Below are 144,179 nucleotides of genomic sequence, written 5' to 3' on the forward strand. Positions count from 1 at the left end.
TTTGAATTCTGTAGTGTTTATGAATCTGCTGAGAGCACTGGGACATGAAGTCATATTTTAACCCAAAGCAAAGAATTAAAAAAAAAAAAAAAAAGGATTATTTGAGAGTCTGTGGGGATCAGAGCTGGGTATTGTGTTACAGAAATTTTCCATTTCAGACACAAACAGCACACAGCGGTATGTGGCCAAAAAGGGGCTGAGGAGAGACTCCAGGAGGGCCTGGAGAAATAATACCTCCTTCCATCCTGAGGCATGCGGCCAGGTTCTTGGGAGGGTTGTCTAGATCTGGTTCTGATCACACTGGAATGCCAGGGACGAGAATGACGGCCACAGCGTCCCCACAGAGTGATCTTCAGAGAACTCCCTAAGATCTCCTTAGTTAAGGTACTCAGCCCCTCAGTGCCCCCGTTTCCAAAATCTGAAATGGGATAAAAACTTACCATTTGTTGAGTATTAAAAACATTCTATGTTGGCTATACAACACTGTTACGGTAATGTCAATTTAATTATGACATAATCCATATTGTTGGCGTGTGTTGAGGCTTTACTATGCTTGAGCCATTGTGCTAAAGCTTGTAAACAATTTCATTTGATGTTTGTGACACCTTGGTAAGATCGACGTATCACATTTCCAATTTCATATTGATAAAGCTGCCCTGTAGAAAAGTTAAGTGGCTGGCTAGAGGAGACTTCATCTTAGACAGTAGACTGAGATTTCAAGTCCAAATCTAACCTGACCCTATAACCCACACACTGAACTGATGTCCCCAGGACAGAATCTGATGGGTGAGGTGGGGGAGCCTTTTGTTGGATTAAGTTTGTCCTTGTGACATCTTACTCCATCTGTCAGTAGTGCCCCTTTCTGCTTGCCGTGGAAAAACTTATTTTTTAAAAAATGTTTTGCTGGTTTCTTAAGTAAATAAATTGGCCTTGAGTTTTCAGCAGTATTGCCCAACGTGTAGTATCCCTGAGCAATGTCACCTAGGAACTTGTTAGAAAGATCCTCTAGTTCCCCTCAGATCTACTGTGTCAGAAACTCTGGGTCCAGGGCTCGGCAGTCTATGTTTGAACAAGTCCTTAAATAATCCCGATGCAGCAGAAGTCTGACAGCCAATTGGCCTTGGAGGTAAATAAAGGAGCGTTAAATCAAAAATAGAGGCTAACTATGATTCTCAACAGCTGCCAGTGACTCATTCTCCCCACTCTGCCCTTCTGAGTTCTGTCCTTTTTATGACGAAGGATTTGCCCATGTCCTGTCTTGTATGATACATTTCATCAACAGTCTGGTCCTTTCTGAACGGAAGCTGTACCGAGGTGGCTGAGCCCCGCTGCCACCATGTGTATCCAGAGCCCATTTCTGTTTTGGGACCCCTTGCTCAGTTTGCAGTGTGAGTTAACTCCCTTCAAATTGTCCTTTGTGCCACAGAAAGAATGCAGTGAGGCATTTAGCTCTGCATCAAAGGGAACAATTGCTGAGTGGAATTAGTGTGCTCCTAGGCTTAGTTTTAAAGGTCCCAGGAAGCATCCTGACTCACCTTCAGGTCCTCACCTGGCAGTCCTCTCAGCGGCTAAAACAGCTGAACCTGAAGGTTCAGGGAAAAGTCATGGCCACTGCTTTTTCACGGAGCTCTGACTCAAGCTTTGCCTCCCTCTTGGCCTCATCATAGCTGAGTGCTTTCAATGAGGGAAACAAAAGCTATGCACACACCCCAGAAATAAAAACAGCTAAAACTTTCTGCCTTCTGGCTTGTGTTCCTGAGGCCAGGGTAAGATGGTCCTTGCAGGCCCCTCACAAACCTGCTTCTTAATAACTGAGGAGGCCTTTCAATAAAACCCCTCCACTTTCTAGTTTGTTACCAAAGAGTAACTGTTACTTGTTATTGGAGATGGTGTTTTTCTTCATTGAAAAACAGTGAGAAATTTTACTTGGCTTTGCCAGAAAGATGGAAACTGCATTTATTAATGTGACCTGTTCTTAGTATCTTCGAAATAAGAGTCTGTTTTTCTTTTATCCCAACAATGATTTGTGCATATCAAGTTCTTATTTTAGGGGAAAGTGTCTCTGGATTCCATTTTGTATATCTCCAAATAAGGTAAAATAAAAATGTTAGAAATGAAAGTCTGGTTTCTGCTGACAGAGACTGTTTTTGAATAGCCAAGCAGTTTTGCTCAGCATCCCCAGTTGTTATCTGGGCTTACTAATTTACTGCAGACATACAACAAGGACTAAAGTCTTAAGTCTGAGTTAGTAACAAATGAGGGCCCGATAAGCTATGTGTGGGGAATGGAGAGGACCCTGCAGTTTGAGAGGTGTTTGCAGAAAGGTCAACAGCTTAAGTTCAACAAAGAACCCAAGACTTGAAGCTGGAGAGATGTTTCAGCAGTTAAAAGGACTTTCTACTGTTTGAGGAGATGTGTGTTTAGCTTCTAGTACCCATGTCAGGGGGTTCACAGCTGTTGTTTTTTTACTCTCTGGGATCTTTTGGCTCTTTTGGGGGGTCCACCACCCAGCTCCCAAATAAATCATACACGGAGGCTTATTCTTTTTTTTTTTGTTTTTCCCCTGAGACAGGGTTTTTCTGTGTAGATTTGGTGCCTGTCCTAGATCTCACTATGTAGATCAGGCTGGCCTTGAACTCAGAGATCCACCCTGCTCTGCCTCCTGAGTTCTGAGATTAAATGCTTGTACCTCCACCACCCGGCCAGAGGTTTATTCTTAATTATAAATGTTCAGCCTTTGCTTGGCTTGCGGCTAGCCAGCTTTTCTTGACTTAAATAATTCCTGTCTACCTTTTGCCTCTGGGCTTTTCCCAGTCTCTTACTTCTGTAAATCTTACTCTAACTCCGTTGCTGGTTGTGTAGCTGGGTGGCTGCCCCTGGAGTCATCCTCCTTCTCTGGCTACTTCTTTTTCCTTCCAGATTTTTCCTTCTATTTATATTCTCTGCTGGCCAGCCTCACCTATCCTTTCTTCTGCCTCACTATTGGCCTTTCTCTTCTTTATTAGACCATCATGTGTTTTAGACAGGCAAAGTAACACAGCTTCACAGAGTTAAACAAATGCAACATAAACAAAAGTAACACACCTTGTAATAATATTCTACAATACACAGCCACCTATAATTAGATATGACATCCTATTCTGGCCTCCAAAGATATTATACATGTGACATATACAAATATACATACACAAACACACATTTAAAAATATAACCTTAAAAACATAGAAAGAATCCAAGACTGAGTATAGACAGAGACAAGAGGACTCTAATGCTTGTTGGTCAAGCAATATAGATGAATCAGTGAGCTCTGGGCTCAGTGAGAGGCCATGTTGAAAAAAAATATACTGTGGAGAGGGCTTGAGGAAGACGCTGGGCATTGACTTTTGTACTCCAAGTTCACACACATATGCAAGCACACTGTATACATACTATAGACACACACAAAAAGAAAAGAAAGGAAAAATTAAACACATGAGACTCCCCATTGTCTTGCCTATTTGACTGAAACACCAAGCTCTCTGTCTGGCAAATTGTATACTGTTGCCATTATACATTGTAAACCAACAATGACCACAGAAACTCTTGGTAGACATTTAGCTATAGTCTATTGATTATTGCTATACAGAATGTTTATTTTTAAAGCCAAGTCCAATTTGGTTTCATCTGTTTCTAACCACTGAAAGTTATTTAGCTTCTTTGATACATGTTTCTTTACCTATCAATTTGGGTTAAAAATACCTCACAGACCTGCATGAAAACTTGTTTGGATAAAGTCCAATGCTGGATTTAGCAGATGACATTTCTTTGCTATCTTAAACCACAATTGGTGAAAACAGTAAGTAAACATGCTGAATAAATATTCCCTGCTGTTCATGTATGTGAACACATGCACTATATAGATGATATAACACACACACATACACACAATTACAATGTTGTATTTGTCCCTAAAATCCAAATATTGAAACTGAATCCACAACATGAGTGTTAGGATGTAGGGCCTTTGGGAGTTAGGTTGGTCATGAGAGTGGGGCCCTCATGAATAGGAATCTTATAAAAGAGATTCCAGAGAGCAAGTTAGCCTTTCTACCATGTGAGAAGATAACATGTCCAGATCCTGGACATACACCATCTCCAACTGTGGACTTACCAACCTCCAGACCTATGAGCAATGCACTTCGGTGGTCTAGACACTACCAAGTTCATGACATGTTATTATTGCATTTTTATTCTGATTAGCACTGAAAAGCAGTTCATTTTCTTCCTTCTTTTACTTCTTAAAATATCACAGAGGGCTCTGGATCAGCAGTTAAGAGTAATGGTTACTCTTCCAGAGGACCCAGGTTCAATTTTTAGCACCCACATGGCAGCTCACAACAACCTGTAACTCCAGTTCCAGGGGATCCAATGCCTGTTTCTGGCATCACTTGGCATCAGGTGTGTAAGTGATATGTACAGATTATACATACAGGCAAAATGTCCATGCATATAAAAAAGAAAATGAGAAATCATGATGGCCATATAGATCTATTCCTGAGAATCTGATGCTTATAGGCTAAGAATGGCCCAGGCCTCACATTGGTGAAATTGTGTTAGCAGGCAAAGTTTCCTGACTACATATATCATCTAACAGATTACCAAAATACCTTCAATATTTTATCCTGGCAAATGATCCACCTCCTCATCAATTTTATCCTATGGAAAGTGTCTAACATAGGCTCTTTAAGTTATACCAGAACAAAACCCAAGCAAGTCAAATAAAGCATAAAGCATTTAGAAAATCCTATTGGAAATAATTTAATGGAGACATTGATTTCTGATAAACTCTGATGCAGCTATTTAAAATATACGCACTCTGTAACTCAAGAAATAAACCATTAACAAAAAACGTATTTTTTACTTAAACTTTATAAATTATTCTTATGAAGTTGCATCATACATTCTATATTTTTTACATTTGTTTATTTATTATTTATTTATTTGTGTGTATGTGTGTGTGCTTACATGTGTGGAGGTCAGAGAACAATTTATAATAGTTGACTTTCTCCTTCCACCACATGGGTTCTGGGGCTCAAACTCAGGTCTTATGGGTAAGTGCCTTTATCTTTGGAGCCATATTACTGGCCCCAATATTTTAAAAGTGGGTTATTTGTGAGAAGAAAAGTCAGAATTTAAAATTTAATATGATGACAGAAATTTCTTTCTTCAAAAAAACATACAAGTGCATACGTACTCATATATACACATGAGGGGGAAGAGAGAGAGAGAGAAGAGAGAGAGAGAGAAGAGAGAGAGAAAGGAAGGAAGAAAGAAAGAAAGAAAGAAAGAAAAAGAAAAAAGAAGAGAGAGAGAAAGAAAGGAAGGAAGGAAGAAAGAAAAAGAAGAGAGAGAGAAAGGAAGGAAGGAAGAAAAGAAGGAAGGAAGGGAGGGAGGGAGGAAAGAAGGAAGGAAAGGAAAAAGAAGCCCCCAGAGACCACTGGAATGCACAGAGGCCTTAAGAACAGGCACTTTGGTGTGGGGGATGGCCGTCCACTCTACTGCACAGGGAGATTATCCCCCATATGGTAGTTTTTGTTTCTGTGGTTTGCTCAGGGCTCAATCAGTTTTCAGTTATTCTCTTCAAGGCCCTCCAAGGCAGTTCACAATTACTTTGTGAAGTATTCATTCTGTCATGTGCCTACAGAGGTCCACCACAATCTAATAAGCATTGGCTTATGTGCTCTGAGGTGCAGCTGAGAGTCCCTTCTTCTGTTTCAGCCTCCCACCTCCTTGCAGCAGAGTCTCTTCATCTCTGTGGTTTACATTTCCCCAGGCACTGAGTATTGTGACTCATTCTTGCCACACAACCCACAGGGGACTCCTTCAGATTCATGGTTCATGTCTCCAGTTAGAGGCTTTACAAAATGAATTGAACATACGGTGGTAATCAGTAATGCTCAGGCCATGAAAGGCTTAAGAGTTACAGTTTAGTTTGCTATTTGCTTGAATACTTTTAGTACAGTCCAAATAAGGCATCTCTCTAAGGTTCATTGTGTAAGAAACACTGGGGCATCGCTCTTCAGCTCTGGCCCCTGCCTGGTCTGTTCTGTCGATTACTGTTTGTACACACACTCAAACATACACACACTCAGACATGCTTACACATACACACATATGCATACATGCTCACATACACACACACACATACAAACACATATACAAACATGGGGAAGATGAAAATATTGGAGAATATCATTGCCTGGAAGGTTCATCAAATAAGTCTCTTTAACATGTAAGTTTTAGAACTTTAAAGTAGAAAATTAACTCCCAGGTCTCTTCAAACTTTTGCACACACTTTGAACTGTCTTTAAGGTCTTCACTGATTATTTATCTATCTATCTATTGATTTATTTTTGAGAGAGACAGAGATGAGAGATGAGAGATGAGAGAGACTCGAGAGAGAGTCAGTCAATGGTCAATGTATCAATGTATAGCCCTGACTGTCCTGGAACTTGCTATGAAGACCAAGCTGATTTATTTTGAACACACCGAGGTCTACCTGCCTCTGCCTCTGCCTCTCAAATGCCTTGCTAGGATTAAAGGCGTGCACCATTATACCTAGAGGCATTTATAGTTATTGATGTGTAACTTTCTTCTTTAACCTCTGGCCCTGAGGTTTCTTTCCTTGCCCTTACACTCCCACAGCATCCAATTGTTATGGAACAACTCACGAATCGACAGTCGCTTGTGTTTTCTCTTTTCTCTGGTTCAACCTCCCTATCCCGGTCCACTGCTCCTCTTTCTCTCTTTTCAGGGCCCACACATGCTAGTCAAGCTCTCGACGACGACGACAACGATGGAGTTACATCCCTATGGTATTCCTTCAGTCCTTCAGTGTTTTTAAGTCTTCAATTTTCCTTTATGTTTTAACCATGCCTCTGAGACTACGGGAACCATCTTGAGAAAAACAGATATTATTTTCTTTTTCTTTCCGTTCTCCATTTGGAGTTACACAATGCTTTGTACTCAGTTAAACGAGCTTTTGTTTCTCATTTGATTTTCCCTTAAAAGATCAATATCTTGCTATGTGGGTAAAGAACATGCCATTTCCTTCTGTACACCAAGAAGCATCTGACCTGGGAACCATTGCTTTATCCGAGCTGGCGCAGCTGTCAGGTACTCATATGACCCCCTAATCCTTTGTAAAAACTTAATTGGACAGCTGCCTTGATAATATGCAGACTCAATGGCAGCCTCTGTTGAGGAAAAATAATATGCTATTGTAGTAAGTCTAACAGATTAATGATGCTTCTCTGCAAGAAAGTGGCTGATGGACAATACTTCCCAAAGTGGGAATGAAGCTACACACTGGGGGGGAGATCACCTTTACTATCTGCCATGAGATGGAGTTGCATTCTTTGAATTTAGAACTGTTGGCATTTTTGTTCTATTAAGGGTTTAATTAGGTAGTGTCAGTATAGCTGTGCAGTGTTTTAAAGTACTTTTTAACAAGGACACCATTGTTACAGGAAAAACAGTCCTTTCATTTGCACCATTAAATTACAAGGGAGAAAAATGGGGGGAGGGTGGTGGAAATACTCCTGGCAGCATATTTTTTAGTTCAGCTGTGACTTCTTAAACTGAATCACCAAAGCCCATGCCAGGCAATTCTTGCTTATTCAGCAGAGTGATTCAGATTCTTGTAAAATTAAATGTAGGTTGACAAATTAAATTTAACACCACCACCCTGTAGGACATCGTAAATGTGAAGGAGGTGAAAACAAACAGGAGAGGTGTTTTTGTAATAGGCTAATATAAAGTTAGATTCAGTAAGGCACGGGAATCACATTTCTAAGTATACTTTAGTGCAAAGCGTATCAAGCCATAGTTGCAATTAATTTTTATTGCACTGCGTGCATGCATGCATGAATGTGTGTGTGTGTGTGTGTGTGTGTGTGTGTGTGTGTGTGTGTGTATGTGTAGCAAGGGTTGAGCATACCACAATACCATATGGAGATTGTGGCATCCATAGGGTACCTGGGCAGAGTCCAGTTCCCTCCTTCCCACTGGGTCCTGGGATGGAACTTAAGTCATCTGGCTTGGCAGCAACATCTTTATCTACTATGCCATCCTGCCAGTCCTGTGATTAATCATTTTTAAAAATATGTACCAGTATCCTCTTTCATACATTAATAACAGGAGTGTCTTTGTTTCTGCACAGATTGCTTTTGCAGGGGCTAAGAATTACCCAGAAATGTCTCTTTGGCCCTTGACTTAAGCACGTTCCTGGTTTTACATCACCACTGTGTAAGCAATATTTTAAAAACACTTGAAATAAACATCTTATGTTGTTAGTGATTAAAATAGTGCATCTGTTAATTATCCTCAAAATGGAGTTTTGTGATTTCTTTTTTTTTTTTTTTTTTTTTTTTTTTTTGGTTTTTCGAGACAGGGTTTCTCTGTGTAGCTTTGTGCCTTTTCCTGGAACTCACTTGGTAGCCCAGGCTGGCCTCGAACTCACAGAGATCCGCCTGGCTCTGCCTCCCGAGTGCTGGGATTAAAGGCGTGCGCCACCACCGCCCGGTGATTTCTTTTTTTTTAAGAAAAGGGGCTTATAGGTAATTTGTAACTTACATCTCAACAGACATTAAGAGAGAAGACATTAACAGAGAAGACATTTCCACCTCAATCATGCTTTTTTAAAATACAAATAAAAAGACTAACAATTTTAGCTAGAAACCCATGTTTAAAGTCTGACTTTGAAGCTGAGTGTGGTGGCATATGCCTTTAATCCCAGCACTTGAGAGGCAGAGGCAGATAGATCTCTTGAGTAGGAGGGCAGCCTGGTCTATGTAGTGAGTTCCAGAATAGCCAGGGGATACACAGAGAGACCTTGTCTTGGAAAACAAAATAAAACAAAAATCTGACTTTGAAAGAAACAGGAAACAAGCAGTATGAGTATTTTCAAAATGTCACTCATCTCACACAAATATCTTAATTTGCAAACTGTTGAACATAACAAAAGCAGGGTGGCAATAGAGGTGGACATGAGTTAGCGACTCTGGTCAGACTTCTTTGTAGGGTCACCACTTGACGTGGACCTTTACATTTTTGCTTGCCTTATCTCTTACTAGATTCCTCTTTCTTCTACTTTACATTGTTATTTCATTTATTAATAGTGTGTATTGTTGGTTGTTTTTACTCCTTTGGGGGGCTTGCCACCCAGCTCCCAAATAAATCACACATGGAGGTTTATTCTTAATTATAAATGCCCGACCTTAGCTTGGCTTGTTTCTTGCCAGCTTTTCTTAAATTATCCCATCTATATTTTGCCTCTGGGCTTTTTCCTTTTCTTACTTCTGTGTATCTTACTTTCACTCTTATGCTGTGGTTGGCTGTGTGGCTTGGTGGCTGGCCCCTGATGTCCTCCTCTCCTTGTTCTCTTGCTCTTCCTTCATCCTTCTAGATTTCTCCTTCTATTTATTCTCTTTGCCTGCCAGTCCTGACTATTTCTTTCTTGCCCTGCTATTGGCCATTCAGCCCTTTATTAAACATTCAGGTGTTTTAGACAGGCACAGTAACACAGCTTCACAGAGTTAAACAAATGCAACATAAACAAAAGTAACACACCTTTAAATAATATTCTACAACAAGTGGGTGTGTACATGCATACGTGTGTATACACATGTGCCTCTGTGTGTGTGTGCGTGTGTGTGTGTGTGTGTGTGTGTGTGAGAGAGAGAGAGAGAGAGAGAGAGAGAGAGAGAGAGAGAGAGAGAGAGACCTATATGTGTGGAGGTCAGGGGACAACTTTATGGTGTCAGTTATCTCCTACCTTTATGTAGGTTTTGGGGATAAAACTCAGGTTGTTGGATTTGTGCAGCAAGCATTTTTACCCACTGAGGTAGCCTGCTGGCCCCAAGTCCCCTCTTTCTTTCTCTAGTTCCCTGACAGAGACTACCAGGTACAAAAACTGAGTCTCCATGGAGAATGTGACCTTGGGTACTCTCAGGTGCTGCTGGTGTTACTGTTGCTGGTGTTTGTGGCAGCAATCAAAGGTTGCACCCTGAACAGGACCCTTGCTGGTCTGCTGCTTGTCTCCATTTTGCTTCCTGTGTTCCTTCCTGCACACTGTCTTTCATTCTGCCATCTCCCCAGCAATTTTGTGAATTATTGGGTCTCTTCTCAAACACAACTCATTTCTCCTTGCAGCTCCAGATTTAGTCTGCTTCAGAAACCAAGAACTCTAACCACAGCACCAGGGTTCAACACAATTGCCTCAGGATCAAACCCTTAGGAGAGAAACCACACTGTGCCTGTGTACCCACAGGTGATTCAACCATGGGAGCTACCGCACCTCACAAGACAATCAACTCCTCTGCTCCAAATATCTGAACAAGATTTGAGATCACTTACGCAGAAAGACATACCCAGTAAAATTAAAACAAACAAACAACAAAATTAAACAGGAAATGATAAATGAGAGTAAAAAGAAAAATACTGATGTAGGAATTAGGGTATGAAATCCAAATGAAAAATGGAATTTCTAGGAAAGTGAGAACATCAGCTAGACTGATCTGTATAATAGTCTTTTCCTTAAGCAAAGGAAGAGGTTTCCTGGGTAGAGCCAAATAATAGCCAGAGGCAGAGCTGGATTTGCTTTCAGCAGAGCAAACTGGAACACTTACAGAGGAAGAAGCCATCAACAGCTGTCCCTGGGCTCCTCTGCCCTGTTTTTGGCTCTTATTTTGAGATATAAGCATATTTAGGAGCGATCATGCATTAAGTAATTTTCTCAAATTTTAGTCATTTGTGTACTAGCTTTATGATTTTTGCCATATTTACTTTCTACTAATGATTTTTTTGTACCTAGCACCTTTAATACAATTGTGTTGTGGGGTGTTCTATATGCTGTGAATGTGTTGCTCTGATTGATTGATAAATAAAATGCTGATTGACCAATAGCCAGGCAGGAAGTATAGTATAGACAGGATAAGCAGAGAGGAGAATTCTGGGAAGTGGAAGGCTGAGTCGGGAGATGCTGCCAGCTGCCACCATGAGAAGTAAGATGTAAAGTACCAGTAAGCCACAAGCCATGGGGCAACTTATAGATTAACAGAAATGGGTTAATTTAAGATATAAGAACTAGATAGCAAGATGCCTGCCACGGCCATACAGTTTATAAGTCTCTGTGTATTTACTTGGGTCAGAGCAGCTGCAGGAGCCAGGTAGACACAGAAAAACTCCAGCTACACAATTGTTCTTTAAAAAAATGTCTAAATGAAGAAGCTGACATTAATAACCCTTTAAAATGATTTATATGTTATGTGTATATGTCTATGTGTATACCTCCTATGTGCATGCAGTTGCATGAGAAGGCCAGAAGAGGTCACCAAACTTCCTGGATCTGGAGCTGGGAGGAGTTGTGAGCACTAAGTGTTCTTAACTAGTGAGTCATTTCTCCAGACCTGCTCCATACTTTTTAATACACTTGGGCATAAATTCATAGTATTAAAAATCATTATCAATTTATATTATACAGAAGGCTTACATGAACTGGTATTTCACTCTTGTTCAAAGTACTGTGCATAAAGTGCTATTTGGTATGCCTTTACTGGCACAAAATGCCTACCTTCTACTTTAGTCCTTGGCTGAAGCTTGCTTGTTAGTCAGAAACTGAAGTTATTATGGATTGAATAAGAAATGCCTTTACATGTTTTGGATGCTTGGTTAAAAGCTGAGAGTGAGATTCTGGAAAGTTGTGGAAATTCTAGGAGGTGGAGCTTAATTGGTAAAAGTAGATTACTCAGGGTGAGTCTTGGAAGTGTGTTATCCCTTGCTAAATCAAAACTTATCCACATTAAGTCATCTTTATAGGTTTTGATGTGTCCTCTAATTATTTTAATTTAATTTAATGTGTGTGTGTGTGTGTGTGTGTGTGTGTGTGTGTGTGTTCACATGAGTGCAAACACACATTTGTGTAACATGAATCTTAAAAGGTCTTATTAACAAAAAAAAAAAAAAAAAACAAAAACCCAGAGCCAGATATTGGAGTGAAAGCTCAAAGAAACAGAACAGGCCAGCCACCTTCTTATCTCTACAAAATCCTTAGTCTCAAGACAAAGAGTTCCTGTTCCCTCACAACTTATATATCTTTTTTGCCCTGCCGTCTTACTTCCTGGGATTAAAGGTGTGTGTGCTTCCCAACCAAAGGCATGAGGTCTCAAATATTGGGGTTAAAGGTGTGTGTCACCATGCCTGGCTCTGTTCCCAATGTGTCCTTGAACTCACAGAGATGCAGATGAATCTCTTGTCTCCCAAGTGATGGGATTAAGGGTATGTGCCATCACTATCTGGCCTCTGTGTCCAATCTAATGGCTGACTCTGTCCTCTGATCCCCAGATAAGTTTTATTGGAGTGCAGGATATATCACCACACATTTGTCATATCACTGGTGTATAAATCAGAAAATAATTTGCTTTTGCATTTGTATTGTATATTACAGGCCGACATGGCCCAGGAGCTTCTAGGTGATTCTGCTGTTTCCACTTTTGGAGGAGAGCTGGGATTACATATGCTTGTGACAGGATCCGGCTTTTTGTGTGGCCCAGGTCATCAGGCTTGCTCAGCAAGTACTTTTACCCAATGAACTGTCTCTTTTGCCAGTGTCCTTAATGACTAAGCTGCAGCAATTGACATTTCCTCCAGCAATGCCACATGTTCATCAATACCTCTTAGTATTCATTTTTTTTCCAATTTAATAAAGGGGAAAACACTACCTTATTATTTCAGTTTGCTTGCATTTCACTGCCAATGTGGCTTGGCATTTATGTATTCACAATTATGGGTCATGCACCTTTCTTCTTTGTGAATTTCCAACTCACTCAAGGCCCAACTTTCCATCTAGCTTCTGACTTTAGTGGCATGGGTTAGTTACCACTTCGTTAGAAGCAGTCTAACTTTTTAACTGTTATTTGTGTGGCAAATATTCTTTCCCAGTTCACTGTTTATAGTATCTGTAAAAGGGGGTTTAAACATTTATATAGCCAAATGTACCCTAATTCACCTTTGCATATATTCTTTGTTTCAAACTGGATGAAAGATTAAAACTCACATGCAAGTTGCTCCATTAAAAGTTTGATGTATGATCTGTTTCTAAAATGGGGGAGACAATTCAACAATCTGTTGGTCCCGCTTAGGAAACATCAACACCATTGAAGGGGATAAAAGTTTTTAATCAGACCATAAATGTTTGTGTAAGTCGTTGTAAGAAAGCCTCATGTAGTTTAGGTAGAAAGCTATGAAATTTACCCTTCTGACTGACACTGTTTAAAATGTGTTTTAAGTAAAGGTTAGATTTGCCAGTTACTGTGAACCCTTGGGCTTTGTTCTGGGTGGGCGGAGCTATGATCTAATCTCACCTTTCCTGTGTACCAGGTGCTGACTTCGGGACCTCTCACTGTCCTTTCTCTAGTTCTGTTTGTTCACCATTTTTGTTTAAAGCTGCTCCAGGATAAATTAAACCCAAGCACAACAGATTTATAACAGGACTGTCTACCAGGCGAACGTCTCTGTGGCCAGGGGAATGTGAGAAGCTTGGGTTGGAGAGAATGCCTCTAAATGAATGCTCCCATTGAAGAGACCAGCATCAGGCGCAGATTCCGATTCAGGGAACAGTTCCACTTTGTTTCTCTGACTTTGTATTTAAAACTATCTCTCTGGACTTCCCTCTTTCCTTCCCACTTTAGGGAGCGAAGTCTCCTTACCCACAGCTACCACAGCCGTCTACTCTGGTAACTTGAAGAGAGTTAGGCAAATTCTTCTAGTTCTGAGCTCTTAAAATGGAAGGATGCGAGTCCTAATCTTACTTTATTTGAAATACTTGTTTTATTTGAAACACCAAGTAGACCTTAGTTCTTCCAACTGTCTTCCTGGATATCCATCCCCTGAGAACGTGCCTGTGCTGTATCATTCCCTGATGCCTTCACAGTCCTGCATGATGCTGTGATGACTGCTTCTTTGATTTATCTATTCTATGAGACATTGGTCTACTTTCTGAGACCAACTGTCAATGTGAATACTCATGTTGAGTCTGCACTCAGCAGAGTCCAAAATGCATTAGGCGCTCTACAGATGCCTTCTTACTGGGTCTGTGCTAGAGCAAAAGAAAACATTTGATTCCATCATGCTGTTATGACCTTGGCCTAGGGGAAAGTGAGGGAGTTGATAGCTTTTGATACAAATGCATCTGAGGAATCAGAGTACCATTATTGGAGATTCACCAAATAGGGCTTGAAAGAGGAAGTGTGTTGACCTCAGCTAATCTACTTAGGGGAAACAGCCAAAGATTAAGCAAAACCAGACATGGTTGGAATACCTCTGAAAAAGAGAGTTAAAAATATGTGCAGGCTATGCACATAATCCAACAAGTGATGCTTAGGTCACTGTATCCATGGATCAATTTCCTCAAATTTTATGAGTTAATCTTGTTGATAATATCACTTAAAATCAGATAGATGGTGATGGGATATGTAGCTGAGCATACTGAAGACATCTGAAGTTCATATAGTTAACCAACCTTGAGATTTATTTAGATTATCACTGAAGAATTGTTTACATGCCAAAGGGGCTTGTAGTGTGCCTTTTCTAAAAATGACCAAAATATGTTGTAGCAATTTTAAAGCATGGGGTATGCTGTCAATAGAAGTCTTCAAGGCCAGTCTTTTAAATAGATACTAATTAATTCCAGAAATTAAACAAGTATTTGCGTTTTGTATAACCCACATCCAGGAATAGTCCTGGTGGCATTTTCCTTGTTGTAGAATTTTCTGCTGTCTTTGTCATATTAGGATTCTTTCCATACAAAACACACACACACACACACACACACACACACACACACACACACACACACACAGTGTAAATTATTTTAGTTCCACGTTAACTATAGCAAGACACTCAGAGTTCCCAAGTACTTGAAAATGTATGGTATGAAAACCCCTCTGGGTCTGTCTCCCTCCCTTTGCCCCAGAAGGCAGTGAAAATGGGAATATAAAGAAGAGTCATGCTTCTTCTGGGAAACTTCTATTAGATAAGCTCTTCTTGCCTGAATCATTGAGACAGGAAACAGACAGACTCTGGCTTCCTTGGCTATCAGTGGCTGAGTGAAAGTTATGGGCAGCTATATGAATTGGTAATCAAGGGGCTTTTTTTTTTTTTTTTTTTTTTTTTTTTTTTTTAAAGATTTCTTTATTTATTATGTATACAGAAGAGGGCGCCAGATCTCATTACAGATGGTTGTGAGCCACCATATGGTTGCTGGGAATTGAACTCAGGACCTCTAGAAGAGCAGTCGGTGCTCTTAACCTCTAAGCCATCTCTCCAGCCCATCAAGGGGCTTTTTAAAGTAGGAAAAATAGAATACATTTTTTTGAGACAACATCTTAGTGCATAGCTCTTTCTGTCCTCGAACTCACAAGGTTGATCGCAAATTCACAGATTTTTGTCTGCCTCTGCCTCCCAAATGCTGGGATCAAAGTCTTGTGCTACCACACCTGGCTTTAGAATACAATTTTACTTCATACTATTAAACCCTTCCTCCACTGCTAAAAAACAAGCAAAGCTAGATAACCCAGCCAATGATAGAAACTAAGTTGAATTAAGAAGCAATGGGACACTCGTTGACTCTAGAAGAACACTCCGGCTGGTATTTTGTCATTCACCAAGAAAATAGATGAGAAATTATACTGTATTTAACATCACGTCTTTTTCTCTTTAAACTTGGTGGAACTGCATGAAGGCATGGAGGTCTATATTTTGAGAAAAGTTTGATCTCAATATTCTTGGATCAGGAGTCATTCTGATTCTCTTAGTGAGTGAAGAGCTAGTACAAGGTAGCATTATAAGCTTACACTCTTCCCTGGGGCTTCAGTTGGATTTTTATGGTCAGTAACTTGGGAGTGCTGTATTAATTTCCTTTCTGTTAGGTAATAAACTACCCTGACAAAGGCAAATTAAGGGAGAAAGTGTTTATTTAGCTCACGTTCCAGGTCCTGTTGATTATGGCAGGGAAAGTGTAGTGGCAGGAGATTGAAGCAGCAGTCATATCATGGCCATGGCCAGAGGAAGAGAGCAATGCATGCCTGAATGCTAGTGCTCAGCTTATTCTTTCCATCTTTCTACAACCCAGGATTCCACACCCAGGGAATGGTGCCACCCACAGTGGGTGAACCTTTCTACTTCCATCTTATTATGAAAATTCCCCCCAAGACTTGCTTAGAGGCCTGTATCCCTGGTGATGGATGGTAAATTCTGCCAAGTGGATGGTGAACTCAAACCATTAAAGGTGCCTTTTGGTGATCACTTGCTTGTTTTATGGATTCTTAAACGTGACTATAGACAATATGGTTATAGATAATATCAACTAAACATTACTTATTGAGTTACCAATACCTCTTCCTCAGAAAGTACCCAGGAAGTCATTTAGATATTAGGAATAGAGTAAAAGCTTAGAGGTAGGAAGACTTAGTATGACTTTTGTTGGTACTATAGAAAGCCACTTGATGATCCTGCTAGGAGACCCCGACTCTTCTTATGAATCTATAGCATTGACTCCTCCCCCAGAAAATTTTGTATAATATATAAATTATGGTATATAATATATAATAATATTAAGACTCCTTTTCAAAATGGGACAAAAATGGGCAGTGACATAGACTCTAAATCCCATCTATGTGTAATATCTTTCTTACTTTCTTGTTCAGTCTTTTTGGAATGTGACTCTTCAGTGGAAGCATACATTTGAAGAGATAATATAAACCAATGTGGGTCCATGGTAATGCTATTTTCTTTATTGGGATTTCTAAGCAGACCTTGGTGTTTAGGGCAATTAGTGGCTTTCTTTGAACATGGCTTCCCTGGTCTGCTAGAATCCATACAATGTGTGATGGTTAATATTGATTAATAATTAACATCAACTTAACAGGTCAAGCCTTTTGACATACCTCTCAGGGATTGTCTACATTAGGCTAAGTGAGGTGAAACCCAACTTACCTGTGAGTGACACCATTTTCTGGAATGGGGTCTCAGACTGAATACAAAGGAGACAGAGAGCTGGGCTGGATAGTTTTAGTCAACCTGAAACTAGCTATAGTCATCTGAGAGGAGGGGACCTTGAGTGAGAAAATGTCTCCCTCCGATGGGACTATAGGCGAACCATTGGAGCATTTTCTTAGTGATTGATGGGGGAGGGCCCAGCCCATTGTGGGTGGTGCCATGCCCGGGCTGGTGGTCATGGATTCTATAAGAAAGCCGGTTGAACAAGTCATGAGGAGCAAGTCAGTAAGCAGCACTCTTCGATGGCTTCTGCATCAGCTCCTGCCTCCAGATTCCTACCCTGTTTAAGTTCCTGTCCTGACTTCCTTCAGTGATGAACAATGATGTGGAAGCATAAGCCAAATAGAATATTTCTTCCCCAAGTTTATTTTGATCATAATGTTTTGTCATAGCTGTAGTAACCCCTATGTAAGACAAGAACTGAGTACTAGCATTCACCTTTTGCTGCTTCCTGACTGTGGATACAATGTGGCCAGCTGCCTCTAATTCCTGCCATCCTGACTCCTCTACTATGATGTGCTATAACTCAAACTGTTTACCCCAAACAGCCTTTTCGTCCCTTTAGGTTACCCTTGTCAAGATGTTTTATCACAGCAACAGGAAAAGAAATGAATTCACAGGGTCTTAATGAGCAAACATTAATCCTTCCTTTTTAAGAGAAGAAATGGAGCACAGGATGAAACCGCCCCCGCTGCCCTGGGGGCAGGGAGTCGCAGTGCTTGGAATCGATGTCACAGCCCTGCCAGTCATCCTGATGCCCTTCATTTCTGCAGATTATGAGAGAGACCTCAGAACCTCTCCAAAGCAAACTACCCTTCCAGCTTAGGCCCTCAGGGAAGATCTCTGATGCATTCTCACTTCCTTGTTATGCTGTGCTTCATTACAAATACCCTTTCGTGGAGCTTACAAGAAGAAACAGGAGCTCAGGCATAAGTCAGCAATAAGCTGGCTGAGTAACCCTGGGTGAGGCAGCTGCCTGGGCTGGGGTGGGGAGGTGGGGGGAGGGTGGGGATGGAGTGGGGTGGGGGAGGAGGGGTGTAGGGTTGCGGGGATGGGCAGGTGGACAAGGGTGGTCTTGGCATCCAGAGCAGGCTCTTCCTCAGCCCTTGACTATTGTTCTGTTCCTCAATAGAGGCAAGGATCAGTCCCATTCTTGTCCATCTTTAGCTCAAGTCTTCCACTCCCTCCTCCAAAATACACAACGTTCCATCTGACTCACTGTCGTGTTTCTTTAACCTCAGGCAGGTGGTGTCACCTGTAAGAGCTGCTGTTTATTTATTAACGGAAAATGACAGTCATGGGTGCTCTCTGAAGTGCTCATTAGGGACACATGAGAGACAAAGCTCCGCATCAGGGCCAGGGGTGCAGCTGGATGTGAACTTAAGTGTGGCTCACTGCAATCTCACAGCTGAGCGGGCACCTTCTTTGCAAAGATGGGTGATGCCAGCCTCCCCAGTGCCTGGCATGCTCAGAATTACATGTCTAAGACACCGGAATTTATTTGCTGACTTTGTTTATGTGAATTTGTGTTCACGTGCATGCAGTTATGTGTACCTTGTGTGGGCAGAGCCTACAGAGGCCAGATGAGGGTCTCGGATCCTCTGGAACTGGAGTTATGGGTAGTTGTGAGTCACCATGTGAGTCCTCAACAAGAGCAGTAATGCTCTTAATCTCTAAGACGGCTCTTCAGACCCTCCATATTTTCTTTATGTAAAGATTTGATTAGCATCCACTAGCATATACTGAGGGGGCAACCAACACTCTCTAGTTAGATTTCATGCTTTCTCCATAGAAGGGAATCCATGCCTGATGCTTAGGCCCTAGGAGAGAACTTACCACAATTGTGTAGCTAAATGAATATGGTGACAAATTGCTCACTAATCACTAACATTTATAACCACAGAGGAATCCTACCCTTAGCCTTAACCAGAGACGTTTCTTTGCAATAAATGCCAGGGAATGGAGAGACTCATGGCTGCTCAAAGTACTGAGAAGAAGAGGCAATTGAGTGCTTAGCCCTAAACAAGGTATTTACGCTCCTCTCCCCCCAAATTTAGGGAACACTGTTGAAGAGGGGGCGGAAAGAATGTAAGGGTCAAAAGGTGGAAGGGAGAACTGGAAAATGTGTCCTGGGCATGACACAGCCATTGCAAACATGAACTCAAAGCAGCAAGGGTTATCTGCACTGGGCCTACACATGCCTGGGCTTGTCAGTAGACAGTCATGGGTCTTACGTAGGCTTAGAGGATCCTACCTCTCCTTCATGAAATATTGGATACTTATGGATTCTGGGGTAATGAGTCATTGATTATAGTTGTGTAGCCACTGGGAGCCCGTCAAGTTCTATTGGATAATTCTAGATCCATGCTCACCCAAACAGGCCTGGTTAAACTCAATGAGTCACAAAACAGCAAACAAGACAGGAACACAGGAGGAGGGGGCATTGGTCGGGTTGGGAGGGGGATCTGAGAGGTAGGAATTAAGAGCACAGAATGCATCATACAGATGTCTGGAATTGTCAAGGAACAAATTTAGTTAGTAACAAAATACAATCCTGGCCTTGGATAAAGCCCATGGTTGTATAACTTAGAGGAGATTAACTGTCCAGTTCATATACTATAAAAGATAACATGGTAGTTTTTGTTCACTTTGCTTACATGCTTCCTTTTTTTTCTCCCTGTCTATTCAGAATAACTAGGGAAAAGGTAAGATTGCCTTTTATCACATGATTGAGAGAGATATATGATATATGATTAGATGATAAACAATAACAACATAGGTAGGTAGAGTTAACTAGATTGATTAATAGTTTTAGCTCTTGACTCCTAGCTGTGATCAGTAGATAAATGTTCATTTGATTACAAAGTGAGTATGAAAGAAGAGAATTATCATAGCGAATGTTTTAAAGTCTAAAAGAAAAGTGTGAATAAAAAAGAATTTCCATATTTACTGAAGTTTTTATTTAGCATATATTAGTTATACATAATGGGTCTCATTATGACATTTATATATATATATATATATATATATATACACTGTATTTTGGTCATATTCACCCCCAGCACCCCCTTGTTCCCCTCCTGCTGATCCTTTTCATCTTCCTACTTCCTAATCAGTGCCCCCTCTATCTCCACATCCTTTTCTCTTTCAGCAGGATTTTGTACATGAGCGTACATGAGCGCTATTTGCATGGTACTTTACAGTGATGACCTGTACTCTGGAGCAGTTTCCTCCAAGTTTAAAGCCTTCTATTTTGGAGGGACACTTCTTAAGACAGACTGTTTATAGTGAGGTGAAATAAAATGAGCTGTCTTACTGGCCTTCCAGTGTTGCTAACTCTTCTTGGGCTTCACTGTGTACCTCTGGCTGGCTTGAAACTCTCTTTGTTCACCAAGCAGTCCTCAAACTCAAAGAGATCCACCTGCCTCTGCCTCCAAAGTGGCATGTACCACCACATCTGGCTCTGATGTCTTTTTTAAAATCACTTTCTCTACTAAAGGCATGGTTGTTTGCTACTTAATACTACTTACAAATATTTTCTGAGATTCCAAAATATTCAGGATACTGTATTAGTGATTAAAATTAGACATTCACAACACACACACACACACACACACACACACACACAAACCTCTGAGACTGGGGTTTTGCACAAGGGTTAAGTTTAAGCTTATGTGACAGATACCAAATTTTGTTTTGTTTTCACTTTGTTTTTAAAACAGGATCTCACTGTGTATCCCTTGCAACTCACAGAGATCCTCCTACCTGTCTCCTGAGTACTAGAATTATATGTCACCATAACCTGCAAAATTGTTCTTAAAAATAATACCTAACCGATTTCTGTTGCCAAACTTAAGATAACCCATCAACAGATGTTTATGAGTATTCAAGTAAAGACACACATGAGTAAATAATGAAATCTAGACACCACAAAGAAGTCTTATCACAAGCCGAGAGAGAGAGAGAGAGAGAGAGAGAGAGAGAGAGAGAGAGAGAGAGAGAGAGAGAGAATGGCAGAGTTGAGATAAGAATGACTTTGGCTGCTGCACGTGCTTCTGTTAACTCAGAAGTTACCAACACAATTATATATTATGACAGTATGCCTACAGAGAACGAGGAATCTCCATATTGTAGATAGATGCAAGACAAGATGAGTTTCAGTAGAGGCCAGTCAGGTTCTGGAAATTGGTTTTGCTTATATTCATGACTGCTAGCTAGGAAAAAGTTAGATTTTGTGGAACCCAGGAGTTTGAAGTTGAGGCGTCATTGCCTTGGAGTTGACAGAACCATACTGGTGTTTTCCTAGGCTGTCAAGAAGCTTGCCACACATGCCTTCCCTGAGAACTCTTCTGCTTGGTTTCTGCATTTCCTCTCCTCTTGCATCCAAACCACAGGCTCTCAGTTGCTCACCCTGAGAAACCAAAGGAGATCACCACAAAGTGGCCCCATGGATGAAAGCCCTCTTTCCACAGAAACTCACTGGAGCACCAGCCAAAGACACTGTCCAAGGTTTTTCCTAAGAAATGTACCCACGACAACAGCAATCCAGTGATGACAAAAGATCATCTGGCTTAGTTAGAATTCTCTGCAACAAGTATTTTTCATAATGTTTTGACTTTATATAAAAAATAAAAGACTTTGTGAGAGTTACCACATTGTATAGTGAAACTTAAAACTGTTTGAATCCTGCCCTTCAGATACAGATGGAGGTCTTCTGTGAAAATCTCATCTTCATGTTACATTCTAGGAAGCTCTCCAAGCTATGATAACTTGCCATCATTTATTATTATTATTATTATTATACATTAATCTCATTTATTGTTCCTTTAAAGAAAATTTACCTTACAATTAGAGACAGGAGTGCAACCATTTTGAAGTTGCTGTGGGCCAGAATAGGAGTTTCATTCTCTCTACCGCTTACCTCCAACTTACTGATTCTCCTGCACCGAGGTCCATAGCAACTCTGAGAAAATGTTTGGTTGATACGCCAACCAGGACATGACTATATGGAGATAGTAGTGGGTCTTCCACCCTTACCAATACAAACTACCTCAAGGGACACAGATTAGAGAAGAATGTTTTCATTTATTCTTTTTTTTTTCTGGCATGAACTTCACTGGTGTCTTACTTTGCTCAAGGGCAAACACTTTGGTCCTTCAATTTTATTAAGCAACAATTACTGCCTTCATTTTCATTACTCTGCAAAATCTAATTAGAGTAACAGCATTACAGCTCTGACCTGACAGAATTCTAGCCCCAAACCAGGGAACTGCTGTTTGAATGGATCTCTATAGCCTGAGAACAGGTTGTACAACCATTTGACATTTTTCAGGGCTGCGAATAGCTGTAGGCTTCACTGCTCCCATTTGGAGACATGAAGCATCTGGAAGAATCTTTGTGTAGCACGCATGTGCACACACACACACACACACACACACACACACACACACACACACACACAAAGAATCAATAATTTGAGATTCAAGCCGAATGGGGCTTGTTAACTGAGAGAGACTAAGAAAAATCTCTCAGTGGAATTGGGTCTCAAGTTTCTTATCTAAAAGGATAGAACCAGAATACAGTGCTCATCTCAAATGGCTGCTACGACACTATATAAAACAACTGACACACCGTAAAGACAGTTTTGAAAAAGTTGAGTTTTCTCTAAGATCAATGTGACTGCAGAAATCAACTTGTGAAAAAGCTTGTAGCCAAGGATGATAAGTCACATGCACAGCAGGCCAAAACCCTATCACCACACTCACAATGTGATGATAAACAAAAACTTGTTTCCTCTATATTATATTAAAATTAACCAAATAAGCTAACAGAAGAGTGTGACAGAGGTCAGAATGAATTTCTGTCACAGCTTCTCAAAGGGATCACAAGACAACCTGTAGACGTTGTTGGCTGTTCTACGGCATTTTCCTAGAAAGGAGGGCTCTTTCCCGGCACAGGGTCACATCTGATGGAGGACAGGGAAGGGGAATAAATATCGTCTCTGAGGAGCCGAGCAAAAGCTTTGAAAGGACTCTTCACCCTTTTATGCTGGCAATGGACACAGCATTGCTCCTACCGTGTATCCTTCTTTCTGAGAACAGTGGCACAGAACATGGCTTTTCAGGCCAGATACAAGCTAACTTAAAGGTCACCTCATGTTCATGAATCTGTGACGTGGGCACGTTGTATAGGTTTGTTTTATTAGAACTAATAAAAAGGTTAGTAAACGGCATCTTATCATTTCTTCATCTAATGTTTAGTACAGGTGGATGACTCTTCTGAGACATGGTCCTCCTTATTTCAACTTCCTCTGTTTCTTCTGGTGTTTAGGTAAGATTGATAGCACAGGACTAAATTTAACATGGGGACAACTGACTAAGGAGGTGGGCATGGTGATTCATATACAAATTCCTACTTGTAAGGCCTTTGTTGCCATATTCTTGAGCTGTGCATGGGCAGGCCAGCGAAAAGAAGAAACCCTTTGTTTAACAATGTTTAACTGACCACGTTTCATAATGGCTGTCTTTATATTAATTGTGTAAATACTGGGAATTGTGGCTGCCTTGCAATTGGTGCCAGACCGGGCTAATGACATTTTAAAGATAAATGTGAAGTTAACAGAACCTGGGATTGGAGGGCAAAGGGAGACTTGTTGCTGTAGATTGCTCAATTATTTCTTAAACAAGCCACTCAAACTCCAAGCCAACATGGGTCTGTGTAGTTGTAGATAGTGGAACTCTGATAGAATGGATTGCTAATGGTTCCTGCTTAAAGCCTCATTCTACTAAATCCCTTGGATTTAGGTGAGTGGACATTAGCTGGGATGCATGAGATGGTAAACTTTTGAGTTCCTAGAGATGTGGTGGTGTCAGTTACATTTTCATTCATGAAGGACCATGGGTTTGAAGGGCACGAAATGAAAGGCACTGAGTCCTAACCTCAGAATGAACTGAGTTCACTAGGCCATACTTCCTTTTATCCCTGCCTGCTTCTTCCTTTACTTCCCATTGAAGATGTGTGTAGCCCACTGCTTATGTCTTTGGGTTGTAGCAGCACCCAGCTGGCCCCAGGAAGGGCACAATCAGGGACCAGTGCAGAATCTGTGTTGGTGAGCAATGTTTGCCTTGCTGGCTTGGCTCTCAAGATTATGCTGTTCTGTGTACTCAACTCTATGACTCACCAGAAAGACAACAGATTGGGAACAAGGCAGACGTGAGTCCAGTTCTGGCTCTGCCTCTGACCACAGCATCACCATGGAAAAAATTCAGTGAACTTCCATGGTTCTAACTTCCTAATATGTCAAAGGAATGACAGTGCCTACCTGCCCTCCGTCACCCACTCTCAACAATAATCTCTCCCTTGCTAATATCCAATGGACAGAAAATGCAGATCTACCACACCGACCTTCCAGTATGAGCTAGATGCTGCAAAGAAAGGACACGAAAGTCCTGCAAGGCAGCCTACAGCACTGTGAGTGAATCTAGCCAGTATATTTGAATGCCCTGAAGCCTTTGCCTTGTACAAACCTGCCTCTGTAACTTGTGTTATTTACAGACACATTCAAGGTTGCAGCAAGAGACACATTTAACAGCTTGCAGGGCATCATCATGGAACTCAGTTCTTCATCATTCCCCAAGATGTTCCTGGGTGGTAGCCCAGAATTTCTCCAAATCACAAGTGGGGTTTAATCTTTGCAATGGTCTCAATTCCTGCATCTAGTTAACCATGAAGGCTACTAAAAATTTGAGCCACAAACTTCACCTGAGGGGATCCACATCGTAGCTGTAAATGATTGACCAAATAAGTATCACACACCACTCTGTTTAGTGCATGGCCCAATCTGTTCCCTAAATGGAGTTCAGAAGAATGAGGCTTCCTTACCACCAACCACCTGACTAATAATTGTCAGAGATGGAAATCATTACAGGTCTGTGTAGTGGCAATATGCCATTTCTGCAGCTAGTGGGGTTACTTACAGTCAGACTAAAGAAGAGAGGTTATATTTGTTAAAAATAAAGTTTCTGGAATGCGTAGAATTGAGGGAATTTCTAGCCCTTCCCCATTATTTCTATATAATCTTGTTCACTTCCGAGACTCAGTTAATATCTTGTTGGACCATTAGACTGTCTTTCCTGGGTAGTGACAGATGAGGCTCTCTACAGAGCCACAGTCTCTTGTGCTTGTGGTGAAACTAGGCATCAGGTCTGTGGGTAAGTCTCAATTGAGTTAATAAATCACTGAGCTGATATGGGCCTTGGGGTTCTTACCACTCAGGAAAGAATAGTCTTTTAGGGGTTAAAAAGGCATATGGGCTCTGACTTCAGGCCGTTTATATAACCATATGTGTATTCTACGGGTCACTCAGGCAAGGACTTTGGTGGTCTCCTTTAAAGGTAAGAGACAGCACCGAGTCAGTAAATGATTGACCTGGCTGCCCTGGTGATAAGCTTAGGTAAATAGACTTGATTCTGCTCCAGGAATTTCAGGGCTTTTTAACCCCCTAGGCTTCAAAGCAGGAAAGTGCATGCGGTTTTCTGAGAAATCCTGTCACTTGGCCTCTGAATGGACAATATATCCCTCAGAATTATATGCATTGTCCTCTCTGGTTTGTCTTGTAAGCAGAAAGAAGCATGTAATTAGCGTTCTGGAGCAAAGAGCTATGTTGGTGGAACCAGCGTCAATGAAGACTTGCCAATAAATCACAAATACAATATCCTATGATGAAAGATGAAAATAAATCTCAGCGAAACTTGAAACATGTAGAGGAACAATCACCAACTTACAGAGGAGAGGAGATAGAGCGAAAATAGAGCTGCCTTTCCAGAATATATTGATGGACAAATAACTGAATTACCCTGTCACACACTGATATCTTCAGCAGGCCATTGTCAAAGACATCCTAGTGATGAGATGAGGCAAGGGGTTTGTTCTGGGATCTTGAGAGAAGGAGAAATGACTGGCTAGGTTACCTACCTCCGCTGCTGCTTTCCTATCCACGGTCTTTCCCAGCTTCTCCACTCAGCTGGAGAGTCTGGGGCTGGAGCAAGAAGCAACACAGGTTTCCATTCTTCCCCAGGCAAGAAAGCGATATGTCCCTGCTGTCTCCTTCCTTGTTGGTCACAACTTGCTTATGGTCAGGAGTATGGACAGATGTGAAGGAGGGACTCTGTGTTGGTCTCGGCTGCAGATCTAACCAATCAATACACACCGGGCCTACTCAAATCCAACCAGATAGCTGGGTGACAGAACCCGAGAGCAGGACTGGGAGGTGGTGGCAGAAAGCAGACACTAATAGCTGTTGACTACCCACAAAGTGATGACCTTGTCACGGGGTCTATGGTCAAGAGGGCTTGAGAAAGGAAAGCTTTATTCTGTTAGAGCTTAGCAGATTCAGGAAAGAATTTGGAAGATTCTTTACTAAACCTTCAATTTAGTAATATAATTTCTTCTATTGACTTTTTTTTTTTTTTGAGAATCATCTTACAGTTCTTTGAAGAAATAGGGCTGTATGTATTGAAAATGTGGAAGAGCCGGGCAGTGGTGGCACACTCCTTTAATCCCAGCACTGGGGAGGCAGAGCCAGGAGGATCTCTGTGAGTTCAAGGCCGGCCTGGTCTACAGATTGAGACCCAGGACAGGCACCAAAACTACATGGAGAAACCCTGTCTCAAAAAAAAAATGCGGTATATGCTAGATACATTACACATATTTTACCCCCATTTTATGGTGAGGGAGCAGAGGCTTGATGGAGTGATGGGCACACAACCAGAAGGTACTGCTAAAACTGGGATCAGAACTAGATCTGCTCTGAGAGCAATGCCAGCAGTAATATTCCCATGACACAGTCTGAAATAGGCTGGCTGATATCTCCTAAGGGAGTCCAGGCCAGGTTCCCAGAACCTGTGAATATGTTACCACACATGGTAAAAATGGTCTTTGCAAATTTGATTATGTTTTTTTTTTAATGTGTGTGTGTGTGTGTGTGTGTGTGTGTTTTGTGTGCCAATTAATTTAATTAGAGTTACTGATAGGACCATGAACAAATGACCAGTGGCTGCACCGTTGAAGAAAATGCCTCTCCATCTCCTGGCAGTCACCAACTGCCTATGTCTTTAGGAAAAGGTGGAGGTTCACAGATTAAGGATCTTGAGATGGGAGGTTATTGTTGTTTATTTAAGTGGAATCTTACTTAATCATAAGAGGTCAAAATCAGAGGCTAGGTAATGCCAAAGGCAGAGTTGAAATATTAAAAATGCAATGTTACCGGCTTGGAAGATGGACAAAGAGACCCTGAGTCAAGGAATGTAGACATCTTCTAGCTGCTAAAAAGACAAAGAAATGGGTCTTCCTTATGGACCCTGAGAGAGAACATGGTCTCAATGGCTCATTTTAAACCTTTGACTTGAGATGTGTAAGATAATGAATTTGAGTTATCAAATTAGGTGCAATTTGTGTGGCCAGAGGCATTTGATAATCCATTCTATGCTTAATGATACTGAGTCCAGGGAATGCTCTTATTCAGCCAGTCTTTATTTTTTGAAATGGTAACCCCTTGCCCTGGTTATTCCTTACGCCATGGTGCCAGGGGAGGCAGCTGGAAGGGGTGGGAAAATGCACCAGGAAGAGATGCAGAGCTGGACTTCAGCTAATCAGGGTTTGTTTGCTTTGTTTTCTTGTGAGAGTATTGCCTGGCATGGGTGTTCTTTAACCCTTTCTACATTTAAAGTCTTAAAACTTTTCAATTTGAAACTTAAATCTGCGCTGGAGAGATGGCTCAGCAGTTAAGAGAACTGGACTGCTCTTTCAGAGGACCCAGGTTTGATTCCCAGCACACCCAGCTGCTAACCACCATCTGGAACTCCTGTTCCAGGGGATTTACTGCCCTCTCCTGGCCTCTACAAGCATTGTGCATACATATTGTGTGTAGACATACACAAGCAAAACCACCCATACACATAAAATAATAATAAAAAAACCTTAAATCTAAATCATGTAACAACTTGAAAATATTAGAGATATCTACACTAAGTTGTATATTATAATCAATATAACTTCTGGATCTTCCCTTCTAGTTACACTTCATGGAGAGCTCTGATTTCCTCACCTCCTTCTGAGAGGTGGTGTCCAGACTGTACAAGGCATACAAACCTCACTGTGTCTACCTGTGAACCTGCTTACTCTCTTGCTACAGTCCATCTAACTATTCCATATGATCCTTCAGACTTAGTGTGTTTTTTTGTGTGTGTGGGGGGGTTCAAGACAGGGTTTCTCTGTGCAGCTTTGTGCCTTTTCTGGAACTCACTCTGTAGCCCAGGCTAGACTCAAACTCACAGAGATCTGCCTGCCTCTGCCTCCCAAGAGCTAGGATTAAAGGTGTGTACCACCACCGCTCGGCTTTAGTGTGTTTTTTCAATCGATTTTTTTTTTCTGACTTTACCTCTCAAAAGAGAACATCTATAATAAAAGACTTAACACAAGTGTTAATTCTTTTTAATAGGGAGGAGCAAGCTTTTCTAGCAGTAGTCTAAACTAGCCATACTTATTTGCTTAGCAGAATTTAAGTAATAATTCATTTCACAGCTACTGAAGGTCAGTGGTTTGTAACTTCTTAGGATCATAGATCTGCTTTTTTAAAGATTCATTTTATTGTTTAAGTGGTATATGTATGTATGCGTCTATGTGTGGGTATGTGCATGTGAGTGGTGGTGTCCATAGCGGTCAAAAGAAGTCAAATTCCCAGGAGATGGAGTTAGAGATGCCTCTGAGCCACCCAACACAGATGCTGGAAAGCAAACTCAGACCCGTTTGAAGAGCAGTTACAGGCCCTTCACCACTGAGCCATCTCTCTAGCCCCAGGGATACAGATGAAAGCTCTAGATTTTCGACCATAAAGAAACACACATTGAACTAAGATTCTTGTACATTGTTTTATCATTTTTGCAGCATTTCAGCTCTCCTGAACTAATCTCTGATGTGTGATAAGTTCACAAGGCTTCACAGAAGGGTAAACTGAGGTCTCTGGGCCTAGACTGAGTGAACACCCAATGAAGATCAAGCAAGAAAGTCTTCAGGTCTCACAGCAGCTTGAGTTCTCAGGTTGAACAAAGAATGGCTTTCAGTGGCCTCCTTATGCAATAAGAACTTCGCTTCTCTGTGGTGATATTTTCTTTGTGCACACTAATAAAGTTTATTCGAGGATCAGAGGGAAAAAAACAGCCACTATATTAAACATAGAAGTCAGGCACTGGTAGCACACACCTTTAATCCTAGCCTTCGGAGGCAGTGATTCATCTGGATCTCTGTGAGTTCAAGGCCACACTAGGAACAGAGCCAGGAATGGTGACACACATCTTTAATCTCAGCACTAACCATAGAGGACTGGAGGTCTGTACAGACAGACAGGAAGTGATGTAGCTGGGCAGAGAGAGGAAATGAGATGCAGAACAGAAAGGCATATAGGCGTGGGTATACAGGAAGCAGGTCCCTTTGGCTGAGGATTGCCAAGTGGTAAGAATGTGGCTGGCTTCTTTCTGCTTTTCTGATCTCTCAGTTTTTACCCCAGTATCTAGCTCTGGGTTTTTCATTAATAAGATCATTTAGCAATTCATCTTACACTTCTCAGCACCTTTCTTTCCAGGAAAAAAAATCCCTCTTTTCAAATGCTTGGTCCCTTAGGTAAAACTGCCTGACTGTACGTACACATGATGCTCATGGACAGAAGCCCACACTTCTATGTTCCTCCAAGCTCCATGCTACCCCCAAACATTGGCCAGCTGTGAAAACACATTGGCCTAACACTTATCCAGGCCATCCTGGGTGAGGTCTGAGGCGCACAGCCACTGTCCCTACATTGCAACATCTCACCCGCTGTGAGATTGAATAGTTTCAAGTCTTCAAAATAATAACATACCTTTGGTCACAGGGAACAGATTTGCTGAGGGGAAAACAAAAACATGCTGCTGGTTGGAAGAGTTTCTTTTGAAAAAAAAAAAGTTACACTAAAATATCAAGGACTTTCAGGCATCTTACTGAGCCTTGGGAATTCACATTCTCGGGAATCATTTTCAAAGGTGAAGGAGTGGGATTTGCTCTCTGCATTCAATATTTACCCAGTGCTGCCATGGGTGTGGCTGACACAAAGACCTTCTCCTCCCCCCAGTACGAATTGTTCCAAATGTGGAAGACGGACTTCCACGGAAAACATCAAGTTCCCTTTCGACAAAAAGAAGAGCTAGTTTTTCTATCTCACACAGTAGCCGACATATGTACACAGAATTCAGTTCTAGGGTAGAATGTGTAGTACCATCAGCTGCATCTCCCCCTCCCAAAGAAATCTAGAAAGAGTCAGAAATGTGGGTTATTCCTATAGTTTCTCCACAATGCACTCTTTAAAAAGCTTACATCTATTTGAAAAGGAAATTTCTACCTTTATTGAAAAACCTACTTTTACAAAGAAAGGGCAAAATAAATAAAAACAACGCAATGTTCACAATGATATTGAACATTAGCTGGGTACGGATGCTTCTTTCTGTTTAGATGATAAAAGGTTTCCTCACTCAACTGAGACTCCACTCTTAACTGATTGGAGTTACTAAATGGTTAGTGGCAATCATTTTATTTAAGGACACGGCCCCCTTTAGCCCACAATGTATGTCACCCGTGGTATGAGTCCCACTATCTGAACCACGCTTATTTGGTGCAGGAATTTCACAACTTTCTATACACCAAAAAACCTATTTTCACTTACTCCCTCTTAAGATATCCTCCAAAAAATAATCACCATTTCTGGTGGTTGAATCTAGAAATCTAAGATGATTACTTCCTAGACATTGTCTCCAGTGTCTTCCTTATACTCTATTGATTTCTTTGCCACTGACCTCCCCATAATCAGGGTGGAGGAGAATGAGAATGAACTAGGTCTAGGTACCCAGCACCATCCAGACCTTTCCCTGCAAAGCTCCCATAAGTGGACCACACTGTCTGAAGTTACTGCTTCGGTGTCTCGGTGACGAGTTCTTGACAAATCATTCAATCAACATGTGTGTTGTCAGGCAACTATGTTAAAGGCATAAAGGTGCTGGGTGCTATTTAGAGAGTAGAGATGCAAAGTCACAGCCCCTCACTGTAATAGCTGCTAGTGCATGTTTACTCAGTACCAAGTTCTCTACATAGAGATCCAGATGGACTTTGCCTAAGGTCACACAGCTGGGAGGTGATGGAGTTCGTATAGAAACTTGGGTCTCATGTGCTACACTTACAGCCTGGCGGTAACATGAGAAATTAATCTGTGGTTAGGCATTACAGAGTCCATCCATAATGCAAGAGCTTCTTTGTCACAGAAGCAATGTCTCCACCAAAGTACTTGCTCAGAAGTTGAAGGAGAAAAATATCTCTGCACCTATGCCACCCAGATCATACCCACCTTGACTGACTTTGGGCCTGGTCATAGAATACCACATACATGAGGTTACAATGATGAAACTTGGTATTTTATGCAACTCAAACATTATATATGAATACAAGCTTAAAAAAAAAAAAAAACCAAGCGGAATCCCTGACCACAGTGCATGAAAGTTGGTCAGAGTTGGTGTGGCAGATTTCCTAAAGCAACACCTCAGCAGGGAAGAAAAACCCCACTTTGGGACAGTTCTTAAATTGCAGAGGTAGCTTTAACAGACACATCGTCAATCCTAATTACGTGCTCCAACACTTGGCTCTGTTGAGATGCATTATTACTTAAACTAAATTTGATCTCTGCTAAATTCATACAAAGGATTTTAATAACAACTCACTATTTTGGGAATGTATAAGGCAAAAAAAAAATGGGGAGTGGGTTTGGGGAAATGAAGTAGACCTAGATATCCCATTAAAAATAACCTACATGAGACAAATACTGCAATCTCCATTGCAACAGGAACATCAGATTACTCTTGTTTAGTCGCTGTATGCACGGCTAGGTCATTGCTGGGTATTATCGCATCCAGCAATTCCTCAAATTAGGTGAGTTAGAGATGGTCATCAAGTGGAACTCTGGATGTCACTAAGGTCTGGGCAAACTTTAACAGAAATAATTGAAGTGCTAGGGATGGAGCTTGGAGAAGCCTGGCAGACATGGCTGTGTACGCATTCCACACACTGCCCATCTTAGGGAGTGCAGACAGGCTCACATGAGTCTCCAGATATTTAAAACAAAGTTAGACGCAGGCAGGTCAGTAAGAAAATGTTCATTCCAACCAAAGAAACACAGCTATTAAAGATTCATGTTTATTACTAAGATTAAACCTTGATAAGTGGCTCAAATCAAACACAGGGAAGCATATCACATGATCGGACCTATTCACACTTTTTGTTTTCACAATTAAAATGAGGTATTGTGGCTTCACAATATTTTAGGATGAATCGTGTGATTTAATCCAGGTTACAAGGAAGAAGAAAAGGGATGTAATTGAACAATCACTTCCTAAAGGGAAAGAAGTCAAGTGAAATATCTATGAAGGTGACAAGCCACAGAACACATTTCAGAGGAGCAAGTAGCATATATGCACAATTTTATCCCTAACCTTAAAATTGGTAAAATTGATGATTATCTCTTAAGTTTAGCAAACCACATGCATTGCAGTATAAATCAAGTAATAGAAGATAAAACGGAATCTCCATTACAGCATTTATCACATACATGAATTATTTGAACTGACCAAGAATTTTTTTAACTATGACAATTTCTGTAATTTTAAATTACTGATCACAGAGGCTAAGTATTACAGTTGGTATACACATAATACAAATAATCCATACACAACCTGAATTTAATACTTATGAATATTGGGGTAATAATTAGTAGCAGCAAGGTAATATTGTTTCTAGAATATGATCTAAGACTTACCATCTTGACACTATAGATCTATAACTGATGTGTTATTAGTGCTATAAACTGATAACAGGTGTGACATTGCAACTGTACAGAGCTGCCAAAGGCCTATATGACTTTTCAAAGTGCTATGCTTCTTAGTGGGCTTGACACTGTGAGCAAGCCTGTGCTATCTGAATTAAGTGTTGGTCCCCATTTCAGGGCTCCAGTTAAGCATAGTGCTAATGCCTGGGTGAGAGAGTAGGAGGCAGAACAATGCGTTGGAGAAGAGTAAAGAGTAACTATCACGACAGTCGGACCGCACCTTCTATCAGCATCTTGTGATGCGGTCACTGGCAGATGACGGGGGACGCTAGTAGACAGGAGAAAGTAGCATTCTGTGAAGGGCATGGGACAGAAGGACAGGAGGACAGAAAATGCCTCTGGACTGTCGATGCAGTCGCCTCAACAGCCTACGCTTCTGAATTCCCCCCAAGGGTGGGAGGGCTTAGTCAAACCATTTTGTTTTAAAATGGGCTTGATATATCCTAAGAACAAGTTTGCTGGAGTTGATGCTAAAACACACTTGATGCGAGAGCAGAATATCCTTATCTCAGGAGATTTTCAACAGTGTCCAAAACTTTACTATTGTTTTTTTTTTTAAATCATTAGCATCATCACAGGGTTGCCTCCGAGTTCGGCTAGCTCAGACATGTGGCCGTTAGTGCCAGTTTTTGGAGCAGAATGCTGGGGGAATCCAAAGGTTGTGGAAATAGGCGGTCTCCTGGGGCAGTAAAGAGCTGATTAGAACCATCTGGAAATAAGGGGAAGTTTACATCGACACCACTTGTTATTCGGTCAGTTCACTCTCCTGTGTCCCAAGGTGATGCTATGGAGTATGAAACCAGGGTACCAATTACAAGGAAGCAGCCTAAGAAGAGGGTTAAGATGTACCAGACAGATCATGGACCAGTCAACTGAGATTTGCATCATTACTAAAGATGAAAGAACCAAGGACAGGTTAGCCCAGGATCAGTTGCTCAGCTAAGGGAGGAGATCTCGAGGCTGTGGCCCATTCATTATCTGGTTCTGTATCCCAGAACTTAATAGACCATTAAGCACATCATAAAACTTCTGTTATGATGTTGTTGTGTAGCCCTTTTGCTTCTTAGAGAAGACAGCAATGTCCTTTCAGCCTGAATTTCTTCTGGGTCTTCACCTTTCACTCTGTGCTAATGGCCGGGCTGTATCATGCCTCTTTGGGATTGCTTCCTACTGGTAAGACTGAAGAAAAAAAAACCCACATGGATATCCCAATACACCAGAAAGCTCCATTTAATCTCAGACTGCTCCACTTCGTTGCCTTCTTGAATAGAAGCATACATTTCGAATGTGAATATGAAGTTATGAAAGACCTGAGATTCTTAAGGTTTGTCATTACCTCTGCTCAGATCTTGTGCTTTTCTTTGCATGTATATAAAATCCTGGATTTGAACTCTTAGTAACTATTCTAAAAAATTCAAGGGATTAGACCCAGCACTAAAGAAAATAATGAGTATCAAATCTCAAGCAGCAAATATGAGCATTTTTTTTGCATGATTTCTAAGACTGCCATGATGTCAGACCAAATCCTGAAACACTCATCAGTCCCTTCCATCACGTCTACCCTGAGATCTCTCTTCAGTCCTAAGAACTCTCTCTCTATCCCTAACAGACATGGAACTTGAGCAGTTCAGTGTTCAAGCTTTGAGTTTTAACCATCAGAAACCTAGCATGTCTGGCCCATCAAGGAAACTGGGCCGTGCTGGAATGATGCAGAAAGCGCATGAAGAACTCGGTTCAATTTCTAAAGGGAAATGGCCCCCAATTCTGTGAAACTAACAAGCTAACAAAGCAGCATTTTAGTTGCTCTTGACATTGATTCTGAACAATTGTGAGAGCCCGATTTTGATCTGAATGATTGCCAGGAATTTTGAGAACACGTGACATGTGGGGGTCAGAATTCTTACTGGTAACTATTGCAGAATGAGCCATGGGAACTAAATTCTGTTTATTCTGTCCATCTCACCCGAGATTCTACCTGGTCTCCAAGGAACAGGATACATGCAGCCTTTACATCATTGGAAGCCTTTGTCTTGGGGCAGAGATTTGAATAATTACCAGGGAAAACTGTGAATAACCCTCCCCCTTACCCCTCAGACTTTCAAAATGTCAACAAGGCCAAGACCCTAAAGCAGCATGGAGGAGCTAGCGCATGTGCTCACTACAGGAGCAGGGGCCATACACGTGGCCGTGGGAGTGTCCTGTGCTTCTGTGTTTTGTTTGACGGTGCAGCATGCAAATACTGGGGTGCACGTGCATGTCCTAAGTGAAGTACAACTGTGCATTGAAGAACAAAAGGAAAAGACGAAGTAAACGATTCACTGAACAGTCGACAGCCTTAAAGTGAACTGGATATCTGGTGCAGATACCCACTGACACGTCGGAGCCCCGTAGCACCAAGCACCTGGACAAAGCTGCGGCTCCGCTAAAACAGAGCAGAGTGGCTCTCCTCTGTCTCCTTATCTCCTTGCCAAGTAACAAAGGGTTAATGGATGGAGAACGACCTAGACCCCGGTAACTGATTGAAAATTAAGACCAAACGAACAAACAAAATGCAACAAGAAAAAGAGAAAGAAAAACCTGAGGGTAGGTCAAGGTTCTCAGAGCTTCTTTGAGAGGCTCAGTATCATAATTGGAGGGCCATTAAGACGACGAGGGTACATACTCCTATGCAATGAAGAAGCCCGGTGCAGAGAAGAAGGCTCCACCAAATTTGACAAGATCATTCTGGAAGCCTCCTCTGGGATGGATTAAAATTCAAGAACAAGGGGAAATTAAACCAGGTTTTCCCAGAGGCCTTTGTGCTGTGGCCTCCATGGACTATGGAGATTACAAAGTCAAGGCCTAAATTACTTTAGGAAGAAAAAAAGGCCAGATGAAAAAGAGTGATGGGCGTGCATGTGTTTTCAATAGCTTGCTCAAGATCTCCTCACTGCAGTCAGCATGCACAACCTAACTAGGAAGCCAAAGGATAGATATGAGAGCTCCTAGGAGAGGGTCCAGCAGTCTCTGTAAATGCCCACTCCCCCCACACCTCAGAATTGCCTGTTTATATTCCTCCTTAGGAACCTGGAATCTGACATCTCCTCAGGGATTCTCAGGTAGGGCTGAGGGGTATCAAAGCATGTCTGTGCTCAGCTGTTCTTCCTAGCGCCTCTCTTTCCAGTGCTCTATAGAAGTGCCCATGTAGTTTTTCATGACCCTTTCCCTTCTGTCCCAGTGTATGCCTTCGGCAGTGGCTTCCTGGATCGGGATCTCATCCATACCTATACACCATCCTCAGCAGGATTTGGGGTAGGGTAGGACCTCTACAGCAAAGTCCAAGATCACTCACAGCCCTGAGATGCACCATCCAGTGCGTGGGTGGAAGACCACAGCAGCATCCATCTTGGGTAGGAAAAGTCCAGTAAACATCTGTGTGAGTGCTCTTGAGGCAAGAAACATTGCAGATGCTTGCTCTCTGAATAAATAATGAATAAATACAGAAAACAAAGGAAACAAAAGAGGGCTCTTATCAATTAAAAAAAAACCACTTCTTATCAATTAAAAAAAAGAAATCCCCTCTTGAGTTTCCAAGCCCTCGCGCAGAGGTGGCTAGTTGGCGGGATGATCCACAGAAAAAAGACCAAAGGGAAAAACAAGCGGAAATGTTCCAGCATTGCTTTTTTTTTTTTTTTTCCTCACTTGACGATATACAAGTCACCCTACATATCCCCGAGGTAGTCTCGTTTGCGGGGTTACAGACTGGCTCCGAACCCGCTTGGAACTGTCTCCTTTAACGCCATTGCACATTCCCACACATCCTGTGTCAGCCTCCAGTGTGTCACGGACAAGCAGCCTTCGGGTTAGCGTTGTGTCCGCTTAGCATTGTGTCCCGCAGCAGACCAGGTCCCAGGCAGACAACCATCAAAGACTGATTCCAGTGCCGGCTTGAAGACCTCGCTCCCAAGAAGTCTGTGCCAAAGGGACGCAGGGACTTTCCCGATAGTCACTTGGGGAGAAAGCTACAGGATTAAATCAAAGAATTCTGGCATGCAGCAAACATGCACATTTAGCTCCTGTTGGGCCCTCACACAAATGATTCCCCACCACCATTCCTTTCATTTTAAAGAGGGGGCCCAAAAGGAAATGAAAAGAATCAATACTTTAAGTCAGGGAAATACAGTTCTGATGCCAAGGGTAGTGTGCACTGTTTACATGAAAACTTGAGGGGACCACTTCCGGAGCCAGCCTGTGGCTGAACAGTGTGGTAATAAACAGGTCTTGCTCTCGTACAGAAGTGGTGATATTGTACAGTTCAAGAGAGAACCTGGAGCTTGGCTTCCTAGGAGCCCCTCAGAGTTCTTGGTTAATGGCAAAGACCTCCCAGAGGGTGGTCTATGACTGCATGCGCCATTGCTGTTCTTCTGACCAGGAATGCCTTTCCGATTTAGTCTTCACACAGGCTCAAATGCCCCCAGAAGACGATAGGAAGCTGGGTCATTTAAGATGTTGCATAGCCCATGGAATCAGGAAACCATACTTCCGCCTTCTATTTGCCACCATAAGCCACTGGGGAGATCCTGACCTTGACCATATAAAATACGCATTCTTCCCTTAGACTTAAATTTTTAAAAGTCTCATTTAGGGAAATGCAATGAAAATCCCCAGAGTTTTATCCAAATAGCTACGTGAGGAAAGGGGGAGGGCCCTCTTTCTCTTCCTCACTTCTCCAGGACTGACCAGCAGTGAGCCTTCCTAACTGGAACCTTCGAGAATCCTACCTTAGCTCAACAATCTCAACATCAAATTAAACAAAGCATCAATTCAACACTTAGTCAGAGCTCGGTCCTCTAGAAGGTCATTCAACTCAATCACGGTCGTGGCAAAGTCCACCAGGTCCACGAAGTCAGATGTGATGATGTTGACACCCATGGCTCCAGGCTTTTGAGTCTTCACCCAGTCGAGGATGGCAGGGAGATTCCTACATGGAGAAAGTATTGGGTGAAAAGAAAACAGATGGACAGCAGTGGTTAGAACGACAATTCCAGAAATGGAAATAAAAACCTTTTCCTTACCACAAAAAAAAAATATATCAGAAACACACAAGCCCCTGGGGCTCCTCTCACTTACGTTCCCGGGCATGTGGAACCAGCATTCCACTGGAGAACTCACATCTCCAAGGTTTCTCTCATGCAAGAGACAATATACTCACAGTATCAGAAAGACAGCCATGTTAACAAGATCTCACAACACCGAGTTGAACAGTTCTCTTATTGTTAGGTTCTCAGGGCTCTTCATGAAAAAATTCAAACATACAGCAAACTGATAGAATTTTTGTAGTGAGTGGATCCACCACTTATCCCTTACCATTAACACTTTACTATTTTGTTTGCCACATACCTATTAATGCATCTCTGTCTTCCTATCAATGCTGCTTCTAGTTTTGACATACTCCACTTGGAAACATACATAAAATCCCTTACATACGTCAGCATGCATGTGATTAATTGCATTTTTTCTTTTTATAGTACCATATAGTATTCCATTGTATGGCTACAACATAGCTTATCCATTTTCCTACTATTAGATATAGCAGTTGTTTTTAATTTGGGGTCATTATGAAAAAACTAATATGGGCATTCTTCTATGAGTCTTTTTATGGGCATCACATTATTTTTCTTGGATAAAAATCAAAAAACAAAACTGGTCTACGATAGGAATTTGTTTATATTTAGTTTTATAGGAAACTGCCAGACTTTTCTTCAAGAGGACCGTTCCACTTTGAAGTCCCACAGGCCAAGGAGAGAAGCTCTGGACAGTTACTACTATCCCTAAAAATTGGTGCCACAAGTGTTTTGTAGGCTTGTCATCCCAAAGGAAGTGTGGTGACTCATGTCTGTGACCCAAGCACATAGAAGGCTGAAGCAGGAGGATTGATGGGAATGTAGATTCGCCACTTGTGCTCCTTCTTTTTACAAATATCTATCCAACACTTTGACAACTTTTTCCCACTTAGTTTTCAAACTTTTTTTTGTATTTTCATTCAATCTCTGAGGGTTTCATGCAATGTATTTTGATAGCATTTGCCTTTTCTTTTTTTTTCTTTTTTTCTTTTTTTTTTGATTTTTCAAGACAGGGTTTCTCTGTGTAGCTTTGCGCCTTTCCTGGAACTCACTTGGTAGCCCAGGCTGGCCTCAAACTCACAGAGATCCACCTGCCTCTGCCTCCCGAGTGCTGGGATTAAAGGCGCGCGCCACCACCGCCCGGCCCTTTTCTTCTTTTAAATGTTGAGCTTAAGAAATTAATTTTACATCCTGGATTAACTTTCCTTTTGTCATAAATATTTTACAAATATTTCTTCTGTCCTGTAGATTGCCTTTAATTTTCTCAATGAAATATTTTGATGGGCCTGAATTCCTTAATTTTGAGGGAGTGTAATTTGTCGATTATTTTTTCTTTTTCTTTAAAAAAATTGATATGTCCTTATGAGGGGATGTGCATGTGTGTGTGTAGAGGTGTTCACAGAATCTAGAAGGAGTTGGATCCCCCAAAGCTGAACCTGGTACTCTGCTGAGTCACCTTTCCAGTAAGTACTCTTAACCACCAAGCAATCTCTCTAATCCCCCATCATTATTTTTTAATTTCTGTTATTTTTTTTTAAGAAACTCATTTACTTTCAATTCCCAAAGATTTCTTCCCATGTTTTCTGGAAGCTTCGGGTCTTCTTCACCCTTATTTTACTCTCTAAAGCTATTGGAAGTTGTGGTAGTTCGAATGAAATTGGTCCCCATAATCTCAGAGGGGGTAGCACTATTATGAGGTGAAGCTTTGTTGGAGTGGGTATGGTCTTGTTTTTTTTTTTTTTTTGGTTTTTCGAGACAGGGTTTCTCTGTGTAGCTTTGCACCTTTCCTGGAACTCACTTGGTAGCCCAGGCTGGCCTCGAACTCACAGAGATCCGCCTGGCTCTGCCTCCCGAGTGCTGGGATTAAAGGCGTGTGCCACCACCGCCCGGCAGGGTATGGTCTTGTTATAGGAAGTGTGTCACTGTGGGGGTGGGCTTTGAGGTTTCCTATGCCCAGGATACTGCTCAGTGTCTCAGTTGACTTCCTGTTGCCTGCAAGATATAGGACTCTCAGCTACTACTCCAGCACCACGTCTGCCTCCATGCCTCCATGTTCCTTGTAATGATGATAATAGACTGGACCTGAAACTGTAAGCCAGCTACCCCTATTAAATGTTTTCTTTATAAGAATTGCCATGGTCATGGTGTCTCTTCACAGCAATAGAAACCCCAAGACAGCAGTCAATTTTTGCAGAAGACATAACATAAGGGTCAGGGTTTACTTTCCACACAGATAGTTAACCCAGTACTGTGCACGGCCCCTCAACAGACTAATATTTAATCATCTGTCTCTTGACTATAGTTGCTGGGGCTTTTTTATAAACAGAAGGCTTCCGATGCTACAGAGGCTCAGAGCAGATGACGTCAACATCACTTTTAATCCAATGTGACCTAAGTGTGAGGAACACGGAAGAGCAGAAGAGAGCAACCAAGGCCACTCGCTGTCTGGCATCACGGTAAACACAGCTCAGCTCACTAACGATGCCTCAGCAAAGGAAGGTGGAAACTGGCTTACATTTGATGGTGGGACTAGGAATTCTTCGTGTTGGGTTTGCTCTGGCTAACATCGATGGCCCCTTGTCTTCTATTACTCATGCCCTCTCTGGTTGTCACTTACCCCAGTTCTACTCTCCTTTGAAGCTGTCCTCTCTTCTGCCTCGTGTACCCCCCACCCCCTGCTTTGTCTTCTAGAGTGATGTTTACACTTAGGCTGCATTTTTCTACCTCCTCTTTCTTCTTGTCTTACGGTCATCAACTAAGTTCTTCTCTCACTCAGTGGGATCCACAGTCTACCACAGGCTAAAAAGAAAAAGTCTTATAGATCAATTTACATCTTTATTTTAACAGCTGCTTGTGACTCACGATTGCTCTCCCTTTTTTTGCTGGGACTCTTGAAGATCTTAATGTACTAAAATTCCTCGTCCCTCTGCTCCACTTCCCTGTGAAACAGGATGCATGGGAAAGATAGTACCATAGATAGTAAGCGTTCCGTGCCATGCCGGCTTGGCGCATGCGTCATGTATTTGGCCAAGGAAAGGGGATCAAAAACGAATGAGTAAAAAAAGTAGAGAGAGAAAGATTTGGGGAGCAGGAGTGAGAAAATTCCTTCATACGTCCACACAACGAAATGTTGGGAAGAGGCGTTGAAGACACAGAACCCTGTTAGAGACAAAGACCAATGGTTCACAGCACTAAATGAAGGACACTGGTGGGGGTGATGAGCCTGTTACGTTCATGGTTTCAGAACAGCCTCCGTCAGTGTCTATGTTTGGAGATCCTGCGCCATCTGCTGGTCATTCTGGGGAAATACTTGACAGCCTGGAGGCACCCCACCACCACTCTCATTGAGCAGCACCTTGGAGGATTCCAGGAGTCTGCATGGAGCTTTGGGGAAAAGCTAAGTAAGTACCTGTGGTCTCCAGGGACAAAGAGGTCTGTGTCAGCTTTGGGTTGCATGTGTCAAGCTTCCCCAAGGCCAGTATCAGATGAACCGGATGACGTAAGGGGAAATGTAGAACCCACTGGCATTGACCCGGAAGGGAGATCGCTGCAGAAGGCTGGGCCAGGTATTGCCGACAACAATCCCACAGGCTGGAGCACTCGACTTAAAGCTTCCCTTTGACCTTGAGGCCACCTCAAGACAGGGTTTCTCTGTAGCTTTGGAGCCTGTCCTGGACTAGCTCTGTAGACCAGGCTGGCCTCGAACTCACAGAGATCCACCTGCCTCTGCCTCCCGAGTGCTGGGATTGCAGGCGTTCGCCACCACTGCCCCGGCCACCTCATTTCTTTACCAGTCATTGTGACAGGCATTTTCAGACTATGGTCCCATGAGCTGTTATTTCCCAGTGGTGCAGAAAAGCACAACCCAGTGACCTCAAGAACTTGTGCAGGGTCACCCTGTCACCCAGAGCACTGTGTCAGCTCGATTGGGCTGCTGTAACAACACATACAGTAGTGACTTCAAATAACTGAAGTTATTTTCTCCTGTTCAAGAGATTGCTAGCCCAAGATTAATGCTGCTGGGCTGGGCTTTATCTAAGGTTTTTATTCTTGGCTTGGAGGTGATTTCCTCCTCCCCTTATTTTACCCCCTCCCTTCCCCTTCTCCTTCCCCCCACCTCCCCACCCACTGCACCCCTGTGATATTTTCTCTGTGTGCATACACAGATCTCTGTGGCCTCTTTGCTTTTGGTTTGTTTGTTTTTGGAGAGAGTACCATATATTCCAAGAGGACCTTGAATGCCTGCTCATTGCCTCCCAGAGTCATAGGATTACAGGCCTGTGCCATGCTCAGCTTCTATTATTGTCTCTTCTTGGTTTAAATTTCCTTCGGACTTCAGTGAGAACGCATTAGGACCCACCCTAAAGGCCTTTCAACATAATTACCTCTTTAAAAGCCAATTCCTCCAAATACACTCAAATTCAGAGGCAGCAGGATTAGGGTTCTATTCTATTTGATGTTGCAGGATATTTGTTTATACTGTGTGAAGATGTGTCACTGTGATTACCTAATAAAGAGCCGAATGGCCAATAGCTAGGCAGGAGAGAACAGGGGGGATTTCTGAGGAGAGAGAGGAACCCAGGATGAATCTAAGAGCCTGAGAGACGTCAGCGAGACATGAAGGAAGTCAGACATACAGAATGGAAGACAGGTGAAAATCTACGTGACAGACATGGATTACTAGAAGTAGGTTTACATTATACGAGCTACTTGAGAATAAGCCTAAGCTAAAGGCCAAACTTTCATCATAAGTCTCCATGTCACTATTGGGGGGTTGGCAGTCCCAAAGAAAGTTCGATAAGAAAGCTTGCTACAATTTGAGACAAATTGGGGCTCACTATATAGGGCTGGGTGGCCTCAAACTCACAAAGATCTGTCTGCCTCTACCTCTGGAGTGCTGGGTCTAAAGGTATGCACAACCACACTGATTGGGTTAGGATTTTAATTCAGGGATTTGGGAAGAGGAAGCATAGTTCATGACCTTAATAGGGACCCTTACAGGCTTCAATCCTGGGCCTCCTGACTCAGTCCTTGTCCCCTTCCAGAGTTCCAGTGGCCATCTGGTACTCAGTCTTAGACAAAACTCACCTGCATTTGATTTCACTGTGAGTACTACGGATTTGAATTCCAGGTTTCTCCCAGTCTAAACCAGATCAGAAATTCAGTTTAAATGGGTGGTGTATGTTTGTGGCTTCTTTCCAGGATGATGAACCAATGTGAACAGAATCTCATACGCAAAGTTCAACTGAGAATTGGGGATTAGCTTCCCACTGAGAAAATTACCTCCAGCAGTAGGAAGACACTCTCAGCCTTCTCTGGGTTTGAGCTGCTGATCAGTGCTGGGATCAGCTAGACAGCTCCCCTGTGTGGTTAGCTAGATAGGACAGTGTCTTGGGGTGCTGGTGCTGGGGGCGGGGTGGGGCTATGATTACTCAGTGGTAAAATGACAGTCATGTGATTGGCTGACACTTGGGAACAGATTCCTGACCAGAGCCCTGTTTCTCTTTCCAGTTGATGTGCAGGCACAGAAATGTAGGGCCACACCCCTAATACTCCCATGACCAGAAAGGTAGCTTCTATTTAAGGGACACATTCGCACTACCAGCAAGGAGATCTTGCCTTTGGGCTCATGCTCTCTTCATTATAACTAAATAAGGGAGGCTGGGATTCATGGGCAGCCAGATGGAAGAAGCATCAAAGTATAATGATATGTGGGTTAACCAGTGTGAACTGACGAGATCCTGGCACTGCTAACTCAGTCGTGGGCTTGGGACCACCAAGGAACAGGACACAGGCACCATCTCTGCTCACACTACACAGGCTGAAGTCCAGCAGTCCCGACAGACTCTTGGCTCTTGGAAGCTCTGTGGGGCTGGATCACTTAGTTTCCCTGAGTACTGTCCTACCTGAGCACAGAAAGTCTCTTAGATGGTGGCCCCTTCTCCCCTTCAAGAGGCTGGCCTGGGTTTAAGAATCATATTAAATCATTTGCAAAAGAGGCATCCTTTTATTTGGAATAAAGGACTTATCCTTAGTCTGAAATGGTCTCTTAGGACAGCTGCGCCCACAGATTTGCAGTGGAGTGGTCTTCACACAGCTCTATAGAAATGTTCGTGTCAATTTCTGCTGAAAGACTGTCCACCGGGCAGGGGCTACAGACTCATCTCTGTCTCTACACCTGCCTCTTCCTAGCTACTCTTTCTGTTTTTCTTGAAATTTCAAATTTTATTGAATGAAAAAATAAATAATGTTAAGCTGCAAATTTACCAAAAGCATGAGGAAAATGGAATGGGAACATGAACCTATAATATGTGAAAAAAGTTGATAATTCTAGGTCCTTTAAAGATACCACACTTGTTTAAGTTTTGTTTTTTTTAAGTCAAACATGGTAGCTCACATTTATAATCTCAACACTCTTGGAGATTGAGGCAGGAGGATTAGTCAGTCAGTTTGAGGCCAGCTTGGGCTCCAGAGTGAGATCCTATCTCACTTTACCATACCCTCGACTCCTCCTGCCCCACCCAAGCACACAAAGAGGATGACCATATAGCCTACTCATAGCCTCTCCTGGCTTTGAACTCCCAATCCTCTTGCCTCAGCTTTCCAAGTGCTGGGAACTGCAGGTGTGCAGCACCATGGCCAGCCTATGGGATTTTTTGTTTGCAGTAGAAGACAGTTTATTTGGTTGAGACTTGGAAGAGCTGCATAGAAAGGAACCTCTTGTTCTGTCCATGGTTGACATTGTCAGGAGTTTTCAACAGGAAGGAAGATCATGGTTGTTGCTTGCCTTTTAAACTCCTGACTAAGCATATGGCTATTATCTGAAACCGCAGTCAGCTGCATGAGTAGTAACAGGATCACCATGGCGTGTGTCATCAAGAAAACACACAGTGACATTGTCTCTGAGTGCTTGTCATAGTATCAAAATACAGTGAGTATCTATGGAATAAGGCGAACATTTTAGTAAAGTGTCCCAGGATTCTTTGGGCACTATTCATGTATGTAATCCTAAAATCCACAACTTTTCAAAACAGTATATGCTATAAGTGGTTTTTTGTTTGTTGTAATTATCCGAGTCTAGAGTGTTGCTGTTGTGTGCTCAAAATAAAATCAAGATAAATGTTGTGTGTGTGTGTGTGTGTGTGTGTGTGTGTGTGTGTGTGTGTGTGTTTTCATGTTCACTTGTGTTTGAGTGCATGTGTTGTCTGTGATTGTCTGGGAGGCCAGAAGACAACCGTGGCTATCTGAAGCATGACCCTAATCAGTCTTAACCATAAAGACCTAGAGTCGGATATCAGGGTGAAAGCTGAAAGATCAGAGAAGGAGAGCAGCAGCCACTTAGAGACTTCTTACCTCTACAAAATCTCAGATCAAATAGGCGAGATCCTGTCTCTTCCTGTCATATATTCCTGTCTCCACCTCCCTAGTGCTGGAATTAAAGGTGTAATCCTCCCATGTGCTGGGATCAAAGGTTTGAGCCTCCCATGTGCTGGGATCAAAGGTTTGAGCCTCCCATGTGCTGGGATTAAAGGTATGCACCACGACCACCACCACTGGCTCTGTTTCTCTTTAGGACTGATTCATTCTCTTGTAGCCCATGGTGGCCTTGAACTCCTTATCTTCATGCTTCCTTCTCCCAAGTGCTGCGATTAAAAGTTTGCTACCACTGCCTGGCCTCTATGGTTAACTTGATCTCCAGACAAGTTTTATTTGTCAGAACACAAACAAAATATCATATAACAGCTGTCATTCTTCAGATTTCATCCATTTTGTTTCAGACAATCTCTTACTGGTTTGGAACTTGCCAAGTAAGGAAGGTTTGCTGGCCAGTAAGCCTCAGGCATCCAGCTGTTTCTGCTTCTCCAGTGTTGAGAGTCTGGGATCATGTGGGTTCACTGTGCTCAGAGTTGTTTTTGCATGGGTTCTGGAAATTTAACTCAGATCCTCAAGCTTGCAAAATAAGAACTAAGATATCTTCATAGCCATGTGTGTGTGTGTGTGTGTGTGTGTGTGTGTGTGTGTGTGTGTGTGTGTGTTCAAACGTCTTCTGGAGGTGGGGCTAGGTATGTGAACCTATAATTCCAGTATCAGGGAAGCAAGTCAGGAAGATTATGAGTTCAAGTCCAGCCTGAACTGTCTTAAGAAACCAACCAAACCAACCAACCAACCAACCAGTCAACTAACCAAACCAATCAATCAACCACCACTACCACCACCAACAAAACAATAACATAAACCCTACCTGTAGGGTGAAGCCATCTCTTACCTGTGAACTAGTGTGTTCTTGAGACCCCCCACCAGACCTCGGGCAATGGTCTTCACTCTTGGGGTGAGGATGGCCTGGGAGACATGGAAGGCCCCACGTGGGGCTCGCTCACTCAGGGTGGTCTCCAAGAAGAGGATCAGTTTTTGCACGCTTGTGGTGTTTGCCCAGGGTGCTGGAATTTTCTTTCCTGGCCACAGGAATGGGTATTGCTTGTAGAAGGGGCAGTGGTAGAAAATGAGAACCTGAAAGGTTCAGAGCAGGAAAAGGACAGCAACATTTAAAAGCTGAATATTTAAACGGAGTGGGGGGCAGTGGGGAGCAAGGTGGGGAGGGGTAGACAAATATGCTCAGAAGTGACAGAATTGTTCCTGTAAATTGAAATTTAAATAAAGCCACATCTCTGTGCAAGATTTTATGGTGCTGAATGACAGATTATAACTTCATATTGTGGAAAGTTAGAATGTTCAAGTCAAGAGTCGCATTACCTTGGGCTAGCTTTGATCCTCTCAGTAGCTGTTCATTGCTCACACCTACACCACACCTAACATCCTTTTGACTATTTAAAGCCTTTGACATGTATTCGTAGCAGACCGCCAGCTTCCAAGAGCAAAAATATACACAGACTGCGTCTGAAAGCTACAGTAGTTCTCCTGCTATAACCCGCCTACGTGTGGTACCCACCAATGTTGATGAATGCGTTGCTGTGTGGCTTTCTTTAATTTTCAGGCTAGTCAAACCTCACCTGATCATTTCCACAGTGCACATGTCCTTCCAGGCCACCTGACTCTGTGTTCCCAGCCCTTTCCTAGTTGGCTTACAAATAAACTATTTCTTATTCTCTTTGAGGTGAGAGCTGTATTTTACACAGATAGTTTTTCTCTTTTTATTAGATGTATTTATTTATTTTTACATGGCAGAGGGATGGGGTGGCAACTTTTGGGAGTTAGTTCTCACCTTCAACCAAATGGGACCTCGGAATTTAATTTAGTTCATCAGTCTTGGTGGCATGCCTTAGCCACTGAGCCATCTCATTGCCCCTATAGATTATTTTTTAAAAATAAACAAACTAGCATTTACTGAGAACTTGCTGTCTAATTCAAAGGTGGCCTCCTTTTTGGCTTTGCACATAGTATAAGCACCTTCTCACAGTGGTGTCTTAAATAATGCACAAAACAAACAAGATTATAAAGGAAATTGACATGAAATGAAGGCATTATACCTATTCAAATAGCAAATATATTTGTAGGAAATTAATGTAGAGCCTCATGATAAATGCATAAAGTTATTTTGATAAGAGTCTAATAAGCTCCATTAACTATGGGTTAGTGATGAGCATGAATGGTATTATTAAGACAATCTGCAGAGAACATGACATGGCCATATCTCTGAGGATAGTTGACAGGCAAGGCCAACCCTGCAGAAGTGGGTTACTATTGCCAGCATGCATGACTGGTGGCCACGTGGACTCAAGGTGAGTAAAAGTAAACATGTAGGTTTTTGTTGTGGTTATTTTGTTTGCTTGTTTGTTTTAATCAACCAGACACAGCCTTATTAAATTCCATCCCATGCTCCCTGGGAAGTCTCTAGATCCCGGCTGAAACCACGCATATAGTCCAGAAATCATGTTTCCTGTGCTCATGGCATTGACCCTTTGCTCTTGGAGTTTAGATAAACACTGTGAACTCATTTGTGAGTGAATAGATTTTCATTTGTGTGCACTGACTCTGATGAAATTACCCTTCCCAGGGGAGGAAACCAACGTGCCACTAAGCGTCAGGGAAGACTTTACCGAGGCCATGGCCCTCCAGTGGGGCCACTCGAGATGGTGGTAATTTTGAAAATAATTAGCAAGCTATATCCACAGCATTAATTAGTTTCTGGGAGGCAGCTGGGGGACAGAGAATTGCTCTTCTGATTGTCCCAATTGCAAGCTCTGCTGCATGGCTTTCTAGAAGAGCTATATTTTTCCCCTTAGGGGCACGGGTGAGCTCTTCCCAGAGGAATGCCCAGCTCATGTTTACACTGGACTATAATCTACAGAGTTGTCCTCCAGGCACTCAGGAGCAGGGATTCCACATGCTCATCTCATTTCCAGTGTGTTCAGGTGCTGATGAAGGCGACTTGACCTTCTGAAGGCCCAGAGGCAGAGAGTGCCAGGCAGGGGGCTGCAAAATGGGGTAATGTCTACCCTCCTGGTTCTTAATGGTTCTGAGTAATGCTGAGCACTGATGATGTCTATAGTAAACTCGAGTGTTAATGAGGTTAATCACAGGCTCACTGTAAGCAGATTGCTGGGGAGAGCCCAAGATCTCCTCCTGGCATGTAACTAGCTGGTTTGGAAGCCTGAAGCCTGGAAGGAGAGCTGCCCTGGGCAACGGGCTGGGGGTAGGGGATGGGCAGGAGGCTGGGCAGCCCTGTGACAGGCCCAGCAGGTGGTACCCAAGACACCTGCCCCTGGGCCTGCTTCTGTGCACTAGAGGACAGTAATAACTTGGCTCTGCCCCAGAAAAAAATGTGTATTCAATACAAATTACACAAAAGGAGCTTTTTGTCCTTGTCCTCCCCCCCCCCCCCGGGGGGGGGGGCTTCTTGGGCAGTCTGATCTGAGGGTTGGCTGGCAGGGGAAGAGGGTGGAGAATCTCTGCTGACAGCGGGAGGCTGGCTGGTAAACCTACGCCCAAGGCCCAGGTTACAGAACATGGGTGCAAGAACACTCACGGAGCTTGTTCAGAGCACCTCCCTCCCTGGCTCACTGAGCTGCTTTCCTGTGAAATATCTCCCCTCCAGCTCAGCAGTTTGTGTTCAGCTTTTCTCTTGAGACTAAGATGGAAAATCTCATTTCCTTTAAGAACAGTCCCTCGGGTGACCTCTTCTTAACTGTGGTGGTTGCTTTAGTGGGAGCCTCTGGGATGCAGATTCATGGCATGCTCTATTTTTCAATGTATTACAAAACCCCTTTCTTCATACCATACAGAACACCGGACACAGTCTTATCCTGCAACTGCATATTGATCATTTTGTCTATTATTATCTTGAACTGATAAATTATGTTTAGTACTTATTATTATTATTGTCTTCAGATGTGTGCATACCATGGCACACATGGGGACATCAGAATATAACTCTCAGGAGTTGGTTCTCTCCTTCCAATATGGGTTCTGGGGGTTGAACTGGGTCACTAGGTTTTCACAGCAAGTGCTTTTAACCCTGGAGCCATCCTGCTGTCCTTTGGTTTGGGATTTTTTTTTTTTTCGAGACAGGGTTTCTCTGTGTAGCTTTGCGCCTTTCCTGGATCTCGCTCTGTAGACCAGGCTGGCCTTGAACTCACAAAGATCCACCTGCCTCTGCCTCCCAAGTGCTGGGATTAAAGGTATGTGCCACCACCGCCCGGCTTGGTTTGGGATTTTTGAGACAGGTCCTGCTACATAGCCCTATCTGGCCTGGAACTATATGCTATGTAGATCGAATTTAGAAGAAGTTCTTGTCTCAGCCAAAGTGCTGGGATCACAGGTGTGTGCCACCGTGTTCAGCTTGATGGTTCTGTAGTTCACTAGAGTTATGTATTTCTTCCCTTTTCATTAAGATCATAAATACTTCCCAACTGTAGGCCAAGCCCTCTAATTCACTGTGCCCTTAAAGCCTTATCTACTAAAGTATGCAGATATAATCTGTGAGCTGTGACATAGTCACATGTGGAGTAAATGAAATGTGACTGGTAGGACCGCACTTCCTGATATTAAATTCCAGTAATAAAATACCCCGGGGGGGTATGTGCAAGGCAGCTCATTACACAATGAATATTTAAAGCCTGACCATAAGTGTGACACAGCCCCAGCATGGGGCCAATGACTAGTGGCTCCTTTTGAGTGCTCTTATTTCAGCTGTTAAAGAGATGTGACAGGAGAAGCAGGGATCGGGGGAAGACACAGAATTTAAATGGCAACATTTTCCTTTTCTCTAATACATCATTCCAATCTCTTTCTCCCATAACTAGACTATTTGTAGTGGATAATGCAGCTAAGTGTGTGCGTGTGTGTGTGTGTGTGTGTGTGTGTGTGTGTGTGTGTGTGTGTGATATATGGTATATGCACTTGTTTATGTGTAGGTCAGAGGCCAACAATCAGGGTTCAGTTCTCTATTTCTACCCTGTGTGTCCTAAGCTCAAACTCATGTTATGTTATTGGGGTTAGCAGCAAGTTCCTCTAGGTGCTGAATCCTCTTCTGTTCCCTTATTTTTTGGGACAGAGTCTCTAGGTAAATCTAAAGTGCTATTTAGCCAGACTGGCTGACCAATGACTTTCAGGGACCTGCCTGTTAATATCCGCCAATCATCCAGAATATCCTCTGTGTACCAAATTATACAATGTTAACTGACCTCATATTTAACCTTACCTGATCCCCCCATTCAAATGCCATCCCCCTTTTCTCAATGGTAATGGTCTGGGACCCTTTCAGAATAGGTTCTTAATGAAAAGAAAGTGGTTTTTGTTTCACAACATGAGAAAGCAGTTGTGAAAATCATCAAGGCCTGTGGTGAGTCCTCAGAGAGCAGCAGGAGCTATGGAATACTAGAGAGGAACCAGCCAGTGAAGGAATCCTGACCCACACCCCTTCCTCTTGGTGCTTCCTTGGCAAGTTGCTTCAATCTCTCCATTCCTCACTTTTCCCATCTGTAAAATGGGGGACAATAACAAATGCCTATCTCAGGGCTGGGGATTAAGCTCAGTGGTAGAGTGTTTGCATAGAAAGCACAAGGCCCTGGGTTTGGTCTTCAGCTTTGGGTGGGGGTGGGAGTGGGGGGGTACAAAATAGCCAATGCCTATCTCATAGTGTTGTTGAGAAGATCAAAGAAGTTAATCTTGCACACTCTGGTGTATTAATAAAACCAAGTTGGTATTTAAAGAGCTCCAGGCAAGTCTGGACTGCAACATAGTGAGACTCCATGACAAATAAACAAACAATTAAACCTGTGAGTCTGAAGAGTATTAAACTTGGTCATAGGAGACAGATGCCATAAATATTTGGAAAAAAAATCACTTATACTTGGAGCTCAAACAAATGTTTGTAAACAGATAACTGACATAATTTCAAAATACGAAGTTCTTCTTTGAGTCACATGTTTCTTTTTAAAATATTTATTTATTTGTGTGTGTGTGTGTGTGTGTGTGTGTGTGTGTGTGTGTGTGTGTGTGCCTGTGAGTATATACACGTGAGCCTTGCATACACACTGAGGCCGGGGCAGAACACCAGAGTCCTCTGTCACTCTTCACCTAACCCTTTGAGACAGAGTCTTTCCCTGAACCTGAGACTCGCATTTTCTTGGCTAAGTTGGAAGCTCACAAGCCCCAGTGACCCGCCTGAATCCCCGCTCTTGGAGCTGGAGCTCTAACCATTTGTGGAGGACATGTGGCTTCTGATGCTGGGGCTGGGATTAGAACACCTGTCCTCATTATTGCAGAGCACATGCTTTTAACTGCTCAGACATCTCTCTAGCCCCCCACAAACACTTCTTCAATAAACTTTTCTTAAGACCAGGGATGTGGCACAGTGGTAGAGCTGCTTGCCTAGCATATAGAAAGAACGGAGGTCCTTCTCCAATATTAAAAAAAAAAAAAAGACATTTTTCTTATTGTACTTAATGAGACAGGAACAACTCTGAATGAATGCATACTTTTTTTCTTGAAGAAAGTTTAAATCAGAGGCTGTCCATTCCTAAGGCTCTTGTTTGCTGCTGCCACACCTTGGTATCAGAGTGGAATGTTTCTGAGACCTATCCTTTTACTGAGTGTGTTCTTTAGGCGTGTAGGTTTGGAGGCTCATCTTCACTGAGGAAGACATGGATAGAGGGTACGAAAAGGAGAAAGAATAGTGTTCTACTGGCCAATTGGCTTATTTTAAAATTTTGCCTTGGGCTGATATTAGCCAAGCCATTAAAAATAAATTTAGATGTCTAATAGATTGCAGACAGACTTTATTCGACAGGTGTGGTGATTTGAATGAGAATGCCCGCCCCCCCCCCCCACCACCATGGGCTCATATAATTGAATATTTTGTCACCAGTTGGTGGAAACGTTTGTCACAGATCAAGAGGTTTCAGAGGGCAACAATATTAACAACTAGCCTACGGCCCCAGTTGTAGTATTTTGGCAAAGAATGTGGCTGCTTTTTGTCCTTATCCTATGAATTTTCCTGAGGCTAAATTGAAAAACAATGAACTAATTTCCTTGGCAAAGGAGATTTCAAGACAGCTTAATGCTGACTCTGTCATGTGGTTATCACACTTATACAGTAATCATGCTTATACAGGTCGGCAATGAAAAAGACCAGGTGGGGCAAAGAGAAATATAAAATATACAGTTTAAAGAGGAAAAGGAGTACCAGGAAATTTAATGTTGGAGCCAAGACTTTTGCTGAAAGAGATGAGATCTGATTGCTTTAAGAGAGAGGCCTGATCTGAAATGAAATAAAGGGAGGGGTGCCTTTAGGGCGAGACCTCACCTAGATAAGTTTTCAACTTGAAAAAAAAGGTTTTTTCTGCTCCAAAATAGCAGCAACAAACCAAAGCTGCTACAAATATGATCCCAGGGTGCCAAGTTGGTAGTTAAGCTTGGCACTGTCATCCCTGTGATTCTGGCTTTAGAGTCATGAAGGATGCAGGAGTAGGGGGTTCTGGAGACTTCCTCCATAGTGGAGAGCCACTGAAGCCAGGCCTAAGGTTGGGGAGTCCCTGAATGAAGGCCCTGAGATGTCAAAGCTGTGAAAGTGAAGCTTGGATTGTGTTAGAGACACAAAAGTGGTAGAGGTGCCAGAGTCATGGGATGTCTGCCAACGGGAGCTACATACAGGAAGTGGAACCAGCTCAAGAGAGAGAAGTGTGTTGCAAGCAGCAAAGCTGGAAGAGCAGAACCATGCACGTTCTTTGACATTGGACATGAAGCTATAGGAGTTGGAGTTTTCTCTGCTGGGTTTCAGTCTTGCTTTAGTCCGGTATTTCTTCACTATGCCTCCTTTCCTTTGTTTGAGAATGGTCATGTACATTCTGTGCCGTTACATGTTGGAAGTATATAATTTGCTTTTTGCTTTTGATTTTACAGGGGCTATAGTTAAGAGACTGCCTTAAGTCTCAGAAGAGACTTCAGACTTTTAAACAGTGTTGGGACTGTGAAAGACTATGGGGACTTTTGAATTTGGATCAAATGTATTTTGCATTATAATGTGACTACAAGTCTATGAGGACCAGGGAGTGGAATGTGGTAGTCTAAATAAGAATGACCCTCTAGGCTCACATATTTGAATTCTTGGTCCTCAGTGGGTAGGAATGTTTGGCATAGATTAGGAAGTGTAGTCTCATTGGAGGGAGTGTTCACTAAAGGTTGGCTCTGAGGTTTCAAAAGATTTGTGCGATTCCAGGGCTTTCTCTCTTTGTCTCATGATTGTGGATCAAGATGTGGGCTCTCAGCTGTTCATTTGCTTCGCTGTCATTGACTCTGACCCTCTGAATCCATAAGCCAAAGTAAATGCTTTCTTTCATCAGTTGCCTTGGTCATGGTGTTCTATCACAACAATAAAAAAGGAGCTAAGACACCCAACATGAATCCCATTTCTACCAGGCCCACTAAGTCCTTTGCAGCTATCCCAGAGTCCGGGTATGATTCTACACATGCCCAGTACTTCAACCTTTCATCTATTCTTCCAGCCCCTCAGCCTTGGGTTGAGCTATTTTACAGATGGCAGTCTACGGAAAGCAGAGTTAAGTACCTGTTCTCAGAAACACATTACTCCTCCCTCTCACCTGGCATTTCTTCTCCCACAGGCTTCGAAGTGTCATGCTTTCCACACTGCAGGCTGGGCACAGCTTGTTCCCAAAGGCCTCCTGGATCCGCAGAACCAGGCATTTGTGGTGGGCCTCATCCATGGCGTAGAAGTGGTTGAAATCCAGGAAGATGATCTCCTGAGGGTGCTGAGTGAGGAATGCATCAATCTCCATCAATCCATCCCAAACCTTGATGCCAAAGAGCCCATGGATGAAGTAGATCTCTTGGTCGGTGTCCCCCGGCTTGGAAGACACACGCAGGTCAAAGTAGCGGATGCCAGCCTCCAGCTGCTCCCGGAAGGTCAGGTTCTGAGTTACAGACCACTTCTTCATTAGCTTCTTCACCAAGGAGATCCGGGCGAGGCGTTTGACAGCTTGGGTTTGGTCAGGCCCCACTGGGGACTTTTCATCTACCCAGTAGCTGAATGAATCATGGGAGCCTGAAAAAGTAATAAAGGAAGAAGACCAGAGTTGAGACTACTCAACTGATAAGAAACAACAGTACAAATACATTATAAATAAATACTTGCAAAAACTTTCTAGCCTGCTGGGAATAAAATAAACACAAACGAAAGTAATGTTGTCTTATTAGCAGCTCGTTAAGCCTAGGGTAAGACTATAATTCTCACATATTGCTAGTGTAAGGTAAATTAATAACTGTTTAGAAAGCTATTTAGAAATATGCTTGGAAATCAGAGCTTTAAAATATTCATTGCATTTTGATCTAGTAATTTCATTTCAGGGAAGCTATTCTGGAGGAAATAAACTCAAACCTTTGGGGGAAAAAAAAAGCCAAGATGGCTGCCAGAGGCTGTCTCAATAGATGCGAACAGGAGGAGGCTTAAGTGTCTCTCCCAGAACGTTTATCTGTGTTATTCATTCCATTGAAATGTGGGCTGAGCTCAGGAATGTTGGGGCAGGCATATCAGTAAAGAATAACAACCATTCCTGATTCCATCATAATAAAAGCTTGGAAAGATTAGGACTAGAAGGAACATGTTTCCACACAGCAAAGGCTGTATACAGCAACCCACAGCCACCATTATGCCAAATGGAGAATGGCTCTTATTCAATGTAGCACCTGAAGTCTTAGCTGGAACACTATAACTAAGAAGGAAATAAAGGGGATATGAATATGAAAGGGAAAAGTCAAAACAACCTTATCTACAGATGATGCAATTTTGTTTCTAAGACACCCTAAGGGTTATACCAGAAAATTCTTAGACTGATAGTGTTTTTCTCAGCAAAATGGCAGGATATAACAATAACAGGTAATATTAATACCAATAACAAATATTCTGAGAAAGAAATGGGGAAACAATACTATTTTACAGTAGCCTCAAAACAAACAAGGAAACAGATACCCTTGAAATAAGACTGATGAAGGAAGTAAGGTATCTCACAATGAAAAATTTAAAACACTGAAAAACTGAAGAAAATACTAGACGACAAAATGACCTTTCATGCTCATGGATTGGCAAAATAATGAAATGATAGACAGCTCTCAAAGGGTGACATACAAATGGCCAATAAACATAAAAAAGTTGGGTTGGGGATTTAGCTCAGTGGTAGAGCGCTTGCCTAGCAAGCACAAGGCCCTGAGTTCAATCCTCAGCTCAAAAAAAAAAAAAAAAAAAAAAAAAACAAAACAAAAAACATAAAAAAAGTTTAAGCTCAGTAGCCATCAGAGAAATGCACATTTAAAATACATCACAATTCCATCTCATTTCAGCCTGAATGGCAGCCATTAAGAAAATAAAAACAAATGCTAGTAAGCATATAGACATAATAGAACCTTTATAGACCAATGATAGCAATGTATGGTACAGCCACTATGGAAATCAGAAAGAGGTTTCTGAAAAAATTCACAACACATCTACCATATGATCCAACCACACCACTCTTGTGTATTTACCCAAAGGTCCCTAAGTCAACACATCACAGAAACACTTGCACAGTGTTCATTATAGCACTCTACACAACAACCATCATGAAGCCAACCTAGGTGCCCAACAGCAGAGGGATAGTTAAATAGCGTGTAGTGAATATACACCATGAAACTCCCCAAGCCATAATAAAGAATGAAATTGGGGCTGGAGAGATGGCTCAGCGGTTAAGAGCACTGGCTGCTCTTCCAGAGGACCTGCGTTCAATTCCCAGCACCCACATGGCAGCTCACAACTGTCTGTAATTCCACTTCCAGGGGATCCAACACCCTTACACAGATGCACCAATGCAAATAAATAAATCATTTTTAAAAAAACAATGGAATTATATCATCTGCAGGAAAACAAATCCAACTGCAGATAATCACAGGCAGGGAATCAAGTCAGTCTCCAAAACACAAACAGCATGTTCTCTCTCATTTGTGGTTCCTAGATTTTAATTCAACACATAAAATATGCACTCAAAACATGAAAATAGAAGCAAAATGAACTGGGGAACAAAAGAGACTAACGGGGAAGGGATGAGAGAGGCAGATAAGGAGGCATGGAGCGTGTGTGTTCCACGTACAATATGTACTTGTATGAAAACGCCTGTATGGAACAGTACCGTGTGCAATGAATACACAATGGAATTCAGCAAAACAGAAAACCTCTTGTACCTTTCTCAAATATACAATGCATTATTGTTTTCTATAATCACCTCAAATATTGTGATGGAACTAGCAAAATAGGCTTACACTTCCTATCTGTTTAAAATATAGCAAATAAAATGTAAAGGAATATTTCTGTAAGTAATGTGGGCATATCTTTGACTATACAATGCTATTATATAAAAGGATGATGTACTTAATATCACACTAATTTGTGTATGACTGGAACCATAATTTTATCTTCTATAATCTGATTTCTCTTAAACACTTTAGTTTAATTTATCTCAATTTTAAAATAAAATAGCCTTAACAAATAATTGTACTCACTAGCCTGAACCAGAAGGCACCAGGACTAGGGCACAAAAACAGAACAAAACACCCACAAACATACAACGTATAAGCATGTGTGTGTGTTGGGGGTGGGGACACATTTGCCTATTTGTGCACAGAGGCCACAACCTTGAAACAGACTCTCACTGAATCTGGGGCCTAGACCGGTGAACAGCAAGCCCCAGCCATCCTCTTGCCTCTCTGGCCGCAGGCCCTCATTCTGACCCTGATAACCTTTCCCTTCACAATCACACCAGGATTCTTTTATTCATACTACTACTTCTTCATCAGCTCTCTGCTGAACTGAACTTTAGAGCAAGCATTTCATACACACACACACACACACACACACACACACACACATAACAAAATTACATGAAAGTGTTGGTCATATTATCTCCTTGTTCTGGGAACAAACCATCCTCCACTGACTTTATCCCATCATCTCAGAAGTAAGAGTGAACAAAAGAAAAACAGGTTACAAATGATGCTCTATTATTATGTAGCATCCAGAGAGTGGAAGAGATTCAGTTAAATTTTAAGAAATAGCATATTTATGACTCCTTAGGTGAACCGAATTTCACAAGTGAGAAAATTACCAGCATATTTCAGGTAAAAGAAAAGCTATTACTAATAGAAATGTGGGGCGAGTCCCCCTGGACCTTCTGCATTGCATCTTGTAGCTAATGAGGCTCACTGGGTTCTGCCTAATGCTCAGCTTCCTTTGGCTGTACAGAAACAGGGCCTTTTTATACCTCCTTATTGAGAGATTTATTGCAAACCCTTAGATATAAGGGTGAACAGCCAGTTCACTCTTCCTTCTAAATTGCATTAATGAGCCAGCTGTTTGGGACACGGTATGTAACAGAATGCAAGGCACACACTCCACCTCATTCTGGCCTGGGCACCAGGGAATAGCTGGGAGCCAAGCATGGAGGACAGGCACATCTCTTCTGCAGTGTGCTTGCTGGTGCTGAGCCCAATTTCAGCTCCATGGGGAGATGTGCTAACAACCCCCGATGCTTTGCTCGGCTGAGAACTGTGCAGAAATGTGACAGCCATGGGACCCCAGGGACCATTTCTGATTGCACAGGACACACACCATTCCCAGCCCACTCCACCGAAGAAAGAGAAGCCCACCCCACAAGAGTGAAGGTGAGCAGAGTTCCTGAGAACAGCCGTCTGTCTCCCTTGGACTCTGTCCTCCTTGCAATCTCCAAGGCCACATCAACCTCCCCAAAATCCGGTACCCCATCCCCTGCCCCCAACCTGTTGTCTGCAGGGTGTGATGTTGGTGCAGGCTGCTGAATACTCCACAGGGGTTATCTTACCCATGCCCACAGAAGTCAAAAGCAACCTTCACCCATTAAGAGTTCTTCTCAATTGTTTTGTCCTTTCTACTTATTCCCCCTCCCCACACAAAATTTTTATTAACACAGAGTGAATAAAATAACAGTGAAGGCAATGTAAAGTTCTGGTAAGTGGTTGGGTAAAGGAAAATGGATGATGGGGAGGAAAGACTTTAAATCCAGTTCCAAATTTCAAGTCCCTGTGACTGGATTAATTATCGACAGAAGTTCCAGAGTACTTTGCAGGGGATGAGGGGATGAAGGAATACTTCCTGGGGGTGACATCAACAGTACGTCAGTATGTTTTGGAAATAAGTAATTCATTGTGTGTTCAGACCACCAGGTGGAGCCTTCCCCAAGAAGCTGGATATGTAGAACTCACATGTATAATCCCAGTACCTAGGAGGCAGAGGCAGGAGGATGCCATAAATTTCACGCCACCTGGACTGCATAATGAATAGCAAGAACTTTGGTCATATGAGTCCCTCCTTTATGGTCTATACTCCCAGGACTAATTTTAGCCCTTAGAGGGGAGGTAGGTGGGGCTGGAGAGATGACTCAGTTCCCAAGAGCTCTTTCTGCTCTTGCAGAGAATCAGAGTTCAGTTCCCATATGGTGGCTCACAATCACCTGCAGCTCCAGTTCTGAGGGATCAAGCATTCTCTTCTGACCTGCATGGGCTCCTGTACACACACATATACTCCTGCAAGCTCACAGAAATATACATAAATAAAAAAAAATACGTCATTTTTAAAAGATGAGGAATTTTTCTCCAAGTTCTAGAAATTCTCTGCAATCTCTTTATTTTTATAGCTATTGTTATATTTGTTTCTTCCTATTTTTTTTTATATCAACAGCACTTTACATTACTTGTTCCTCTTGATGTATGCAAAACTCTGGAACAATATATGTGTTGGGAGCATAGCACGAAGGTCTTTGCACCCACAGAATCTCCTGAGAAACCAGGGATGTTAAACACACAGGACTGTCTTTCCAATGGGAAAGATGAAAAAAACCTGTTCTTCCATCCAGAAAGCTGAGAATTGGAAGCGTGATAAACGGCCTGGTGATCTGCATTATCTGTTGGTTCAGGCCATATTAAGCTCTTAAAACCAAGACTGGTGGTGGCTAGTAATCTAAATGACCCTGATAGCCAGAGGCTCTTCCAAGTTCCCACAACCAGGACCAGAGGTGGCTAATAGCCCAAATGACCTTTATGCTATCTGTATGACCTAGATCAGACCAGATCTTTAGGCCCTAAATCTAGTACAAGTAGCATGTCTCCAAGAACCCATCTTCTTGGAAGAAAGGTGCCCTGAGTTTGAGTTTCAATGTATTATGCTTCCCCGTTCAACAGGGATTATATTATACCAGGAAACTTTTTTTTTTCCAAATTAAACTGGGCTTAAATACATTGGGAATAAACTGCCTGTTATTACACTCCCCGAAGTCTGATCCAGGTTGACAACATCAATCTGCACTGGGTTTTCATTCTTCTCTTTGAGTAGTTTGCTTCCCTGTATGATACCTGCAGGGACCCCCTCGTATATGTAACAATACTTTGTAATGGAAAGCAGAGATTCTCAGCTTTGGACACATACACGAATCTCAGGGGTAGGGTAGAGCTTTAAAAAAACATCAGTGCCAGGATTCCACCCTAGACACACCAACTCAGAATCTCACCTATGTGGGGGTTGAAACCTCCCTCCCTAAATGATGCTGTTGAAGTCTCAGGTTTGGCATCCACTGCCACAAATATAAGACTAACCTTGCTTAACATTTTTAGGTTGTTCCAAGAATGCTTTCAAATTCTGAAGCACTAATCTGGTGGCTAGACTTTCTCACGTCTAGGGATACCTCTCTTATCATTTCGCTGACCCACAAAGGTCCCCTTCGACTCACTGAATAGTTACAGCTTATTATTGGAGAAGAGGCCGCCGGGAGGCCTTGCTTTCACTAGTGTGCCTTCTAGGGGTGACTAGACAGGTGACTTAATGATTACGATCTTTGTGGTGTGCACTCAGTTACGATCGAGTTCTGAACAAAGCAGTTAAATCACCAGGGAAGAGAGGATGGAGTGGAGGAGGGTTAGCAGTGTCTTTGTTTGGAGTTAGGGTTACTCCCTCTTGGAGGGCATGGCTGGACAGCATCCTCTAAGAGGCCAGGAACAAGAAAACGAGCTGGTCCTGTGAGTTCCAGGGACAACCAGTTTGTTCTCTATCTGGAACACAAATCTCTGCTCCCTTCTCTCTGCTGTTTGTTTCTTGGGGATCCAAGAGCTCAAGGGAGCACGCAGCAGTTTTTAGTTAAAGCACTGTCATTACCTAGACCTCACAAATTGGAGTGGGAGTCATTTTCTGAGCTCAATTAAAAGGAATTTAAAGCGAATTTCCTGGAAACCCAGCTTCCGAGTAACACAGCAATAACTCAGACAACACAGTCTGCCATGATTCATCACATTACTGTAGCACAGTGGCATTTCAGAATGAAGTGACATTCCTTACAGACACAGAAGCAAGAATGGAGGAAGAAGCTATGAGGATGGAGGTAGGGGTGGTGATGCCACATTACAGAGCTCCTGACCTCAAATATTTAGGAACCATTCTGTTCCCACCTGCCACAGGTACAACTCTGCCTTTGGGAGCCCTCTAATTCTGAAGCTCAATAGGTCCTCCAGGTGGTTCTCTGGCCCACTTTCCCTGGCCTGATTTCTTCATTCATCTTGGGGATGATGCCTCAAGGTACCAACATTATAAAAACTCAGAGGAGGTGAGAACAGTCAACCAAAATTCTTATTCTATGTCAAAACACAGCTATATGCATAGCACACAAACAAATATACAGTAACTTTAACTTTTTTTAAGTTAAAAAAGTATTTTATTTTTATTTATTTGTGTTTGTGTGTATGTATGCAGTGTTCAAGGAGACCAGAATAGAACATTGGATCCCCTGGAGCTGGAGTTCCAGGAGGTTGCGAGCTGCCCAACATGGATGTGAGGAATTAATTCCTGGTCCTCTGCAAGAGCAGTGTAAGTTCTTAACCACTGAGCATCTCTTCAGATCTTTAGTATTGAAAATTACATGTTCAGAACAGAAATGTTAAAAAAGACTCGTTGTGTGGAGGTTATACGAGCATGTTGAGGAACACTACTCTAGACTGAGCCCTAGGCCTGTCTGGATGGCACCTTGACTGTCTTATTCTTTTTTTTTTTTTTTTTTCCCCCCCGGCACCCCGACTGTCTTATTCTTAATGGGCGTGTCTCTCAGTCCTTCCTTTCAGAAACCCTTTCCCACTGGTCATCTGTTGGACTTCATATGGGAAATTTTGTCCCCATTCTCTGTCCCAGAACAATAATAGGGAACCATTAACTCTATCCAGTTTTTTTTCAAGTATTCCCAGGTATCATCCCAAGAATAAGTTGTTTCTATGTCTAGTCAACCCCAAAGGACCCAAGTTTACAAGCTGTTAATTTAGGACATAGACATTTACAAGTGATGAATGATAAAACAAATCTGGAAAACAGCCATATCTCTGAGTAAGTGAAATGGAGAGTTCCCACATGGTACCATGCTGCCTGAGTTCATCATCCTGCCTCTACTGCTTACTCACTGTGTGACAGAAATGTAGTGTCTTAGTTTCCTCATCTGTGAAATGGGAATGACATTAGTAACACTCCTCAGTTTGTTATAAAGACTAAGTGAGCACTTGGAGGGGTCCTTGGCAACAAAGTAAGCCCAAACTCATCAGTACTCATTATTTATTGCTTTCTCTCTGCCAATTATATCTGAGAACCAAATCTTTGAGATCTCAGCAAATATTTCTAGTTGGGAAACTGCCAAGCTTCCAAAAGGTTAACATTTAAAGCTGGGAGGGAGGAAGCCAAGTATAAGTGATATATCTTCATTACATACAAAACTCAGCATCAAATACAATTACTTTAGATTACAGTGTTACATAACGTAAGCCCAAATTGGTACTAAACTTATAAAACTCAACTAAACTTATTAGCGATCTCCAGTCTGCTCTTATGTCAATGGTTGTCAATAAACATAATGACTACTCAATGTGAAAGCATGCTATTGAAAGCCCCGAAGATGTTCTTGAAATTTGTTTCTAGCCTGATGGAATTAGACACCCTCAAGCGAGTCTATGGAAAAACCAATTTAAAAAAATCTTATTTTTAATCAGATTTTTGTAGTGTTTCATTTATATATTGATATGTAAGTTGATATTTAACATCCTCTGTTACCTCCAGGTCTACATATAAGCATGTGACTAAAGTTGGACACTCTGATTGGTCAATCCTGAGATGACAGAGATACAAAACTAATTCCCATTCAAGGAGGAAGAAACTACCTTCCTTTTAGTTGGGAAAATGTATCAAAAGAATTAAAATAAAAATTCATTTTATGGAAATATTTTTACTAACATCAACATAAGTAAGGTATAAGAATATGTCCTCCTTCTCTCTCTCTCTCTCTCTCTCTCTCTCTCTCTCTCTCTCCTTCTCTCCCAATAAAGCTCTAAAAAGGTAAAAAAAAAAAAAAAAGAATATATCCTACAAGCATTCTTTTAAAGCAAATAATAGTCTAACCTCTTTTGGGAGTCATTAAACTCCATGTAAATGCTACATTCTTAGTGAAATTTGTGCCAGTTACTTTTAACCATCAACTTGATACAAATTAGAATTGCCCATGAAGGGAGTCTCAGTTGAGGGACTGCCTAGATCAGACAGGTTTGTGGATATGTCTGTGAAAGATTCTCTTGGTTGGTAATTGACCCAGCTCACTGGGTGGCACCATCTCAAGGTCTGACCCTCTGGGTTGTGTAAGAATAGAAAAAGCTAGTTAAGTAGTGCAAGCAAGCAAGCAAACAAACAAGTAAGCAAGTGAGTAACAAGGGAGCAACAAGCAAGCAACAAGCAAACAAGCAAGCAAGCAACAAGCAAGCAAAGTGAGCACACAAACTTTTATTTGTTTCTCTCAGCTCCTGGCTGTGGATGTGACTAGCTGCTTGAGTTCCTACCTTGACTAAATGATGGAGGAAAATAAACCCTTTCCCCCTCCCCAAGTTGTTTCCGGTCAGGGCAACAAAAATAAAGCCAGAACAGAACTTAATCATATAATTTCTATTGCAACTAATTTGGGCTGTTCCAGTTGTAGTGTTCAGTTAGGGCTCGGCTATATTACCTCAGCCTGCATGTTACTTTGTATGATATGTGGTTTGGATGTTCTTTCCCCAACTATTAATCTATACTTGTCATATGAGGCCACAGTAATGTAAGCTGATTGAAAAAAAAAACCCACATCAAACCATACAAAAAGCCCAGTGGGTACAGCCAACTTTCTACTGGAGATGATGGTGCATAAAATTACACTGAATGTCAAATGTTTTTCTAAATTAATGTGGGATATACAAATTTTATGTCCTGGGAAAATTAATAAGATTTTAGTCACAGGGACCTTTTCCTGTCTCAAACCAACAAAATTAAGAAAATACTAAAAATGCCCAAACACAGAAGACCTCATACTTTATCTCAGTTAAGCTACATCAGCCACATGATATCGATGGCCAGTCAGTGCCTTCTGGGTAGCAATGAAGTCAAAGCTGGGCCTTACTTATGATGCTCTGTATAAATAGGAAAAGACAAAGCAGTATCATACTGAACAGAGACAAGCTATTAATAAGTCAAAGAATGACAAGTAATTTGTTCCCATCTCTTAAAGAAGAAAAGAATAGATCCTAACTGGAACTGGAATCAGAAATTGAAAGGCTCAGCTGGATACTAGCTCCTTCTCAGATGGATGTTCTAACACCAAGTTCCAGGGTTGATGGCTTGGTTGCTTGGAGTTCATGCTTGATTTAAACACAGACTGAAAGACAGTGTCCATATAGAATTTCTATTAAAAAAAAAAATCTCCTGGTGGGAGTGATGGAACATTCTTGTGATCTAAGCATTCAGGAGACTGGGGAAGGAGGGTCTGAGAGGTCGAGGCTAGTCTGGGTTATTAATAAGAACCAGTTTCTAAAATCTAAGAGGGTGAGAGTAATTCAGTGGTAAAGCACTTGCCTTAGTATGCACAAGGTTGTGAGTTTGAACCTCAGAGCTGTAAGAAATAAGATGAGGTTCAGGTCCTCAAACACATTATCTCACTCAAAGTGCTTAATTGTCTATGGTTTTTAAAGAAATTCCTCCCAAATCCGAATGTATTAAAGTTGAAGTATTAAAAATATGTTCTCACTCAGGGTTGGGGATATAGCTAGTTAGTAGTGCTCTCTTAGCATTCATGGGGTCCTGGATTCAGTTCTCAGGCCTGTACCACCTGCTCCCAATGTTTCTATCCAAGATCCTTTGATTGAAAACTGAATATTTTTCTAAGGTCTGAAGGACACATTGCTATTTTACAAATGAGTAAACAAAAATGTCTCTAGTATGGACTGACTTCCTCTGGAGACTCTGGCCAGCTCACTTCATTTTCCAGCATCTTCCTAACTCATGACAGCTGCCAGCTCTGTAGGGTTTTGGGGTTTCTAAGTAAGGGCACATGGAAAGGCACATCAGTGGTATAGCGACAGAAGAGGCCAGGATATTAAAGCAATTCAGGGCTGGTTGATGCAGGTTTTCACCAGTAGCTCCTTAGGACATGGGGCACAGTGCTAAGACAAAACAAAAAGCTTTTTTTTTTTAAAGACACACTTGGGAGGAAAAGTAACTCATAAAAAAAATTCCTAGTCTGGAATATAAACACGTGATAAGGAAAGGCAACTCATTTGTAATCCTCCAAGCACAAGGATTCTGGGTAACCCTGCTCTCTTCTGTTTGCTACGCACAGCTGAAACATCCATCTCTAGCATGAAGGGCTCTTCATGCACTTGAAGTGGTCCTCATCATTGGGCGGGATATGCACGTGTGGCAGGAGAAGGCTGGCAAGACTCCACCCACTCTGCTGAGGAGGGGAGAAAAGCAGAGATGTGAAGCTGAGGATGCTGGGGCAGCAGAGGACCTCCCAGAAGGCTGCAGGGCTGAGGAGAAAACTTCAGAGGGAGACTAACCCAGTGGATATTTCTCACGGATTCGGTACAGTTTCACTTCTCCGTTTCTGACAAAATGAAGACTGTTTCGAAGTGGAGGAGTTGCTTCAGGCTTTTGAGGTATAGGACCAGGGGTTCCATACCCACAAATGCAGCTGATGAGGAACTTCCTGTAAATAATAAACACCTCAGCCTCATGGGCTGCCTTTGCTGCATTGAAAGGTAACATTACCAGAAATGGTGGACAAGCCGCTGGGGTGAGGGGCAAAGTTCACCAGCTCTGAGAAGCTTCCTATGTGCTCTCACCAATAATCTACATCCAATCTACACATACCTCCCTGTGATGATGATATCCAGAGTAAGAATTTAGAAGATGGGGACTGGAGAGATGGCTCAGTGGTTAAGAGCACTGGCTGCCCTTCCAGAGGACCCAGGTTCAAGTCCTAGCACCCATATGGCAGCTCACAACTGTTGCAACTCTAGTGCAGGGGATCTGACACCCTCACACGGATAAACATGCAGGCAAAATGCCAATGCACATAAACCAAAAGTAAATTGTTAGAAAAAAAAAAAAAGAATTAAGAGGAAGGAAGCCAGGCCACCTCTTCCTTCTCTTTTCCTGGTTCTACGAGGAAAGATGGAGGCTCTATTGATGTGTTCCTTTTACCCCCCACCCCCTTCCCAATTTATACACTATTGAACCACTTCCCTCAGTTCTCTGCTAGGCGGGTAGAAGATGCAGAAGGGATGGCCAGACCCTGTACCGTGCTGACATTTAAAGGTCAGATCTCATTGTATCACAAATAATGATATTTCCCTTCCACGCATATGAGGATAGCTGTGAGGATTACTGGAGGGAACCTTTGAAAGTTCATTGGGCCCAAAAGACTTCATTTACTGCAATTTTGCCGAATGCTTTAGCTGAGGAAGCTTTTGTCAGAGACTAAAAAATAAAGTAAAAGGATAGACCCACCCAACTACTGTGCTCCCCTGATTTTATTGATCTTATATTGTTAGCTTCTTAATCGATAGAGATTTCTTAAGGAACTTTAAGAACTGATCAATGGCAGAAATCGAATTCAATTTTCAAATATCTTATTTCATAACTGGCCTCCTTTTCTTTTTCTTTTTGTGGTGCTATGAAACCTCAGGGTCTCAGCCCACGAGGCAAGCTCTACCACCGAGCTACAAAGGCAGCCCTCCAGAGTCTTTTTGACCACTCAGATCTTAGTGCCAGAGATCAGGGTGATGCCACCTTTGCCATCTGTGGAAAGGCACATGGCTAACTCCACTTATATTTCCCTATTTAAAAGAATAATTTAGCTGGGTGATGGTCTACACCTTTAGTCCCAGCACATGGGAGACAGAGGCAGGCAGATCTCTGTGAGTTCGAGGCCAGCCTGGTCTACAAAGCAAGTCCCTGGAGAGCCAGGACTACACAGAGAAACCCTGTCTTGAAAAACTAAAAAGCAAAAAAGAAAAAAAAAAGAGTAATTTATCTTGGAGAAATCACATGTTCAGTCACATATCTTTTAAAAGCATCTCTTGCCCTCACACACAGTACTTGTGAAAGACTTTTATTCAAGACTAGAAAGATGTTGCCACCCCAGTGCTTGAACCTCAGGCTTCACCACTAACCTGTCATTAGTTCCTCATATAGGCTCTGGTCTGGAAATAAACTGTTTCAGTTTCTAGTGTGCTTACTACCAATGGCAGGCTTGGACATTTTGCTTACATCATTTATTCTGTCATAATCATTTCAGGACTGGATACATATGCTTATTATGGATGAAGAAACTGAGGCTTTGCCATGGCTTCAGAGTTGCAAGGTTTGCCAATGGCTACCTAGGACAGAAGTCCAAGTCTTGATGACTGGTGCTATCCAAGAATACCGTAGGGATAGCACTGCTGCTTCTGCTGCTGTATCATCTAAGCAAGCCACAGATGCTGCTCACTTACTTCTATAACATCCTTTGGCTGCTGTTTTTGCTAAATGCCTAGTCTTCACCCCAGTGCAAGAAGATCAATGAAGAGATGGAAGCTTTTTACAATCTTGTAGAGAGCTGAAAACATTTCTATGCAAGGACACACGAGGGCACTCTAACCTTCTCTCAGTTAAAGAAACATTTTCTTTGCATTCCTCAGCTCCCAGCTTTGACACCAACGCTTTTCTTAGAACTCAGCCTCCCTCCCCATTCCTCAACTTAGGAAGGCTGAGGAATGAGCCGTTGTGTCTCCTCTCTTAGGAGTGGCTACTTCCACTTGCTAGCTGCTCACGAAAGGAATTTATGGCTCTATTCACCATTGCAAAGGCATGGTTTTGAGGCTGGCGAGATGGCTCAGTGGTTATGCATTCTTATTGCTCTTGCAGAGGAGCTGGGCTCAGTTCCCAGCACCCACATTCAACAGTCCACCAACCTCTGCAACTCCAGTTACAAAAGATCTGATGCCCTCTTCTGGTCCCCACGGACACTCGCACACATGCAGTACACATAAGCATGCATAAGTACAATGTAAACATAAATAAATATTTTAAGCTACAATAATTTATTTCTAACTACATTTAAACAGAAAACATGCTTACAGACTTAGCTTAACCGTATTTGCACACCAAACCATACTCAAAACTGGGGTTGTGTTTATTGATTTTTGGTTCATATGAGAATTTGTTAAATTGCTGGAGAAATCTGTTTCCCTCCCACAGATCTACAGTGAGTATCTTCATGTTGGTTGACAATGGCTGGACAGCACATTGATTCCATTGGTGGTACATTCAATTCTTAACATTTATGATAGTTCCCCTTTGTTCCAAAGGCTGTCATTTCACAGCTTTGTGGGGACATTAATACTCTGGGGGGGGGGGGATCCAAACCCCCAGACTACCTTCTTAGTCATCTAGTTGGTTGACTTTTTCACAGGGTAGGTAGGGTAAGATTCATTTGATGCAGCTAGAAAGCTGGCTCCGTGATTAAGACCATGCTTGCATTTATTTCACTTGCTCTGAGGGCCTGAGTTTGGTTCCTAACACCCACATTGGGCATCTCACATCCACCTGTAACTCCAGTTCAAGAGGATCCAAAACTCTGCTATAGAGTCTGGGGGCATCTATATTCATACATGCACATGCTTTCTTCCAAATATTAAAATCCACTGAGGGGAGGATCTCAGATCTCTTCCAAGACAAGGCAGGGTCTTCTCTCTATTCTGTGAATGAAATACTCAGCCAAGTGCTCTGCCAGATGAAAGGAGGAGGGAAAATCCAATAAGTAGCGTCTAAATCACACAAAATGATAGGATTAAAGAGAGTGTGTACACCCGCCTCAGCGGGGGAAGCCAGCGCAAACGCATCTCACCCTCGAAGACTGGCTCTCTGAAGAGCTGCATCTCCTAATGCTTCATGCTGCTCTTTCTGTCTAGTGCAGGAAGTTTCTCTCTGCAGAAGCCTTGCTGGGTGATCACTACACAGACCACTTAAACCACCAGGCTGCTTTTGTTCCGAGTCAATAAAAAGCCTCTTGGATGTCTGGTCTTCGAAAGGGAAAAAAAAAAATGCAACTTGTTCAGGCGAACAGGTCAGTGGGTGGTCCTTCACACATACATACCCAACGTCATGGTACCATGCATTAGAAGCCTGGCATAGAATCAGACAGTCCCAGATGAAAAGAAAATTAGCCTTTATTACAACAACAGGAAAGAACTGAGGATTTAGCCCAACACTGGCTCAGACTCCAGCTCCATAACTTCCTTTTATTTAGACTTGATAAAACAAATTTGACAAGAGCCAGTTTTCACAGTTCTACCACTGATATCAAGAGTCTTGTTTTTGGCACTCTGTTTGGCAATGTTCGTGCCTCTATTTCTTAATCTGCAAATTGGGGAGAAGTGCACCTCCATCACTGAGTTGTTATAAGGATTTAACTAGGCTTATGTAAGACAAGGAAACCAGTACAGGAATCCTAGTTAATCTTATATTAGTATTACTCAGCAAGCTATCCCTCTGCTCCTGTTGGCATTTCCATACTCCTTATATTAAGTGTTGGGCATCTTAAGACTTTGCAGTGTAGTTACAAGCACTGGTCGTATCCTAGGCATCAGTACCTTTCTGCTTGTTTCTCCTTCGGACAACTAGAAACACCCATCCCTCATGTCTAAATTCTGTCGATATTTCAAGATTCCATGTCTCTCTCCTCCTCCCCCTCCCCTCCTGCCACCTTCCCCATCAGATGCCTATTTTGAACCAGACACCAAGTATATACTGAGCTGATGAGACCTGGCTGTGTGTGGTAGAGGAAGAGATGGGAAACAGTCCTACTGGGTGCGTGTGCGTGTGCGTGTGCGTGTGCGTGTGCGTGCGTGCGTGCGTGCGTGCGTGCGTGTGTGTGTGTGTGTGTGTGTGTGTGTGTGTGTGTATGTGTGTGTGTGGTGGGATATACAAAGAAGTCACTCCTGAGCTGTTTCCTGCAGGATGAATTGTAAGTGGTCAACTGAAGCAGGGGTGTTGGCCGATAGGATACTAGGGCAGAAAAAAGAGCAATTCACAGACTGGGGTCATAAAACGAACATATTTACTTCAGGGATTTCCTTTGGGCCTTAAATTGTCTGACTCCATACAAACCAAAGCACAATGCTGGACATTTCTTTAGTCAGGCTGGACTCTATTTCTACCGGATTTTCCCCATCTCTTCCACCTGTCACTTCTGCATTTTGCCACGTCAGCCCTTCTGGATTCCCTGAAGGGGCCCTGTGTCCCGTTTCTACTTATTCTCCTTTGCTTCCCTCTGTGGCCTTCTAGACTGCCCTTCCTCCTCACCCTTTCAAATCCTGCTCACAGGTCCCCTCTTCCTCAAAGCTGTGCTGTAGCCAGCTCCACCAGGAAGCAACCTCCCTAGCCTGCAGCCCTCCAGCGCAGCTGGTATTGATTTAGGAAGCACTGGCCATATTCTGAGTTTGCTGGCCTCATTCCAACTGCTGGATATTGCCTACAAGTGTATGAACTGTAGCTCACTCACTTAAATTTTGTTATAGTATCTACGATGATATTAGGCATAAAAGAAGGCAATCAGAAAGGATGGTTACTAGTAGCTATTTAAAATCCTAGATCTGTTTTGTACTAGATAGTGCTTTAATTACACTGTACTTAATGCTTATTATATCTTTTAGGTTGTTTGTGATGTGGTCCAGCTAGGCAGCCCTGACTGGCCTACTGCTCACTAGATAGTCACTACTGCTCAGGATGGCCTCGGCATGTCCTGTTTACCTATTTAATTTTTCTTTTCTTTTTTTTTTTTCAATGTGAAGAGTTTAGCCATACCCAACTAGACATGGTGGTATCTATTCGCTTAGCACTTGGGAAGTGGAGACTGGGTGATCAGGAGTTCAAGGCCTTCTCAAGGCCTGTCTCAAACAAACAAAACCCTCAAACATCAGGTTTGGTGATGCACACCTGTGATTCCAGAATTCAGGAGATAGAGGCATGAGGATTGCTATTGCAAGTTTGAGGCAACCCGGTCTATATAATAAGTTCTGGATCAGCCAAGACTATATAACAAGAACCTGTCTTCCTAACACTTTGTTCCCTAGAGATTCTGTGGCCTCATGGAAAAGTCTAAGGATGTGACTTAAGGTAGGATTTTGAAAGGGTCAAATATTGAGGTCAGCTGTATGGAGGTCCAGTCACATGTGGACACAGGAGGCCAGGTGTCCGGCAATGCTTTGCAAATTGTCACGAATCAATCCCTGGGAAATAATGCAGCTCCATGACTCCATAGGGAATGAGCAACTGGAAGCTACATGTTTGGAACATTTTTATACTGAGCCCTGCGTACCCTTTCTCTGAGTTATAATCTGTAGCCTTGCATGGAAATAAGCAATAACCGTGAGCACACCGCTGTATGTGAGTTCTATGAATCTTAGCAAATTATCGGACACAAGGAAATCTTGTGTTAGCAGAGTAGAGGTGAGCTTCGGGATTGTGTAACTTTGCACAGATATTATAATTAGCTCCATTTTACAGACAGGGAAACTACGGGACCGAAAGGTTAAGCTTTTCCTCAAAGGTCAAGTAGCTGCCAAGCCTACAGGCACCAGGAACAGAAGTTACACCCTGAATGATGGGTGCTGCTGTACTTCTTTCTAGACAAATAAAAATGAAAAATAGGCCAACCACTGACTCTGAGTAATGGGGCTTGTCAAGCAAGCCTGGCAACCTATATTTGATGCTTGGGACCCATATAAAGGTAGAAGAAGAGAACTGACTCCACAAAGTGGTCCCCTGACCTCCATACTCCAGTGGAGACCCATATGGCTCCAAACACATATCATACACATATAGACGCACCAAAACACAACCACCCCACCAACACCCACATATACAGGCACACAGGCAAATTAACGAAACCGAAACAAAAAACTCCAAACTCCTGAAGATGGACACAATGTATACATGTAGCATCATGTAAACAGTATGAGAGTGTGCCTGGTAAAAATGTGCAATTGTTCTAAATTAATTAAGATAATAATAAAATAATAGGATAAGACACAAAATACTAAGAACAGATATAAAAAACCGAACATATGTTCTTAAATGCCGGTGTTTAGGGTAGGTGTTTCTGATGGGAAACAGATTAAGACAAGGTGTCACAGTGTAGCCCAGGTTGACCTCAAACTTGGGAACCTCTTAACTTGGCAGCGTTGAGACTAAGACAGATTTGAGCAGTTTTGTTTTGTTCTGTGTTTGGGTTTTTTGGAACAGGATCTTACTCTGTAGGCTGGGTTGGCTTGGAACTTGCTATGTAGATCAGGACGACCTCACACTGTGGCAATCCTGGATGGCTCTGCTGGTTTATCAGCTTGAGCCATCATGCCTAGCCAGGACAGTGTTTATAGAAAAGTATTTTGTCTCACAGCCCAGGCATTTAATCTTTACAAATTTGATATGAATAAATCAATTTGCATGCTGAGCTATTTCAGTGACCTGAGCTGAAAAATAGAGTAATTTACAAGGCTTTATGTGAGAAATGAGCCTTACGGTTAGAAAATACAGCAAAAGATTCACTTAGGAAATTCCTCACCGTTCTCGGGAGTTGTTTTATTGTACCTGGCCTTTCCATCTTAATTACTTCTATGTGACCCAATTCGGAATCATTAGCTGGAGTCATCTGATGCCAGTATGCCCTGCTAAGTGCCCTTTTGGCCCTCTGTGCTTTGCTGGTACTCAGCACATCCATGAGGAACTGATGTCACTGTGTGGGGAGAATCTCCATATCTGTCTCCATCACTGGACTGTAAGGCAGTCCGGACGTGGTCAAGTGGAATGCACACCCATCTCTCTGTTCTCTGAGGTACTGACTACATGTGTACAGAGGATGTGCAAACACAACTACCTGAAGGAACAGACATTTAGAGACATGCTTAATGCCAGTAAGCCTGGGTCCCTCGATCCATTTGCAAACCTGTTAGGTCCACCCATCTTCCTCTTACAGAGAGAGCTCCTTCTAGCTGCCTTTTTTACCCCAACACCTGTTTACCCCTGGCTCCATTTATCGACATTGGTCCTTCTGGCTTATCTAGGGCAATGAAGAGGAATGTGCCAGAAGACATAGAAGACAAAAATAAACCAGAAAAAGATGACTAAAACAGCAGCTATAAGAAAAATCTGCAGTGAACAATTTAAAAAGAAAAGTCCTAGAGACTAGATTTCCTGAGTTAGTTTCTCATATGGTCTCCTGGGGCTTCCCACGTCACACACCCATTAGGTCCCTGGAGAAATGCAGCATCTGCAGAGAACACGACTTCCTATTAACAAGAGCACCAAGCTAAGCATCCTTAGGATGGTTGGAGTTAACCAACGGAGCCAAGATTCAAGATCAGGGGAACCATTTAGGGGTCTCCCAAACCAGAGAACAGCATCATTATACCTCATTGCCCATCCAAGGGGATACACTTCAACTCTCAGGCTTGATTATTTTTCATGAGCCATGTGGGAGCATGTTAATAATAACCATCAAACTGCCAGCAAAATCGGAGAGGACCATGTGGCCAATTTAATTTTTAATCAGTTGCCTATTGAATTCATAATTAGTCACAATACACCAAACCAACATGTAAAGTCGAAACCTGGAAGCAGAGGGTCTTAATCAACATATTGCTTTTATGTGTGCAGAAGCTCAGAGGCCCCCCCACTGTCTGAGGAGAGACTCAACCCAGGGACCTGGTCTACCAATACCTGATTGGAAGGAAATTGCAGGAAGGAGTGGTTTCACAGGTGCTTTCCAGATCAAAGTGATTTTCAAATAAAATATTTATTTGTAAAACACATATAAGAAGGGCTTCTCTGGCCATGGGCACTACTCCACAGGCCAGTCTTTCCCTGAGCTGTCCTAAGAATGGAAAGATTGTAACAAGCCTCCGCTCCCCGTCCCCCTGCAGGGCACACGCATATGCCATCACCTCAGAGAGTCTCCATAACTCACTCTCCTCAGTTCAGCCCCCATATCCTGATTATTGCAGGTTTAAGGGGTTTCAGTGCCACACATGAGAGGCCTTGTAAAGCTCTCTCTATAAGCACGGGTGTCTATTATCTTTCAAAAAGATTTTCCTGGTCTTCAAATGTCCAGTAGGCTCTGATCCCCATCCACAAATAGACATTGTCTAGAGCAGTGGTTCTTAACCTTCCTAATGCTGTGACCCTTGCATCACAGTTCCTCATGTTGTGGTGACCCCCAGCCATAAAATTAATTTCATTGTTACGTCACAACTGTAATTTTGCCACTGCTAAGAATCATGCTGTGGCCGGGCGGTGGTGGCGCACACCTGTAATCCCAGCACTCGGGAGGCAGAGGCAGGCGGATCTCTGTGAGTTTGAGGCCAGCCTGGTCTACAGAGCTAGTCCAGGACAGGCTCCAAAGCTACAGAGAGAAACCCTGTCTCAAAAAAAAAAAGAATCATGCTGTGAATGTCTGATATGCAGGATATCTCATATTCGACCCCTGTGAAAGGGTTGTTCAATCCCCCAAAGGGGTTGCGAACCACAGGTTGAGAACTGCTGGTCTCGATGACCCACTTAAATTCCTCTCTTCTCACTTATGTCCCACTCTGTCTCCAAGCAGAGAACACCACCTTTATGGGAGTCACCTTCTCAACTCTGAGGTAATCCTGTTTCCCTTAACATTTTAACATGGAAGAAACAAATAATAGTGGGGAAAAAAAACAGGCAAATGTTTAGGAGAGGAGCAAAGTTATAGTAAGTGAAATATTCTGCTGCGAAATCCTCCTGCTTTTATGGAGCTCCTCGGTGAAACCTCAGCTGTCAATGTGTGGGGAGGAAAAGTGGTGTTTGACCATTGCGGTAAAGCAAGCCCCGTTTCCACTTCATAGAAAGCGTGTGTGCTGCACACAGCCAACCGTCACCCCACCCCCACCCCCAGTGCTGCAAAAGACATGGTTGGGGAAAGAGTTCACAGGAAATGACCAGATCCAAGAAAAACAGGTAGAAGACTCAATCAGCACACAAATGGACTGACTCTCTGAGACTTGACATCCAGGACTTAGGTTTTGTGTTTTTTTTTTTTGTCTTTTCGAGACAGGGTTTCTCCGTGTAGTTTTGGTGCCTGTCCTGGATCTCACTCTGTAGACCAGGCTGGCCTCAAACTCAGAGATCCACCTGGCTCTGCCTCCCGAGTGCTAGGATTAAAGGCGTGCGCCACCACCGCCTGGCCTTATTTCTTAAAATAGGTAAAAAGATCTTAGTTGAAATCTAAACAAAGTTATATACTTTAAAGGGTGGGTCACTGAGAGTATGACTCAGTAACAACATTTGCATAACACTTCAGGAGGAGTTCTGAGTTTGATCCCCAACACTGGCTGCATAAAACTAAGCATGATGGCACACACCACTCAAGAGCTGGAACCAGGAGGATCATCCTTGGCTACATATTGAGTTCAAGGCTAGCCTGGAATGCATAGGAATTTACTTTAAAAAAATGAAAACAAAACAAAACAGGAATACAAGCTTAAAACTTGAATCACCTCATATTGTATATAATAGCCTCGGTGAGTAGAGGGAGCTGGGCCAACTCTGCAATTAAGATTTAACTCTGAAATCATCTCCACTATGTCATATCCCAAGTCTGAAATGTCCACCATGCACTTGAAGCTCAGCAGGTCTAGACTAAGCAGATATGCCTCGAAACGATGTTCACACCTGCTGGCACACCAGTGCAGGCATTCTGGGAATGTCTCCTCCTCCTCGATACCTAAGTCACTTTCGCACGCACTGGTTTCTCTTTCTGGCTAATCACTAAGTCCAGGACATTTCCTCTTAAGTGTCTCCAGCTTCTGTCCCCTTTCTGTGGTCCACATTGTCACTTACTGTCCCTCGGTCAGGTTGCTTCCTACTTGGATGACCCCCTGCCACGTGCCTTGGTTACAGCTGCTACTTGTTCCCATACCTTTTGTGCTGCAGCTGGAGTGACCTTTTAAACTGCAAGGTTGACATTTTCAGTCACCTGTGTAAAAACCTTCACACTCCTCACTGCACGGCTTGTTTCTCTGAGACAGTCTCATGTTGCCCTCGCTGGCCCTATACTCACTATGGAGACTCCAATGACCTCCTAAGTGCTGGGATTACAGGTTTGCACCACTATGCCCTATTTTACAGCTACACTAGAACTGGGTGTGTGCTTTTTCAGAGCTCTCACAACTAAGCACCACCCTCCAGGACCTCTTCATACTCTTGTTAAGGAGACGTTAAGCCCCTACGCAGATTATTGGACCTCTAAGTACTTTATGACCTTACCCCTTATACTTTCCCCTTCGTCAACTGAGACACATCTATAATGAATTATTTCAGTGCATTAACGGGCCTCTCTGGACTCCCAGCTCTTGTTAGGACGCCCCTGCCATATGCTCTTCCAGATGCAGCCGGAACCTCCCCTCTTATCTTACATTCACATTATGCTGTAACAGGCTGATTAAACGTGCATTTCTCCAACTAGCTTTTTGAAGGCAGAGACCGTGCTCTTATTGACAGTCTTTGAATTACTAGTGCCTGGGAGAGAGTCTGCTGTACAGAAGGTAATCGACACATGGGTTGAACATAGTAAAGGAAACAAAGCCAAGGCTGCTGGGTTTTTTGGCCTCCAGCTAGCTCTAACAGCTGATGGGTCCTTTTGATTCATTTTGCTCTAAGGCAGTCAGGGGTCTTTCATCAACTCCCGAACAAAGCTTTCAGTGGCTGACTTGAGCATAGAACTGAACTTTGGCATGACATACGGAGCTCTTTAGGACCCTGCACCTGCCTGCCTGCCTTTCCATTCCTCATCTCCATCCCTTTATTTAAATGAAATCTATTCTGATCACAAAAGATTGTCTGGGTTTCTTCAAGGTCACCATCATCTCCTAAACCTCAGTTCCTCTGGCACATGACTCTCCTCCCCCTCCAACACCTTCTAGTTTATTATGAGTCTACTCAAAGGTCCCCTTGAAGTAGGGTAATAAAAAAAAGGAAGATTGAGGGGACTCAGGAAGAGAAAGGAGACTTCCAACCCCAGAGTCTGGCTGAAGTTTCCTAGTAGCTGAGGGTTAAGAGTTTCAGCATAATTACTATTTTCTGGAAAAGTTGCCTACACAGCATTCCTTTTTAGATATAGATCTTTTCAGATGGAAAATTAAAATAGCCCCCAAAGTTACTTATGGTTATACGACTTTTGAGTGGGGCCTTTCTCCTTTTCCAGATGTAAGCATGTAATTTTGAATTTTTTTCACAAACAAGACTTGTAAACTAACCTGTTTTTATAGCAATAGCATGTCTTAATTCCCTTGAGAAACCCTTTGGCCTACAGTTTTACCATTTCAGTTGTAACTCAGCCAATACACCCCAGGATTTCATTTAACTTCCTTGCCATCTTTTGAGATGTACCTTCAGGAGCCTCCGAATCACGTATATGCCTGCTGTGAAGACACTTAAGTATGACTCTTTCTTGAGATGCCTGCAATCAAGAATATATTCACTTTTCCCCTAAGCATTTCTCTTTCTATTAACCCACATGTAGCACGAATCTTAAAAGTTCTTATTAATAAAATCAAACCTGAAGCCAGGTATTGTGATGAATGCTGGAAGATCAGAGAAGCAGAACAAGCCACAGCTTCCTCACCTTGCCAATTCCTCAGCTGATCCTGTTTCCTCAGTCTGGAAGCCTCTGAGTCCTCATTCAGAATGAATCTCAGCTGAATGGTTGGTTGCTCAAAAGCCTGAAAGCTTAACCAACCATAGTTCCTGGTCCTCACGCCTTACATACCTTTCTGCTTTCTGCCATCACTTCCTGGGATTAAAGGCTCACTTCCTGGGATTAAAGGCATGAGTCACCATGCCTGGTTGTTTCCAGTGTGGCCTTGAACTCACAGAGATTCAGACGGATCCCCGCCTCTGGAACACTAGGATTAAAGGCATGTACTAACACTGCCTAACCTCTATGTTTAATATTATGGCTGTTCTGTTCTCTGACCCCAGTAAGTTTATTAGGATGCACAATATATTGGGGGACACAATATATCACCATACCCACACACCCTAATCTATGTTCAAAGTCTATAAACTCCAGTTGGGCATGCTAGCATACTCCTAGCACCCTTCTTCAATCATAGCACTTGGAGGACAGAAGCAGGAAGATCAGGAGTTCAAGGCTAGCCTCAACTATTTACCAAATTCACAGCCTGTCTCAATCCCCACTCCAAATAAGAAAGTAAAATAAACTTCAACTCTATTTCATACCACTGATCTTGACATTCTGCAGGAAGCCAGGAATCCTGGCTTTGAGAGAGTAGAGTTTTCTGGAGGCAACATTTTGCAGTGTGTAAGAGTTTCTGACCCCTGCTCCACTGCCGTGGACAATCTCTTGCCTTGTTTTCCTTCTGGGAACAGGACTGGGAGCTAGTTTCCTGGGTATTACAGCTTCTGTGCATTCTTCTCGGTCATGTTTGAATTTTACGTTTTTTTTTCTTTTTCTAAGATGATCATTTCATGAAGAGTAGGGAGAAGACTATTTCACCTGATCTGATACAATATATGGCACCAAAATAAATATTATAAATTCATGATTTTCCTTTAAATGAGTTATAATTTTCTACATGGGCAATGAGAACCAGAAAAGACAAGAGGGGTTTAAAAAAAAACACCAATAATTAAAGTCAAATTAATATTGCATGCTCACTAATTCCCAGGAGGCTCTACATGGACTCTGTGATTGATCTAAACTCACCTCTCAGAAATACTGAAGCAGTTTCAGAAAGAAAAGAGTTTCACCTGTTTCTGCTTGGCATTCTTCCCCATCTGTTTGCAATTGCACTTGAAGACTATTGCCTTTAGAACATAAGACTTCAAATAATACATGTTCATAAGATATTCATCTTGGGCTGACAGAGTCCTGAATATTTGAGTTCCTCCATTGCTGCAGACTGTGGCTGTACTCCAAAACACTTAGGAGGTACAAATGGCTCCTTCATTCTCTCTTTCTTTCATCCTCACTGGCTTGGAACTCACTGTGTAGCCCAGGCTGTCTTCAAATCTGCAGCAATCCAACTACCTCAGACTTCCAAGTGGTGTGGACCACTGCACTTGGCTCTATTTTTTTTTTAATTTTAATATTGTTGGATTTGTTCATAAAAAATACCGATAGAACATAGTGTACACACACACACACACACACACACACACACACACACACACACACACACACAAATTCTAGAAAGTAAGCAGAAATTGCAAGCAAGCAGTTACTTTTTTAGAAATTTTCTGCTCCTGGAAGACAATGTACCCACAAAGGAGGGATTCTATCTCAAGAGTTGACATGACTTAGATGTCCCACTTAGAGAGCGCTGCTGGCCTCTGAACCCAAGCTGTTTCCTCTTGGAGTCACCTGGAGATCTTCACTTGTACTCCTCCTATACCATTTGATTCTCAGGGTTGTTCAGCAATATAACCAAAAGCCTTGAAACTTTTAATGCCACAAGTGAGACACAGCTGGCCTCCTACTTAGCCAGATTCGTAGACACACACAGATCTAGTGACCAATTCCTACCACCTAAATTTGTTCCCTGATGCGTGTTCAAATTCTTTCCACACACAGAACCACACCACTTGTTATAATGTCTGTAACTAATCTCTGGAGGCCTGGTTTGAGCTGTCACTGAGTCAGCATCTGGAGAGGTGTTTGAAATCTTTCCCAGAGGCAAAGTTACAGAAAGCTGAAGCACATCACCCCCATTACCTTTAGTGTGCCTGTGCTTAGAAGCTCCTCGGGGCTGGAGAGAGATGTGGGGGTGATCTGTCACTCGGGCAGGGATCAGGTCAGACCATGTGTTAGAAACCAAATCTCTGGCTTCAGAAGGATCTGGCAGGGGAGCAGGCAGGAAAGAGCCACCGAATTGTCGGTGGGAAGGGTGGCAGCTTGTTCATGAGGTATGGAGCAATGAGAGACATCAGAATTTGGACCCTCTTGGGGGGAGGCCAAGATCATAGCAATTGTGTGGTACCTGTAGGGGAGTGTATGTGTATTGGTGTGTGGAGGCTGAGGCATCTGTTTGCATGGATGGTGAATACACTCTTGTAGTCGTCATGGGGTGGAGGTTGTAGGATATATATATATATATATATATATATATATATATATATATATATATATAATATGTGTGTGTGTATACATACATATATATATACACATATATATGTATATATATAAAATGATGGGGTCAAGGAGGGTGGCTGCTAAGGGAATGACAGAAAACGCACCACAAACATGGCCTGGCGTGTCACAGAGAGCTGAGTCTTTCCCAGAGGCTTCAGATGTCTACAGATGACAGGGTCTGGCAGCTGAGTTAGGAGTGGGTGGACAAGGCAGAGTCAACAACCAAAGGAGATTTTTCCAGCTCTCTTGACCAGCTGTTAAACATTGCATTTAAGACTCCCTTGGCATTCACAGCTAGGCAACCATGGGCTTCTTTCTATCCTGTCTCTAAAGCTAACCCTCCTAGGGGCGTGGCCTGTCAAATTATGCTAATCTGATCAGAGGGGCTCTCAGGGCTTAATTGGATAGTGGGCTCCTTAATTAGACTGCAAATTACCTGAGGGTATAGATTGCACCTCAGGCCTCTTTTCTTGTTCCATCTAGGCTCAAGCTTTGGATTTTGTGATTGGCTTTAAAAAGACACATAGTAATAATTGTATGGAGCATATTTTGTACCAGAATGAACACTATATAAATTAATTCTTAGATTAAGCAAGTAAGGTGAGATACTTTATCTTGACCATGGTTTCAACACTTGGAAGGGGTAAATCCAGGCAATTCGGTAGAGCACTTAAATTCTTAACAAATTCACGGTCCTGCCTGCCTGCCTGCCTGCCTGTGTGTATGTGTGTATGTATGTATGTATGTATGTATGTATGTATATTGGTATTTATTTTGTGGTGCTATTGGGGATGAAATCTGGGGCCTGGTGCATGCCAGGCAAGTTCCCTACCAGAGTTATATCCTCTCAGCTTTTGGTGTTTTGAGACAATGTCTTGCTACATAGCCTGGGATGGCCTTGAACTTAAGATCTTTCTGTCTCAGCCTCTGACATTGAGATTACAGGCCTTCACCACTGCATCTAGTCCAGGATCCCACTTCTAACAGGAACAGGCAATGCCTGAATTCTTGTTCTTTTTCTGTGATGTTGGGACAAGTGTTTGGGAAGTGAAGAGCTGTCTCAGGGGAGAAGGCTGTTCGTGGGAGCACCCATGTTGAAGCAGCTCTGTCTCCCCCCAGGCCTACCGGAAGTGAAGACCTAGCTGGGCTGGTGGCACAGGTTTGTGACACTAGCTACTCAGGAGGCTGAGCAGGAAGACAGTGAGTCTAAACAAAGCCTGCCTGGGCAATCTTATAAGACCCATTCTCAAAACTAAAAAGTGAAAAGATGGCTGGAGATAGAGGTTGGTGATAAAGTGCTTATTTAGCATGCATGAGGCCCTGGGTTCATTCTCCAGCACTGTAAAACCAAACCAAACCGAATCAAAAAAGCATTCTTGCTTAAGAAATCACTTGGTGTCTTATGATATGTGTTTAATTATGGAGTCAGCATTATTTGGTTTGGCTTTGCCCTTGCTTTTCCACAGCCTCATGTCCACCAGAAGAATGGATTTGTTCTGGGTTCAACTCAGAGCTCTGAGCCAACCCCACACTGTTACACAGTCTCCTTGTTCACCTTTGAAATGATCGCTCCATTTCTTTTAGATGTACCACACTTGCTATGACTTCCAAATCTGAGCAATGGCCCCTTGATCCTGGTCCCTCTCATCCCCACTGATTTCATCTCCACATCACCCAAGTGAGAAGAAAGTGTGTACCCACATGGAGGATAGTTGTAGAAATCACCAAGTGGTCATTAGTTCAACTTCATAGACAAAGACAGGATCCCAGAAGTGTCGGAAGGAAGAGGAGGGAGAAAATGCCAGCCACCTGAGAAGACAGAGTTATCTGGGAACTAGAGCTGGGCCAGTCACCCAAGACAGGATGGCCCTGGAGAAGGTGGGTAGGGCAGGGGCAGGCCAGGTCAGTGGGAGAAAGGTAAAAAGGGGAAGGAGAAACCAGAGCAGCGAGAGATAGCAACAGGAAAGGTGAGATGCTCCAGGCTGGTAAGGGAAGAAGGAAGGCAGAAAGGATGTTGGACCAAAAGCCTGTTTCTTTTCTAACTCTCATGCCCATCTCTTTGGCCTAGAATTTTCATTTCCTAGGGTGCTTGTGACAGGGCCTGTCGAGAGGTTCAGGAATACAGTGAATACCAACAAGAAGTGGGTTCAAAAGTTTTCTCATGGCTTCCTGTGGCTTTTTACCAAAGGTGTACCTAAACAGTCTATTCAGTTTAGCTCTGACCACATTGGAGGAGGAGCTGGGCTCAGGAGACTGAGCCAGGGGGATAGCTTCAAATGGAAGCCAGACTTGGATTATATATAGTGAGTTCAAGTCTGGCATGGGTTACAGTGTGAGTCCTTGTCTCAGAACACTAAAAATAAAAAGAAACAATGTAACCCAACAGAAAATGGTGACTGTGAAAAGAAACAGTGTAACACAACAGAAAATGATGACTGTGAAAAGAAACAGTGTAACACAACAGAAAATGATGACTGTGAAAAGAAACAGTGTAACACAACAGAAAATGATGACTGTGAAAAGAAACAATGTAAAACTACAGAAAAGGATGACTGTGAAAAGAAACAATGTAACACTACAGAAAAGGATGACTGTGAAAAGAAACAATGTAACACTACAGAAAAGGATGACTGTGAAAAGAAACAATGTAACACTACAGAAAAGGATGACTGTGAAAAGAAACAAGGTAACACTACAGAAAAGGATGACTGTGAAAAGAAACAATGTAACACTACAGAAAAGGATGACTGTGAAAGGAAACAATGTAACACTACAGAAAAGGATGACTGTGAAAAGAAACAATGTAACACTACAGAAAAGGATGACTGTGAAAGGAAACAATGTAACACTACAGAAAAGGATGACTGTGAAAGGAAACAATGTGACACTACAGAAAAGGATGAGTGTCCGACACCAATCTTCTTCCTCTGCCGCTTTCTGCATTATTCACTTATCAGTCACAAGTGTCTGAGCTTCTACCACATACTCAGTAGAATTGGGGTCACAAAGAGATATAGATGCTTTCAGCAACTAATTCACAGAAAAAGAGGAAAAACAGTAGGTTGAGAATGTCCCAAGGGAAGGACTGACAAGGGCCATGAAGGAGTAGAGAAGGTGCCTCCATCCACGTCCCTCATCATTTAGCTCAACTGAACTATTTTATTTGAAGCTGCCCCTCCCCAACCTTAATCTTCAAGTAATATCTTATAGTCCTGACCCACCTACTAACTGTCTCTGTCTCTCTCTGTCTCTGTCTCTCTGTCTGTCTCTGTCTCTGTCTGTCTCTCTCTCTCAGGGTCTCACGTAGCCCAAGCTTATGTAGAATTCACTCTGTGGCCCAGACTGACCTCACACTCATAGAGGCCTTCCTGATGCCTCAGCCTCTCAAGTGCTGGAGTCAGAGGCTCCAGCTACCCGACCCCCTCTGTAACCATTCCTCAAAACTAGGTCGAATGCCATTTTCCCAGCAAAGCTGAGAATACGAAATGGAGTTGCTCTGTCCATTCTGTGTGCTTCTGCCACACATTATCTGCATCTGTTTTGACATTTATCTCAGATTGCTCTTAACTGTATACGGTGGGGAGGTCTGCAGAGGTAGCTTTACATTGCTGGGTTAGCTCTTTAAAAGTGGGGTTTTCTTAGAATGCACTCAGGATACAATGAGGTAGATCCTGCTTCCTTGCACACAATTATGCTCTTGTTGGAACTAAAACTAATTTCTTGTTTCAAAGGGACATAAAAAACGCCCTCCAGATCTAAAAGGACTCAGCTATCCTTTCCAATACTTCTATATTTTAATAAAGAACTGGTTTTTAAAACCTTTAATCAAGCTGGGCAGTGGTGGTGCATGTCTTTAATCCCAGTAGAGGCAAAGGCAGAATGATATCTGTGAGTTCCAGGTCAGCTTGGCCTATAAAGTGAGTTCCAGGACAGCCAGGGCTGTTACACAGAGAAATCCTGTCTTGAAAAACAACAACAAAAACCAACCAACTAACCAACCAAACAAACAAACAAAAAACTCTCAAACTCTGAATTAATCTTTAATCTGAAAAAAAAGATTAAGAATTTCTTTGAACTCAGTGTATTTTTTAATATGCTTACTTTTTGAGATGAGTCTCATTCTGTAGCCCAGGTTGGCCTGAAACTTACTACGTAGCCAAGAGTGGCTTAGAACTTGCAGCAATTCACCTGTTTCAACTTTCCAAGCACTGGAATTATAAATGTGACTCACCATGCCCAGGTCTTAATCAATATCTTAATCACAAGTGGAAATACTGCTATTTCATACCACAGCCAGAATCAACAGTATGACCCAAGAGCCTTCAACTCAAGAAGGCTCTTCCCAAGCCAAATACCTTACCTTTAATAGAGGAGAAAGAACATTGTTGAAGAAAAAAAAAAACCACCACCACCAACAAAGCACCCCCCAAAAGAAAAGAAAAAATAAAAACAAAGGAAGAAAAGGGCAGAACAGTAACAAATACAGAGAAAACAAACTCATTCGAAATCGGTATAGAGCCAAGTGCGGTGGTTCACACTGTAGTCCTAACCATCTACTTGGGAGGCAGAAGATGAAGGATTTGGTGAGTTCCAGGCCAGCTTAGGCTACAGAGTGAAACACCGTTAAAAGAAAAAGAAAGGAAGGAAGGAAGGGAGGGAGGGAAATGGTATACATTATATAGTTGAAAGAAAGAAAGAAGAAAGATAAAAGAAAATGAAAGAAAAACTATTCCCTCTCAGAAAATGTCAATAGCATCAAGGAAAGTATTTGTATAGTAAACTTTAATTTTAAAAACTAGCATCTTATAATTTCAAGATCTTTTACCTTGTAGAGATCAAATGACTAGACACAGTTGGGAATGAGAATAACTCTCAGATTCTCCTCCAAGATAATTCAATATGTTTGAGTGACCGTGGAGCTTAACAGGTGGGGTTAACAGTTGCGGAAGTAAAGTAATCCACCAGGGCTCTGTTGAGAGCACACGTCCACATGTGTTGTCTCCCATCAATGCCTAGGCACATGCAGCAGGTGCTCCCACATTTGACATAATTAACTCCATCCAGACCTATGATTGCCAGACCCCTCACTCTTTTCCCGACATTTCCTATGTCACTGCTGCCATAGGCACCCTCCTGATGGATCTGGCTCAGCACACAGACACAGGGCATCAAAGCACCACTTCTGAATTTCAGTCTTACTGGGTTAGAATTCAAACAAGTCTGCCTGTCATCTATCTATCTATCTATCTATCTATCTATCTATCTATCTATCTATCTATATCTGTCTGTCTATTTATCCATCATATATCTAATGTCTATGTACCTGATATCATTCACATGTATATTCTACCTCTCTCTAGACAGCTTTCCTCTGTATCTAGCTAGCGTTCAAACTGATACATGATTGCTCAGATGAAAACCACCTAATTCAGGCTGGGTGTGGTGGACTACAGTCCCCTCTCAAAGGCCTTCAGTCCCTGGCCTTTGAGAGGTAGAGGTAGAAGAATCAGGAGTCCCAGGCCAGCCAAGGCTACATGAGACTCTGTTACAAACAAACGAATGAATAATGACAACAAAAACCCATCCAGTTTTTACCACTCCTTTCACATACTGCAGAGCATGGTCTCGGAAATCTGCCTTTCAGCCAGGAACCATCTCTACTCCTCTGTACTTCCCAAGGCCCCTCAAGGGCACCGAGGCAGTGAATGAGTGTTTTTGTTACATAAGCACTTAAATACTAGCTCTGCCACTCAGCATATACGCAATCTTGAGAAAACAATGTAAATTTTCCAGATGATAATTTCCTTATTTCTTTTTTGAGACAGGTTTCAAACTCACTATGCAACAGAGGCTGACCTTGAACCCCCAATCTTCCTGCTTGTCCTCCACTCCATTTATATGCTCCTGGGGATCAGACTCATCCATGGTAGGCAAGCACTCTACCAACAGAGCTACCCCACAACCCCTAATTTCCCTTTCCAAAAATGAGGGTACTAATATCTATTGATTTCATGGGAAGTATAAGTACTTGAGGTAATGTATGACAGTGGGTACTTCAGGGTGGAACTCAATAACGGATAGTTACCACCAGGCCTGGTGGCCCATGGCTGCAATTTGGAAGGCTGAAGCCAGGCTAGGCTACATAGGGGAGATGTTTCTCAAAGAAAGGCTAGAAAAAAAAAGTGTGTATCTGTTGGGGGTTGTGGTGGTTATGACGAAGGTAGCAATAACACAGAGGAAGGGGCCGATGATGGGAGCCCTCTTCCTGAACACCTTCCATAAATTTTTATTTCTCATCAAAGCTAGGCTGAACCTGACTGCAAGCCTTTCTCTGGGACACATTAAAAGTCAGGGTGCAGTAAAGATAACCAGCAATGGGGGCTGGTAACCAGCAATACATGGATGGTACTTAATGTTTGAATTTCCTGTTCTGAGCTGACATACCTACATATGTCTCTTCCATTCCTGGGAAAAAGACATTTCATGGCAGTAAATGCAACCTGTTTAGGGAAGTCGAGGACACTATTTTCTTTTCCACTTAGCAGGAAGACTTTGCTTCACAGAGTAGGGTCAACAAACCCTGAGTGCTTCATAGAACTAATACCGAGTTCCCAGTAAGGCAGTGGTTCTCAAGAATTTTGCTTCCTCTGGCAATTCTAATAACTGAAACATACTATGGATCAAGAACAAACACTCATATTCTTTGTAGAGTCAGTCAGAGTTCACAGTCAAGTCCAATAGAACTACAGTTTGAACTGTCCAAAGTACAAGGAAGAAGGAAGCCCAGCCTACTGGGACATGCCCTGAATGACAGGGTCATTTAGGACCTGCCTAAGATGCCATTCTGTTTGCAAACATGAACTGCCTGCCATATCACTCAGCAAAATAATTCCATCGAGGAGCCGGAAGGCAAATGACTCATGTTAAAAGTGTCCCATGCATCGTTTTGGAGATGACTCCATAGGCATCAATTAAACATGGAAAAGACATGTTCTAAAGCATGGCCATCTGGCATTTCCCAAGGAACTGTAGTTAAGGGCCAGTAAAACAGAAGCGATTGTTGTAACTGTAACAAAATTTTGCAACCTTTCCCTTGTTCAGCAGCAGTGAGGGCCCATGAGGACAACGATCCTGGAAGAGCTCCAAAAGAAGAGGGAGGAAGGCAAAACCTGCATCCAAAGCCAGCATCCCTCTTCCCCATGCATAGAAAGCAGATGGAAGTGGTATGAGGTCATCTTTTAATGCAGAAAAAAAGTAGAGAGGTCCAGGGAATGTTTGTGAGTTTGTCTGATAGTCTAAAGGTGAACTTTAATTGCTACGTGTCCAAGAAAGAGAAAGAACCAGTCCACCCCTTGCTCCTTGAGTGCTTTCTAAGTACCAGCATCACAGGACTTTGCTCACCTCACCAAGCCAAGCTCAGTGTGGTCTAAACATCCTTCCCAAGACAATCATGCTCTAACAACCCTTTCCGAGGAAAGATGAACTGATTGCTGGAGAGTGATGTCAAGCTTTAAAGCCTCTGGCAGGGGATGCAGCAGGAACAGGGGTGCTTTTCAAGGCTACAGTTCTAGATCAGCCAGGCAGACACCTGTGTATATATAGACAAAGCTTCAAACACTATCACTTCATCACACCTAATGACTGCCTGTGAGGACAGCTTGCCGCCTCTATTTCTGGATTTTCCAACAACAAAACTATGTGCCTCCATATCTAGCCCCGAGTCTGAACCTATTTTCTAATAGTTATCTGATTTTTTTCCCCACACAAGGTCAGATAAACGAGAAAAGAAATATTTTTCAGCTTTAATTTTGATCCAAAGCTAAGATTGTTAACGACTTTTTATCCATTATCCTTGATCTCTCCCCCTTTTCCTTGAATGATACAAGTCAATGAGCCCTTCACATACCCGGAGCTCAATATTAAGAAGGTTAACAATCTTAGATTGAGGCTGTAAGGTATAAACAAAATAAAAACAAGAAAACAACAGTGCAGTGATTCCATTCTTCCGACTGTCCCCTTGGCCAGTGATGCAGTCTGCCTGACTCTCTTTCAAGCAGCTACCTTCCTGTTAAGTTTTTTATTTGGAAATAAAAGAGATCACTGACAATTTTTTTTTTCAACACAACAGAAAACAACCCAGCCCATTAACAAATACTAAAATGGCAGAATTAAACACAGTGTGAACAAGTAGTTATAGACGAATACCTGGGATTGCCAGATTGGAAAGGGGGACGTTGTGGAGGTGAGGGGGGAGCGAGGCCATCCAGTCAGCATTGCAGACCTCCGAGGCCGCCTTTGTCCCGCTGGGATTGGGAGAGCAGATGGTGCCCATCCTGAGTTTCCTCCTGGCCTTTCTAAATGCTAGCATCCCTCTTGTCCACGATTTAGACAGGCTCAGCCCAGTGCCACTCACTCTGTGATCATCACCGCTCGGGGCTCTCTAGACATTTCAGAGCACATGGGTCACGCCAGCCTTTTCAAGACGCTTTTTCTGGCCGGGAGATGGGTTAACTAGGTGCTTCCCTACCCGCTGTGCCCGCAGTCCCCACCCTCTCCGCCTCGCTTCTGAGATCCACTCCCTTAATCTCCTCAGTGTCCCTGCTCAGTTAAACTTCTTAGTTTCCCTCGGGAGACGGGGGAGGCAGGCCCGAAGGTACAAACCTCACTGACACCCACAGCATCCAGGAAGAGCCACACCCGCAGCTACTCACACGACAGGTGCCCACAGGGTATAGAGACATGCAGCGGGCTGCACAACACGTGCGCGCCCGGGTTGCACCATCTCTAGTTCATGGGTGCTTCCGTGGGTGTCCCTGGGCTAGCACCCAGCCTGGGCCTGCCTGCCACCCGCCCCCACCCGGCTTGTCTGCCCCCTGCCCTGTGCTTTCCTGAAACGCTCTCCGAAGTGTAACCGGCGGCCCCGGGACTCTGGCGGCCCCGCCCCGCACTGCCGGGCAGATTTGCCAGGCTAGGCGAGCTATGATTGGCCGCTGGCGGGGTCCGTTCTGATTGGCCGACGCCCCGGGGGCCCGCCCCTGCCTCCCTCTCCCACGCCTCCCCTGCCTCTTAGCTCCTCCCTTCTCCACTCAGACTCTGCTGGTGGACAGACAGCGCTGAGGCCTGCTGCTCCCAAAGGGGAAGTGTGCACCGTGCCGGCTGTCTTCAGATTGATTTTTTCCACCTAGATCTTCAACGCGACCACAAAATAGTTCTCCCCCTTTCCTCCGCCTTGCACTCACTGTGGTGGAAATTACCCAGAGAGCACTACATTTTCCGCAAACCACGGAAGCAGCCAGAACAGGAGAGCTAGAGAGGCCGAGGGAGGTGCTGCGGCTCATATTTGGAGGGGAACTACCAAGGATGGTTTGTGTTTGAAACGTTGCAAACTGACAGTTCCCCTACCCAGCCCTCCGCAGCCGGTCAGTGTCATTATTCGCACTTTACAGAGGAGGAAATGAATGGTGCTTTACTTTCCGTATTGCTGTTGTTTGGAATCTTCTTTTGAATTATTTGTCCCATCTTGCTCTTCACAGTGTTACCACAATGCTGAAAGGGTTGCTGATACACTTCCTTTTAATGGATGAAACAAGCCAGAGGCAGGTCACATGGGGCAGCCTTTGCAAACCTCATTTTGAAAATGAGGTTCCCTAACCTGGTCTCTAGAACACCAGACCCGTTTCTCTGCTGCCTGAAATGTTCCCACTTCAAACAGTACTTGAATGTAGTACTGAATTTTATGACCTGATATGATTGCTTAGAATTTTGATTACATGTATATATTTCTTATATGTGTTTATCTGTGAGCATGCACGTGTGGAATTCAGAAGACTGAGTGCTCCAGTTCATTGTTTCCACGATGTGGATCCCAGGGATCAGATCGTTAAAATAAATAAATAAATATATCACAGTGGTATTTTGGCAAACAGGCAAATTTATTTTAAAATGAGGTGGCCTTTTTGGCAGGAAGGACCTAGAGACTCAGGAGTGCCCTAGGGGAAAAGAAAACAGTGGCCAGGACTCACACAAGCAGAATACCAGAGGCTCCTGTCCAGAACCCTAGGCCAGATGTCATTTAATCACCAACTTATCTCTGTACCCCAGGCCACCTTTCCATAGCCATAGTTCCTGATGCACAGCGATGCCTTTTGACATACATTTCTTCTTCTGGGCTCTTCTTAACATTCACTTAAACTAGCTTCACTGCATAAAATTACTAAGTCTCCACGGAGTGTTGTTTGACAGCTCATTAAAAGAAAGTATGTAATGTTTATCTTCTATCTTCTGGTGTTTAAAGGGCATCGCAGTCTATATGGTTCTTTTAACGATACCACAAGGTCTCAGCAATATGTCACCTAGCTGTTAGACTCAACAAAATCTCCCCGCAAGGCAAGAAGTCCCTCAGTGGAGCCATATCTCAAGATTTGTTTTGGAAATTCCACCTCTCTGGTCTTCCTTTGATTACATATGTATGTATTTAATTCCCAGACAAGAACGGTTTTCTGGAAGCTAAGCCAAACCAAATGTGCTCTTGTAGCTCAGCTCTGAAGTGTTCTGTGTACTCCCTCTTCTCCAGTAGATTTTCTTGTTAGTGAAGTGGCAATGGTAACAAGAGTTGAGGAGTTCAGAAACCCTCCTTATGGGAAGCAGGGACCTTTGACTTACACTGCAGAAAATAACTTCAGGCTAGGTCTTCATGAAGCAGAGCTGGAATTTAATGAGATTTGAATAGGACTGGCATGTAGCTCAATTGGAAGAGTGCTTGCCTAGCATGGACAAGGTGGTGGGTTCCAACCCCAGAACCACAGAAGCCAAGCATGGTGGTGCAAGTCTATGACCCCAGCCCTCCAGAGGAGGAAGCATGATGACCAGAAATTCAGAGGTACATAGTGATTTTTGAGAATAACCTGGGCCACATAATAAGTCTGGGCATGGTGGCTCATACCTGTAATCCCAGCACTTGGGAGACTGGGAAAAGAAGATAACAAATTTGAATCCAGTCTAGTCTGCATTAAGTAAGACCCTGTGCCAATAAACCAAAACAAAAAAAGTGAGAAAAGATAAAAGTATTGCCGGGCGGTGGTGGCGCACGCCTTTAATCCCAGCACTCGGGAGGCAGAGCCAGGCGGATCTCTGTGAGTTCGAGGCCAGCCTGGGCTACCAAGTGAGTTCCAGGAAAGGCGCAAAGCTACACAGAGAAACCCTGTCTCGAAAAACCAAAAAAAAAAAAAAAAAAAAAAAGATAAAAGTATTTAGGGGGAAAAAGCAGTTGTATGTCCCCAAAAGTGAGTGTGGATTTCTTAAGAAAGAGGGTCATACGTAATTGCTCCCTCTTTGAGATAAGGACCCCATTATGTAGCCCAGGCTAGCCTTCAACTTCTGGCACTCTTCCTGCCTCAGTCTCCTGAGTGCTGGAATCAATAGATGAGCCAGCACACCCACTGATTTCGGGTGGCTTTTGAAGTTATACTACTCAAAAGGTTTAAAAGATCAAGCAAAATTGGTTTGGTATTTTTCTTAGTTGGGGTTACTATTGCTATGAAGAAACACCATGACCCAAACAAAAAGCAAGTTGGGAGGAAAGGGTTTATTTGGCTTATACTCCCTCACTGTAGTCCATCACCAAAGGAAGTCAAGACAGGCTTAGAGGCCTAGACACAGCTTCTGTGACAGGCTTACTGGCAGGTAACACCCAGATCCAGGAAAAGCCTCAAGCTGATACCACCCAGGGATCATTCCAGGGGTGAGGAAGTACCTGACATCCCAAACATTCCAACCATTAGAAAAGGTAGCCAGATGTCCCTGAGTCTATAGTACACACCTATTTTTTTGTTTTACAGATACCCCTAGACAATTGTCAGCCAATCAGGGTCCTGGACCCTGGCAATCCTCTCACCCCAACCTCTGCTATGATAAAAATTCTGCCTGACCTGAGCTCAGGGCTCTCTGCTCTCACCACTGTGTCTGATAGACAGAGGGACCAAGCTCTGGAGTGTGAAATAAAGGCTCTTTGTTTTTACATGTGGGGGGTGGGGAGAGTGGGGGAGACAGGAACTAAAGCAGGGCTGGGACTGGAGGCAGGAGCTGATGCAGAGGCCATGGAGGGGTGCAGCTCATTGGCTTGCTCCCCATGGCTTACTCGGCCTGCTTTCTTATAGACCATGGTGTTGTGGAATATTATTTTAAGATGTGTTACATTTATTTGTGATATGGAACATTTGTTTAAGGGTGCAAAGATGTTTATGTTGCATTTGTTTAACTCTGTGAAGCTGTGTTACTGTGCTTGTCTAAAACACCTGATGGTCTAATAAAGAGCTGAATGGCCAATAGCAAGGCAGGAGAAAGGATAGGCAGGGTTGGCAGGCAGAGAGAAGAAATAGAGGGAGAAATCTGAGAGGAGAAGAAAAAAAGAGCAAGAGAACAAGGAGAGGAGGGCTTGAGGGGCCAGCCACCCAGCCACCCAGCCACCCAGCCACCCAGCCACCCAACCACCCAACCACCCAGCCACCCAGCCACCCAACCACCCAGCCACCCAGCCACCCAGCCACCCAGCCACCCAGCCACCCAACCACCCAACCACCCAGCCACCCAACCACCCAGCCACCCAGCCACACAGCCACCCAGCCACCCAGCCACACAGCCACACAGCCACACAGCCACACAGCCACCCAGCCACCCAGCCACCCGACACAGTAAGAAGGAAAGAAAAGATACAGAAATAGAGAAAGGTAAAAGCCCAGAGAAAAAAGGTGGACAGGATAATTTAAGTTAAGGAAAGCTGGCAAGAAACAAGCAAAGCTAAGGCTGGGCCTTCATAAGGAAGAAAAAGTTTCCATGTGTCATTATTTGGGAGCTGGGTAGAGGACCCCCCAAAAATAAAAAAAAAAAAAAGCAAAAACAACACCACTGGACCACCTGCCCTCAATGGACTGGGCCCTCCCCCATGAGTCACTAATTAGGAAAATGTCCTACAGGCTTGTCAGCAGCCCAATCCTATGGAGCCATTTTCTTCATTGAGGTCCCTTCCTCTCAAATGACATTAGCTTGTGCCAAGGTGACATGAAACTGTCTGGCACAGGCATCCTTATTTTCACTTTTCTGTTCCCTTTGGTTTGACTGTTTTGCACCTGTACGTGTATTTGAATGTTTACGAGTACAGCTATGGATGTAAGTGCAAGTGCTTGTGGAGGCCGGAAGTTAACACCAGTGTCCTCTTTGATTGCGCTCCACTCCCTTCATCGAGTTGGGGTCTCTTACTAGACCTGGAGCTCACCAAGTTCAGCCCCTGCCCTTGATCAACTCATTGTATGAGCTAAAATAATAGTGAAAAACAGAGAAAGGAGATTTGCTCAGTGTAGCCATATACATTGGGAAGATGTACAGAGGGATCCGGCGACCTCCTAAGTCCATCTTCAGGGTCCTTATGAGGGTAAGGTGTAACTGGAAGATAAGAGATAAGCATTACTGAGCAGTCCAGACAAGCTGTGTTCACTCCCCCCACTCCACCCCTGCTGTCTTGGCTCCAAATTTCTCCTGCACGCTTATCTGGCAAATTGTAAGTCTTTCTCCAGAGATGAAAATTTAATTTCTAGGGATCCATTGCTTCAGTAGTCTGATTGCCAAAGAGAGAGGTACAGGTGTCTCCAGACTGTACTCACTTCTGCTCAGGCAGACTGCTTACAATCTTGATTGTCTAATATTTTCCCTTTCTCTTTCCCTCTACTCTTTCCTTTGTCTTCCCTTCATTTTCCCATCTTCCCTCCCTTCATTCCTTCCTTTTTCTCTCTTTCCAGAAAGCGTCACAAAGGGCCACACATACTCTAGAATTTACTATGTAGCTAAATGGGACCTTGGACTCCTGACCCTCATGATACCCTAGTGTCCGACTCCCAAGTCTTACAGGTATAGACCACCACATCCAGCCTATGACGTTTTCTTGATTATCCCAAACCAGCAGGAATAAGGGTCCTGAATGGTGAGGCACTGACTGGAAAAACTGGGGATGAGAATAAAGAAGATGAGAACTAAGGAGGACAAAAGCAATAGCTGGGCCCGGGAGATCTCACATCAGCTGATGACTTTGCCGAGCCAGTGTATTAAGAAGCACAGTACCACTTATACTATTGGCAGTGGGAAAGTGGTCAGGGTTAGCGGAGAGCTAAGTCAGCCAATGCTGGCAAAGAGAACAAGGTGTACTTCGGACATAGCCCTCTAAGGGCTGACAACCATAGCCCATAGAGAAGAGTCAGGTCCCCAGAAGCTGCAGCCTAGACTCTAACGAGGCAATAGCTCCATCATCAGACAGGTCTTGCCAAGTCTATTCCTGGACTTTGCCCTTTTATCAGGGCCTCTTAAGAAAGTCTCAGCTCAACTGGCTTCCTACACTTGATTCTTGGCAACAAGTGTAGGAAGTTGACTCTTTCCCTTCCCAGGTTCTTTCACTATCCCCTTTCCTTCTACCCTGCCTCAGAAAGAATGAACATATTAAGAAAACACCAATGATCTCCATGTGATGGACCATGCCTATAATCTTAGCACTTGGGTGACTGAATCTGTAGGCCCAAGAGTTCAAGGCCAGTGCAGGCTACTTAGTGAGCTACAGGTCATGATGGGCGACAGTGTGAGAGACTCTGTTCCAAAAACAACAACAAAACTACATTACAGACATTGACAAACACAATTGTCAAATAAAAAAATAGTATTCAGAAATTGAGTAGTTAATGTTTTCATACTACTATGTTGTCGAAGTTGTCAAGGGGTTAGGAAACTAATAGGAGGAAGGAAAATTTAAAGTAAATGCTAATGAATAATTACAACCAACTGGAAGTGCTTACTATGTACAAATCATTCTGACAGATTTCAGAATAGAAAGAAAGCCAAATAACTCCCCGACGGTATATAATCAGTAGAAAAGTGGGGCAGGAAATAAAGAAAAGTGCACTGTAAGTATGGGATGACCCAGGATGAAGCCATCGCCCAGACATTTGGGGACACAATGAAGAGACATAGAATGTGACAGCGCAAGGGCCAAGGATGTAGGAGGCATTCAAGGAAGAATTTGAGTTCCAAGAAGACCTGCTCCTGGAAGGTGGGGGTGGGGTGGAGTCGAAAGGCAGGTACAGTGGAGAAAACATGAGCAAAGCGATGTCTATGAGTTTAGGTGTGAGAAGAAAATCCCACTGGAGTGGCATGTGGGAATAAATGGACACACAACACCATTACTTTCGTTGAACATTCACAACAACCTAATGAATTCAGACTCTTGCTGCTCTTATGCTAAGAGGCTGAATCCTCACAGTTCCTTAGGAGCAGAGCTGTGACTCCAAGGCTCTCCACTATTATGCCAAGGACTCCCTACTCTATGTTACCTATTATTATCATAAATCAGGCAAAGCATGTTTATGACCAAAGCGTATTAAAGAGTTGGCCCTTCTCTTTGGACAAAAGAAACTATTGTAAGTTTTTAGAACAAGGGAGATAAAATTACATGGTATTGTAGGATGATTACTACAACAGAGTGGTAAATGATGGAGAAATGAGCAGAGTTTAGGTAAATGATTGAAATCAATTGTCTAAGCAAAAATAAGTGGGAGAGCCTGGCAAATGAACACACGGTCTTCCTTAAGTCTGCTGCTTGCCTTACTCATTCCTTCCAAGGACCTATAATTCTGGAGCCTGGGTGGGCAGCCAGACAACCTCCTAAATTAGATTCCATTACGTTAAAGCCTCATCAAGCTCTTAATCCCTTTTTGTTATATATATAAAAGCCAAACCTGTTCCTTCCTACAGATCCATCTACAAATTTTGCTTTCTGAAATGCCCTCTGGAAGACTTGAGTAAGGAACATAATGGATTCCTGAAAAGATGACTATAGCTCTCGGCCTCTCCTTAAAGGCCACTCTAGATTTTGAAATATCTATATTCTGAAGCTGGTTTATTTGATTTGTTTGAATTCATGCTATACATGATGAATGAGAGTGCCAGGGCAGCTGCCTAAATGGCTTATGATTTGGCTAAATCTGTTTGGCAGGATACCTAGCCTGAATTTCACATAACTGAAGGCACTCAAAGATCCTCAAAGGAAGTATATTGTCTTAGTGGTATTGGGACCGGGGCTACCTTTAGCTTCAGAGCTAATATACCATTTATATAGTTTTACCTTCCCAGCTATGTATTAGGTGAAAAAAGTACAGATCTCAAACAGGATCAGGATCCAGGTATGTCTGGTCCAGGGATATTGCTTGAGATATGTGAGGCTATATGATACTTTGTGTTCTTCCTCCTCTTGTCTCTCTGTCTGTCCCCGCCCCCACCTCCATATATATGTATTTCTTTTTTTTTTTCCCTTGTGAGGGTAGACTAGGTGGGGAGAGGGTAAGATGCTGAAATGAGGAGCCAGGATGTAAAAGATGGAATGTTTTTGGTTGTGAGCCTAGCCTTTAACGGCTGAGAGTTCAAGGCCAGCCTGGGCTACCAAGTGAGTTCCAGGAAAGGCGCAAAAGCTACACAGAGAAACCCTGTCTCGAAAAACCAAAAAAAAAAAAAAAAAGATGGAATGTAGTGCAAATGTAAAATAAACTATTGCATTTTTGTCATGTCACATCAGCAAAATTTCAGGAAGAGGTGATGCAACACACACACGCCTGACCATGAGGTTGCAGCGTTAATGTGTTTGGTCCACTTGTTTTGTTATCAGGGCTGGAGCCAAAAATCCACTGCTTTGTTGTCGTTGTGACTCAGTCCCTTGACTGTACCAGGCAGGACTGGACTCGTGTGAAACTGGCTAAGATAGCCGTGTCTTAGGCAGGAAGTAATCAGAGGCTCTTACCACATGCCCACCCTCTGTTTGTGGCCCACTACCGATACTGCAGAGTGAGGCAGAAGGGGATGTGCCAGTGGCTGCCTACATGTGGGAGCACGGTTGCGCGTTTGGTCAGAGCGGTTGAGCCTTTGTGCTTTTCAAATGTATGGCGCAACACGTTTTTGTTTCGTACAGAAAATTTCCTCTCGCAATAAGACAGTGTTACTACAGAATTTCCTAAAGGGGATTCCCCCAAATTGATTATGGTAACACGTGTTTTCATATCCATTCCTTCCTCCTCATCTGTCTTACCCCTGCAGTAAGACCCACCGTACAGCTCACGCTTGAAAGCCCTTAACGCTTAGGCAAAAGCTGTGATTTCAGATGCTGGAGAGCCCCCTGCTGGCAGTGAAGCCTCACTTCAGACCTGCAGAAGCTTGCCTTTCAGTTCCCAACGACCCCAACAGGCTAAATCACCAGCAGCAGGAGCAACAGTGAGAGTGTTCCTGCCGTTCCTGGCTCAAGTGCCAGGCCTGTTCAGACCCTCTTAGTTGGGGTGACATTTCCCATCCTTTAAGTAAACTGCCCTGGGGATTTTTATGTCTTAAATATTTGAGACTAAGTCTGTGGAAGACCAAACAAAGTTTTATTTGGGAAAAAAAATAAAAGGTAGAAAGAGCAAGCAATTGTTATACACGTTATATATATATCAACTTACGTATTTTTAGAGAAATGCATCTTTGGCAAAAATAGTTGATCTGAACTAAATTGGCAGGAAAACCAGCTCCTCTTCCCACCTTGATGTTTTGTTCTTTCTCCCCTCCCCCTCCCCTCCCTGTTCCCCATCGTCCCCCACCCCCACCCCCACCCCAGTTCTCTTCTTGTCCCCTCTCCTGTAGCTCAGGCCGGTTTCCAACTCAGTATTCAGCCAAGATTGGCCCTGAACTCCTAATTTCCCTGCATCTACCTCTCGAGTGCTGGAATTACAGGTCTATAGGACCTTTCATCTTTAGCCCTTCCTCCCGCCTTACCGTGGATACCTCACTTATTCAGAGCCATTTTTAATACGTCTGTTAGTGAGCATTCAGACTGTAATTGTAATTAGAGAGATCCCTGGCCATGTGCTATCACTTAACAAACTCAACCTTATGAAGGAGTGTTTGCTTTGAGCCATCTGGGTTGACTTTGGATTTGGTGTTGGTGTTGTGAGTTATAGAAGGAGACATTTTTTTTTTTTTTTTTCTGAAAAGGCTTGAGTGTTCCCTGGCCTTTTGATGATGACTTTGGTTTCAGATGATGCGGGCTGCTTTATTCTTATCTCAAAAGCAACGGAACCCAGTTATTGTCTTGACCCCTTCTTTTCAGCCATCATTTGAAGAGCTAGCTGGGCACCCCGTCCTTCCTTGGGGCTTTGGAACTGAAAGTGAAAGTAAAGTTTACTCTTCTTTGCTTTTGTCCAGTCTAGTATAAAGAAGAGAAACATGTTCTAAAATGCAGAGCTAGGAAATAGTGGCTGTATATTGCTGTGCAGTAGGAATGAGTCCCTGTGACTTTAAGCACGGCAAGAAGACAGCGAGGTATTGTTGAAGCACTTGGTGGATGTCTTAGTTAGGGTTTCTGTTGCTGCACAGAAATACCATGACCAAAGAGCAAGTGGGGAGGAAACGGTTTATTCAGCTTATACTTCTTGTATTGTTGTTCATCACCAAAGGAAGTCAGGACAGGAACCTGGAGGCAGGACCTCACACAGAGGTCATGGAGAGGTGCTGCTTACTGGCTTGCTTCCCATGGATTGCTCAGCCTGCTTTCTTATAGAACCCAGGATCACCAGAGATGGCACCACCCACCATGGGCTGGGCCCTCCCCCATCGATCACTAATTAAGAAAATGCCTTATCATCAGATCTTGTGGAGGCATTCTCTCAAGTGAGGTTCCCTCCTTTCAAGTGACTCCAGCTTGTGTCACATTGACACAAGACTAGCCAGCACAGTGGAAAACTGAGCCATAGAACATTAGGGTCTCCCCAGTCAAATTCTGTAGATGCCTTTCATCTTTACAAGGATGTATATGTGTTCCTTTCTCCTCCTCTCTTTTCTCTTTCCTCTCTTCTGTTGAGCCTCTCCTGCTGGAATGGTGATCTCTAGGACTGATCCGTAGTAAGCATGACGCATCTGGTAGTGTAAAGTCATGCAATTACCACCAGAGGCTTGAGACTGTGATTTTACAAGTCACTTTCTAGTAGTCTCCTTGTTGGTCCCCCAAATTAGCCTCTGGGTACAACTTAATTTTTATTTTTTTGTTTAAACCTTCTCTTTGCTCTTTGTTTACCTACAGGATCCAGTCAGTCCCATCAACAAATGATGATATCAAAGTCAGATGAACTTATATAATGGAAGCAGACAACAAGAGATCTCTGACACACACACCCCACCCCCACTCTTCTGTAGCCTGATACCTTTGTCCTTCACATTTTAGACTACTATGTCTTGCCTGGCTAGACTGTTTGTAGCTACTTATTTGAGACCTTAGTGATTCCTTGCTTTTATTTTTTTTCTTTTTACTTGTCAATACTTGTTTGATACTACTGATCTGTGTTACACTATAACTGAACATATATATATATACATATATATTTCTCATATATATGTGTATATATATATATATATATATATATATATATATATATATGAATGATGTATGCCATTCAATTGTTCAATCTAAGTCATTGGCATAGCCAGTCAGCAAGGCTTTGGTTTCTCCTGGCCTCAATGATCTGCCATCAGAAGAGTCTTTTAAAAAATGTTGATTGAAAATATTTACATTCGTCTATGATATGCTCTGAATCAAAAAACAGCCGAGCTCAGCTTCCTTGAGTGAGACACGTCTATGCTTTTGCTAATTATTTATTCCGCCAGGCACTTGTTCCCTCCTAGTCAGTCATTCTCCCTCATTGGCCATTCACTCTAATAGCGTTCTCTCCCCAACACTAACTGGTCCAGGTCTCGCCCCTAAGCTGGGGATGCTGAGGTATGTCAAGGCAGCTGTCCTCAGTTCAGAATGGTGGAGTCCAGGCTAGGAGTTCATAGCCTGATCTTCCCAAACCAGGGTGACATTACAACCTGTGTTTTCATTCTTGAATTTCTTTCTTTCAGTGGGTGTGTCTGGGGTGGGGGTCGGGGGATGCCACAGTGTGTATGTGGAGGTCAGAGGATAACTTGGAGTCAGTTCTCTCCTTTTACCATGTGGTTTCTGGCAAATGAACTCAGGTTATCAGGCTTGGTGGTAAGTGCCTTACTTAATGAATCATCTTGCTGGTCTGGCATTGCAAATTTTGATTGAAATGTTATACCTGGAGATGGACAGATAGCTTGGTGCTTAAGAAAACTTGCTGCTTCTTACAGGACTGGAGTTCAGTTCCCTGAACTCACAGTGGGCAGCTCACAGTGCCTCTAACTCCAGCTCCAGGGTATCTAATGTTATGCCCAGATCGTGGGGACCCCCAAAAGACCACCACAGAGACCGAATCCCGCATGTAAAAGCAAAGAGCCTTTATTTCAAGCTCCCAGAGCCTGGTCCCTCTGTCTGTCTGACACAGCAGTGAGAGCAGAGAGCCCTGAGCTCAGGTGGGGCAGAGTTTTTATCATAGCAGAGGTTGGGGTGAGGGGATTGCCAGGGTCCAGGAACCTGATTGGCTGACAATTGTCTAGGGGTATCTGTAAAACGAAAAATAGGTATGTGCTAGACTCAAGGGCATCTGGCCACCTTATTTAATGGTTGGAATGTTTGGGATGTTAGGTACTTCGTCACTCCTGGGTAGATCCCTGGTGATATCAGCTTGAGGCTTTTCCTGGATCTGAGTGTTGCCTGCCAGTAAGCCTGTCACAGAAGCTGTGTCTGGGCCTCTAAGCCTGTCATGGCTGCTGTGTGGTCAAGCTGTTTTGGGGCCCCTTCACATCTAACACCTGCTTCTTGTTGTCACCTCTTATTACCACATACACACAGGGATATAGATCCAAAGAAATACATAAATATTTAAAAATAAGTAAATAAATTTTATACCGAAACAACAACAGCAAACAAAAATCTTCATCTCAGTAGAATATTGAGTAGATGCAAGTTAAGTACTTACTATTTACGGACTTCTTTATTTATTTAAGAATGGATGTCATGTATCCCAGGCTGGCCTGGACTGTATTGCTGAGGGTGACTTTAAGTTTCTGATTATCATGCTCCCAGTTTCTAAGTGCTGGCACTAAAGGTGTGCACCACCATCCCCAGTTTATGAGGTGTGGGGGGCAGTTATACCCAGGGCTTTGTGCACACTACACAAGAACTCTATGGATTGAGCCACAATTCCAGCCCCTGCAGTTTAAGTGAATAGTGGTCAAGCCCTGTACCTGAAAGGTAATAGAAAGAGGTCTTGTGGTGGTTTGGATAAGAATGGCCCCCTTAGGTTCATATATTTGAATGCTTAGTCATCAGGGAGAGGCACTACTTGAGGATTAGGAGGTATGGCCTTGTTGGAGGAAGTGTGGCACTGCAGATGGGCTTTGAGGTTTCAAAACCAGGCTCAGCTTCCCCCTCAGCCTGATGCCTGTGGATCAGGATGCAGCTCTCAGCTGCTTCTCTGGCAGTGTCTCCCTGTGCAACGCCACGCTCCCCGCCTAATGAGATCAGACTCACCTCTGAAACTGAAAGCAAGCCCCAACTCAATGCTTTCTTTGTGCAAGTTGTGGTCCTCATGGTGTCTTTTCACAGAGATGGAGTACTAAGCCAGGTCTCCAGGAGGAGGAAAAGGGAAGGCGACTCCAGAGCCTGCTGTCTCAGCTCCGTGTGGTACTCACAGGCACTCTGAATGGCAGTTGGCCTCCACTGTGCTCTCTGTGTGTGGGAATCTTGCTTCTTCAGGGCTGGTGTAAACCGTGCACTGTTTTCATAGTTCCCACTTAGGTAGCAACGAAAAGCACCACCTCAGGGTTTGGAGGGAAAAGGGAGGTCTCACTCATGGTGAGGTCTGGGCAGACACAGCTTAGCCTCTTTTGATATGAAATAGTTTAGTGGGGAGAGGATAAGTCTGCCCTAGAGTTTTAGGGAAATCAAAGAACTTCGTTCATTTCTGTAAGAAAGGGGAAAAAAAAATGATTGAAGTTTTGGTGGATCCCAGCCAGGACCTAGGGCGGAACAAGACTCAGAAATGAAATGAAAAGAGTGAACTTGTCAGATAAAGGCTCATTCATTTCCTTCTGAACTTCCACAGGAAGCCATGCCCAGAGAAAAAGGTAAAGCTCTCTCAAAAAGCTCAGCCCCAAGAAACAGGCTTTTGCGTTTGGACTGGTGATGTTGGAAAAATAGTCTGTTTGTGAGTCAACAAACATCTTTTCTTAGGTCCTTGCTTAGGCGCTTTTTATTTACATTTTCTATTAGGACTTGGGAGCTTGAGACAGGAGGATTACACATTTGTGACTATCCTAGGTAGCATATTGACATCCCTATCTTGGAATGAAACAAAACCAAACCAAACTTGTATTTGAAAACGATTTTGAACTTAGAACAAGATTGAAAAATGAAAACTGTATAAGAAAGCAAGGCAATCTTTTCCTATTCCTAGATTAAACTGTTTTTAAGAATTTACTCCCCCCCACTGTCATTTTCTCCCTTTCTCCTGCTGTGAATATGTGTGTGTGCATGTGTCTGCTTACACATATGTACACACACCCATGCTATGATTATACATATGCATGCATGCCTTTAATGTTCAATGTTTCAATATGTATTGCATAAAAATATTAATACCCTTTTTAGCATAGCAGTAGCAGTAGCTGAGTTGGCAGTATAAGTCTTCAGCCCACATTATACTGTTCTCAGCTTTTCTTATCATGCTGCTCATAGTATCTTTCCATTTTAGTAGAAGATCCAGTCTGGAGTCAGGTATTGCAATTATCATGTCTCTTTCATTTTTTTTTTTTTTGGTCTAAAATATTTTTAGAGCCTTTCTTTGTCTTTTAGATAGCGACATTTTTGAAAAATATAAACCCCCTTTATTCTGCTTTGAATAATAAATGTCTTCCACAGGCTTCTTTATCCAAGCCTAGGTCTCTAGTTAGTAATGCTATTGTGGGATATTCTAAAAACCTTTAGGAAGTGAGGACTAGCTGGAGAAGGTGAATGCTTGGGAGTTCCTTGCATCAGAACCTTTGTAACTGTTATTCTTTCTGTCTGCCATGAGATGAATGGCCTCTGCCAAGTGTTCCCATTGCCATGAAGCTCCCACCTCATGTGGCCCAGACTCACAGGAGCCAAGGACTATGCACGTAGACCGGAACCCATGAGCTAAATAAACCCTTACCCTTTGAATTAGTTTCTATCAGATGTTTGGTCATCACAAAGACAAATGAAAGCACCTTCTCCCTTTTCACAGGCTGTTTCTTGTGTGTTCTATCCGATGTTACCTGTAGCTGGAGCGCTTTCCTTCTCTGTTCCAGCACTGCATGGGGGATGTGTCCCGCCCAGATGGACAGATGGAGAGTGATTGTTGTGCTCAGGCTGTTGTTTGATATTTCCTTGGTTGTTACTAATGAGCATCTACAGGAAGCCAGAAACCATGCCAATATCCCTGTCTTCACTTAGACTTCTTTCTGGGTTTAGTGTCCGTGAATGATTCTAGCGTGATTCAGTTAGTATGATGATTACAAAACGAGACCTTTGAATTCCAGGACCCCCTCCACATTTCCCAGTCTACTTTCAGTATTCTACTGTAGGCCTCCACTTGCTTTCCTGCCTATGTATCTGTTGCCTATTTTGGCAATGATTTGAGTGACAGGTCTCAGAAGAACCCACCCCTTCCTGAGGGACTAAGTACCAACACTTGTTACTGGTTTTCAGGACCCAGAGCCTTAAGCCTCTAGGTCTGTTAAATTAGTCCATGAGCCATTGTCACTCCATGGCCAGAGTAACTTCCACACCTGAGGAAGCTGCCCTTTGCCCGCTCACAATTTTCATTGAAATAGTGCAAAAGACCCCAACCAACTGACTGGCAAAGGCTTATGAGTCCTTGTTTTTACCCAATGTTTTAAAAACCATTATTATGCTTAATTATGCAGTTGTTCAAATTATCCTAGCACTCTCTGGTGGAGTCGCTCCAGGCTCTGCCTTCATTCTTTTGATATACTCCAGCATTCTTGGACTGTGTTATTGTCTGATATCCTTCCAAATAGACATTCTAGGCCTATTTATACCAAGCTGTCTTTGGTTAGACATTTCTATGAGAAATTCTAGATCCTTTCAGCAAAAAGTATTAGAGGCTGGTGGTAGGGTTTAATCAGAAAAAGGTGCTTGTCACCAAGCCTGATGACCTGTTTAATCTCTGAGACTCCCATGGAACAGGAGAGGACAGATTCCCAGGGGTTGTTCTCTGACCTTCACGTGCACAGCAACACACACACACACACACACACACACACACACACACACACACACACACGAACACATACACATACACATACACATACACACACATGTGAGATTTGACTAAGATTAACAACAGCATCATGAGATACAGGTGAACAGCATGGGACCTCCGGGTGTGTTATCTGTGAATATTTTCAATTACGTACATACACATATGAATAGGCAGACACATACAGATGTACATTATTGAGGAAGTAATGAGTTCATACTGACTCTAGGTTGAACCCGTTCCTGTACCTACAGAGGGTTTTTTCATACCTTTCCTTATTCCACAATTATCAGTTTCTTCTCCCAGCGTGAGAACATGGACTTTCAACAATAATATATTTATATATTCACTCAGATCTATTACATATACAAAGTAGTTTAAAATTTGCTTTGCTCATATAACAACAACCAACAAAAATAAATCCTATTACGACTAAGTCTAGGTTTACAGTTTTCCCATTTGTTTCTCAGCTCCACCCACCTCAAAATGAGAATTGTAATTGGCATAGTCTGCGTAAGTTCTTGCCTTAGTTCCTTTTTCTTTCCTTTCATTGTGGCTGTGGTATTTATATGAAATACAAGTAAATTAGTGTGTTTCAGTTTTCACACTTGCTCTCCTTGTTCTGTATTTAATTTTATTATTTGAATAGGTCAGAAATGTTAATATATTTCTGTCCGATAAAATTATATAGAGAAGTATCTACATTCCCTCCCATTTCACTCCATGCCTATCCTTAACCATTACAGATAACCAACCCCATGATTTCATGTTTTATTTTTTCCTTTATTTCCTTCTGCTAACATATGTGTACATAAACAGTTTACCTCCTAATAAACCCACGTTCAGTTGGAATAAAGCAATTTCAAAATGTGCTTATCACAGCTAACATACTCAGCAGGCTTCCTTGGCATCACAGAATACTATGGAGTCTTCATTGCTACCCAGATGGGGATTGCAGTTAACTGGACATGGCACCTCCTCACTGGAGCTGACCAGTGTCATCCAGTGTCATCAGAGAACACCACACTGAGTATTACTAGTCCAGGAAAAGATCAAAGTCTGAAATAAGATTCCAACTGAATATATATTGCTTTCCCACTGTGACAAAATTGAAAAATTACCATTGTATGCCAGTGGCCATGTCAGGAGAGCTGCAGGTGGCAATTGAGCTTCGGGAGATCGGCCCACCAGGAAGCAAAGCACTGTGGATCCCGGATAGGCAAGTCCCCCAAGGACTTCAGCTCCAGAATGTCTCTTGCTACGGCTGTACCTTTGCATGATTGCTGCTGCCATTTTTCGAAGGTATCTGGCATGGTGTGAATGGGTGTGGGGAGATCCCTGTGGTGATATTGTGTTCCCCAAAATATTGTGCACCCTAATAAACTTATCTGGGGTCAGAGAACAGAACAGCCACTAGATACAGAGGCCAGAAAATGGTGGTACACACACCTTTAATCCTAGCATTCCAGAGGCAGAGATCTGCCTGGATCCCTGTGAGTTCAAGGCCACACTGGAAACAGCCAGGCATGGTAACAAGAGACTTTAATCCCAGGAAGTGATTTCAGAAAGCAGAAAGGTATATAAGGTGTGAAAACCAAGAACTAGCTGGTTAAGCTTTCAGGCTTTCGAGAAGCAGTTCAGCTGAGATTCATTCTAGATGAGGACACAGAGGCTTCCAGTCTGAGGAAAAGGATCAGCTGAGGAACTGGCGAGGTGAGGTGGTTGTGGCTTGTTCTGTCTCTCTGATCATTCAGCGTTCACCCCAATACCTGGCTCCTGGGTTTGTTTTTATTAATAAGAACTTTTAAGATTCATGCTACAGATCCCCACTGCCTTTAATGTAGTGTGATTATCTCAAGGAACTATCCCATTCTACTGGGCATTTTTACCTGTGGATTAGTATGAAGACGATTTCCTCTTAAGTTGTACTGATAAAGCAGGGGGTACAGAGGATAGAAAATAAGAACAAGGAATGGTCACACAGATAGGAATTACATGAGCTTCACTTGAGGAGTCGAGGAGCCGAATAGACTGTGGTGTAGGTTAATGATTAAGGAAAATAATCAAGTCCCAGAAGTCAACTCAAGTTTTTTTGATATTGGGAGATGTGTTCACAAGTTTCTGTGTGCATCATAGCTAAAACAAAGCTTTAAATAATTAACTTCATGTAACTAAAAAACAAAGAATTGGATGGTTAGTTAAGATAATTGGATAAGACTCTAAAATATGGAAAGTGAAACTATTAACCTGTTTTTCTGGCAATAATAAAAATTATTGCTGATGTAAATGGTGATGGCTGAAAGGCTCCTGACCTATGAGAAGTCTTGTTTTTCACCTGTAATATGTAAAATGTTTAATCATGTAAGGGATATGAAAAATGTTTTTTTATTTGTTCATTGTAATCATTCACTTAAAAGACAAAATGTAACCACATTGTAACTTTTATATTGCTTGAAAGATTCTGCTGGGGTATACATAAGCTGTAAGGGAGAAAATAAAGACACAGTAGAAGGAAAACACCAGGAAAGATGCAGAAGGAAAGGTGTAAAGGGAAGACATCAGGAAGTGGTGTAGAAGGAAGGCATCGGGAAGTGGTATAGAAGGAAGGCATCAGGAAGTGGTGTAGAAGGGGAACATCAGGAAAGCAGAATAGAACAAAAAAGAATAAAGTGGAACAAAAGGAAAAATAAAATAAAGAAGACACTTTTATCCCTCAGAAAAGGAGTCTGTATGTTTTTCTCGCCGACTCTGCATCTCCTTCCCAGTCTCTCTGACCTGCAGAAGTTCCTGTAGCCCTACCAGGCCCCCATCACATGGAGAACGGTGTCCCTCCTCTGTGATTTGGGACATTTCTGTCTTTCAGTCTGTTTGGAGATGTCCTGGGTTGAGACTGTTGTCACCGGGACACTTACCCTCCCTGCTTCCTCTTAGCTCCTTCCTGTGACTTCCGTACCTCCCCCTAAGAGCTGCCTGGTGTCTTCCTTCCACATCTTCCCTGGTGTTTTTCTTCTCCTCTTCATTTTTCCCTTACAGCTTATATACCCCAGGAGAATCTTTCAAGCAATATAAACAGGTTACTAGTTTCACTTAACGTGTTTTAGAGTCCTGTCCAATTATCTTAACTAACCATCCAATTCTTTGTTTTCTAGTTACATGAAGTCAATTGTTTAAAAGCTTTGTTTTAGCTATGATGCACCAAAGCCCATGAACACATTCCCCAATATCAGAAAGAACTTGAGTTAACTCTTGGGAATCAATTGTTTTCCTCAATCATTAACCTAAACCATATGTTCGGTTTAGTATGGCTCCTCAAGAGACTCATGTAATTCCTAGCTGTGTGACACTTCCTTGTTTTTATTTTCTATCCTCTGCAACCCCTGCTTTATCAGAGGCAGGGGAAATACTTTAAACAGTACAACTTAAGAGGAAATCAACTTCATACTAATCCACAGGTAAAAATGCCCAGTAGAATGGGATAGTTCCTTGAGATAATCACACTACATTAAAGGCAGTGGGGATCTCACTATACACATCCACACCATGCCAGATATGAGAAAAAAAAATGGCATTGGCAAGGATGCAAAGGTACAGCAGTAGCAAGAGACATTCTGGAGCCCAAGTCCTCAAGGCCTTGTCTATCTGAGATTCACTCATCAGTGCTTTGCTTCCTGGTGGGCTGATCTCCCGCAGCTCAGTTGCCACCTGCTGCTCTTCTGACATGGCCACAGGCAATTGTGAAGTTGAAAAAATCACAAGCTGAACCATTATGAGTATAGATGCAACAAGATACTAAATATCTTTCTTATTCTTCCTTCATCCTTACATAAAGATAACATATAATATAGTCTTTGTACTTTGCCTTTTTCAGTTAGTAATGTCCCATAAAAATTATTCCTTATCAGTTGGTAGATATTCCTCTCCCTCTTTTTAAACAGCTGTTCATATGTTGTAGTTTTATTTTCAATGTCTGCAAAGGCTTATGTGTTAAATGCATAGTCCCTGTAATCTTTAAGAGGCAGACTTTAAATGTGGTCATTATCTTATTAGAGAATATGCCCCAAAAGGATTAGTCCCCCAGTTTCCCTTTCTTTCTATCTTGTGACTTTTGGCTAAAGAGTGAGCAGCCTTGTAATATTGCATGCTTCTGCCATGATGTGTTGCCTCACCACAGGCCCAGAAGCGATGGCTTGAAAACTCGGGCATTGTGAGCCAAAACAAGCCTTTTTCCTTTGCGAGTTTATTATTACAGGTATTTGTCATACAAACAAGAAGCTGACAAGCACAACATTCCTCCATTTTAAGTATTTATAATAGTTGATCCAACCAATCTCTCATGTTTAGACATTCAGATGGTTTCCAGTCCTTATCAAGTACAGACAGTGATGCCAGGAATAAGCTGTGTCTATAGTTTGTCAGCATGGAGAGCCTCGGCAGGGGTCCTACTGAGGAACTGCCAAGTCAACAGAGAAAGGGAAACATAGTTTTGTTAGAGGCTGTCAAGTCCCTCTCAGAAGCATCTACGCCATTTTGCATGGTCTTCAGCCATACAGAAATGTGCCCACCTTCCCAACCTTGATAGCAATCTCATTAACTTCAGCTGTCAACTTGACATACCCGGGAAGAGGGAACCTCAGCTGAGGAATTACCTCCGTCAGACTGACTTGTGAGCACATCTATGGGGCATTTTCTTAACTGCTTATTGATGTAGGTGAGCCCAGCCCACTCTGAGCAGTGCCACCCTGTGTAGGTGGTCCTGGGCTGTATACGAAAATAGCCTGAGCGAGCCACAGAGAGCAAGCCAGCAAGCAGCATTCCTCTCTGGTCTCTCTTCTTGCTCCTTGGTTCCCACCTTTAGTTTCTCCTTTAACATCTCTCTGATATGGACACACAAGCCAAATAAGCCCTTTCCTTCCCAGACTGCTTTTGGTCATGGTCTTTATCACAGTAATAGAAACCAAACTAAGACACTGTGTGTAGCTGCACCTGCTGTATCTCCCATGTTGGGGAAGACAAGTGGATCTTAGCAGCTTGCTAGTCAGGAAGCCTAGCCAAACAGCCAATTCCAGGTTAAAGTAAGAGACGGTCTCAAAAAATAAGATGGGGAGTGGCAGAGTGAGGCACCCAACATTGTGCTCTGGCCTCCACACACATGTGGTGATATTTTATTTGTGCTGAAATGTGATATTTTGTTGTGCTTGCCTGGAGATCAGGGGGAAAAGGCCAGCCATTTTAAGTAAACAAGAAGTCAGGCAGCACATGCCCTTAATTCGACCACTTAGCAGGCAGGGTCTCTGTGTGTTCAAGGCCATACCAGGGAACAGAGCCAAGTGTGGTGACACACACCTTTAATCCCAGTACCAATCATAGAGACCTGGAGGTCTGTACAGACAGACAGTGACAAAGAAGTGAGGTAGCTAGGCTAAGAGCCAATGAGAGGGCAGAATAGCAAGGCAATAAAGGTGTGGGTAAGACAGGAAGTAGCTCTCACTTGGAAGCTGCAGAGTTGGTAAGGTAAGGTTGGCTGGTGGCTTTCCCTATTTCCTTGATCTCTCTAAGGCTTTCACCCCTATATTTGGCTCTGTGTTTTTTATTTAATAAGACCATTTCGAAATTTGTCTACACATGCATGGGCATGCACACCTACACATGTGTGTATATAACACACACACACACACATACACACACACACACACACACACACACACACACACACACCACAAAGTGTTTATATGTCAAAAAAGAAAGCTAGCACACAGATACCAGCTTTTGTGCACTATCCTCAGGTCAGTAGGCTCCTATCAAATTAAGATGCAAGACACCGCTTTCCTATCTCATTTAAACCACCTTCCTGGTGCTTTTGAGTAATTTTATTAATAGATGAGTGCCAGAGTGGTACTTCTGTTGTTATTTTTCTTTTTGCTTGCTTTTTGAGACAGGATCCTAAAGTAGCCTAGGCTAGCTCCAAATTCACCATGTACTAAAGATGACTTTGAACTTCTGATCCTCTAGTGTCCACCTTCCAAGTACATGGATTATAGACCTGCACCACCACAGTCCTATGTATGTGCTGTTTGAGGCTGAAACTTGGGCCTAGAGCATGCTGGTAAACTACCAGCTGAACTACATCCCCATTTCTTGTAGTCAGTTTTGTTTGATTAGATATCTCTTCCCGAAATAGTAAATTAGAAATAGTCTGACAAAATTTGGGGCAAATGGGTACAGGCTCCTGGCATTTATCAAGAGTGTCTGGTTTGGGCCTCATCCATGTTCTCTTGTTTATACCTTGATATTTGATTTGTTGTTTTGGGTCTTGATAGCTGGGGTCCCCACAATGGCGGAGCCTTTGAACACACACACACACACACACAACACACACACACACACACACACACACACACACTCATGTGCACATGCACACACACATACACACACAGACATACACACACAGACACACACACACACACACACACACACACACACACACACACACACGCACACACACACACACATGGAATCACACAAATAATGGACCAGTGATTAAAGGGTTCTGAGAGGCTGGCTGGGAGCAAGCATTAGATTCTGTTGTGTCTGTGTTAATTTTCCTACAACAGTTAATTTTCCAAGACCCACCCTAGCTGCCCTTGGTAGATTGTAGGAATAACTTAGAGAAGTATTCTCTGTTCCCGAGGTCGTATTCTCCACCACTTGCTGGCAATGCCTTCCTGATGCAGCATGTGTCCTTGGTAGCAATAGCAGATGTGGAAAGAAGCTGCCCTAGGGGCGCTGGAGCAGAACCTGCTTTTGTCCCTGCTCTCTCGCCCTGTGTTTCTAGCTGGAACATCAGCCCATTTCTGCTGGCTAATGGCCTTTCTCCTGTGGTGGTTGCTCTCACTTGCTAGCGCAGCTGGCCCTGCCCGAGGACTCTCACTCTGTCATACTGGCACAGTTGTGGGTGCCACCGTTAAAAGCTCAGTCACACAGTGAGCCCTGCCTAGGGGAGAGTCTGTTTCTGCAGAGTCAGCCTCCAGGTTCAAGGCAAAGCTGCCTCCAAGAACCTCCACTGCTCAGAACCTCTCAGAAACAAGTTCTCTTTGTCTACGACCTTGGTAAACTTCTCTGGACTTTCTGTCCAGCTTCTGATGCTACTCTTTTTTTTTTTTTTGTTACCTACTCGTTTTCCTTTTCTTTCTAGGCCATCCCATCCTCGGGGATCAATTATTTCTGCCTTTGTTCTGTTTTGTTTCCTGTCACATTTTTTTAAATATATTGCCTAGACAGTTAAAAAAATCACTAATAACTTAAACCTTTTAACTAGTGAAAATAAAAAAGGGGTGTGGAAGCCATCAAAGACGGGGAGAACCGTCGGTGGGAACGAGAGAACTGGGCCGCCATTTTGATGTCACTCCCTCCAATTGTGTGACCTTGGGCCAGTCAGTTTCATGGACCCTTTACCTCTTTATTTGTAAAATGACCTTTACTGTCCATCCTTGTCAAGGATCCTGTGATTTTAAAGACTTAGAGTACAAAGTGAATTTTGTGAAGCCAACCATATCGTCTTCAGTTAAAACTAAAACGTAGGCTGAATCAGAGAAGAGCTCTATTATGATTGGGGCATATTCTTCATCCCCAAGCTTGGACATTTCCCATTAATAAAAAATACGTTTCTTGATCAGTGTACAGGTTAAATATTGCTACAACAATGTTATATGGTCATCATAAAATTTCTGTGATATGAAAATACTTAGTTTATGTGCCCTAGGAGGTCATAGGTTAGGGAGTAGGGTGGTCTAGCTTAGGCTTGGCCTAATTGGTTCTGTTCTACACCATGAGCTTCTCATCTTGTTCTTGGTATTATAAAGCTAGCTTGAGAATGTCTCACAGCAATGCAAAAAACAAGAGTGTAATTCCAACATACATTTACTTTTCCAACTTTGAGTTAGTCTTAGTCATGTCATTATATTCCAATGACCAAAACAAGTCACATGGCCAAGATCATTGTCAAGGTGTGATAATGGTGCAAGGAGGTGAGGAAATTGTGTGTCTGAATAACAATGTTATATAAGACAGGGTGATTCTATATGGATTCCTCCTAGTGAAAATGAAGGTGGTGGTGAAGACATGTGTATACCACAGAGTTAAAACACTGATACTTCCATAGAACATAACTGGATCAACACACACACACACACACACACACACACATTTGGAGACACGGTCTTCACATAGCTCAGACTAGCACCAACCTCTTTATGTAGTAAAAGCTGGCCTTGAACTTCTGAGTTCAAGTTTTACCTTTACCTTCTGAGTACTTGGATTACAGGCATAGACTACAACGCCTGGCTCTGAATCTGTTTCTAAGAGAATGAAGATGCTATTTGAGGCTGGCTGTATGGTTTTATGGGCACACACTTCAAGGTGCCTCTGATACTTTCATTTTGCTGCAATAAGGGAAGTCAAGCTCACAACACTACCTGAAAGGTGCCTGAGCCCCTCAACTTTGCAGGATTGTGGAAAGTTTCTCTGAAGTACTGACTGAGCAAGCAGATAGATGACTGCTTTTTCTAGTCAAATGGCAGATGAATTTGCAAATGCTGACCAGAACAAGACGAAATAAGACCAAATAAAGCACTTCAAAGGAGAGCTATACAACAGCACACCTGTCATGGAACTTAAAAATTACATAGACTTATGTTGTACTGTAAAATCATCTCTCCCTTTCCTGAAGCTATTTGTCTCCAAATCTGCCACTTTTTTTTTTAAATCTTGATACCTCTGCTTGTATTCATGTCTCCAAATAAAGCAACAAACTAAATCCACAATAAAATGTAAACACATCAGTGATGATTAAGTTGTTTAAATAAACACAATTATCTTATGGAACAATAGCTATGTACATGAGGCAAGTGTTGTTACTTGAGAACCAACGAGGAATTGAGACTAGCCAAAGGAAGCAAACAGTTTATTTTTCCATTTGTTGAGCTGTATTAATTATCTTCTGCTATGTGGCAAGTGATACCGAAACCTGATGATATTAAGCAAGCATTTATTCCTCTTACAGTGGCAGCAGGTCCTAAGTTAGAAAAAGCATAGCTGGATGGGGTGCCTCTCATGAGCCACAGAATCAGCTGAAGTTGTAGTCATCTGAAGACATGGCTCGGGAATCCGGTACCAGGGTGGCTTGCTTGCAGGGCTGATGAGTTGATGGATCCTGCTAACAGAAGTCCCAGCGCTGTGGCAGTGGATATCAGTAGGGTTGTTTGTATGTCATCATGGCATGAGACTGGGCTTCCTCCAGAGACAGTGTTTATAGAGAGACCGGGGTTAGGGCTACAAAGCACTGGATGATCTAGCCTTGGAAGCCACACCCTGGCTCTTTCTGCAGTATTTTATTGGCTCTCTGGATTATGCAACAGGATGACGGAGTGCGCTCACATCACTCATGGTTTCAGCATGAGTGCTTCACTTCAGTACTGGTTCAGAACAAGCCCGTTGCAGTCAGTGTCAGAGGGGATGCAGAGCTGTTCAAACTCTTGACATTGTGACATGACACGGTGATCTACAAGAGAGTTTGTCGGATCACATTCATAGCTATCATGGGATGAAGACAGCTCATGCGTGGGTCACAAGCTGATCATGCCTGGATGGGATAGGGCCACCACCAGAGCCAAGTATCCAACTGAGATTCAGATCTGTGAGCAGGGACTTGCTTTGGTTTGGTAGTTCTTACCTTTGACTACGTGAATCGACACAGAGAGCTGATGCAGGCACCTCACTCCTCAGAGAGGAAGATTTAATGGATTGGGCATAGGATTAGATAGTATTAGAAAATACAAACTCTGAAATTGTTTCCATGTGTGGTTAGGGATAAGCACATCGCCAATGAACAAAATGGTTCCTCTGGGGACTAAAGTCCACTCAGTATTTGCCATGATTGTGTCTGTCAACAACATCTGTTCTTTCTTCCTGGGGCAAGGAGTGTGGGAGAGTTCGAGGTGACAAGGGAGATCTGTAATGTATTCAGTTGCAAAGTGTTGCTGAACACAGCGTATGTCTAACTAAGGAGACTGTTTTCCTCTTCGTTTGTAAACTCTGCTTGAGGTGTTTCAGAAAAGGTTGGTAGGAACAGGGTCAATTTTTTACTTTTAATCCACTCTATCTGTTTTAAGACTAGAAAAGCAGGTGGGTTGGATGAATAGGGAAGTCGCCAGTTGGACTGTCTGTGTTCTTACGTAAGCGTCTCTCAGCAGTATGATGTGTGCGTGCCTGTGTGCACGTGGGCACATGTACACAGTCAGAACTGAAAATAAATCCACCCTAGGAACCAATGAATTTCCTTCATATCTAGAAGGCGGCTGGTTTGTTGGCTACTTAACTCGTTAATCTTTCTCCATTCTGGTGCACGTGCAGGAGCTTGGGCTAAACATGATGAGGAGAAAGGATCAGAGAGGATTGGAAATGTAGGTCTTGTACAGGGGGATGTATTTGCCTTCAGTGAAAATGAGTGACAGAATTTCAGGATGAAGACCTTTTGTGAACGTTTGGAATTGCTGTGAGAATTTGGACATTTTTGTCTTAGGATTTCCTCAGAGATCGTGACAAAAGTCAGAGAGGATCACAATTTTGGCAGCTAGTTTAGCACGATGGAAAACATCCAGAAGATTTTTGTATGGGCATGTTTATGGTGTGACTGTAAAATGTTTCCCGCAGGCTCATGTTTATACAATTGGTCCTCAGCTGTTGGCAATGTCCAAAGGTCATGGAACCTTTTGGACATGGGATCTGGCTGGCAGATGTGAGGTGAGAGGGGAGGGGCTGAGGGGTTACAGGTTGGCTCTGTTTCCAGTCAGTATCATGTTACAAGCAGCCGCAACATGCCACCTTGCCTTCCCCTCAAGGATGGTCTGTATTCCTTAAACCATGAGCTGGCATAAGCCCCCCTTTTTTTGTGTGTGAAATTGTTTACTGTCAGATATTCCAACACTAGCAAAAAATTTAACCATTAAGAGTGTATGCCAGAAATCACTGTCCTCTTCCAGAATATTAAGGTAAGAAATTGAAAGAGAGCACTTTAAAAAAAATGACAGCAGCCTGACGTGGGCTTCTTACATAAGCAAGGGAGTCTCTAGAACTTGCACTGAGTGTAAACATTGCTTTATCCTCTAGCACGGTGTCTCTCAACTTTCCTAATGCTTGGACCCCTTAATACAGTTCCCCATGTGGTGACCCCCCCCACACACCACAAAATTATTTTCATCATTACTTCATAACTGTCATTTTGCTACTGTTATGAATTGTAATGCCAACATTTTTTGGAGATAGAAGTTTGCCAAAGGGCTTGCGACCTACAAGTTGAGAACCACTGTTCTAACTCTTATTTGCATCCCGAGTGTGTGCAGAAGAAGGAAGGCAAGGCGATGGGAAAACAACTCATTTATTTCCAGCATTCATTTGCGCTGCAGCAGAGGCTCGGCTGGTTGGTGATGATATTAATACAGGACAGTGTCTACCTCTCAACAGGACTCCAGAAATGCTCTGCTGTGCAGCAAAGCTCCGAAGCTCAGAGTGCCTCCATCTCATGACAAGGCAGATCATGTCCAGTGGGTTCTTGAATGCATCTGTACTTGATGGGAGGAGGTGGTGGCTTGAAAGGTGGGGGTCTTTCCATGCTGGGAAGAAAACATTTCTCTTTCAGTGCTGAGAATATGAGGTGGCATTTAAAAAAATTTATTCTATATGTCTTTTTCATCATGTATCTTGATCTCATTCATTTCCCATCCCTTTGCATTTGCACATGAGGTGGTATTTTTTACAATTAGAGATATATTGATGAGGAAGAGATAACTCTATCTTCTTAGAATTTTTGTCAGCTTAACTCCGCAAATCATTTTACCATTAATTAATATTGGTTTTACACACACACACACACACACACACACACACACACACACACAGTTAATGTATTTTATAGTTTGCAAAGTGATTTTGATTCTGGCATTTATTTTGTACCTAAAAATTATTATAATCACTGTTTGACAGATAGAGTTGAGGCATAGAGGTTTTAAGGCACTTGCTTAAAAGAAGCAGACCAGCAATTGAAGTCTTGTAACGAGATCCCATAATCTCCATGGCAACTGCCTCCTAATGGAAGGAGCTTTCCTCTTACATGGGTAGAACATCCCTCCAGAGACAGAAACATAAAATTCAAGGACTTTTTCAAATAGCAACTTTGCCAACTTTAACCTCAGCCTCTTTGCACACTCTCATGTACAAGGTGAGGCTCTGGTACCAGTGGGAAGCAAGCTGTTCCTGTGCTCCTCCTGGGTCGGTTGGCAGGATAATGCATGCCTGAAGTTATCTTTATGCAAAGCTTATTTTGTTTTAGCACGATGTATCTCTGTCTTATGCACACACCAAGCATCCAGGTCCATGAGGAATTTCGTTGTGCCAATGTCCAAGATATTTTAATGGCAGAAAATAGGGATATGTCTGTGAGAATTTTTGTGTCTATGCTCTGGCAATCAATAGTATCTCAATTTAGAGAGAGAATGAGTGAAGAGAACGGGGAGGGTTGAGGGGACGGGGGAGAGAAAGAGACTATTTTGTATGCTTTTGTCTTCATATAACAGATATTTAAGCAGAGAATAACTGAAAAACTCATTCCTTTTGTACTTCTATTTATATTAATATAAACACTCCTAATTTAAAAAGGCTTATTTTTGTTTATGTGCATGTCAGCTTTGAGGGCAGGTCCCCTCAAAGACCAGAAGAGGCAATCAGAACAACTGTTACATGAGGCTGTGAGCTACCAGACCCAGGTGCTGGGAACTGAACCTGGGTCCTCTGCAAGAGCAGCAAGTGCTCTTAAGCATTGAGCCATCTTTCCAGCCCCGTAATCTGTAATCCTTATTACCTTGTTTGTGACTATTTAAAAATATATCAAAATGTGTATCTGAGTCTAAGAAACTTGTACTTTTTTTCAGAAAAATTATGAATTTCTTAAGGTTGTATACTGTCCAAGATACAATCTTTGGATAAAAAAACAGAATATTGATTGTGATTTTAATTAGCATGAAATTCATAGCTTTTCTGAGATGCATGTGGTAGGTACGATGCCTGTTGGGCATACCTATTATGGTCTTCAGGGGGACTCCGGGAAGAGGATGCTGTGCAGTGATGATTGTTATATTAGATAGCAAACACATGGAGATCAGCACTGTGTATTGTGGGCTCTCCTGGAATCACAGCCTAGTCCAGGCTCATCCCCAATAACTGAATCAGAAAAGGGAAGTTTACCCTGACACCCACTTCAGATTGCTGCATTGAGAAGTTAGGAATATAAAGTGACTCTTTCCCTGCTCTTGTGATAAAACGGAATGGGTGGGGGAAGCCCACTCTATGGAGAGCAGCTGGAAAGTTATTAAAAATTACTTTTCTTACTCAATTTCACACTTGAGCATCTGGGCCCAGCTGATCCCAGCCAGGTCAAAAATGCATGAAAATGAAAAAATAATGAAGATTCAAAGAAGACAATCAGTTTTATCGATGTGGCGAGGTGAGGCATGGTTCTTGTTTCATGCCTACTGACCTGTGCGCAGAATCTGCTGTTCCACCCAGGCAAGCCAGTGCAGAGAGGGAGACCGAGTTGTGATCTGTGTGTCGAGCCTTCACTGAATGATCTTGGGAAAACTGTATGTTTTCTCCGAGCTTTTAGAAGCTGGCTTGCTCATTAAATTATGAGAGGAATGAATGCCATGTAGTTTTTGTATCAAGTAAATATTTTATGATAGAAAGTGTAGATGTCTTTACATATCTTGATATACTCACATTTCTTTTTGGTACTGACACCATTTTCTTACTCCAAGCCCAAACAATATCGTGCAGAAGGACAGCAAAGCCGCTATAACCACAGGCCAGGACATTGCCTCTCTGGGCTTGTTAACAGTGATACCTGAAAAGGGCGAAAGGGGTGAACGTTAGTACCAAATGTTGGCCTTGGGAAAAACAAAGGGATTTCTATAGCTCAGTGTAGCCCAGGGGTACAGTACTTGCTCAGCATGCATGAGGTGCCATGTGTGTAATCCTCGATGTCACAAAAACATTAGCTTCTCATATGGAAGAGACATATTTTCCCCAAGGATTATGAGGTGTTCACTGACTGTGACCATACATTCCTTTTTATAGACGATGACAACTTAATAGTTAAGTATCCTATCAGCAATTTTCTATGACTACAAGAACTATATGTATATGCATGCATGCCATAAAAATATATTATAAATCCATATTCCCTATATTATAAATATATATTCCATATACTATAAATGAGTGCATACTTGCATACTAGTCTGTTCCAGGCCTCTTAGAACACAGAGTTATTTTCATAGCAATGTATAGAGAGATATATCTCATTCTGTCCCATGCCTGGTTAATTCTTCAGTACTATAGTTAATTTAATCTGTTTCTTAATGTTGGTCAAATTATTTCAAGCTTTTTTTTTCTTCTAACAATACCTGAAGAAAATTTCTTAGTCATACAGTTTGTGTTTTTGAGACAGGGCTTCATGTATTCTAGGTTGCCTGGAAGTCACTGTGTATCTGAGAATAACCTTGAACTCCTGATCCTCCTGCCTCTACCTCCTGAGTGGAAGATTGTAGATTTATGCTTCCATGTCTAACTTATGAGGCTTTGAAGATTAACCCAGGGTTTATGGCATACTAGTTAAGTTTTCTAATAGCTAAGCTATGTTCTCAGACATACATTTTATTTATTTATTTACATATCACTCATTCATTCATTCAGTGCCAGTGAATCAAATCTAGATCCCTACACATGCTTAGGCAAACACTCTACCATACCTTAAGAAATTAATAATTTTTCTGAAAAAATACGAGTTTCTTGGACTCAAATCCACCTTTCGATATATTTTTAAGCCTCCATTGAAGCATTCACAAAAAAGTAATGAGAATTACAGATCGTGGGGTTGGAAAGACAGCTCAGTGTTAAGAGCACTTGTTGCTCTTGCAGAGGACCCAGGTTCAGTTCCCAGCACCTGTCAGGTAACTCACAACCTCAAAACAGTAGCTCTCTAAGGGATCTGATGGCATCTTCTGGTCCACTGAGTGTACCTACACTCATACTCTAGCCATGTTTGATATTAATTTACACAGATAATTTGAACAAAAATTATCTAGGTTGATTTTTTTCTTGAATGTTTTAAATTGGTGGTAAATTGCTTGTGGGTGGTGATAAGGTTTATGTTTCTTTTATTTCCTAGTTTTTATTATTGATTTTTATACAGTAAAGTTTCAAAGGGATTAGGAATTAAAGGCTTGACTTAAAATATTACTTTCATGAGGTTGGGACTACAGGTCAGTGCTACAGTAGTTACCTACTGTGTATGAAGCCTTGAGTTTTTATTTTTTATTTTATCACTGAAAAAAATTAGTGCTGTAAATACTTTGTATGTTTATATAGTTTTGACTACAGCCTCATGATAATTGCCATCTATATCATTATGATTAAATCTAAAGGCTTATCCTTTTCATACAACACACATTTTCAATTTCCCTGATGACCCCTCCCATCTCAACCTGCCATAGGAAACAGTGAAAAGTATCTTTGAAGCTCATGTTGTTCTATTCCTAACCACATGGTACATTGTCTCTACCAATGGCTAGAGAGTTCATACAGATAACAAGCGTAGGACTGAGTAGAGTTCTATTCATCAAGTCAAAACTTACTAGGTTACATCTGGAAAGCATATAAGAGCCAACATTTTACAACCAACATTTTAGAAAATGAAAAAAGAAAAGGTTCAAAGCAAGTTTTGCGCTAAGGCAGATGAATCATCCTTTGAACACAGATTTTGTAGTGGAGATTTAACCTTTCCAATCATGCCTCTCTTGGAGCTAGGAAGCCTGTATCTTGAAGCTATTCGTTAGAACTTTGTCATCAGTTTCTTCCTCATGATATGTGTGGGGTGATGCTATAGTGATGTGCAATTGTATGACCACCCATATGAAAGGTTATGTGGCTTGCTAGTCAACAGAGCATGCTCCTCAATGGTGAAATTATTTACTATTTCTATGACTTAATAACCATGATCTCTGTGCAGGTTCAAACTGCACTGAATCACTTGCTCTTTCAAGATGTAGAATGAAGAACTGCATTTCGCACTGACATAATTTTTATTAGTTGAGCTACAGGAATACTCTTTATTACAACAATCTTTCTTGACTCAAATAATGTTTTCATAAGCCTGCAAAGTTTCTTCCACTTTTCAACTGACTAATTCTTATTTCATTTTATTCTTTCAGATTTTAATTTGAACTATAAGCACCTTAGAGCATTTCCTAGACTCTAGTTAAAATCAGATCTTTCTGTTAGATTCTGAGAACACTTTCTCAGAACTCTTGTCACAAACCAGTTCCATCGTGTGATTATTTTGCATCACCAGTGGGTCATAATCTTTAGGACACCAGTGTCACTGTATACCCACCATGTGCCAGAGTGTCTTGAAAGGTGCTGAAAATAATTGCTGAGTAAAGAAAATATCAAATAAAAGACAATCAACTCACTGGTGATATGGCTGTGGTCATTTTTAGTCATCCCATTTGCGCTTGTAGGGACATCTGGAAATTCTTTGGTTGTGCTAGTGATGACATCTAGAGAGGTAAAGGCAACATCTGAGCTCAGCTTGATGGCCATCTCAGTATGATCAAGTGACATAAACTCATAACTGAATGACTAGTATTACAGGGAAAATTTCACTGTGAATGGCTTCAGCACAGCTATGCTAAGTCTGACTGGGATAAGGAGATTTTTCTACATTAAATTTAATTCTAAAGACCTAGGTACAGCAAAGCTGGAGTCCTGGGATCTATCTAATGGCTACCAAATGAGTGGAATTTCCTCATGGTTTAAGGAACAGAGTCTTCACACTTCTGAATAACAAAACAATGATGGCTGAAGAACTCTCTGAAAAAAAATAAGTAGCTTTGCAAAATTCTACAGGTGAGGTCACAGAAAGTATGGTCCCAGCCATAATCTCACAGGCTAGTTAAGATTCAGCTAACCACAATACTGATTCTCCATGCTCTGATATAGTAGAAGGTTGTCACAGATTCTTTTGCAACAAATAAATAAATCCATGTTGACCCATCTTTCCATGTCCAGTGGAAAATTAAAAATTGAGAGGCATTTTCCATGGGTGTAACTGGTCAAAATGTCATCATGTACATTTCATTTGAGGCAAACTATAAAAAAAAACAAACAAACAACAACAACAAAAAACCCCTAAGGCCCTGTCTCTGTCTTGTCTGAGTGACTGAAGGATTTTCATACCACTCATTGTCCTTTTCATCATGAGGATGCTGTTTAAAACACCTGCCTGCGACTGGTATTTCATCATTCATGTTTTCTGTCTGGGCCCACACTTAAGCATACCACTGTCTTCGGTGTCACTCTGTCTTCCCCAGGCACTTACCATGAGGAGCCAAGCTTGCCTCTGAGGGGGCTGAAGTGTGCATTTCACTGGGTATCAATGAAACTGATAATGGAAGAAGATATGCAGAGTCAGCTTTTCTAGTCATATTTTTTTTTCTTCACCGTTAAGTGAATCTAACAACTGGGAAAAGGTACAGTAATGAATACTTAAAAATAATCTTATTCAGCAGCCTTACAGTGGACATTTGATTATCCAAAATACAGTGGGAGTTGAGGGGATGCTTATGGTTTTGATATCTCTAATTGGGGAAGTTTTGATGACCGTCTCTGCTGAGGTTTAAAGTTGTCTCCTCTAAAAGATGTTGACAATATGAGAGCATTAAGAGGTGAGTCTTTAAGAGGTCAGTACACTACATGAGCTTCTCTCCTCATGAATGGTCTCAAGACCCCATGAAAGAGGCTTCTTGTGGCATTCACCCCAGCCTTTCAACCTTATGCCATGTGAGGACCTAACAATAAAGTCTTCATCACATGCCTGTATCTTGATCTTCCAGCCTCTAGAGCTATGAGAAAAGACATGCATTTTCTTTATAAAATATGTGGTCTTATTCTGCTGTAAGTATGAGAGTGGATTGACTTAGTCACTTAGAAATAGGAAGAAAGAATGGAAAAAGCTCCTGTAACATGGAGAGAGGCTCTCATTGCTTTTATGTCCATCCCACAGAGACACAGAAAGATGGGAAGAAAATGAAAGCCCTCATGTGTTATGGTGGCCTTTGGCCAAGTAAACATATCAGTAGGACTTTAAAGACCTTGCTGGAACATTTGAGAAGGAAGAAAGGCATTTATGTTTTTGGTTCCCTGGCATTTCCAGTCAACTGTGGACACTGAACTGCATCCACAGTGAACTAACAAACTTCCATGGCCACAGGCCTGGAGGCAAGCTTTTGCCTTGAGTGGATGGTGGCAAATATGATTTTTGAAATAGATCTGTCAACTCAGTCTTCTTTATTGTTCTATTTCTGGAAAGAACGACCCATTGCATGGCACACACCTGACTCTGAACACAAGCATCAAGTAGAATGTAAAGGAAGATGACTACAGAGGTGTATGCTTGCCATCAATAGAAACATTCTATACCTGTCCATTTAAAATGCCGTAACATTTCTAAGTTAAGGGCTTTAGAGTGTGCCAAGATGAATGGATGAAGCGAAAACATTTAGCCCCCGCTTTCTTGCCGTCTCCTCTGCATGTCAACAGCAGCTGCAGTTGAAGAAGGGAGCATGCAGAAGCTGCATCTACTGTCAGTGAAACTCTCCAACCTTGCCCTGTGACCTCGAATCATGCTTTTGTTCTAGACAGAATGTCAGGATCTACAGAAGATGGACTGATCATTTGCTTAAAGCTCAATTTTTTTGTTATAGCCATTGTTAGATAGTGATTCTATTGACAAAGAGCAATGACTAATCAATAATCAGTTGTGAACAGGTCAGGATTTGGGCACAATAAAGAAGGCAGCAGATCTTTCTGGATAAACTTGTTTTTTTGTTTTGCTCAATGTAGTGTTGCCATTAACTTTTTAGTTTCACAGCCTGGCATCTTTCAGTATCCTTTCAGAGTATGCAGAGTTTGCAAGAAAGGATGGAATATAATAATTTATGCTAAGGTAAAAATAAATTGAACAAAAAATCTGTGTTTAAAGCAAAAATACTTTTCACTGCATATTTATTATCAGTGAACCAATAAAGAAAATTCTATAATAATTATTAACCAGTGAACACTAATACGTTTTGTCCTAAATGTGGGAGAGCGTTTATTTCTTGCCAGTGCTGATTTTTTTTAAGTTAAAAAAAATCAAACTTAATACAACTCAAGGAGCATCACCACAATCCACACAAATTATATAAATAGCAATTCTTAAAGTTATGCAAATCGATGATTCAATAAAATTTCTTTTTATACAACTGTAATATTTCTTAGAATAAAACATTATATAATAAAATTACAATAGAAAACCCTCCTTGGAAAAGGAGAGAGCTATTTTTACACAGTTTATTTTGTTTGTTCTCATTATGTGGCTCAGGACCTCTCTGGATGAAGCAGGCTGGCCTCACATTTGTGGTGATCCCATTACCTCTCTGTCACTCTCTCTCAAGTGCTGTTAATATGGGCATGTGCCACCACATCTGGCTTGTTTTCTTTTAGGTTTAAGAATTTTTGTTTTCCATGTGTTAAGAAGTTAGTGGTCCAGGATAGGCTCCAAAACTACACAGAGAAACCCTGTCTCGAAAAACTGAAAAAAGTTAATGGTACTGAGAGAGGTGAAGAAAGAGAAGCTTCCATTTGATTTGACATGTCTTAAAAAACTTAAATTGGATAAAGGAGGAACTTCAATACCAAAAATATGTTACAAAAGTCTTTCAGAAAGATAAAGAGATGAGTTTCTTTTTCCTTTGCTCATTTCTGTATGTATTTGGTGTGTGGGTGTGTGTGGGCACATGTTCATGTGGTTGCATGTTTCAATGAGCATGCATACATACAGAGATTTGGGATTAATTTGGAAGTCATCCTAAATGACTCTTTCACCTTATTCACTGAGGCACAGTCTCTCAATGCGGCTGATCTAGATAGTCAGCTTGTTGGGGTGGGGGACAACTGTCTTTTCCTTCCTGAGCTGGAACTACAGGCAGGCTGCCACACCCACTAGTATTTACATGGGATCTGTGAGTCTGACCGGAGGTGCTCATACTTGCATGATAAGCACTTAACAACTGAGTCCTTTCTCCAGCCCCTATAAATGGTTTTTATATTGATTGCTCCCAGAGAAAGCAGTCTTCCTGAAGCGTGTTTGTGTACAGAATTCTCTGTAAGATAGGATTGGCCACCTCCAATGACCCATCTGTCATTAAACCAGCAGTTTTCTGAAAGCTCACTTGGTCTCACCATTTAAATACCCCATTCTTAGCTATCCCACCTTCCATTCTCCACTCTCCCAGGGAGTGTCCAAGCAAAATGGTGCTGAGTTCCCGGTTTGATCGAAATGGTCTGTGTTGAGCCCTCATCGTGTTTGTTAAATACGTGAGTTAACATTCCTTTAAATCTTTCAAGCACTTGTTTTCATCAAAATCCATAATGAGCATGGCTTTGACATGGGAAATAGCAAACAGCAGGGTAACCAATAGCATTCTCTTGTACAAAAACAGTATCAGCCACAACTGTGAACACAAGGGAGACCGTGTTGTAGAATCTCAAGTACGTTCGGAAATCCTTTCCTGAGTGGATCCTGCTAAAGTTTGCCCAGCTGGAAAGGGTACTTCTCGTCTCTGGTAATGGCTTCATAGATTTCAGTGCATCCTACTTCTTTACTAGGTACAATAACTTCGGCTGTTCACTTAAGTACTGTTGACGGTGGTCTAGGAAAGCAAGGCATATTAGCAACTGTTTCCAGCTGCAGTTAAACCTACTTAGAAGTAATTATTATCCAAAATTTTGCAGTTCTTTTAAAAATATTTTTGTATTTCTTTAAATTTTTTTTCAAATTTTTTTTTTCAAATTGGCATGGAAGCATTTTCATACATATGTGTCATACTTTGTTCTGATGTCTGCAGTTCTTTTGATGAAACCACACATAATTTCTGCTATTCTCATAGGTTTGTTGATGTCAACTGAGTATTTGGAAGAATTTTTGTACCATTTTTTATACATATAGAAGACTTTCCCAATTTTTATTGTTGAGACAAGGTCTCATGAATCCCATGTTGGCCTTGAACTTGCTATGTAGTTTAGGATGATCTTGAACTCTTGATATTCCTGTTGACACCTTCCAAGTGCTAGGATTGTAGGCATGTATCCCTCTAGGCTTGGCTTAGGAAGTAGACTTTCTATGGGCTGTTTCTTGGTTGTTGAGTCTTCCCTAAGGGAGTATTCTTAAGTCCCTGATTTTTGCCTCAGAACAGTGGCAGAGGTGGAAAGAACATCCATAGAGCAGATACAGAGATTTGGGAGGTCTGTCCTCTGCTCTGCCTTTCCCATCGAGAAGAACATGTCTGGATATGGCATCACTTCTGTCTCCAGAATGTACACAGTGGTGCTAACTATTGTGTCCAGTTTTGTCATGACCAGCTGCTCCACAGATGGGACCCTCACAAGGTTCTCAACCATTAAAATGAGATGGTACGCACATTCTTTGTGGCCAGGGGAAATGACACTCTAATAAAAAGTCAAATTTTAAATGAGAGAAGTGAAATTTTCATTTGAGGCTGACTTCAGCGGAAGCCGTGAGGGGGATGGTAAGCGATGGTGCTTTAGCCTTTAGTGGCGAGGGAGTAGAATGAGATGTGAGCTGAGAGAAAGACTTGACAAGTGGAGGACAGAAATACTGAGTTTAGACAGCTGAACCACCAGGGGACAGAGGGACTGCTGGGGTCACCGCACAGCTCGCTGAGGTTCTGGCATGGCATGATCCTGCCCCCACTGTCTCTCAGTTCCTCACTGTCAGCCTGTTCCCTCTTCATTTCTGCGAGAGGCTCTCACTACACAGCACAGGGGAGTCTCGATCTCCTGATCCTCCCGTCTAATCTTCCCGAGTGCTGGGATTACATATGTGCCGTAGCTCTAGCCTCCTCGTCTCCCTCTGCCTAAGGAACATAGAAAGACTGCTGTGCGACCACTAAGCTTTGCAAACACCAAAAATCTGAAAAATTCTAGCCAGGACTAGGGGCAGATTAAAAGAATAAATAAATAAATAGTAAACTGAAGAAAGGGACATAGCATTTGAAAGACCGTGACTGATTTATGGTCCAAAACCACAATAGCCTCCCCGGTGGCTGGTGAAGATGGTAGAGGGGCAGGTTCTAGTGCTGGACACAGCGTCGAAGCCAGGTGGCCAAGCAGGTACTACTGGGCTAGAAGCTGGTGGTTGTGTGCTGAGGGGGCATCGGCGTTTCTGGAAATTTCTACAGAAACAAGTTAAAGCACCTCGATTTTCTTCAAAAGCTGATGAACACCAACCCCTCTCGAGGCTCCTACCACTTCTGAGCCCCAGCAGCAATCCCCCCCCCAACCCCCACTCTGAATGAGACATGCTATCCCAAGTGAGGCCAGGTTGCCCTGGATCATCTCAAGGTATTGGCTGGGATCCTTCTGCCTTCTAACAAGAAATAGCAGAAGGCAGTCCCTACTGCCTTCAATGTTGTGCAGTGGAAGCCCGTGAGAAAGTTTGTTTACCTGCATCTGGCTCTGGAGGTCCTGTGGAAGTACCAGGTAGTGGCAGCCATTCTGGAGGAGAATTGGAAGGAGACCAAGATCCACTGTCGGAAGATGAAGCAGCTCTTGAGGCTAGAGACGCAGGCAGAAAAGAACATGGAGAAGAAAATCAGCAAGTTCATAGAGGTCCACAAGACCAACGGACTCCTGGTATGAACGCAATAAAGACTGTGTCTCCAAAGGAAACAAACAAACAAAAGACCCCCCAAACAATACCATCTCCTTTTAAAGTCAGTAATGGTAATTATGAGCCCGGAATGTGAAAATGTGATGTACTGAGGTGAGTTGGAGGCTTCAGGCCCCTGGAAACCCAAAGTGCTTTTTTGCTTGTTTACCTCAGGCTGGCTGGTTTCAATGAAGCTTCAGGCTTCATTGGAGCAGGTGAATAGCAAGGGAAATCAGGAAGAAAGTTATTAAGATTCAATTTTCCACTCCATAGCCTGATGACCTGAGCACTGGGGTGAAAATGTCTTCCAAGATGTCATTAACATCACCCACTGGGGTATGAAGGTGGCCTGGCAGAGTATTCCCATTTCATAGGTGCTTGAAGTAAAATACGCATTTTGTTTCCAGATCCTGGGAAATTTGGAAGCTGGAGTAGGATTAGATTCCAATGTCTTCTAATTGCAGCCTAGATCTCATTAAGTTAGTAAACAAAAATGACAGCAAAAGACTGCATTCAAACATATTCTTATAAATGCAGATAAATGCAAGGCAATAAAAATGGCAGAGGTATTTAAATATGTATGAGGCCCATAACGTGAATCTCCCAAGACCATGTTCACAAGCAGCAGAGGACCCAGAAACACAGAAATCCATCCATTATCATTCTTTTTTTCTGCCTGTAAGTACTTCATAAATCTATTGAAATAAGCATATTGAGAGAAGAAGAAAAAAAATCCCATTACCAACGCCTGTCCTGAATCTTGACAAATGCATCATCCAATATTGCATGTCGCACTACAGCCCAATTCAACTGGCAGCAATGTGTTTCAAAACAGTTGGGGAGTGAGCATTCAATTTCAGCTTGTTAGATTCTAATGGATTTCTGTGAATGATTATAAATAGAGCAACCCACAGCTTTCTTCTTTTAAACTTATGGAGAGAAAATGATCACATCTTATTCACGCAATATTGAGGATGCAAGTCTTCACTGCCAGTGAAACGTTCTTTGTCTGATGGATGTCCAAGTCCATTCCTAGACCTTATTATTTCTGAGGCCATTTTAGGATAAGAATACTCATGAGATGTCTTTGGACAAACGAAGTTTTCAAATGGTAAAGAACAGAAAATGTGAAAGATCATAAGAGTTCATTTCATTATGAACTGTATCAAAACTACTAAGAATACAGTATATAAACTATAAAGCAAGACTAAGCAGCCTGGTATCTTTGTTTCCTAGTTTCTGAGCTAGAAACTGCATTGGATAACTGGTTGGAGCTTCTGGCTTGCCTCTGCAGAAGCTGGAAAACCCCGACTTCCCTACTTCCCCCAACTCTGCCCACACTAAAAAACTCTGAACAAAGGAATGGCACCCAAAGCCCAGTTCCACATTTCTGGCAGCCAGTCCTATCCACCTTCCTGATGTGACTAGCCTACCTAAGCAGGCTTAGCCTTTGGTCATACTTAGGGACAGTTCCAGATCCTGGCTGGCACATCATCACCTCTCACCTAAGATCTATAAAACCTCCCTGCTTTAGCTCTGGGTTTTAACTTATCTGACCTCATTCTCTGAGACCAGTGAACCCATCCGGGAATTGCTTTTTTTTCAACAGGTATGTTGCTATACTTGTAATTTGGCTTGATCCGACTTACTGCGTCAGTGGAGAAACTTATTATCTGGATAAAAACATATCAATAGCCTTTATGCCCTACTTCATGCTGATGTACAGGAAGGCAAGAATTTTCCATTCTTTCTTTTCCCTTCCTCCTCTCATCCTCTTCTGTCTGTGTCCTATCCCCAGCACAGCATACTATAATAACAAAGTAAATAGATATGACTACAGGCTGCGAGTGTGGCTTATTTTGGTAGAGTGATTACTTAACATACATGAAGCCCTGGGTTTGATCCCCAGCACCACCACAGACAGACCTAGGTATGGTGGTGTGTGTCTGTAATCCCAGAACCCAGAAAGTGGAGACAGGAGGATCTGAAGTTCAATTCTAGTCATCCTCAGCTACATAGTGAGTTGGAGGCCAGCCTGGGCTACATGAAACACTGCCTCGAAAATAAATTTCAAACTTCCAATTAAGTAAATCATTTCATTTTACTGTGTGTCTGCCTGTGTCATCTTCTTAATCTGCATGCAATTATCTTTTCACTCATTCACTCTCTGATGAGCACAGACTGGGTGCCTGCCATTGTTGTAGATGGTAGGATACACAGGACAGGGAGAAATAGGTCGAGTTTTAGGTTCATGTTCTTTCGTACCCTACATTCTAGTATAATTAAAAAAATAATAATGCAAACAATGAAAAAGATCACACATGAAAAGTATTATGGTGGGAATTAAAATATGACTTTATATGCACAATATAAATTTATCTTGGAATTGTCTTCTCCAATGTCATCCTCAATAAACTTTTATCTCCACTGCTACAATTTTTATCCTATAACCAACAAGTGTTCCTTCCCTTGTCTGAATGTCTGTCTTTCACTGGTGTTTTACTGACTTGTCCAGGCTTTACTTTAGGGACAGGTACAGTAAACATAAAGGGTTTATGTCACTTGCTTACAGGACAGTCTAAAGAATAAAGGATGATAAGACACTAAGGTAAGTGGAGAATTTTAGCAGTGTATTACAAACACCTCTCTTTTGTATTATACCATATAAATGTGGACTTTCTTCCTATGGGTCACTAATGTTTTCTTGTTAATTTTATAACAACTTGGTAAACCCTTTCTAACTTGTGTATTTGTATATATAAGACACATTGAGTATTTTAGTACATTTGGATGGCTTCATAATACTTCATCCTGTTCAATATCCTCCTATTATTGCTTATTATCTTCTGTGGTGATAATTTATCTGTGTCCCCCAATAAAATTTATCTGAGGATCAGAGGATAAAGGTCAGCCACTATTAGTAAAAACAGAAGTCATGCAATGTTAGCACACACCCTTAATCCATCTGGGTCTCTGTGTGTTCAAGGCCATACTAGGGAACAGAGCCCAGTGTGGTGATACACACCTTTAATCCCAGTACCAACCATAGAGACCTGGAGGTCTGTATAGACAGGCAGTGACAAGGAAGTGAGGTAGCTGGGCTAAGAGCCAATGAGAGAGCAGAACAGCAAGGCAATAAAAGCCTGGGTAGACAACAAGTTGTGGCACTTTGGAAGCTGCGGCTTGGAGGTTAGCTGGTGGCTGTTCAGATTCCTCTGATCTCTGTTAGATTTTCACCCCTATTTCTGGCTCCGTGTTTTTTTATTTAATGAGACCACTTAGAAATTAATCTTCAATCTTCTCTTAATATTGTATCACTTTTATCTATTCACATAGATTTTGGGTTGTTTTAAATCACAGCATACTTGTTCTGTCTCTTATTATTTCTAACAATACTGTTCTGAATGCTGTAATTTACATAGCCAATAATTTTATCACATGTCATAACTAATTCATGTATTAGATTATACTCTTTATAATTAATTTTTGATATAAATCTTATTCTACAGCTCATATGGACTTGGAACTCACCTTGTAAACCATGTTGGCATCAAACTCATGGCTAATGTTAAGTCTCTACAGTGCTGGAATTTTATAGGTGTATGCCACCACATCTGGCCACATATTTTATTTTTAGAAATTAAAAATATATGTTGCCTCCTGGCATTTTTTTGGACTGAACACGGAGTGATTAAGATTTATCTATGCTGCTACACATGGCTGCTCTCCACTCATCTTTTGTCCCTCTATAGTATTTTATTTGAGTATACAGCAATTTATCTGTTCTATTGACCATGATCATTTAGATTATTCTTAATTTTTACTACATAAATGGAGCTTTCTGCCAATATTTGTGCTCACTGCTCCTGTATACAGTAAATTGTGGGAGAGGGATATAACTAGGAGTAATATTGTTGGGTAGGGTTGGCCCCTGTTCAGCTTTCAAACATCCTGCCTGAGCTGCGGGAAGTGAGTGTAACAATGTGTGCGCACACAAACAACGTGTGGAAGTCATAATTACAATACAACACTTGGCAAAGCTAATATAGAAAAGGTGACTTTTATTTCAGTCCTTATTCACCTTTCTTGCTGCCTAGAGAGGCAGAACAACCTTTTAGATGTTTCTAAGCAGGCATGTTTCATAGTTTGAAATGAGGAGCAGCCTCCATTTTCTATTGGCTTTTGTGGTTGAGTCATGAGCATTCCTTACATGCTTCTTCTGTTGTCATGTGTTTCGTTGTTGTTTTGAGCTGTAAGCATTCTTTACACACTCTCTTTCCTTTCTCTCTGTATGTATTTGTGTGGTGCATGCATGTGGATGCACATGTGTGCATGCAGGTGCATACACTCATATCCACGTGTGCAGAAGCCAAAGAAATGTAAGCAATAAATCATTATGGTGAATTTTCAGTATGAAATGTGCTTAGCTGATTAAAGACTCACAGATAAGCAGAAAGCATGAGACGTCTCTCCTGCCCTAGCTGGGACTGACACAGACTAGTCTCAGCATCCTGAGAGCTGGAAAGCTGCAGACAGGCTGCTTTGTGACTGCAGGGCATCCTTAATCAGAAAAGGGTGCAGTCTGAAGCCCCAGGATGTTTATCAGACAAGGCTTTGCATCCTGAACCAATAAGGTGCTCAAGGAGTGTGAAGATTGTAATTCACTAGAGTACCAGCCTGTGGGGAAAAGACAGCAATTTCTTGGGATCAGGGACTTTAAAATCACTGTCTGTCTCATGTCAAATCAGCGTGCCAGCCATTTTTGTCTCTTCCCTATGCTGGTGTCCTATGTGCCGAACCAGATACTAAAAGCTGTTTTACTTTTGCTAGTCTCTCGAGTTTGTATTTACAGAGAGAGGGTCTTGTTTCTCACAGAAGGATGTCAGCTAGGTGGCCTGCTCTATCACGCTCTCCCTCATGCCCGTGAGACACAGTCCCTCACCGAACCTGGAGCTGGCCCGCTGGCAAGCCTCAGCAATCTTCTTGTCTCTAAACTCCCCTTCCCCTCCACAGCACTGGGCTGATAGGCATGCATAGCTATGCTGGCTCTTGCTGGGAGGCGAGGGATCTGAACTCAGGTCCTCATGTTTCTACACATAGTGAACATCTGTTCCCACTGGGCCATCCCCCAGCCCCTTCATACACAGATGTAAAGATGTTGAGTCCTTTCAGTTGTGAAATATGTGACCAATATCTTCTCCCACAGTAGACCTTCCTTTAATTTTTTTAAAATTGTCTTCTCATGAACCATATTTCTTAATTCCATGTAAATTATCCGTTTAGAGCCAGGACAAAAATCATACTTTGATTACATATTTTAACGTTTGTGTTTTGACATCAAGATGCTTATTCTAACTGTAAAGTTCACTGAATTGCACAGACTTTGATCTGGTTCATTTTAGTGTGTGAGGTTTTTGTTTATTTGTAAGTTTTAAAAATAATAAAGTTTATAAAATCAAAATAGGTCCTAAACTGTATGCAATTTGCTTCTGTATAATGCGCAGTGTAAGAATGTGAATGCTTTTCTTAAAAATAATCAATAATTCAGGTAAGTTTGCTGAGAAGTTCCTTCCTTTTCAGCCTCTGGCCTCTGTCTAAACTCCACTTATGGGTGTCTGTTCTTCAATGCTCCCCCTTCTGAGCACTGCCTTTTCACCCCTTGTTTTGGGACACTGAGTTTAAACACAGGTATCAATTATTAGTATGTTTAATAAAAGAAATACGTTAAATTATGGAGGATATTCCATTGGCTAATGATGGAAGTATGTGATGAATTAAAGCTGATGATTAATCTACCTTCGGGCCCGAGGTCCACTGAGGAGATAAAAGCAATAAATAATCTTGCAAAGGCCTGCCCTGTGTGAGTTCTTTTTCCTCTCTTGTTTCCTGAGCACAGACTTCCAGTGGCACAATGACAGCCAGCGAGGACATGACCTTTAAGGTTTTAGATGCACAGCTTAAATGCTTTGCAATGCATGTGCTCTCTGTGCCCGAGAGCCTAGCGGTTACATTCCGTTTTGCACCCGAGGCCAGCAATGTCCTCCCTTCTGTTCCCTCTGCTTTCCATGTCACCTCCCCTGGGCAGCTCTTGTGCGGCTCTTTGTCTTCTGCCACTAAGAGGCAGTATTTGTCCTTCTCAGGCTGTCAGTGTCTCCTAAGGTGGTCCCCGCAGTGGGCGTGGTTCCAAGTTGTAGTGGTGTGGTGCCTTGACATTGCCTTCAACTCTCTATTTAAAACCAATATAATATTTAAATTTATTCTTTGAGAATTTTATGCATGTATACAGCATACTTTGTTTGTAGTCTCTCCCTACTTCCCTCCTCCATCTCCTTCTGGACTCTCCTCATATTCGTTCTCTCTTTCTCTCTCACACATCTATCTTTGTCTCTCCCTCTCTTTCTTTCTTTCTTTCTTTCTTTCTTTCTTTCTTTCTTTCTTTCTTTCTTTCTTTCTTTCTTTTCTCTCTCTCTTTCTTGGTAACTCACTGAGTCTAATTAGTGCTGTCCATATAAGCATGTGTGTGGGACCACCCACTGGAACATGGTCAGCCTATCAGGGACCACACCCTTAGAGAAAACCAAGTCTCTCTCTCCCAGCAGCCATCAACTGTCAGCGGCTCCTCAGCCAGGGCTGGGAGTTCATTCTCTTTTATTTTTGTTACAGATACACACATCCTGTCTAGTTTGCACTTTCTACACATGCATTCAGAACTTTCCCTGACGTCTTCACTGGTGTTTGGTTCTATTTATCACCTTCCTTCCTCCCCCATCCCTTCCCCCTCCCCTTCCTTCCAGAAGGCAGTATATCCTCAAGAACTACCTATGTAGCAGATGACCTTGAACTAGCTGGGTAGCTAGTTCTGGAACTCCTGATCCTTCCTCTTCTACTCTCCAAATGCTGGGATTACAGGCGTGTACCATCACATCTATTTTAGACTCCTCACTTTCAAGACAATTTCCCAGGTACCATAGGAGCCCCTTCTTCTGCCCTTGACTCGTCTCATATCTGTGTATTGAATTTTCTTCCTTGCATCATTAGTTACCGTGCATCTGTCTTGCATCACAGCAAATTTAGGACTTTAGATCTTGTCCATGTATTTATTCTAATCACCTGCAACAGTGCTCTAAACATGATAGATGCTTTATAAGTTTTCAAGAGTATGATTATGAACACAGGACATGGTGGCTGCTCAATACATGTGCTGTGTGAGTGAATGTGAGACGCGGAGGGACCCATGGTTATACTCAACAGTTTTTGGCATCTGTCCCGCTGGATGTCCGGGAATAGTCGAAGCCTTTAGTAGTCATGCTGGAATTGCTGGCTGAAAGATAAAATTATTTTCAGAATCCAACATTTTTCTTATAAAACTGTAACTTAATTTTGCTTTGTTTTTAATTTGTGTGGCTTTAGGGACATGTGAAATGTCCTTCCTACTCAGATACTAGCCGTTCTAAGGTTGACACTCTGTTTCACGTTTAATGCCAACTTGTTACTGGTGTGTTTCCTCTTTCTCTCCTTGTAACTGGGTTACTTTAATATTACCTTAAAGTCCCCTGACAAGGTATATTGTAATGCATGCTATCAACCTTTACTGTTAAGACTATAGTGATCATCATATCCAAATATAGTCACTATGGGGTAACTCAGAATCAATTAAAAAACATAGCCTTTTCCCAAACCTCAAGGTTTTAGATATAACAGTAAGATGTATGAGTTGCTGAATATGAAGCACAGGAAGAAAGTCCTGCTGTACTCACCTTGAGGAATTGTATCTGATGTCGACACATCCCCATCTGCAACGGTCATTGAAGACATAGCTGGATATCCTATATTTAAAACAAAATTTCCAAGTTGCTATATGTATTTATAGTCACATGTTTAATGATGACCCTAAACAAGAGAGTCCTTGGGAGGAATCTAAGTAGACAAATAATCTAATGATTAAACATGAAAAAAGAAACTGAACAGAGGAGTATATGCTTATGGTTACACAATAAATATTCATATCATTCATTTGCTGCTAACACAGTTCTCCTAAATTCAAATCTATTTTACTCACTCTCTGAAACATATATTGATTCAATATCTACTTTATACCGAACACCATCCTACGTGCTAGCATTGTAGTAATAAGTGAAATCAAGGTTTCTGTCTTCATGAAATTTACCTTCCAGGGAATTTTCATAAGGATAAAATATTTTCACATGCTAACTATTGTTTCATATTTATTTTGATTCTTAGCTTACAATGAATTTTCATAAGAGTATATTTCCACATACTATGGTTTCATATTTATTTCCATTCTTAGCTCACAAAGTCATCTCCCTCTTTACAACACACCCTTTCTCTTCCTTTTTGTCTCCCCTGCCACAAAAGAAAATGTGTTTCCCATTCACTTCAAATGTGAATGCTTCTTTAGGGAGGAGGCAAAGCCAATGAAGGAAGAAGAATATCCAGCCACACTCTGCTGAAACCATGTCTGCATCTCCTTGAGAGACACATCTTTAATATATTTTGGTTGTGTGTATTTCTCCTTTGTTCCCAAACATACCTAAGGTGGCTTACGGAAATATGCAGCAAAAGAAATAAAACAGTGAATAAAAAGAAAAAATAAGGACAAAGGAAATACAAAAAGGTGAGTTCTGTTGAAACCAGAACAAGGATAAGACATAATATGCATGACTTGGTATTTTGTTCCCTTAGCAGATAGAGTCCCACATTTGCTGAATTTTCTAGGGCAAATGTTAGAAAAGAAACAATGTATATTATTTGATTGATGTGTAGTAAAAGAAAAAGTAAGTCAGATTTGGAGAGTTATTTTTTTATTTTATTTTATTTTATTTTATTTTATTTTATTTTATTTTATTTTATTTTATTTTATTTTTTGAGACAGGGTTTCTTTGTATAGCTTTGCGCCTTTCCTGGAACTCACGCTGTAGACCAGACTGGCCTCAAGCTCACAGAGATCTGCATGTGCCACCAATGCCCAGCTGAGAGTTATTCCTTTTATCATAATTGAGAAAAATATATTCCAAGTTCTCGTACGATGAACGCTATGGAAGTTGTACAATGTCCTTAACGACATCCTTGCAGCATGATAGAAGTGCGTTGTGTTTCCTCGTGCTGCTGTGGGAGGAGAACTGTGTCCCAGCTTCCTGCGTGCCTCAATTTTAGGAAAAGTCTTTTAACCACTGAGCTATCTCTCCAGCCCTGGAAAAATTCTTTCCTGGAGAACATGGATAATGAAATTTTTGAAAAAAAAATGTGTATGCTAAATTAATAAACTGGTGCATAGTTTGCAAGTGGTTCGTATACAGAGATGTCCACAGCAAACGTTTCTGCAATACAGTCTGATAGTGAAGTTCAAAGAGATGTGATGTCATGTATCACTACATATACACTGTTACCTACAGGGGGAGCTCTTAGGAGATGCTTTATGCTACCTGGAAATTTGAATAGGCAGCAACATCAGAAAGGGAAGACCTGGGGTGGGAAGGACCTCAGGTCAGTCATGTGTACTGACTTGTGCTAATGTTTCTGAACTCATTCAGAACTCAACATCCATTCACAGGCAAAACTATGGTATTTGTTAAGGGCTTCCAACACATGAGCCCTAGGAAACAAAGAATCCTCAAAACCTGGCCTCTATCTCCAGGGAACACAACGCGGTTTCAGGTTTATTGGCCTTCTGCTGGGTTTCTGTTGTTATGCTTGGTCTGTCCAACTTTGCATAGGTCATTGAAAGAATTAATCGTTTACTAGGGACCCTTATTAATCACAGAGAAGTAGAGTTGAATCCATTTGGGGAAATAACTGGTTTCTAAATAAATTCAATCCACTCTCCTTCCTGCCGGTTTACACCATGGCTCAGGATTGAGGTCCGCTCACATGCTAGGACCACATCTTAACAGTTATAGTTAAGCCCCTGCAGGCATTCTTTGTTCAGCAAATATTTGAGATCTTGTCTCCCTTAGGCACTAAACTTGAAATTTGGAATATTACTCCTCTACAGCCTTTATTCATGGAGGAGACCTGAATAATTAGAGGAGACATGGAGGAGATAGATAATTAAACAAGGAGCCCAGAGATGACAACATGTAGACCTATGTGTTCTCAGACCAGGCATGTCATGGGAGAACTGGACCAGGGAAGGACAGGTAGAAACTTCCCCACACTCTGTGGCTTAGTAAGCTTATAGCACCTGCCTAGCCCAGGGTTGGATCTTTACTGCTCCTCAGGAGTGCTTGGTTTTTCCTCTGTGTGGCTCTGATCTGATTGTGAGACAGTTGAAAGGCATATCCCCAGTGTCCACAGCGACAGGAGAGCAGGAATCAAATGCAGGCTACTGGTGTCCACAATGGTTCTTTCTCAAGGCTTTGAGTTTGAAATGGGGACTCTGCCACTGTAAGAGCTGGTGTTCGGTAACAGGCCTGCTGCATTCGTGAACTCAGAGCAGCTGTGGCTGGCTACACACGATCAAGGCAGCCAGCATCTGCACACGGAGGGAGCAAGGGCCTGTAAGCCTTCATCTCTAGCTGAGGTTGACCATTGATGGCTTATTGAGAATGGAAAGTCAGTTTTCTTTAAAGATGTGGCCCTTAGTAGGTTGACCAGGCTTCAGGGGATGGCGGGAATACAGAAACTGCAATCAGTTGACTCATATGAAAAAAAAAAAGAGGACACAGAGTTGGAAAGGGGTGGGGAGTAAGGGTTAGCTCTTGGGGGAGTTAGGGGAAGGAGTAAGGGGTGGATATTATCAAAATTGTATGTATGTATATATGTATGTATGTAATTGTCAAAATTTAAAAATGTTATATTTTAAAAATGATTATGTCTCATTGTCTCAACATTCAGTAGAGAATTTTAAAAAGAATTTTATTTGCATTTTCTGAAACATTCACATTGGTCATATTTTTCAGCATGGGATTGGAGAAGTTTACTTTGGTCGATTCAATTTCAAGGCTAAGTCTGCCTCCCAGTGCATTAAAACCTCTTGATTTTCAATAATTGATTTTATATTATGACATACTCTATAGGTAAAAGGTGTGAAAACCCAAATGATAGAGAGTTGGTTGCTATGTTTCCTGGCTGTTTAGTTTTCCTTCAATGTGAAGACTTACTGTTATTAAATTTTGCAAGTGTTCAGACATACATCATCATGATTGTTGTTTCCAGGAAAAAAACCAAGCAGCCACTTCATCTAATTTGTTTTGTTTATACTAGCTCAGAATCTTCCATGAGGTTAGATGAGGTTTAAAACCTTCCAGTCCATTTCATTTTAACTCTTTCAATACTTCTCACTAAAAAGGAAGGATTACTTTTTTTTTTTTTTTTTAGTTTCTGTAGCCATTCATGTGGTCTGGGTTGAAAGGAGAAGTATGTTCTACAAGAGTTCATTCTGGCTGCTGGTACATGCCATTATGTCGGCTGCTTCTTAGCCTACATCCTTGTTTGTTTTCCCAGGGACTGATCACCTGACTCCCAGAGAAGAGGGTAGATGGGTTAAACGTCAGAGGTCCCACAGTTCGGTAACTTTTTGAAATTCTGTAATACACCTGCCCGAGTGTCCATGAGGTGACGGTGGCCAGTTTTACTTTTCATCCCCCAAGCTGGCTAGATTAGATTAGAGCTAGCCTGTTAAAGGAAGACCCTTCTTACTCATTCCTCTCTTCTCCCTACCCCATGTTCCCCCAAAGAGGGTCTAAGCCAGAAGCAAAAATTGGAGGAAAGCTTGGAGACAGACCAGGGCATCGTGAGCTGTTTCCTCATCTTTACCTCATACGGACATAAAGCACAAAGCCAAAACATGTCAGCCCTCTGCAGCCGAGGCAGACCCAGGCTTGCAGTAGGGAGAGAAGAGAAATTCTGGACTAAGTTAACTTTTTCAAGTTTCGACACTACATTTGTGACAAGACTTTTAAATTATTGACATATGTCTGTTCTAGTGGCTGAAAAAGACCAGACGACATTTATTATATGAAAATCACTCCCAAAAAGGCCAAGTAATTTGTCTGAAATTTCTTCCAGAGGCTAAGAAACTATTCAACAGAGCTCATTTGAACAGAGAATGATGGAGCAAATAATTTTTTTTTTGCTACCCATTCCAGCTTATATAATCAACCAAGTACAAGAATAAAAGTGATTTGCAAGTTCAGTCAGAACAATGTAGTTAAGTCAGGCTAACTTATCCAAGACTTCCCTTATATTCCTGTGATATTGCCTGAAAAGTAAATGATTTTTCATATCACAGGGTTTTCACTCAGCCTTCCACTCCATCATCATAGCATCTACTGGCTGTACTTGGACCACTCTGACTTAGTTCCTGCACAAACACGGGCTTACTCTCCATCAGGTCCCTCGCAATACAAAGAGCCTTTCAAGGCAGTAGTGAGATGGCAGACTAGCACTTAAGAGAATCTGGGCCATTTGAACACGTTCAAATGAGTCTTGTTGTTCCCACTGGTCAGACTGAGGTGGAAACTGAACTAGCATGGAGGAGGAGGCTAGCATGGAGATGTCCTAAACACATCACAAAACTCTTGTCACAAAGGAGGCTGCTTGTCTAACAGATGTTAAATGAAGAGGTAAGAGGACAAAATACCACTAGATTATTACTCTGAAAGGGGTTCAAGACGAACTCAATGAAGATAACAGAAAGCAAGGCAGATTTCTCCACATATATGGCATCGTTGTAGACATGATAATTGTTAATAATCTTAAAAATGGATCATCCAGGGTCCCCACGATTGTTCAGCAGGTAAAAATGCCTACTATGCAACCCAGGTGACCCGAGTTCAATATGTGGTACCTAAAGTAGAAGAGATTTGACTCTCAAAACTTATTCCCCTCTGAACCACCTTGCTATCCTAGAATTTTCTAGAACTAAAAGAGAGCAATGGGTTTCTGTATGGATGTTGTAGAGGCATACCTACAGCAAGGATTGTATTAAAATGGTTGTAGGAAGAGGCAAAGCATGGAAGCGTGCTCTTTCCTCTGATTAACGTTCAACAAAGGAGATGCAAGTTCCATTCTTGCAGACTGAGTTTCCCAGGAACCACTGGTCCACCAAAGAAAAAAGATTAATGCAGGCGTTCTGTGTGAGCAACAGCAGTACCAACTTCAAATGAACAGGGATTTATCCACCATAAAAGGCATTTGTTGAGCCAAAGTCAGTACTGACAGAGACTGTAGTCTGACTAGCTAGGTTCCTTTCTGGCTCGTCAACCTTCTGCATGACTTTGCTTCTGCTATTTAATCTCTTTGTGCCCCAATATTCTTTCCTGTAAAGTGGGGGGCAATAATACTCCAAGTTTGTGCTATTAGCAGAATGAAATGGAGCGATATATTTATAGTTTAGAATAATCCCAGACACACTGGGAAAAATAAAAAAAATATCAGTGTCACTGGTCAGCTATCTGACACAGCTATGTCAGTGGGGGAAAAAAATGGTCAGATAATTGCTAGGAGAACCCTGGAAGGCACTTGTGTGACAGTATTCTAAAAGCCATGCTTTATCCCCATGTTTAGTCAGGCAATCCTGGTGAGTCTCCTGTCATGGGACTCTCCATTGCTACAAATGCCTTATTGAGACTGTCGTCAACTTAGGTCATTTAAAATCAACACCACCCCGTCTTGGGCCTGCCTGCTCTTGCAGGTACCATTCACCCCACACATAGCTTCCTGTTTCCTTTTCCTCACACACTAAGAAGCCACAGTAACTGCTGGCATCCAGGTCAGTCTAAACCCACAGCCCACTGGTTTATCTCATCTTCACATGGCCCCCTAACACCTCTCTCCCCAACAGTGATGACTTCTGCTTCTCTTCTCATGGATGGGCTCAATTTATTTACATCTGTGCTTAAGATGACCATTTCAGTTTGGGGGCCTGGTTAATTTCAGTGTATAATTCTTAAATAGGTAATAAACCTTTTAAATAATAAAGTTTAAAAAATGTTAAAAAGGTAATAATTCCAAGATCCCTTTTGCATCTTTCTTCCAGCTGAGCCCATCTTTCCTTCCAGACTCTGCATGCAGACTTCCTCAACCCTATTTGCATGCTCAGCATGGCATGCTGAGTATTGTTGTCATAGTTGGTTGTGGTGGTGGTAGTAATAATGATAGAGAGATAAAACCCAGGGATCTGCATATGTCCGTCAAGCATTCTACCTCTAAGCCACACCCTAACTCCCTCTGCCGTGTCCCTTTCCATTATCTATATATGTATGACGATGGCAGAAACTAATGGAGTTGCCATCACACGTACATCACCAACCTCCTCTACCTCCTTTCACCCCTCTCTGGGACTCCCTTGCTTTAGGACCTAGAGTCCTGACCTGTGGATGCTTTTCTGTGCTGCTCCCTTCTGATATCATCCAATATATTGCATCTCCCAGGTCCATGCTCCATCCGTTCCTGACATATCTATTTGTAAGTCTCTAGTTTGTTGCACCCCCTGGGCACTCATTCCTTTGCTCTCTGCCTCCCACGCATGATCATCTACTTTCTTTTCTTTTTTTTTTTTTTTTTTTGGTTTTTCGAGACAGGGTTTCTCTGTGTAGCTTTGCGCCTTTCCTGGAACTCACTTGGTAGCCCAGGCTGGCCTCGAACTCACAGAGATCCGCCTGGCTCTGCCTCCCGAGTGCTGGGATTAAAGGCGTGCGCCACCACCGCCCGGCGATCATCTACTTTCTTAAGACCGGCTGTTATCACATGAGGAACAGGCAAAGGGGTGGAGTCAGAGTAGACCTGGTATTTTGCTCAATGTATTCAGAGTAGGAAATCAGACTGTGAGATCCAGATAAGTTATTGATGAGGGCTCAATATCAAAATCAATGTCATTGGGTCAGAGGGTCGGATATAGACATTAAAACAGGAGGCACAGTCAAAGGGCCTGTGGCCTAGTGGGCAGAGAGATGAGAATCAAGGCAAGACACATGTAGTGCTCTAAGCTCTGTGCAATAGAGGCACTGTCTATGAGTCCCTCATCACTGCAATGAGGCACCTTAACCCCGCCCCTCCCTGCCCCCAGGATATTTGTAGGCACGCTGTGCTATTTGTAGAATGAATAAATGTCTTGACTGATTACCTCAGCCTGGATTGGTGCCTCTGTGGCCTGTTGTTTTAGGCAACATAACGAGTAGCCAGTTTCTAGCCAATGCATTGAAAGGATGAGAGCACTCTTCCGAGGGCAATGATAGCTCTAAGCTTACATCATGCTGCCTCAACCTCAGCTTGTCGGGTGTCTCTGGTTGCTACACCTGGGTTTTAGCTGTCAGCTTCCCATCTTCCCCTGGAACAACACTGAGAAGGTAGTTGGGACTCAGTGCACATTAATGGGCTCTCGTGGAGTTGAAGGAGACTTCCCTGGGTGGCTCTGGCAGCTGGTTTGAGCTATGAAGTTCTCCTTCTGGAATTAAAGAGTATTGTACCCGTGACCCTCTACATTTATTTTAAAATTCACCTTTCATTGAATACAAGAGTGAGGAGTGTAGACTTGCCGGCAGACATGGAGCTTTGTAATGCTGATTGAATTGCATGTCTCTTTACATCTTAGAGTTTAGAGTGAAGCCCAACCTTCTGAAGTTGATTTCTGTGTCATGCTGCATCTGGATTCCTTTCTTGAAAGAACCTTCAAAGGTGGTTCCCACCAGATTCTGAGTCAGCAATGATGACATTTTTACAATGACCCTCTAGGTTACTAAGATTAAGTGGGGGTTTCTCTATAGTAATTCAATAACTGGGTCAGTCAGATAAGTTTCATTTAGGTATGTTTGCCAGTTATTGATTTAAGCATGGTCTCTTTGGCATATAACAACCAGGCAGAAAATTGTTTCAAACATAATCTGTAGTTACCATCTTGATGAGCTCTCAGTTGGATTTTATAGAGCAAAAACCATTCATCCTAATTATACCCAAGTCTGATCTAAAGCCAGGTTTCTCAGACTCAGCACAGTTAACATTTTGAACTAAACATTGCCTTATGATGAGAGCTCTGCCATCTTTTGTTATGCAATATTTGGGAGAAGCCTTCCCCTCTATTCACTGGATCTGGTGACACCTCCCCACCTTACTGGGACAACCCCAAATCTGTCTGGACACTACCATATATCCCTTCATTGTGGGGAGGGTAAATGATTAAACTGTGATCTAAGGAAGTTCTCAGGTCCATGAAGTGATGGTACCTTACTTTAAGAGGGCCTGGATTCTCCAGAAACTTCTCAATTACGTCACCTTACTAGGAACCCTCCCCAACACACACACACACACACACATACACACACACACACACACACACACACACACACACACACACACACACACACACACATTGCATACAAATAAGTTTTCTGTGACTTCTCTGTTAAAATGGAGGCTCTGTATTTTCTGTTTTATATTTCTTCGCAGATGTAAGTGGTATTTGGTCAAATGTAGCACTTAACATGTAGGCTAACTCCACAAATGATTCAACTAGAAGGAATTATTGTCAGGATGTAAATGCCATGAGGATATTTTTCTGTTTTGTTTATTGCCATTTTGCCAGCATCTAGAAGAACACTTGATGCTAGTAATAATTGGTGAATGAATTAATTTATTTTCTTTTTTAAAATACATTTTAAATTAAAATATAATTACATTCTTCTAAAAAAAAAATCTGTTTAGTGAGGACCTGTTCCATTTCCTAAGATATTGTCTTAGTTGGGATTTCTATTGCTGTGAAGAGACACCATGCCCACAGCAACTTTTATAAAGGAAAAAAATTATTTGGGGTGACTAACATTTTCAGAGTTTAGTCCCCTTATCATCATGATGTGACATGGTGGTGTACAGGCAGAC

At 42.3% G+C, this 144,179-nt stretch overlaps 1 protein-coding gene and 1 pseudogene across 1 annotated transcript; one reads left to right on the plus strand and one right to left on the minus strand.

The window, feature by feature from the left end:
- Positions 1-32,342: 32,342 nt before the first annotated feature.
- Plcxd2 (phosphatidylinositol specific phospholipase C X domain containing 2) lies at positions 32,343-89,137 on the minus strand. Its single transcript, XM_052740821.1, has 4 exons — positions 88,422-89,137; positions 54,207-54,667; positions 46,415-46,656; positions 32,343-38,006 (listed from the first exon to the last, which is right to left on the minus strand). The coding sequence occupies exons 1-4, from the start codon at positions 88,582-88,584 to the stop codon at positions 37,850-37,852; spliced, it is 1,023 nt and encodes a 340-aa protein (XP_052596781.1). The 5' UTR covers positions 88,585-89,137; the 3' UTR covers positions 32,343-37,849.
- Positions 89,138-126,750: 37,613 nt separating this feature from the next.
- LOC128111508 (60S ribosomal protein L13a-like) lies at positions 126,751-127,519 on the plus strand (annotated as a pseudogene).
- Positions 127,520-144,179: the final 16,660 nt, after the last annotated feature.

Source organism: Peromyscus californicus, unplaced genomic scaffold (genome assembly GCF_007827085.1).
Source record: "Peromyscus californicus insignis strain IS unplaced genomic scaffold, ASM782708v3 Scaffold_16__1_contigs__length_79575227, whole genome shotgun sequence".
NCBI lineage: Eukaryota > Metazoa > Chordata > Mammalia > Rodentia > Cricetidae > Peromyscus > Peromyscus californicus.

Bases quoted from the DNA above. Each gene is read 5' to 3' on its own strand.
- Plcxd2 (XM_052740821.1), bottom strand. From the start codon at position 88,584: ATGCTAGCATTTAGAAAGGCCAGGAGGAAACTCAGGATGGGCACCATC. The intron at 46,657-54,206 runs GTGAGAGGGAGG...TGAACCTTTCAG, and splicing joins TGTGGGAGAAGAAATGCCAG to GTTCTCATTTTCTACCACTG. The intron at 38,007-46,414 runs GTAAGAGATGGC...TTCTCCATGTAG, and splicing joins AAGAACACACTAGTTCACAG to GAATCTCCCTGCCATCCTCG.